The sequence below is a fragment of the Elephas maximus genome, chromosome 3 (genome assembly GCF_024166365.1).
Source record: "Elephas maximus indicus isolate mEleMax1 chromosome 3, mEleMax1 primary haplotype, whole genome shotgun sequence".
NCBI classification, from domain to species: Eukaryota; Metazoa; Chordata; class Mammalia; order Proboscidea; family Elephantidae; genus Elephas; species Elephas maximus.
Window position 1 is genome coordinate 6,415,127 of NC_064821.1, and position 140,258 is coordinate 6,555,384.

The following is a 140,258-nucleotide window of genomic DNA, read 5'->3' on the forward strand; positions in this document are numbered from 1 at the left end:
CAGTGCTGCCAAAGAGCAGGGAAGCAGCCGGTGGAGGCACATGGTGGCAGTGATGGGGGATGCCAGGAAAATGGAGACTGTGGACTCGGGATGGACTCCTGAGGTCCCCACTTCACTGTGATACTGCCTCAGGGTCTTTGCCCATGACATTTCTCCCACTGGGAATGCTCCTTCTCCCCCAATTTGGCTGGGTGGCTCCAGCTAGTCTTTTCAGTCTCAGCTTCAATGTCACCGCCTCCAGGAAGCCCTCCCAGACTGGATTAAATCCTCTGGTGGTTTACTCTCAGAGGTATCTGTTCACCTATATCTATAATCCTATCTGCCTGGAGGAGGTTAAGAGCTTAAACCTCACTTCCCCACTTACCAGCTGTGTGTCCTGGGCAAGTTACTTTCCCTCTCTGTGCCTCATTTAATGCACCTGTAAAAAGGGGGTAATAATAATACCTTCCTCATACAGGGCTTTTGGGAGGCTTAAATGAGCTGTTGAGGCTATTTACTGAATGTTTACTATGTACCAACAATTGCCGTTGCGTCGACCCTGACTCCTGACAACCCCATGTGTAGAACTGAGCTCAGTAGGGTTTTCAAATAGCTGATTTTTAGGAAGTAGATCGCCAGACCTTTCTTCTGAGGCACCTCTGGGTGGACTCAAAGTTCCAACCTTTTGATTACCAACTGAGCACAATCACCCTTTGCACCACCCAGGGACTCTCCAAAATACATCGTCCAAGTGGTAGAGGGCTGCGATGCTCGTGGAGACCAGTAGAGGGAAGCACAGGACCAGGAGACCAGTCTTTACCTTTTGATTCTGCCATTTTCCCAATATTGATGGTTTTCTTTCCCTGCCCTGCTTTTTTTGTTTTATATACTTATTTATTTCTACCCTTTCCTCTCATTCCCTTCCCTCCAAAGGCAAGCATCGCAAGTGTATAATGTGTGTTTTTTTTTTAATCCATATGTGCTTCTGAAAAATGGATTTTATTTTTGGTGCACATATTAGTGACAGTGAAACCTGTGAGACCTGGAGCTCGACGGGACTGTCTCATTTATTGCCAGTCTCAAATGTTTTCTGCCTTTGACAGGGTGCAGTCTTACCACTTTGCCTTCACTTGTTTTAGTGGAAAATATTTGCGTTTTCCTCCTCTGGCAGGTTTCCGTCTTTCACAGGTTTACTGGATATATTGAAAGTTAGCATGTTTTAGTTCCTTGGAGTCCCTGTTGTTGTTATGCGCCATCGAGTAGGTTCTGACTCATAGCGACCCTGTGTACTACAGAACGGAACACTGCCTAGGCCTGCGTCATCCTCACAATCACTGTTGTGTTTGAGCCCATTGTTGCAGCCACTGGGTCAATCCGTCTCGTTCCTCTTTTTTCACCAACCCTCTACTTTACCAAGCATGATGTCCTTCTCCAGGGACTGGTCCCTCCCGATAACATGTCCATAGTATGTGAGACGAAGTCTCGCCATCATTGCTTCCTGGAGTCCCTGGGTGGTATGAACACACTTGGCTGGGTTTGGCCCCTGGGCCGCAGTTTGCAGACCCCCAGTCTAAATGTTCCTCAAGTGCGCACTGGGCTCTGAGTCCTGTTCCAGGCACTGGCAAGACAGGTGTAGAAACTTGTAAACAAATAAGATAACATCAGGCAACAATAAGGGCTAGAAACAAAAGGCAGGGTGATCTGAGGGGAGAGGAAAGGCCTTGAAAGATAAGAAGCTAGCCTTGAAGATGTGGGGGAAAGGTGTTCCAGACAGAGGGAACACCCATGCAAAGGCTCTGGGGCAGAACCGAGCCTGGTGAGTTGGAGGAACAGTGAGGAGGCCCATGTGGCTGGAGCAGAGTGATCAAGGGGGGGAGAAGAAGGAAGGGGAGGGCAAGGAGGCAATGGAAATTATGCAAGGAAAGTCAGGAGTCCTTCTTGGAGGAGGTGACGTTTAAGCAGGGACTTGGAGAATAAGGAAGAGCCAGCCATGAGCAGACCTGAGGGGAAGAGCATTCTAGGCAGAGGGCACAGGCTGTGCAAAGGCCCTGGGGCAGCACCATGCCTGGTGAGTTGGAGGAACAATGAGGAGGCCCGTGTGGCTGGAGCAGAGTGAGTGACGGGGAGAGAGGAGGAGGAGATGGCAGGGAGGGGGCGGAGCAGGTCGTGCAGGGCCCTTCGGGCCACAGGGAGGAGAGAAGATTTATCTGAAGGGCACTGGGGAGCCACAGAAGTTTTAAGAAGAATGCAACCTGATTCATAATTCTGTTTGAACAGAATCCCTCTAGCCACTGGGCAGAGAACAGATAGGGGCAAGAGTGGAATCCAGAAACCAGGGATGGTCTGGAGCAGCCTTCACTGGACAAACTATTATCTCCTCAGTTTGCCCATCTGTACAATGGAACTCATGGTACCCTCTTACACAGAAAAGCAAAATTCCCTGGGTGTCAAAAGGTGCAGGTTTCCAAGTCAGATACAATAGCCTTGTGACTTTGACCTTGGGGAGGGAACTTCTGGGTCTCTGAGCCTCAAATGCTTCATTGGATACCTGGGGTTTGCCACCCCTCCCCCAACCAGAAGCACTGTTAATGAGGTTAGAAACGGCGTTTGTCTAGTGGGTACACCACACACAGTAGGCCCACAGAGATAAAACAACTCTGAGCAGTGTTGGGAATTGGATAACTTCTCATTGGAGGTTGTTGTTGGGTGCCATGGGGTTGATTCCAGCTGGAGCCCTGGTGGCACAGTGGTTAAGAGCTGGCTGCTAACCGAAAGGTCACCAGTTTGGATCCACCAGCCACTCCTTGAAAACCCTATGGGGCAGTTCTACTCTGTCCTATAGGATCACTATGAGTCAGAATCGACTCGACGGCAAATGGGTTTTTTGGCAGTCTTTATGGGGACAGACCGCCAGGTCTTTCTCCCACAGAGCCTCTGGGTGGGTTCAAACTGCCAACCTTTCAGTTAGCAGCCAAGCACTTCCCATCGAGAAAGCAGGGAGAAGAGGTAGGGAGGTGAAAGGTTAGAGGGACTAGAGGACCACATGTCCTGCCTGGAGAGTCCATGAATTCCTCCTGCCCACTCCCACCTCTCCTTTCCCGGTGCTGTGCCAATCCAGGGGGCCTCCCTGGAAGAAGCTGCCTTGCCTTCAGTGGGTTCAGTAACTATCTGGAGGGTGGGAGCTGTGTCCTGAAACCTGGGTCAGATGGCCAGTACAGCAGCGAGTGAATTGTGGCAGGCACAGACGCAGGGACCAGTTTGGGGGACATCTATAGTCAGGGAGCTCCCCCTCCACCCCCTCCTTGCATCCAGGAGCACCAGATGCCTGGCCAGAGTGGGGGAGGTAGGAATTCCAGCCACAGCCTTGTCCAGCTCCTGCCTCTAGCAGAGGCCATGACCTTTCTCCCAGATTCCAGAGCTGAGTAATGTTACCAGAATGATAAGTCAGCCAACTGGGTGGCCATGGCCTTCTCCTCCTGGGGGCTCAGGCTTCATCCCCAAAGATGATTGTCCATTTTATATGGTGTGTACCACAGCCACCAATCGACATGGAGGGTAGCTGGGCCAAGGTCCCTTCTCCCTCTTCTGCAGGTGGCTAGGTGGTGGGCAGGAAGAGGCCCTGAGGTCCTGCTCCTCATGCCCCCACCCACAGTCCCTGGAATGCCTGATAGTCAAGTGTCTTAGCTACCTTGTTGTAGTTGTTGCTGTTGGGTTGGCCCTGACTCACGGCAACCTTGTGGATAACAAAACAAAATGTTGCCTGGTCCTGCGCCAGCTTCATGATCGTTGGTATGTTTGAGTCCATCGTTGCGGTCACTCTGCCAATCCACCTCATGGAGGGTCTTCCTCGTTTTCGCTGACCCTCTCCTTCTCCAGCCGTGATTTGCCTTTCTAATGATTGGGCTTTCCCGATGACACGTCCAAAGTAAGCGAGCTGAAGGCCACCCACCCTTGATTCTGAGGAGCACTCTGGTAGTGTTTCTGCTAAGACTTGCTAGTTGCTGTCGCGTGGACTCTGACTCGTGGCGACCCCATGAGTACAGAGTAGAGCTGGTCCATAGGGTTTTCAAGGCTGTGACCTTTTGGAAGCCGAGTGCCAGGCCTGTCTTTTGAGACACCTATGGGTGGATTTGAACCACCAACCTTTTGGTTAGTAGCCGAGCACTTAGCCATTTGTGCCACCCAGGGCCTCCCTTCTAAGAGTAGTGCTACTATAACCGAAATACCACAAGTGGGTGACTTTAAAGAACAGAAATGTATTGTCTCACATTTCAGGAGGCTGGGAGTCCGAATCAGGGTCACGGTCATGGTGATTCCTTCCGGGGCCTCTCACCTAGTTTCTTGTGTCTGCCTGCAGTCCTTCGCATTCTTTCGCATGTAGGTGGGCCCTCACTTGGCATCTGTCTCCCCCCTCTGTGTGCTACTGTATCCATTCAGCTCTTTTTTATAACTCAGAAATGATTAAGTTTAGGACTCACCCTGCACTGGTGGGGCTTAAGGAAAACCGTATTTCCAAACAGGAGTTAGGATTTCAACACATATCTTATGGGGACATAATTCAATCCATAACAGCAGGTGAGGAAACTGAGGCACAGAGAGGTGGAGTGATCTGCTCAGGGTTACACAGCCAGAAAAAGAGAAGCCAGGATTTGAACCCAGGCTGACCGCTTGGGATCAGGCCCTTCGGGTAGGACCACCCTGAGGATTAGATGGCGGGGTTATGCTGGCCCCACCACACTTGACAGATGGAGAAACCCAGGCATCCCTAGCTTCCGATGTCTTTCCTCAGGCCTCAATCTCATTTTACAGGTTGTTGTTGTTGTTCTTGAATACCGTTGAGTCGATTCCGACTCCTAGTGACCTTATATGACAGAGTAGAATTGCCCCATAGGGTTTCTTAGGCTGTAATCTTTACAGGAGACGATCCCTAGGTTTGGTGGGTTTGAACTGCCAACTTTTCAGTTAGCAACTGAGCGCTTAACCACAGCACCACCAGGGCCTCTCAGAGCTTGGTCTTAGAAACACTTGTATCTCAGGTAAGCAGCACAGCCACTTAGCCACAAGCCTTTGGCACTGAGGAGGGCTGGGTTCAAATGTCAGCTCTGCCATTATATTTTTCAGGGTGATCTTGAGCAGGTCACTTCCTCTTTCTAAAGCTCAGATTCCTCCTCTGAGAAATGGGAACAACGGAAACCCGACCTTCCTGGTTTTGTGAGTCTGAAATGCGACTTGATGAGAAGTGCTTGGTCCTGGATGGCTATGCAATACACGCGAATGGTTCAGTCATCCATTCTCAGACCATTTACTTCACATTTACTGTGTGCCGGATCCTATTCTAGACACTGGAGATAGCACCGCAGTAAACGAAATAGACAAAGAATGTAAATCTGGTTTTCCAGGGAGGGAGACAGACAATAAACAAAAAACAACACACAATATGGCGTCAGGTAATGATGAATGCCGTGAAGAAAAATAAAACTGTCATTCGATTTTATGGTCGTTACTGCAGTTGTTTATACCCAATTAATAGTGTTTATAGCCCAGATTCCAGCTTCCTCAGCCATCCAAGCACCCCAGAGGCATCAAAAAAACTACAACAACAAAAATCAGAAAATAATTCCACTCATGGAGACCCGTCGTGCTTCAGGGTAGAACCGTGCTCCATAGGGTTTCCAATGGCTGAGTTTTAAAAAGTAGATCTCCAGGCCTCTCTTCTGAGGCACGTCTGGGTGGACTTGAACCTCCAACCTTTTGGTTAGCAGCCAAGCACAGTTTGTACCACCCAGGGACTCTAGAGGCATCCAAGGTGTTCACTTATTCAGCACCAACTGTGTACCATTCTCCAAACATATAACTCTCTGTTATGGGCTGAACTGTGTCCCCCCCAAAGATATGTTGAAGTCCTAAACAAGATACCTATGAATGTGACCTTGTTTGGAAATAGAGTCTTCTCAGATGTTATCATTTAACATGACATCACTAGGGCAGGAGGGGTCCAAATCCGATCTGAGCAGTGTCCTTATAAAAGAGGAGAAAAGACACAGAGGGCAGACAGCTATGTGAGGACGGAGGCAGAGACTGGAGTGATGTGGCCACAAGCCAAGGAACACCTGGGGCCACCAGAAGCTGGAAGGGACAAGGAAGGACCCTCCCCTAGAGCCTTCGTAGAGAGCATGCGCCTACCAACACCTTGGTTTGGGAATTCTGGCCTCCAGGGTTGTGAGAGGATAAATGGCTGTTGTTTGAACCCCACAAGTGTGTGGTTACTTGTTACAGCAGCCCCAGTATACTCATACACCCTCCAAGCCCATTTCCCAGAAGAGACAAGAGAAACTGAGGCTGCTCAAAGAAGTTCTTGGGGTTTGTCCGAGGTCACATGGCCAGCTATGCAGGTGGGTCTGGGCACCAGATCCACCAGGTGGCACGTTTCCCTGGCCCGACTCCAGGGCGGAGCTGCTCCTGAGCCACCCCAACTGGGAGGGAGATGACCAGGCAGGCACTGGGGCAGGATGTGGGATGGGGGCACGGTGCCCACCACCTGCCTCCACTTGGCCTTGGAAACCTGGTGCCTAATCTCAGCTCGTGAGGACAAGTTGTTCCAGGGATTGTATAAATTCCCTTTGTTTATTTCTTTGGGGCTTTTTCTCATCTGTCACTCTTTAATCACCCTGTTAACAGGGCTGGGGGCAGGGCGCTCCAGTCCAGGACTCGCAAAGAGGAAGGTCTGAGTCCAAGCCCCCTGGTACCCCCAGAAACTACCTGCTGCTCCCCTGCCCTGGGCATCCCCTTTCCCTCTTAGCGAATGAAGAACCAAGTCCCCCACACCCAGTTCCGCTGAAAGAGGCGTGGGGCCGGGCAGGCTTGGCTGATGGAGCGTTTCTGAGAAGTGGAGGCACAAGGCAAAAGCTGGGGCCCCTGTCAGGCTGCCCCAGCCCCACTCAGTTTTCTCCTCCAGAAAATGGGTGTCCTGAGGGCCTGTTCTCCCAGTTTGTTAAAAAGAAGATCGTGGAAGGAGAGAACATGGCAGACAGTGGGGGCTCAATTAATGGGCTATTTCTAGGGGTCACTGGGGGTGCAAACAGTTAAACACTCAACTACTAAGCAAAAGGTTGGTGGTTAGAACACACCCGGAGGTGCCTGGGAAGAAAGACCTGGTGATCTGCTTCTAAAAGGTCACAGCCATGAAAACTCTACGCAACACAGCCCTACTGTACACGCGTGGAGTTGCCATGAGTCAGAATCAACGTGACAGCCGCTGGTTCGGGTTTTGAGTTTATTATTAATCCCAGCAGTGTTGAGTCCTGCCCTCTATAGTGACCCCACCCCCACCCCAGGGTGGTCACTCTGGGGGGCCTGACCTCCAGCCGAACAGCCTGGGTTCAAATCCTGCCTGTGTGACCCTGGGCAGGTCACTTCTCTCTGTGCCTCAATTTGCTCATCTGTGAAATGGGCATCAAAATCGTGCCCCCATCCTCCAGAGCTCCAAAGGGGGTTAAAGGTGTTAATCCTTTTAAGACCTTGAAAAGGGGCCCTGGAGCACATTAGCACAGATGTGTCAGCAGCATAAAAGAAAATTAGGACAAAGAATGGGTAAACACAGTGTGTTCACAACGAAACATTAAACAGCCACAGAGAGAAAATGAAGTTCTGATACATGCCACAGCATGCACGAACCTTGAAAACACTATGTTGTTGGTGTTAGGTGCCATCCAGGTGGTTCCAACTCCTAGCGACCCCACGTACAACAGAAGAAAACACGGCCCGGTCCTGCGCCGTCCTCACAATTGTTGTTATACCTGAGCCCACTGTTGCAGCCACTGTGTCAATCCACCTTGTTGAGAGTCTTCCTCTTTTTTGTTGACCTTCTACTTTACCAAGCATGTTGTCCTTCTCCAGGGACTGATCCCTCCTGACAACACGTCCAAAGTATGTGAGATGCAGTCTCGCCATCCTCTCTTCTAAGGAGCATTTTGGTTGTACTTCTTCCAAGGCAGATATGTTCATTCTTTTGGCAGTCCGTGGTGTATTCAATATTCTTTGCCAACACCACCATTCAGAGCATCAACTCTTCTTCAGTCTTCCTTATTCATTGTCCAGCTTTCGCATTGCCTATGGGTGATTGAAAACCCAGTCTCAAGAGGACGAATACTGTATGATATCACTCCTATGAAATAAGCAAATATATAGGAACTAAAGCTTATTTGGAAACGCTGGTGGTGAAGTGGTTAAGTGCTATGGCTGCCAACCAAATGGTTGGCAGTTCAAATCCACCAGGTGCTCCTTGGAAACTCTATGGGGCAGTTCTACTCCGTCCTATAGGGTCGCTATGAGTTGGAATTGACTCCACGGCAACAGGTTTTACAGGTTAAAGCTTATTTTAAAAAAGAACGAACAAATCTGTCTTGGAAGAAGTACAATCAGAATGCTCCTTAGAAGCCAGGATGGCGAGACTGGTCTCACATACTTTGGACATGTCAGGAAGGATTAGTTCCTGGAGAAGGACACCATGCTTGGTAAAGTATAGGGTCAGCGGAAAAGAGGAGGACCCTCAATGAGATCGATTGACACAGTGGCTGCAACAATGGGATCAAGCATAACAACGATTGTGAGGATGACACAGGACCGGGCAGGGATGGCACCTGACAACAACAACAACGAATTTATTAGTGGTTTTCAGGAGTGGGAGGGAGGGGGACGGGGGAGTTTATGTTTGTGGGGCAGTGAGTTTATGTTCACGGTGGTGGAATGATCTGGAAAAGGACAGTGAGAATGGTGGTACAAGGGAAAAAAAGTACCTGATGCCACTGAGCTGTAAACATGAACGTCCTGGTGCCAACGGATGTTGTGGTACATATATTTTCACCTCACTAAAAAAGAAAATTAGGACAAATAGAACAAAAGAACCCTGGGCCCATTGGGCAGATGGGCACACTGAGGCCCCTGTTCACACAGAAATGGGAGTTGAATGCCACCTCCCACCCCCAGCCCCGTGGAGCCCAGCAGATAGGGGTGGGGCATACAGGAAAGGGGAGAGGGATCCCATTCCCTTGTGGAAGCCTGTTTCGGGATTCAGCCGGATCCAGGTTCAAGTCCTACTCTGAGCCTCCATTTCCCTTCCGGGGTGGACAGTGATTTCAGGGTGCCCGGCCCCCCAGCTGCTTCTCCATCAGGGTGCACCCTCCCGCCCTGCCACTCCCACCCTTTACGTAACCCAGTGGCACGGCCGGAAATCCAAGTGGTGACGACCCCTTCCCTCGCTAACAGACTTCCTGCGGTTACCCACCCACCTCGGGTACCAGACTCCTCTCCCCGCCCCCCAACCTGGGCACCCTGCTGCCGCCACCAAGGGGTCCAATTCCTTACCCAAAGGATGAGCCCTCACTCCTTGGCTGCCCCGCTGTGTGGCCCTGGGCAGACGGCCAGCCCTCTCTGGCCTCGGTTTACCCAACTGGATGTGTCCAGGGGCTGCCAACGACTTCACCCGCTTCCCTTCTGCCACTCACCTGGGAGATTGCTAACTGACTGCCTCTTGCTGTGAGGTCAGAAGGCAAAGGGCAAAGGCCAAAGAGCCCCCTTTTCGTACCTAGAGAAGCAGGAGTCACCCTCCCCCCAACATGTTGAAGGGAAACCTTCAAGAGCAGCTGGTGGGGGGCTGGAGTCCCTGGGTGGTGCAAAAGGTTAAGCACTGAACTACCAAAGTTTGGCAGTTTGAACCCACTCAGAGGTGCCTTGGAAGAAAGGCCTGGCAATCTACCTCCAAAAAGTCACAGCCATGAAAACCTTATGGAGCACAGTTCTACTCTGACACACGTGGGGTTGCCATGAGTCAGCGTCAACTAGATGGCACCTGAGTTTGTTTTTTGTTTTGATGGGGGACTGCCCCCAGGGTAGGAGGAAGACACCCCAGCCCTGCCCTGGAGGGGAACGTGGGGGATGTTTGAGGATCTCTGGGGACACTCAGCCAGTCAGCAAATAATGACAACGATAATTATCATGAGATTGTGCCCATCTTACAGATGAGAAAACTGAGGCATAGAAAGAGTACACCACCTCCCCAAGGCCTCGGGGTTTCTAAGTTGCAGAGCCTGGATTTGAACCTCCGAAGGCCCAATTTCTTGGGGGGTCTAGAAATAGCAATGCCGCTGGTCCCCGAATCTGCACAAAGGTGACCTCCCTTCTCTTCTGTGCCACCTGCTAGGCATATCAGCAAGTTCCCATTAGGCAGATGGGGAAACTGAGGCCCAGAACACAGAAGCAACCTGCCCAGGTTCACATACCACAGTGGATGAGAAGAGAGGGTGGCTGCTCGCCCAGGGAAATATTCTAAGTTGGACACTAAAGGGGGGCATGGAGGCAGAGTCTCCTCCTCGCAAATCTTACTGCAACTCCCCCCTCATAAGATCCTGGCCCTTGGGCCTCAGTTTCTCCACTTGAAGGGAAAGATGTCAGAGAGATGTGAGCAGGGTGACAGAGGCTGGCTCCTCAGAGCTCCATCAGCCTGGGCACAGGGACTGGCGTGTGTGGGCAGGCTCCGAGTTCCAGGCGGTGCTGGGTCCACACCCAGGGAGCCACGCCAGGCCCGCTGGGCACAGGGCTGGGGCGGAGCCTTCACTATCAGCTTCCGGAGGTCTGGGCTTGACTCCGGCCACCTTGATCCCTGGCCTTCTTGCTGTCCCCAAACACACCAACCTCAGTCCCAGCTCCAGACCTTTGCCCAAAGTCACCAGCAAGCAAGTGGCAAAAACAAGATTCGAACTCAGTTCAGTCTGACTCCAAAACCCGGCTCTTTCCACGACATCTGGAGGGTTTCAAAGATGTCAAGGGCACTGGCTCCCCAGCCTAGACTCCTGCGCCGACAGACAAATGTCTGCATCTGCTCAAGCCTCAGTTTCCTTGTCTCCACCATCAGTCATCACCCCTCTACCCGGTCTTTGGTCTGTTCCACATACAAGGACAGGGAGTCTGTCAAAAGGGAGGAGAAAAGTTGGGTAAATTCTCTGCCCCACAGATCTCCAAACCCAGAAAGTCCTACTGGTTGTCTAGCCCCAGTCTCTACTGCTTTGCTTCCCCTCCCCAGCTGTTTGGAAGCTGGAGGGGGAGGGTCCCAGGAAATGAGCCCAGAGAAAGCCTGAGGCACACTCAAGGCCGTGAAACAAGTCAACAGTTACACATCCCACTTCTAAAAGGGTCTGGGGGAGCAGGGGTGGTGGTGGAGGACTCTGACTTGGCAGAACCATGGGCAACAGTGACCTCCATGCATGGGACCTGGAGCCCACCATGGTACCCCACAGGGCCTGGTGCAAGTTTGGGGTGTCACATGTGCCTGCCAAGCCCCAGGACAGATCTGCTCATCTCTGGGCCTCAGTCTCCCCATCTGTAAAGTGGGGACAACACTATTCCCCCTCATAGGGCAGCTCTGAGGAGTAATGTGTTAGGGTGAGGAAAGATTCAGCCCAGAGCCCGACACCCAGCAGGTGCTAGTCGATATTAGCTATTGATATGATAATGATAACGATGGTGAGGATGATGGTGGTGAAGATGTCTGTCTACCGGTTTTTTACACCCACGTGCAGGAGTGTCAGCCAAACATTTAACACCACCAGAGCCCAGGCACCCACTAATAAGAGTAGATGCTGGCCTCCAGGGGTGTGAACAGGCTTCTCTCCATCCCAGGCTGGACAGCAAACTTCCTGCTCCCCTCTGCCCCCATCCAACACAGGCGCATTTATGGAGCACCAACTGCATGCTCTTGTTGAACCCCGGGCCACCTGGGGAGCGGGTACAGTGGTCACTGTGCAGAGTGCAGAGAGCCTGGGGCAGACTGGAGACTAGGTTGGACTCGGGGTCACTGTGAGGCCAGGCAGGTACCTCAGCCTGCACACCTGTGAGATGGTCTGAGGGGAAGTTGAAGACGCAGGGACCGGGACTGGCACATAGAAGGTACACGGTTAGCCTGTCAGGGGTTCACTGTTCCCGCCGGCCACTGATGCTGTGAGCATAAATGAATCTCGCCTCACTTGCCAGGGCCTGGCCTATGGGAGCAGGTCAGTGTTTGTTGAGTCAATAGTACTGCTCGCTCAACCCTTCCTCATACATACACCACATCCGTTTCCAAAGCTGGTCACCCTCCACAGTAGGCTCTGTCCGCCCTCCGCCCCGTACTGCTGACACGGAGGCTGCATCTGCCATCTTCTGCACTGTAGGGTGCTGAGCAGCATCCCTGGCCTCCACCCACTTGACGCCAGTAGCCCTCCCCCTCTAGCTGTGACGCCCACAAATGTCCCCAAAAGTTTCCAAGTGTCCCCTGGGGGCAGCATCGCCCCGGTGAGAACCACTGAGCTAAGGCCTTGCGCCAACTGCAACTGTTTGAAAGTCCCTTTTAGCAGAGCCGGGAATTCTGGCTCAGAGAGGGGCAGGGCCTGCCTGGGTCACGCAGCACATTGGGGTGGAGCCAGGCCCGCCCCAGGCGCCCGCGCTGGGCATGACTCTGGGCCTACCCGGGGATAGGTGCGCAGCTCAGCACCCCCCGGTCACCGCAGGGTTGCAAGAACTGGCAGAAGGAGCCCAGAGCACCTCGGTCGTGGCAGGGTTGCAAGAACTGGCAGAAGGAGCCCAGAGCATGCCATGGTTACAAGATCTGAGAGCGGCCCCCTGGCATGCCTGGGCACTGCCATTGCCTCGGCCCCGCGGGCACCACAAGGAGAAGTTGCTTTTTGCACCCCAGAACTGGGCACCGGGACAAATGGTGGAATCCCAGGCATGCTCTTGGCAGTTGGAGAGACGGGCCCAACTGGAGCCCTCGCCCCGCTTCCTGGCCTATCGGAAGATGGCTCAGTAGGTTTTGGCCAATGAGAATGCCGCCATGGTTCAGGCCCCGCCCACAGGCTAAGTCGATGGAAGCCCATTGGCCCAATGCAAAGGGTTCCGGGGTGGGTTCCTTCTGTCCCAAATTCCGCGCTCTTTTGTCCGTTCCCAATGTCCTTCTGTCCTTCCGTTAGTGCTTCCTGATACGGTGACTTAAAGGGTTGGTTTCGGGGCGTCCCAATTGCTACCACTTTATGAGAGTCAGAATTATGCTTAAAAGTTCAGTGAGTCACTCTGTCAACATTTATGGAGCACCTACCACGTGGTAGCCACTGAGGATGTAAAGACAAACAAGGCAGACGTGGGGAAAGAGCCACGTTGGAGAGTCTGGGGAAACCCTGGGGGCGTAGTGGTTAAGAGCTATGGCTGCTAACCAAAGGGTCGGCGGTTCAAATCCGCCAGGCGCTCCTTGGAAACTCTACGGGGCAGTTCTAGTCCGTCCTATAGGGTCGCTATGAGTCGGAATCGACTTGACGGCACTAGGTTTTTTTTGTTTGTTTGTTTTTGGTTTTGGGTAGTCTGGGGAAGAGTGTACCAGGCAGAAGGAACAGTCTATGCAAAGGCCCTGAGGCAGGGCCATGCCTGGCAAGTTGGAGGAAAAGCCAGGAGGCCCATGTGGCTGGAACAGAGTGATCCAGGGGTAGAGAGGAAGGAGGTGAGGGCAAGGAACTATGTGGGTGCCTGGGGAAGGGGGATTCAGACAGGGAACAGCCGGTCCAAGGGCCCTGAGGCGGGACCATGCCTGGTGAGTTGGAGGAAAAGCCAAGAGGCCCGTGAAGGGTGAGTGAGGGGGAGAGAGGAGGAGGGCAGGGAAAGAGGCGGTGGGGCAGGTTGTGCAGGGCCTAGTGGGCTACAGGAGGACTTTGTCATCCTGAAGGCGATAGGAAACCATGAAGGGCTTTAGAGAGCTGAGGGATGTGATAAGCCACCCAAAGTTTCTGAAATTTGGGGCAAGATCTTTTCCCTCTCTGGCCCCCTGTCTCCTAATCCATCGAATGGGGGAGTGATAATAATTTCTGGCAAGTTGATGGGAAGGTAAAGAACGGGGTCAGCAGCCACCCCATAGTAGGTGTCTGGCCCCCATCACCATGCTCCATTTGACGTTGGCTCAGGGAGGGACAGTAACTGGCACCAGGCAAGAAATTGTGTAATAATAAAATAACAGTGATACCACAAGGAGGTGATAGATAGGGACTCAAACCCCTCCCACTCTTGTTCCTTTTAAGGGAGTAACTCCCTGGATTTGACTCAGGGAAATGGGTCTCCTCCATGTTACCCCACCTGTATCTCCTGTCCTGGGATGTCTCCCATCCCTCTCAAGACCAATTTCCCAACCTTGGCACTGTGAATATTGGGGGCTGGATCCTTCTCTGGGGTGGGGCTGTCCTGGGCACTGTAGGGTGTTGAGCAGCATCCTTGGCCTCTACCCACTGATGCCAGTAGCACCCCCCTCCCAGTCATGACACCCACTGATGTCCCCAGACATTGCCCAGTGTCCTCTGGGGGGCAGAACTGCCCCAGTTAGGACCCCTGGGTTAGAGGATTTCGATGACCTCCAAGAGACTTTGTGTCCCATAATCATCTGACCTACTGACTTCCTAAGATGCTGTCCATGTTTAAATCCACACACTTAGTGGGGAGGAGAAAGGAGGGAAATCACAGGAGCTGGAGGGTCACCCTGATTTACACCAGTGGACGCAGTGGGAATTTATTCTGGGTTATGGTGTGAGGTAGGGATCAAACTCAATTTTTTTTTTTTTTCAAAATAATTAACACAGGGCTTCCCCCCTCGCACTACTGACATGTGCGGCTGGATTCTTCTCTGATGTGGGGCCTTCCTGTGCACTGTAGAGTTTTGAGCAGCATCCCTTCCCTCCACTCACTTGATGCCAGTAGCACCCCCCCCAGTCATGACAACCATAAATGTCCCCAGACATTGCTGAGTGTCCTCTGGGGGCAGACTGGCCCCAGTTGAGACCCACTGACCTACAGCCTCCTTAGCACTCACTGTAACTGTTCAAAGCTCCTGTTTAGGAGAAGGGGGAATTCCAGCTCAGCTCAGAGAGGGGCAGGGCCATGCCTGGGTCACGTAGCTCATCAGGGTGGAGCCAGGCCCGCTGCAGCCCTGGGCACCCGCGCTGGGCATGGCTCTGGCCTAGATACAGGTCTCTAGGGCCACCAGCCACAGAAAAAAGGGGAGATATTTCCTGTCCAAATAAAAGTAAAACTGACATTCGCCCATCTTGGAGAGTCACAGACTGAGGTGGAATCTCAGGGTATCAATGCTTCTCGCATTAAATCATGATTCCCAAGGCCCTGCAATGCATGGGGTGGGGGGGGAGTTTCAAGGCCCAGGGAGCCCTGGCCATGGGGTTGGCTGCACTTTGGTTATGGCTTGTGCGAGAAGTTGTTCCAAAATGGAAGAGACAGATCTATGCCAGTGTGTGCAGACGTGCTGGGATCTCAGGCCCCCGTCCATCCCAGAAGTTCAGTTCACGTTGTCTGGAAGAGCCGAGGCCCAGGAGAGCACACCCTCCTCCATTTCTGGCCCCGAATCCCTGCTCCTCTGATCCAGAATATCTTTGCCAACGAAACCCCAGTGCTGAGCATTTCAATGCCAATCAGATGGTCACAGGCGAGGGCGGGGGAGGCTGAGCCGAGCCCTGGAGGAAACTGAGGGTCCCTGGAGCAGCCTATGGCCTCCCAGGGGGAGAAACCAAGGCACTGAGCCCCTTTGCACCTCTGTGCCCAGAGCAGGGGGTGACATCCTCCGAGGGTCCCCCGGTCTGGCCACGTCACACTTGGCAGAAGCCAGCGAGGGGGAGGGTGGAGACCTGGGCCTGCTGCCATGTCAAATTCCTCCCGGCAGCGGTGGTGGCGGAGGGAGAGGTGTTTTTTTTTTGTTTGTTTTTCCTTTCCGTCAGAATCCAAAGGAGGAGAGAGAGCTGCTGGCAGGAGAAGGGATTGGAGCTAAGCCTTGGCCAGGCTCGTCCTGAAAATCACTCTTGGCTCCATGCTTGGGAGCTGGGGGAGGGGTGGCAGGACAGGAGGATCGGGGACTCCTCACTGTCCACGCCCAGCCCCACATTTTGCAGAAGAGGAAAAGGGCAGCCCCCTCAGTGGGCATTAAACTTGACTTTCACGGCCTTGTTTTCTGGCTACCGAGGCCCCATCTCCTACTAGTTGCTCAAAAGGCTTCCCAGCCACCAGATGTCAGCTTAGGCTGTTGCCTCTGCCTAGAATCCCTATCCCCACCCGCCTCTTCAGGTCCCCTTGGGGCTGGTTTCTGGTCCCCCTGGACCTACAGGACTGTGAGAAGCCATGTAGAAGCCTGGGGCCAAAAGAAAAATCAGGCATACTGATGCTATTTTTTTATTTAAACCCTCATATGCTGGGGGAAGAGTGTCCCAGGCAGAGGGAACACTATGCTGATTTCCGCACCGATTCTGATTTTTGAAAATACAATATCGCATTCAAAGAGGATTTATCTTGATGACTGAGGTTTTCGGTGTTTCTCCTTAAGTTTTGCACCCGAGGTGAGCGCCTCACTCTCCTCACCCTCATTCTGGCCTTGGGAATCCCATTCGTGACAGGATCAATCCAAATCCTGGACAAGGGACACAACACAGGGAATACACGGTGGGAACTCTGCCCCCTGCTGGAGACAGATAAATGGAGCAGAGGCCATGATGAAGGAAGCCCAGCGCAACGTGAGATGGGTTGGATGCATCTAACCTGGCTGTTGGCTCTTTGCCCTGGAAATCTTGGGGGGAAGCCTGGATGCTGGGGCCCCTGCCTTGTCGCAGAGCCCACTGTTGGGGGCATGATCTCTGCAGATCTGGCCACGCCCACTACCTGCTGTGTGACCCTGGGCAAGTCATTTCCCTCTCTGGACGCGAACTGCCACCTCCTCTCTCCAACGGGCTGATAAAGGAACCCCTGCTTGCCTCAGGGGCTGTTTGTGCCACGAAGGAGATAATAGCCGAGAAACCACTTGATGCACTGCCTACACAGCGTAGGCTGTTATTACTGTTTCAGCACCACCCATGGGCCTCAATTTTCTCATCTATAAGATGGGGATAATGATACCTGCTACCACTCACCTCCCAGGGCTCTGGAGTACCAAGGGGGATTGAAGATGGTTTGCAGAGGAGTTGTCTGAGGGCTGAGAAAGTTCTGGGAAGGCAGGGACAGTGGCTTCTGTTGTGAACTGGGGGTTCCCCCCGATTATAATAATACCTTTTGCCATGGAGTTGAATCTGACTCCTAGGGACCCTTTAGAACTTCCCCCATGGAGTTTCCAAGGCTGTAATCTTTACAGAAGCAGGCTGCCACATCTTTTCCCTTGGAGCGCCCTGCTGGGTTCCAACTGCCAACCTTGCCATTAGCAGCCAAGGGCTCAACCACTGTGCCACCAGGGCTCCTTGATTATAATGCCTCCCGCAAAAACTTGGAAAAGGAGAAAAAAGCATGTCAGGGTGAAAAATCAGCCAGCATCAGCCACTGTGGTGATTTTGACCCTCTTTCCTCCTGTTCTGTTCCCCTCTTTTTTTTCTGCCCCTTTTCACAGCTAAGAGCTAGAAGGTAGGACCATCTGGGGATTATGAAGGTGGGCTTTGGAGCCAGACTATTGCTGTTAGGTGCCATCGAGTTGATTTTGAATCATAGTGACCCCATGTGACAGAGTAGAACTGCCCCATAGGGTTTTTTGGGGCTGTAATCTACTGGAGCTGATTACCAGGTTTTCTCCCACAGAGCCACTGGCCGGGTTCAAACCACCAACATTTTAGTTAGCAGCTGAGTGCATAACCATTGCGCCACTAGGGCTCCTTTGTAGGCAGATTGCCTAGATTCAAATTCCAGGGTTGCCACGTACTGGCTGTGTGTCCTGGGGCAAGTCTCTCAACCTCTCTGTGCCTCTGTTTCCTCCTCTGTAAGATGGGAAGGATAATAGGACTGTGGTAATGAGTTAACTCAGGGGTCAGCAAACTACCTCCTGTGGGTGGGATTTTTTGTACAGCTCTTTACCTAAGAATGGCTTTTACATGTTTAAATGGTTGCAAGAAATCAAAAGAAGAAGACTATTTTGTGGCATGTGCAAACTATGCAAAATTCACACTTCGGTGTCCATAAAGTTTCTGAGGGCAGTGGCAATTCAGTGGTAGAATTTTTGCCTTCCATGTGGGAGACGTGGGTTTGATTCCCACCCAGTGCCCCTCATGCACAGCCACCCCCCGTCTGTCAGTGGAGGATTGCGTGATGCTAAGATGCTGAATGGGTTTCAGCAGAGTTTTCAGACTAAGAGTAGGAAGAAAGGCCTGGCAATCTACTTCTGAAAATCAGCCACTGAGAACCCCGTGGACCGCAATCGTCTGACCTGCAGCCAACCATGGGGGTGATGCAGGACCAGGCAGTGTTTCCTTCCACTTTGCGTCCCAACAACAAGTGCTATATGACTTTAAGTTTTTTATATAAATGCAAGAAAGTATGTCTTTATCATTCAGCAATTTTTTTTTCCATCCATAAAGCATTTTTCAGATTAGTCTCTATCGGGTGAGAAACCCTGATATATTTATGATTGTTTTTAAAAATGAGATTTTACAAGATCTTCGGCTACTCTTAAATCTGGTGTTTATCATTCCCTTGCTTAAACATCATGGTATCTCAAATATGGTTTGCTCAAAAGAATGTTGTTTTGTTATAATTACTTTAACTTCATAAAGAGGTTTTCAGGCCATGTTAGTATTTGGGGGCTTCCCCTTGGACTCCATTTTCTGTTGCTAGGTCCGCTCGTGTTTTTTGCCTGTGGCTGGAGAGCACTGCTTCTGCTGAATTGGAGGAATTTCCCACAATGCATTTCTCATTCTTTCAGCGATGGACCTTTTGGTCGTTGCTGCTTTTTGCCTTTTGCATGGCACAGTGATGAGCATTCTAGGGCATGTTTCCTGGGTCAGCGAGCAATGGTTTCTTATTTATCTGGGAGAGAAAAGGCTATGTTATGTAGCACATGCATGTTCAGCGTTGTGATTGTTGTCGGTCTGTTTTCCAAAGCAGTTGCCCCAATTGGCACGCCTGACAGCAGTCTTGTAGAGCCCTTTGGGTTAACAGCCTCTTCAATGTCTAGTGTTGATGGACATTCTAAATTCAAGGGCAGTGAAATGGGGTAAAATGGGGTCACATCGTGGTCTTGTGTATTTCCTAATGAGATTGGTGTCTTAGATTCCAAGCAATGCCATAACAAAGTACCACAAAGTGGGTGCCTTTAAACAACAGAAATGTATTGTCTCACAGTTCTAGAATCCAGAAGTCTGAATGAAATCCAGGTGTCAGCAGGGTTGGTTCCTTCTGAGGGCACTGAGGGAGAAGCCGTTCCACGCCTCTCTCTAGCTTCTGGCGGCACCAGGTGTTCCTCACCTTGCAGCCGCAGCATCAACTGGCATTCTCCCTGTCTTCCTGTCTCTATGTCTCTTCTCTTTTATGAGGATACCAGCCATACAGGATTAGGACCCACCTTACTCCTCATGTTAACCTAAGTGATAATATTTTCAAAGACCCTGTTTCCAGATGGGGTCATGTTCACAGGTACAGGGGTTAGGACTTCAACATATCTTTCTGAGGAACACAATTCAACCCATAATAGTGCCTGTTCATGCCTTTTTTACATTTTTCTTTTGAGTGGTTTTCTTTTTCTTTATTGGAACTTTTTAAAAGGTTGTATTGCATTCTTTTAGAAGGCTATACCATTGTTTACAGCATGATTCCTCAACAGGGACAAAAATTGGTTCGGGGCTGCCTGGTCCCATGCCATCCTCATTACTGGTTGAGGTTTGGATCATGGCTGATTTTGGGGAGTTGATTGCCAGGCCTCTCCTCCTAGTCTGTCTTAGTCTGAAAGCTCCACTGACAGACGGGTGGTGGTTGAGCATGACGTGTACTGGCCAGGAGTCAAACCCAGGTCTCCTGCATGGAAAGCAAGAATTCTACCAGCCAACCACCACTGCCTTCTCATGACAGACTCCTGGAAGTTGGATGGAAATGTCTGAACTTGTCTTAGTCATCCCCTGCGCGCTGCCAAACTGCTTACCAATTCACACGTACGCTCACCCCCAAGTAATTTATGGAAATGGCTGTTTTCACCACATCCGCACCCGCACTGGGCATTATCAGTTTAAAAACCTTTACGCACTCAATGAGCACCAACTCACGGTACGTCTTTGCTGTTTGTTCACCTTTCCTGGGTCTCTCTAAGGCCGGACATTTTTGATATGCTTGTCAATTACTCTGCCTCTTGGGAATGTTCTAAATGAGAAAGCTCCAGGCAGACACATCCAGAGAAAGGGTGTCTTTGTTATATAACGGCAGAAATGAGCTGAATTGTGTCTTACTATTATGTGGAGGGAAACCCTGGTGGTGCAGTGGTTAAGAGCTACAGCTGCTAACCAAAAGGTCAGCAGTTCGAATCCACCAGACGCTCCTTGGAAACCCTATGGGGCAGTTCTACTCTGTCCTTTAGGGTCACAGTGGGTCGGAATCGACTTGACGGCAACAGACGTTTTGGTTATGTGGAAAGCAGAATTTGTGAGGGACGAATTTAGATACTTGAGCTGAGGGGTGTTCTAAGCAAAACGTCGAAGGTGGTGCCTGGTTTCTTCATGATGTTGTTTCTAGTTGCCATACAGTTGATTCCGACTCAGGATGACCCCGTGTGTGCAGAGTAGACGTGCCCCATAGGGTTTCCAAAGCTGCGACCTTTCAGAAGCAAATTGCCAGGCCTTTCTTCTGAGGTGCCTCCAGGTGGGTTTGAACCAGGAAGCTTTTGGCGAATAGTCAAGCACTTAGCTGTTTGTGTCACCCAGTGGCTCCCTTCTTCTTGAGGCTTATATTAAAACGCAAGAGGGAAGAGGTCACTTGCATAGAAAAGGAACAGGGCTAAGGGGATTGGGGAAATTCTTATGCAGATTGCAAAAGGTGCTAAAATCAGGAGATTCTTGGTCAGGAAGGTATGCTCCTGAGAGCTGTCCCCATTTACCACCTGAGTGGCCTTGGGCAGATGTCTAATCCTCTCTGAGCCTCTGTATCCTCATCTGTGAAATGCGGATGGAGGTAACAGCACTTCCCAGGGCTGCTAGGTCAGGTGGTTCATGCAAAGTGCTTAGTACTGCCCCTGCTACCATGACCGTTGTGATGCCCCACAGGCCCAGGATACTGAGTTCTGGTGGGAAGGGAACACTGGTCCTTAAACCTCTCTGTCCTCGAGGTACAATTCCCTTCTGGCTGGGAGGGGGGAGTTCAAGGGGAAAATAGTGGGCGGAGACCCCTAAGCTGAGCCCTGGGTTCAGCTGCCTCTGTGCTCCCCATTCCTGCCCTCTGGCCCTCCATCCCAGCCTGGCTACTACCAACTCATCCCCCCTCCCTGCCTCCCAGGTACCTAATTCCCAGAGGCAAGGGAGGGACTGAGGATTCCAACCCTGGGATTATCAAAGGAGGCTGATTAGAGAAGGGCTATGAGAAGAGGAGGAGGGTCTTTAACACATTTAACCCTTCCCTCACCAAGGCCAGAGAACCCATCGACTTCCTTTTGGTGTCAGGTGGGTGGGAGGAGAGGCAGCCTCCAGGACCTCCCCTGCCCCACCTTCATGGGAGAATCGCCGGGGAAAGGGTGAGCATTAGGCTGCTCAGGGAAGGCTCCTGATTTGCTAGTCGACCTCGGGTAAGTGAGTTCCCTACTCTGAGCCTCAGTTTTCTCATCTGAAAAATGGGGGAGATGCATATGCCTTGTCAAATGAGACGCCCTCAGCGTCTAAGGCGCCAGGCACAGAGTGAGGCTCCCGGGCTGGGTGAGGTGTATATAGTGTAAACCCAAAAGACAAATCTGATGCAGTGGAGTTGATTCTGACTCATGGTGACCCAGTGTGTGACAGAGTAGAGCTGAGCTCCGAAGGGTTTTCTTGCTTACTCGTTTCAGAAGCAGATTGCTGGGCCTTCCTTCCGTGGCACTCCTGGGTGGGTTTGAACCAGCAGCCTTCAAGTTAGTGGTTGAGTGCAAACCTTCTGTACCACCAAATATGTGTAGCCAGTATTTACTGAACACCTGCTATGCAGGTGGGACCCAGCAGCCTACCCAGATCCACAGAATCACCTCCAGAAGGAAGCCCCCAGACTCAGAGAGGTCCAGGGCCTGACCCCACCCTGAACCCTGGGGTCCCCCCTTGGGGAGGAGGAAGCCGCTTTCCTAAAGAGGCCCCTGAATTCCTGGAACCTCACTGGAGGGCGATTGGTACAAAGGAGTGGGGGTAGGCAGGGGGAAAGACAGACAGAAGGAGAAGAGAATCACTCCATTCGCGAGGCTCCATCAAGCTCCCCGTCCCCCCACCACGCAGACCCTTCCCCGCCTGCACCCTACGCAGAGGTTGAGATGGAAGGGAGAGGGGGCGGCGCCTACTCTGCGGCTGCCAGAGGAGGGGGACTGCGGAGATCGCTTGGGGGGTGCTGCGGCACCGTGTCCCAGGCCGCAGCGGCCTGCGCAGAGGGGGCGGGGGCGCTGACCTGCCCGGCCCGGCCCGGCCCCTCCCCCGCTGCGGAGGTGCAGCAATTAATCTGGATCCGGGAGGGGTCTTTGCCCCTCCACCGCGCCCACCCCGCCCCCGCCTGGAGCCCCCGCGGGACCCCCAGGTGACCCCTGCCCCCTGGTGTCTGAGTCTCTGTGTCCCCTTCTCCCTGTTGTTCGTGTGTGTGACTGTGCGTACCTGGGGGCACCTGTCCCCACAGGCCCGGGCCCCTAGGGAGACGACCTGGGGGAGGGAGTGGGTCAGTTCGTGTGAGTGCCGGGGTGACACCCGCAGAGGCGCGGAGTATGTGGGCTCCGGCGTGCCTGGGTGCCCCAGCAGCCAGGAGTGGGCGTCCTCGTCTGTGGCATTCTGCAGGCCGGGAGCGTGGGTCCCCCCGTGTCAGGCTACGTCTGTTTGTGATCCCCTGGGGTCTGCACGCGTAGGTGGGCCTTGTGTGGCCGCGAAAAGGCCCGGCCCGCCAGTGTCCCCGAGCCTGCGTGTGTCTGTGTGCGTGCATGTGTGCATGTGTGTGCGTGTGTCCTGTGTGCGCCCGCGTGTGTGCATGTGCGTGTGTGAGCACGCGCGCGCCGCGCGGGAGGAGGATCCGCTCCCTCCGCAGCGAGCCCTCCCGGGACCCGCGCCCTGCCACTCCGGGGCCTCCCTGGCGCGGGCCGGGCCGGGGATGGAGCCGCAGCCCGAGCCCGGACGCGGAGCCGCCTGAGACGCGGGCGGCGCGGGGCTGGGGGCGGGCCGAGGGGAGGGTCCTGCGGGCGGGGCAGGCGGGAGGCCCCCTCCCCCTCCCCTCCTCTCCCCCGCGCCCGCGCCTCCCCCGCGCCCTCCGCCCGCCTCCGCCGCCGCCTCCGGCCCCCCCCCCTCGCCGGGCACCGAGCGCGCTCCTCCGGCGCCGGCCTCGCCTCCTCGCAGCAGCGCCATGGTACGTCGCCGCCCCCACTTTCGTTTTCGCCCGGGGAGTTTTTGGGGTGGTGCGTGGGCTCCGAGCGAAAGTTGCCAGGTCTGGGGGGGCGGGGGGTGCGGGCCGCCCGGGGGAGGGGCTCGATGCGGGGACCCCCCCCGTCCGCCGCAGCCGCCGCTGCTGGACCCCCGCCCGCTACCACCCCCCGGCTGGGGGCGGAGCTGGCGCGCGGGGCGCAGCCGGGGGACCCCGAGTGGGGGACCCCGCGCTGGCTCTGCGGAGTTGGCGGGGAGGGGGGGCGCCCCAGAGGCCCCCCGGCAGCCCCCACCCCCTCCCCTGCAGGCCCGAGGCTGAGGGCGCGGTCCCGGGCGCACGACCCCCGAGCGCGCAGCCGGCGGGACGCCCGGACCCGGGAGGGGGCGGCTGGCCCGGCGGTGCGGGGCGGGGCGCGGCGCGGCAGGCGCTGGTGCCCCGGCCGGGCGAGCGCGGCGCGCCAGCTAGCGGAAAATGGCCGCTGCGAAGAGGGGCGGAGAGCGCGGCCGCCGCCGCCGGGCGCCTTGAACTTGGAGTCGGGCTGGCGGCCGCGCCGGGCACTGCGCAGGGACCGCCGCCGGGCCTGCCGGCCCGCCCCCGGCCCGCCGCCGGCGCGGGGTCCCGGCACAGGAGGGCACCGGGGCTCGGGGACGTCAGTGGCGTCACTTGGGGATCCGGGGTCCAGTCTGGGGCATCGATAGGGTCTGCACCTCGAAGGGTGCGTTTGGGGCTCCCTGCGACCTGCAGGTCAGCGCGGAAGTCCATAGGAGTGTTTGTGTATCTGGGCAGCGCGGTCGTCCTGTACCTGTCCCGGGTCCGGGGGTCCCAGGGACCCGGGGTCTTCTCCTTTATGTGTCTGTGGTATATCTGCGCATCCACGTGCTTGTGTGTGTTGTGGTGTGGGGGGTGTGTGTGTGTGTGAAAGCTTTTTCTGTGGTGTGGCAGTGGGTCGGTGTGTGTCTTTGGGTGACCGGGTGACGGTACTGTACGTCTCGGTGGGTCTGTGTTGTGTGTCCCCGGGGCTGTGATGGGCCCCTCTGCGACTGTGCCAAGTCCCTAGGTGACTGGGGGGTAATCCCTGAGTGAGTGTGTGGCGGTCGAGGGGTTGCCGGTGACTGGGGAACTGTGTAGTGCTGGCGCGTTCCCAGGGGATGTTGGGTGTCGCTGTGTGCCTGTGACTCTTGTGTGCCTCTGTGGCGCTGAGTGGCTGTCCCTGAGGGTGAGTCTTCACTCCCTCCGCCCCGCCCCCCCCCAAGTTCCTTCTCTCCTGTGACCTGGGCTGGGAGGGGGTGTGCTTCCTCTACAATGCCAAAGCTTCGTCCTCTCATCTCACATTGAGGTCCCCTCCACTCCCCTCTACCTTGGGGTCCCCCATCTGCAAGGCCCCAAGTGGTCCTGGCTAGAGGTTCTGGCGCGAGGTGGCGCCGGGACACGACGTTGCTCACTGGAAGCTGCGCGTGCGCGTGGGACCTGCCCCGAGGGGGCGGGGCGGTCGGGGTGCGGGGGTCCCCTCCTGCCCTGGGGAGGCAGAGAGGGGCGGGTGGCTTCAGAAGCACGAGGGGCTAGGCAAGGCCCAGGGGGATGGCCAAGGAGACCGTCTCACCTCCAGACCAGAGCCCCAAAGGGTGCCATGACCTACCACCTCGTCCCCCTACAAAGAGTTGTTTTCTCATCTCCGGGGAATCCCCTCTGCACTCCCCGCCCCCTACCCCAGCGAGTTTTATATAATTTTATAAATATAAAAACCCCAAGGCCAGGCATAGTCTTTGCTTTTTCTTTAACCCCCTTCACCCCCACACTTTTGGGGGGTTTGGGAGAAGGCAAGGAAAATAGGTCCCACATTGACACACCGGGTCACACAGGCCCATGACCTCCCCCCCGCCAGGACCCTCTGACCACCCTCATCTTCACACAAACCCATTGGCAGTGCTTGGTCACACAACACCCCTATGCTGCCAGACACACCCTCACTCAGGCACAGGAAGGCAGCCTCCTGTCCCCACTCGCTGCCTTGCAAACAGCCAGGCACAGACACATATGCACACTCACAAGCACACACCCATCACACACCCTCACAATACACGTTCATAACCACACATATGCATAAGTCTCTGCACTGATGTACACACACTGACACACAGACACACATGGCATACACCATCACATACAGAAACACAGACTCACGCACAGACCCACACTCAGACCCCCAGAGACACACAAACTAATGCAGACACACACAGAGACTCACACAGACACACACAGACCTATACACAAGACACACAGGCCAATACTTAGACCCACAGAGACACACAAACTAATACATAGTCATACAGACACACACAAAGACCCACACAACACACACAGACCAACAGAGACACACTAATACCGAGTCATAAAGACACACATACAGACTCACAACACAAGGTCCACACACAACACACAGACCAACTCTGAGACCCACAGAGACCCACAAACTAATACAGACACACACAGACTCACACAGATACAGAGAGACCCACACAGAACATACACAGCCACATAGATCCACACTCAGACACACACAGACACACAAATATAGACACATACACACAGAGACACGGTCACACAGACTCGCAGCACACACAGTATGCAGACAAACAGAGACACAGATTCATACAGACACCCACACACAACACACACAGACCCATGTATAACACAGACACAGACCCACACATGGCACACAGTCACACACAGACACAGACCCATGCATTGCACAGAATCAGAAAGACACATAGACTCACATAGACCCACACACAGGCACAAATACACAGACGCACACACACATACCCTTGAACGTATGGGGAAGACTGCCACATCACTGCCCTACCAGTGCCAGGTGTCTAGGGGGTCAGGCAGGCACAGGACTGCACTGGGGGGAGTTGGTGGGGCTGGCTGTGAGAGGAAGGGGTGTGCCTAACTCTGTGTGTGTGTGTGTGTGTGTGGCTGAGAACGTGGTGATCATGTGTCAGTGCTCCCAGGGGCTCTGCTCAAGGGTGTGCGTGAGGCTTGGAAGTAGGTATTGTGTGGGAGTATAGTGTGTGTTATGAGCAAGTGTGTATGGGTTGTTTCATGGTTGTGCATACACTTGTGTGGGGCACTTATGTACTGTGTGGCTGTGCACAGGTGTATTGTGGGGAGTTGAGAGGCTGTTGTGTTTGTGGTTGTGTGCTTTATGTGACTGGGCGTCACCATGTGCTGCTCTCTGAGCCAGTCCTGGGGAAATCCATGTGTATCACTGTGCGTGTTGTGTGTGTCTGTCTAAGTCTGGGTGTCAGTGTGTGTGTCTGGGTGCCTTTGTGACTATGCATCTGGGTGTGTCTGTACAACCTAGGGTCATAACCTACCTTGACCTCCCCATGACCCATGGCCTTAATGTCCCTTTCCTGGCCTCAGTTTCTCATCTGTATAATGGAATGACACAGGATCTGATGTGGGGGCCACGGAGAGGTGGCACAGTCACAGCCTAGCATTCATGAAGGTTTTGCACAAGGCCCGGCCCCTGTGCGTCGTCCGCGTGGAGCTGTTTGCCTAATGCATGCAGGTGCCTTTGGATCCTCAGCTCGGTGGAGGCTGTGGCTGAGGAGTTATCTTGTGGGTGGTTTCCTATCCACCCTGCTGAGTGCTGTGAATTCCATTCACTTTGTAAAAGTGTGTTTGTTTTCTCCTTACACAAGCCATTGGGGAACATACAAAGAAGATACAAAAGTATCCACAGTAAAAACTCCTATATCTGTATCAGCTCCAACCCAGGGCGAGACCCCACCCCAGGAAGCCCTGTTACTATTCAGAGTTTTGTCTATACACTGGTAAGCGATCCATGATAAATATTCTTACAAAGAATAAGTATCTTATAAAGGGTACATAGGTGTCCTTTTTTTCCCCATTTTTAAGAGATTAAAACATTCTTTCTAAATTTTATTTTGTTGTTCTTGTTGAGAATATACACAGCAAAACACACACCAATTCAGTAGTGTCTCCATGGACAATTCAGTGACGTGGATTACATTCTTCGGGTTGTGCAACCGTTCTCACCCTCCTTTCCTGATCGTTCTTCCCTCATTAACATAAACTCACTACCCCCTAAGGGTCATATCTCATCTTTTGAGTTGCTCTTGTCAATTTGATCCCATATAGATAGTTCTTAAAAGAGCACAGTGCTCAAGGCAGATCTTTTTTCCTAGATAAGGTGACTTCAAGGGGATATTTTTGGTTTTAAGGTTTAAAGATTATCTCAGGGCAATAGCTTCAGGGGTTCCTCCACCTTCCATGGCTCCAGAAAGTCTAGATCTTATTAGAATTTGAAATTCTGCTTTGCATTTTGATCAGGATTTTTCTATAGACTCTTTGATAGAAATGTTCAGTAATGGTAGCCGGGCACCATCCAGTTCTCCTGGTCTCGTGGCAAAGGAGGCAGTTGTTCCTGGAGCCAGTTAGTGACACATTCCCTGTCCTCCTCCTGTTCCTGACTCCCCTCCCTCCTCTGTTGCTCCAGGTGAATAGAGAACAATTGTGCCCTGGATGGCCGCCTGCAAGCCTGTAAGACCGCAGGCCCTAAGCAAGGAACTAGGAGGGAGAACAGAAGCACTGAACACACTACTAGGCCAGTTAACTGGGGTGTCCCCTGAGACCATGACCCTCAACCTCCAAACCAAGGAACCAAATCCCATGAGGTGTTTATTTGTACATAAGCAGCCTCCGTAACTACTCTTTTTTTTTTTGTCCTTGTGGTAAATATATCTATTACACAGCTTTGGCTACATAGGTATTCTTATAAAGGATACATGTATATTCTTATAAAAGATACATGTGTATTCTTATAAAGGATATCTAGGTATTCTTAGAAAGGATACATGTGTATTCTTCAAAATATCTTAAATAACATCTTGGTTTACAATGGTGGTTCTATACCAGTAGTACTCAACAGGGGACATGTGGCAATGCCTGGGGACATTTGTGGTTGTCACAACTGGCACCGAGGGGGTAGGTGCCAGGTGTGCTGCTCAACACCCTACGGTGCACACGATGCCCCCTCCCCCCCTCCCCCAGCGAAGGGTCCAGCCCCATGTCAGCAGTGGCAAGGCTGGGAAACCCTGGTCTACAGCTTGCTTGCCCCTAGATATCCCTTGGAGACATTTCTAGATAGGACCCCTTGTTCTTTTATCCAGCTGTGTAGTATCCTGGGCTGGGCCCATACCTGGATTGTCAGACTGGTCCTCCACAGAGGGACATGGCGGCTCTCTCACATTTTGCGCATTTGTGTTATAGGCGGCATTTACAGTTACAGAGAAGCTTAAGACTGAGTTCTCCCTGTGGAGCAGTTCTCCTCTGTCCTGTAAGATTCACTATGAATTGGAATCGCCTCCATGGCAACGGGTTTGGTTTGGGTTTTGGTGTATTCAATATTTAAAAGATGTTACCCCCTTGCCGTTGAGTGGATTCTGACTCAGTGACCCCACAGGACAGAGTAGAACTGCCCATAGGGTTTCCAAGGAGCGGCCGGTAGATTCGAACTGCTGATCTTTTGGTTAGTGGCTGAGCCTTAACTGCACCACCAGGGCTCCTGAAAAGGTCGTAGTGATCTTCACATTGGCCCACAGATTCAGTCCAATTCCAATAAAAATTCCAACAGGGGGAAAAAAGGTGAGTTTTAGGGAGCGTGCATTTTAATTTTTAACAAATGAGCAACAAATTGTACTCCAAAATACCAGGAACGAAATCGCTCCTGCATTCAGGGCCCTGACACACATGGGTCCAAACCCACCCCCTTTTTTACAGCAACCACTGGATGCTGGATGTGGCTCTAACCATCACAACCCCAAGGGGGCAGAAATGATCATCACTCCCCCATTTCAGAGAAGAGAAAGTTGAGGCACATGGAGGTTACACCACTGCCTGGAGGAAATGTAGACTCAGACAGCAACCATGGACCATAGCTGGTCTGCTTGGTGCCTTTCGTGGGCTGGGGGCAGCTCCTCCCGCCTGAACTGGGATACGCGTTGCTGTCGGTAGTCTTGTGGAAGGTTCTAACAGCTATCCCCCCACCCACCCGTCACACAGGTTACCTCATCTCATGGGCTCTGACCCCAGTCTTCTGAGATGTGTCCTGTTGTTGTTGGCATTTTACAGATGAGGAAACTGAGGTCCCAAGTGGAACCCTAGTAGAAATGAACCAAATCTGCCAAGTGGAGGGAACTGCCAGCAGCAAAAGGGGTAGAACCTCAGGGTCATTGCAAGCTGGGAGAGTGGTCTGACGTCCACTTTAACTTTTAAGTGTCTGTGGATTTGGGATTCTACCCTATAAGTGTTCATGGCATTTTTTTTAAATAAACATTGCTTTTTGTTTTGTTGGTATTTGGATTCCCAGACACCACTACCCCCATCCTGGGGTTTAAAATCCACCCCCTAAGCAGGAGAGCAGTGGGATGCAGACCTCAAATTCTTGTAAAAAGACCAGACTTAATGGTCTGACTGAGACGGGAAGGACCCTGGAGGTCATGGTCTCCAGACCTTTTGTTAGCCCAAGACAGAAACCATTCCCAAAGCCAACTCTTCAGACAGGGATTGGACTGGACTATGGGATAGGAAATGATACGGGTGAGGAGTGAGCTTCTTGGCTCAAGTAGACACGTAGGCAGCTCCTGTCTGATGAGATGAGAGGGCAGAGGGGTCAGAAGCTGGCTGAATGGACATGAAAATAGAGAGTGGAGGGAAGGAGTGTGCCGTCTCATTAGGGGGAGAGCAGCTAGTGTGCCGTCTCATTAGGGGGAGAGCAACTAGGAGTGTATAGCAAGGTGTGTATAAATTTTTGTCTGAGAGACTGACTTGATTTGTAAGCTTTCACTTAAAGCACAAAAATTTTTTTTTTAAATCCACCCCCCACAACCACACCAGTTTAAAAAAACAAAGTTATCATCGAGTTAAGCCAACTCCTGGGGACCCCGTGTGTGTCAGAGTAGAACTGAGCTCCGTAGGGCTTTCAAGGCTGACTTTTCAAAAGTAGATCTCCAGGCCTTTGTTCTGAGGCACCTCTGGGTGAACTCAAACTGCCAACCTTTTGTTTAGCAGCTTAATCATTTGCACTACCAGGGGCATGGCTACATACTGGGATTAAAGACCTCATTTACGGAGCACTTGCGATGTGCTAAGCGTTGTTCAAATAGCCGTTGCCCCCATGCAGCAGGGAGCCAGTGGGGACCCAGATGTGCCTGCTGCCTCCAAAGCCAACCTTTGGATCCTGACTCCTGCTCTCTGAACCTCGGTATCCTTCCTTGTTACACGGGAGGATGACAGGCTGCTGGCGTCTTCCATGCCTGTGGGCTCAGGACAGCTGGGGGTTTTCCCCAGGTTAGAGGGAGGGTATCATTTGGCCTCAGGATTTCTAAGAAGGCCTCAGTGGCCATTTGACAGAAGGTCACAGCTCTGCTAACTGTCATTATCATCCAACTGGCTACATTGCTGGCCCATTTTACAGGGAAGAACACCAAGCCTCTGGGGGATGGGCAGAAGCGACCGCCCACAGTTGCTTGTTCCTGTACCATGGGAAGAACAGCTGCAGCAGCCTCCCTGAAGTTGGGAGGGTTCAGGGAGTGAATGGGCAGGCAAGGGAGAGGGAGGCCAGAGCCATCTGGCACCTTGGGGGCTCATCCTCTGGGGAGGTCAAGCCCTTGGTGTGTTATCCGAAAAGAAGCTGTAAGAAATTGGGCTCTGGTGCTAAATGGCGTGGGGCCAGGCCACTCCCAGGGCTTGAGCTTCTGGGTTTGTGAAATGGGCGCATTACTGAGGCTCTGGTGGTCCAGTGCAGTGGGTACTGTTTGGCTGCTCACCAAAAGGTGCACAGTTCAAATCCACCAGGCACTCCCTGGAAACCCTGTGGGGCAGTTCTACTTTGTCCTACAGGATCGCTAAGAGTCAGAATAGACTCTAGGGAGCAAGGGTACTGGGGAGGGAGGAAGAGGCTGCAAGGGTTTTTCCAGCATGTCCCAGGTTCTGCCAAGATGCCATCCCTCTTCTGGGGAGCTGGGTGGACATTATGGGGGAGGTCAAAGCACCCCCCAGTTCCCCTTTAGCACTAGAGAGGAGGAGAGAGATTCCTGGTGGCACAACGGTTAAGTGCTTGGCTGCTAACCGAAAGGTTGGTGGTTCGAACCCACCCAGCCGCTCCGTGAGAGAAACACCTGGCAATCTGCTCCAGTAAAGATTGCAGGCTCTCTGTCACATGGGGTTGCTTTGAGTCGGATGGCACCTAACAACAACTCCCTATTCACAGTGACCCTTATGGACAGAGGAGGGGTCCTCCTACCCAAACCCCTCTAGTGCGGGCATTGCAGCCCCTGTCTGACTCTGGAGCGGATAAGAAGGCACAGGCGTTGGGGACCCACGTCGCACCGTGCACCCCGGGTCGTACATCTTTAAGGGAAAGCTGCGCGCTCGCGCCCGGCCTCTGCGCACGTCACTTCTTCATTCTTTCCCTCCTCCCCCCCACCCTTGGCTCGTGTCTCCAACTTCCCGGCCAGCTCGGGGCGCGCGGGGGGGAGGCCTTAATACCCACTCAGGACCCCAAGTATCCATCAGCAGCCCAGCTCCCCCTGCCTGCTTGCCTGGGGTGGGCGACCCAGGGGGACCGGTGCGCTTGGGGTATCCGCGGCTCGCTGGTCCCATCCAGTCCCCAGACCCGGGTCGCTCGTCCTTCGAAATAATAGCAGTGATGGGGGTTCGGGAAGGCATGGAGGGGAGGCGGTGCGGGAGGGGACGGGCAGCGGCTCTCCTTGTTGGATCCTCGCGCTCTTTTTTCCCTCGTTTCTTTGAAAGTTGGATGTGGAGAAGTGGGAGGTTCTGAAGGTTGGGGTGGGAGGGGAAAGAAATTGGGGGGAGGGAGGGAGAGATTGCCAGAGGGAGGAGAGACAGAGACAGGGAGAGAGACAGAGACAGAGGGGGAGAGAGGGAGAGAGAAAGAGAGAGGGAGGAGAGAGAGGGGCGGCGCAGAGAAAGGGAGAGAGAGGGAGGGAGGGAGCGAGGGAGGGAGGAGAGAGACCGAGGGAGGAGGCGGGCGGCGAGGAGAGCGCCGGCCGCGGCCGCGGGGGGGTTGGAAAAATGACTCAGTAAGTTCGGCGCGCCGCTCCGGCCGGCCCTGCGCCTCCCGCCGCGCCCGGGATGTATTCGTCCCCGCTCTGCCTGACCCAGGTACGCCCCCGGCCCGGCCCCTGCGTCCCGGCCCTGCGCCCCCTGCATCCCGGAGTTGGGCAGCCGGAGGAGGCGGGACGAAAAAGGCACGCGTGCCTCCCTCGCCCTGGCCCGGCTGCCCCCTCCGCGGGCTGGGCCCGGTCCCCACCTGGGACCCCCGCCCCACCCGCCGTGCGACGCGCAGGACCTCTTCCCGTACCCTCGTACCCCGGTTCGCGGGGTCTCGGGCTGTAGGCGCTTTCCACCCTCTCGGGACGTCCCCCCTCCTACTCGGGAAGGTCTAGGGGCGCCCCCCCCAACCCAGCCAGGGCACAGCTCTGCGGGAAGCCCTGGCCTGGGTCACGGCTGCCCCTAAGGGGACTCCAGGGGATTCTGCTTGTACACTGGAGCCTCTAGAGACGAGGACCCCTCTGCCGTCCCCGGGACCCCCCCCCAGGCTCTTGCCCGCCGCCGTGGCCTCAGCCGCCTTCCCCCCCATTACTGGCCCACGTGTGCGTGGAGGGGGAGGGGGCGCGTCAAGTTGGAGGCGCTTGAGTGGGGGGAGGGGGAGCACTGACGTCCCGGTTCGGTTACCCCCCCCCCCTCACTGTCCCGGTATTTTCGCCGCATCGATTCTGGAGTATTGAGCGGCCACCGCCGGGAGGAGCCGGAGGCCCAGCGCACTGGGGTCTGGCTGGGCCAATGCGGCGCTGCGGACGCCCTCGCCAGCCGGCACCTGCCCCTACCCCCTCCTGTAGCCTCTCACCCCTGGCCGCACTCCCAGACTGTCCCAGGCCAAGCCCTTGTGCAAGGACCAAGGAGCGGGTGTGCGGAGAGGGGGCTGTACCCCAGGGCTTCCCACCAAACTCCCTCTGGGATCCTCAGGCTCTACTTTCCACCCCCATTTTGCTAAACCATTTTACCAGTGGGGCTCCTGCCTCAGTTTCCCCAAGTGATAGGGGTTGAAGGCAGATTTTGGAGGGAGACAGTGGGGCCTCTAAACTGTGAAGTGAGGACCAAAGGAGCACCATGTTAGGAGCATCTTGGGGTCCAGCTCAGCCCCTGCCTGGGGTCCTCCTTTCGTGCTCCTGGGGTCTCCCCATTCAAATAGGATCTTCACTGGTCCCCTGCAGCCATTACTGGGGAGCTCTTGGCTCCCCCAGTGGAAGGTGGGAGCTGGTGCTGAGGAGGCTCTGGCCTGTCCTGCCTGTGATCCCCTGGTGACCTTGGGCCAGTGCCTGTCTCTCTGTGGGCCTCAGTTTCCCCTTCTGGGCAGCTTTGAAGGTTTCCTCTGAAGCAGGCATTGCCAGCCAACCTTCATCACCCAGCCCGCCTAAGGGTCCCCAAGAGCAACCAGGGTTCAGGCGGCGGTTGCTGTGTGACCTTGGACAGCCTGGCTGTCTCTGGGCTTCTGTGGAGAACAGGATGGCCCAAGTGGCTCTGGGGGGCCCCCAACCCCTCCACCATCCCTGCTGCTGTGCTCGAGAGAGCCGTGCAGGGGGCCTGCCGAGCCAGCAGGAACGAGGGGAGACTATTCCAGGCGAGAGGTTGGAAGGCAGCCTTTTGTCACTGCGCCCTGGAATTCCCCATCAGGACTCCTCCTCGGGAGACAGGCCTCCATCCACATTGCTGGGAGGAGGTGGTGGTGAGAACCTCGCCTCGCCCGCCCACCGGTCCTAGGAAACTGGCCACTGTGCTGGCTCTGCGTTGGTTTCTCCTGGCAGAAAGGGAATAATCAGGAGGCTCAGAAAGACCCCGGGGTTGTGGTATGCAAGAGAGACAAGGAGCCAGAAAGACAGACAGAGGGACAGGGAGAACCAGAGAGCTCCAGGCTCGGGTTGGGCAGGGAGTCCCAAAAGGCAGAGGGCTTCCCATCGTTCTCTGCTTACCATCTCACTAGCCCAGGCCCTGGAGTCAAGCCCTGCAGCACCCTCACATTGTCCCCACAGCCCTTCACAAGCCCAGCCTGGTCTAGGGTTTCCTGCTGAGGGCCCAGATGGCCCCTGACTGCCAGAGGTGGGACCCCCCAACTCCTGGACTGCCTGGCTCAGTCTCCCTAATCACCCCCCATTCCTCCCAGCTTGGTCCCTCTCTTTCTATCTCTGTCTCTTCCTGTCTCCCTCAGACCCTATGTCTCTGTCACTCTTTCCCTGTCTCTCTCTGACATGTCTCCATCTCTGTCTCTCCCTGTCTCCCTCAGACCCTGTGTCTGTCTCTTTGTCTGTCTCTCCCTTTCTCTGTGTCTCTCTTCCTATTTCTCTCTCTCCTCTGTGTCTCTCTCCTTGTCTCTCTATATCTCCCCTGTCTCTGTATCTCTCTGAGTCTCTGTCTCTTATCTCTACCTCTTTCTGACTCTCCTGTCTCAGTCTATCTCTGTCCCTCTATGTTTCTGTCTCTTTGTCTGTCTCTCGCTGTCTCTCTGTTCCTCTCTCCCTGTCTCTCACGTCCTTTTCCCCCTGTGTTTGTCTCTCCTTGTCTCCCATCTCTGTCTCTTTCTAGCTCTCTAGCTCTCCTGTCCCTGTCTGGTGTGTCTCTGTCTTTTTCCTCATGTCCCTGTGTTTCTGTCCCTCCTTGTCTGTCTCTTTCCCCTCTTTGTCTCTGTCTCTCCCTGCCTCTCCTTCTCAGTCCCTCCCTGCCTTTCCCCATCTCTCCCCTCTCTGTCTCTCTCTGTCTCCCCATCTCTTCCCCCCCCCCCTTCCCCAGCTAATTTTACAACCTGAGCCCAACCGAAAATAGCTCCCTTTTAGCTGATCCGACCCGGATCCATGGTGGGAGCCGGGCCGGTAGGGAGTGGGGGCCGGGTGCTGGGTGCCAGCCCGCCCTGTGCCACCCGGGCCTGCCCGCCGCGCCCGGAGGATCCTGGGAGCCCCGTGCCCAGTGCGGCGGTGACTCAAGCGCTTTTTCACTTTTACTCTTAAGAGGAACTGTGTGGAGCGGCCGTTACTTCCATAAATCCTGCCGGCGGGAACGGGCCTCCTCCCTCCCTCCTTTCCTCCCTCCCTTCCTCCCTCCCGCCGCCACGTTAGTTATTCCGGGTTTGGGGCCAAATCCCTCTTGGCTGCGGCACCCAGGGTTCCCTGGCCCGTGGGCTGGGCCTGGGCCGAGGCCACGCAGCACCACCCCTCCCTCATTCATTCATTTTCTCCTTCATTCCTTCACCCCATTCCCACTCCAGGTGGCCCGTTTCCTACTGCCCTGTTCCCAGGGGGGAAACTGAGGCTGAGAGAGGGGCCCTGACTTTGGTTGGATTGAACGGCTCTTCTTAAGCACCTTCTGTGGGCATGGGGGTGCACAAGGCAGTGAGGTCTGAGCCTGGTGTAGGCTTCAGGGGGACTGAGGGCTTGGCTGACATCGGGGGTCCCTAATACTTCAGGGCTGGGAGAGGAGCCAAGACCAGAGAGGGCTACAGCCTGCGGAGAGCAGCACAGAGCAGCCGATGAGGTGGGGGTTTGCAGCCACTTCCCACTGGCTGTTCAGCCACATCTGGGTGGGGGGCGCCCCCCGTGCCCCTGCCATGTAGCCCCCACCTGTGGTCAGATGGCCTCCAACCAGCTCCTCTAAAAGGTTCCATCCACCCCTGTGTCTCTCTCCCCCCTCTGTCTCCCTGTGTCTCTTGGTCTCAGTATCTCTCTCTGTCTCTCCCTCTCCCCTCTCTCTGTGTCTCTTGGTCTCAGTATCTCTCTGTCTCTCCCTCCCCCGTCTCTCTGTGTCTCTTGGTCTCAGTATCTTCTCTGTCTCTCCCTCCCCCCTCTGTCTCTCTGTGTCTCTGGGTCTCAGTATCTCTGTCTCTCCCTCTCCCCTCTGTCTCTCTGTGTCTCTTGGTCTCAGCATCTCTCTCTGTCTCTCCCTCCCCCCTCTCTGCAGTGGAGGTGCCTCAGCGTGACGGTCTGGGAGTCCTGTAAATCACAAAGCTGGGATTCTGGCCGAGTCAGCGTTCTCTCTCTCTCTCTCCCTCTCTCTCGGCCTGAGTCGCCCACCCTCCCATCTCATACCAAATGGATAGGAAACACTGCTGTGTCCCTGGCCGGGCCCCCTGCCCCACTCAGCCCAGCCCCCCCACGTGCACATGTTCACGCCAACACACACACGTGCTGACGTCTCACCTGCGTGTGTGTTGACCCCACGGTACACAATGCAGGGCCCCCGTCCTGGGCCCGAACCACACACAGACAGAATCATGCGCCGCACACACTTGCACACGTGCATACATGCACACGCGTGTCGGTCAGCACACAGACATGCACACTCATTGACCCCCATGCCTGGAGTCCACAGCCCTCCCCGCCTCAGACACGCCCTAATGGGGCTCACAGAGGCAGAGATCTAGGGTGTCCTTAAGACACGGGTGAAAATCTTACTTAGGAAGTTCAGGGCCAAGGACTCCTCTTTCCCAGCTGGGTGACTCTGGGCAGGTGACCTAGCCCCTCTGGGCCTCAGTTTCTTCGCTATGAAAGGAAGGTGACAGTCACCTTCAACTCCTTGGGCTGCCTGAGGATTTGGGGAGGCGGGACACCTCAGCGATTCTCAGCACAGGGCCATGGACACAGGAGGTGTTCAATAAATGTTTGTCAAATGACTGTCCCCTGAATCAATGACTGCTGGTTGGGAGAAGGGACTTCCGCCTCTCTGAGCCTCGCTCCCTCTCCGTCCCCCCATGTAAAATGGTGGTCCTAATCCTGCCTTCCTCAGACGGTTTAACCTTAGCACCTGCCTGGTATCCAGCAGGTGCCACTTAAGTGCTGTTGTGGTTGTGATTGTTGCTAAACTAGCCATTGGACTAAACATCCAGTGCCTGGCATACAAAAAAAATACACAGTAGGCACTAAAGAAGTGTTATTGCAATTGTGGTGGTTCCACCAACAGTTGGGTTAAACACCTGGTCCCTGGTATACAGTAGGCACCAAATAAGTGCCCTTGTGGTTGCGACAGTTGCTAAATTAACAGTTGGGCTAAACATCCCATAGGCATTTTCCAACGTACCCTCCCTTCATTCTGTCACTATTTGCTTAGCCTGAGCCAGGCCCTGGGCCAGGTGATGGGGACAGCAGTGACCCCACCAAACCCAGACCCCAACCCCCGAGAGCTTTTTCTGTTGGTCTTTCTTCCCTGCTCAGCCCTGTTCAGGGTCTCCCTGAGTTTGGCTGGACCTAGGTGGATACCAACATCCTTTGTAAAGCGGAGTAGATGACTGGGGGTAACTTACGCAGAGGACGGGATTGCGTCCTTCCTGATCTAGATGTAAGGGCACACAAAAACAAAACAAACCCGTTGCCGTCAAGTCCATTCCGACTCCTAGTGACTCTATAGGACAGAGCAGAACTGCCCCATAGGGTTTCCAAGGAGTGGCTGGTGGATTCGAACTGCCAACTTTTTGGTTAGCAGCTGAACATTCAACCACTGCACTGCCAGGGCTCTGTGCTAGGGCACAGAACAGTTAAAATCTGTACCCTCCCAAGGGGGAGACAGGCAGGACGAGGTGGTGGGGAAGGACCAGCAGCTGCTTTGGCTGGAGGAGGTGGTGGGTGACCCAGGACCAAGCATGGTGAGGGAGCCACATGTAAGCCAGGGAGATCAGGCAGGGGCCAGGCCGTGTGCTCAGTAGTTCCTGGAGTGAGGCTGGGGGGGCAGGCAGGAGGTCCAAGCTTAGAGGGATCTAGGTGTGAGTCCCAGCTTAACTGCTTCCTGACTGTGTGACTTTGGGTACATAACTTCAGTGCTTGGTGCCTCAGTCCCCTCCTCCAGACAGTGGGTGCAATGGTGGTTCCCTCAGTAAAGCCGAGAGCTCAGTAAAGGCTCATCTTCTAACAGGCACAGCTTTATTCCGTCTCTCTCCCTCACTCCTACCCTCTCTGGCTCAGCCTGCCCCCATTCTCCTCCTGGAGAAACCAAGGCATAGAGCGGGAAATTAGAAAATCCAGGGCTCAATTCTGGATTTAGGACAGGTAGTTCTAACTCTCTGGACTTGGTTTACCCAAATGCCACAAGGCCCTGCACACCCTGGCCCTGTCCCTTTCCTGGCCTCATCTCCCTCCACTCTCTCTTCTTTACTCTACTCCTCCATGTTCTCCAACACACTAGGAACAGTCTGGCCTCAGGGCCTTTGCACATGCTGCCCCCCCCCCCGACTTGGAAATCTCCTACCCTGGACTGTCACGTTTCATGTCTTTGCTTAAGTGTCCCCTCCTGCAGACCTACTGTGATTACCCCCCAGGTAAAAGGACAACCTCCCAGGGATTTCCGCCCCCTTAAACTAAATTTTCTGAGAACACTTTGGTCAACCTGACATTTTATTACACATTTATTTGCCTGTTTAACATCCAGCATTGCCTCAAGTCAGAAGCCTGGCGAGAATTGAGCCCAGGTCACTGCCAGGTCCCCAGCACTGTTCACAGGGGCTGGCACACAGTAGACACTCAGTAACTGTTAAGGAACCAAACGAATCCCTCCCTTGCAGGGTTAGATAAGAGCTGCTCACAAGTTCTGGTGCTCCGAGCTTGGGAAGGGGAATTACCTAAACGCTCGACTGCTAACTGAAAGGTCGGTGGTTCAAACCCACCAGTGCCTCTGGGGGGTCAAGGCTTGGAGATCTGCTCCCAGAAAGATTACAGCCTAGGAGAGCCTATGGGGAAGTTCTACCCTCTCCTATAGGGTTGCTGTGAGTCGGAATCTACCCGATGGCACACAGCAATAACAACGAGGAACTCTGACTCTGGTGCCGGATGGGCCTGGGTTCAAATATGAGCTCTGCCACTTCCCAGCCATGTGAGGAGGACATTGTGGTCAGGGCTTTGACAGATACGTAGGAGTTTGGGATAAGTGCTCAGGAGGTGAATGAGGTAGATACTCAATCATGATTGTTGAGTCTCTGCATGAGTGCCGGAGAAAGATTCCACCCAAGAATCCGCTGGGTTTGAGCATTGGGGTCCCATGCCCCTGGTTTGCTGCCCTGGACTGTCAGGGTGGGAGGACAGCAGAGAGGACCATGCACAGTTGCCCAGTACATAGGGATCCAGTAAGGGCTTGAACCCAAGTGCCTACCTCCCAGCTGCTGCTGCCATTGCCCTCTTTGGGCTGAGCTGGGGTTTCTGGGAAAGGCTGACCTTGCCCCCCTCTTACATTATCTGGTTACCAGGTCAATGGACAAGCCCTCTCCTCCCAACCTGTCAGGCTGCAATGTCCCTTTCTGCCCATTCTACAGAATGAGAAACTCCGGCCCTAAGTGGAGCAGTGATTTGTTCCTGGGTCATAAAGATGATGAATAGAGGCTGATGTCATCCAGTCTCATTCCATCTCAGGGTCTGCCCAGCAATAGGTGCCTCAGCCCTGGGCCTCAGGGTTGGGAGGGTGCAACAGAGTTGGACTCAGAGACTCCCAGCCCCAAGAGGTTCACGCTGCGTCTGGCAGAGCCTGGGGAAAGCAGAAAATGCTGCCTGAAGGAGGGGACACTGGAGAGGAGGCATTGAGGGATGTGTAGGAGTTTGGGATGATTCTCAGCCCCCAGCTTGCCCTGGCTATCTCCTTTGCCCATTCAGCTATGAGGGCATTGGAAGAAGTGGCCCTGTTGTCACAGGTCTTATGAGACAAAGAAGGTGACAGGTTCCGCCTCTCGCCCAACCTAACCTCCTAGGGAGGATGGGGCAGCAGGTCTGTGACCCAGTTACTGGCTGTTTATCTTCCTGCCTCCATGGCCAGCTGGGGTCACCAGTGACGTGGGCACCTGCCCCTGCCCGCCTCCCTGGCACTGTTCTCCAGAGAGGAGACCAGGGGGCCTAGAGAGGAGGATTTAGAGAGGGAGTGGGGCTCAAAGCAGAGGGGCCCAAATACAGAAAAGGAACTCAGGGGGAGAGGGTCTCAGGAATGGGGCTGGCTCAGGGAGATGGGGGCTTAGGGAAAGAGGGGTCTGGGGGCCAGTCACCCCTCCCCCACCTGCTGGTGCCCCGGCTCCCCCTCCTTGCTGCCTCTTATCTTGGGTGCCAGCCTTGGGTGGTGGCCATGCCCAACGTTGACACTCGCTGTCCTGGCCCTGTGCCTGCCTGGCGCCCTCTCCCCGGGCAGTGACTTGTGTCTCAATCGATACCCCCCAGCTGACCCGCTTCTCTGGCCAGACAGCCTGGGCTCTGGTCCCGGCTCTGCCGATCCACTGTGTGACCCCAGGTGAGTTCCTCCCCGTCTCTGGGTCTGGCATATCGAGCAGCATCCTGGGACAGGAAGAGCAGCCCTGAGCTTAGATTGGGGCTGACCTGGGGTGGGCTGCCTCAGTCTTCCTCCGCCTCAGGAGGTCAGCTGGGGGATGCAGTGGCAAAGGGCCCAAGCCCAGTCCCTGCCACAGCTGTTGTGGTGACTCACACTTCGGGGGGACATTGGAGTAGGGAGCTGGGCTGGCATGAGCCCCGTCCTGCCCCACCCTGGTGAGGACAGGCGGCTATTTTCAGAGCCCCAGTAACAGGGAAATCTGACGTTGTCCCCCCCGCACTCCGATGGCTGGAGGAGGCCCTGGGGGAGATGGAGTGTAGAGCAGGGAGGGCAATCCAGCAATCCAGGTGGGGGACACGGTGTGTGTCCAGGCCTGGAGGTGGGACCAACAAGGCCACAGCCATCTAGAAAGCAGAGGAGGAGTTAAGAAGGGCTGCTTCCCTCCCTGAGATCCCAGCTCCCCAGAGAACAGGCTGTCCTGGAAGAACGGTTGATGGCCTTCTCGGGGTCAAGGTCCCAGTTCTTGTCCTCATCCAGGCCCTGAAACCCTGGGGGACTTTGGCCAGGTCTCCACCCCCTCTTGGAGCCTTAGTTTCCCCATTATGCAATGGGTAGCTGAGTCTCAAGCCTTTTTCTGCCTCCTGGAAGGTTACAAAGAACCAACATAATCATGACCACAACGCTATCAATAGCAACAAAATAACAGCATTGCTAATAGTAATAGGAGTAAAAATAAAAACCAAAGTCAAGCCTGTTGCTGAGGAGTCAGGTCCAACCCGTGGTGACCCCATGTGTGTCAGAGTAGAACTGTGGTCTGCAGGATCTTTTTGGCTGTAACCTATAGAGAGAGGAGTAGTGCAACAGTTCAGGGCTCTGCTGCTAACCAAAAGGTTGGCAGTTCGGACCCACCCAGAGGTGCCTTAGAAGAAAGGCCTGGCGACCTGCTTCTGAAAGCCCACAGCCTTGAAAATCCGATGGAGCAGTTCTACTCTGCACGTGTGGGACTGCCAGGAGTCAGAACTGACTCAGTGGCACCCAGCGATAACAACAACAAACCTTTATGGATGCAGATTGCCATGAAATCCGCTTTCATGAAAACACCGGGTGGGTTAGAACCGCCAAAGTTTAGTAGATGAGCGCAAACCACTTGCGGCACCCAGGGACCTTAACGATAATAATAGTAGTAATAATACAGCCCTTTGAGAGCTGGGAGGAGGATAACAGGGTGAGTATGCTGGAGAGACGTCACCTCCTTCCAAGGAGCCCAGCAGCTATAGAGGCTAGGCAAGAGCAGGGAGGTGGCTCCAAAGTCTGTCTTCTTTGCCCTTCTCCTGGAATTTCACATCCCTTGAGGCTGATAACCCAGGTCTTGGACCTCTGCAGACACAGTTTCCCTTATTGAGCAACGGAGAGAATGGGCCAGGCCCTCACTCACCCAGGGAAGGGGGCCGGGAGCTTCCTATTGCCCCACGTTGCCCTCCGAGGGGCACCCCAGCTGGCACGTAGTTTGCGTGGGAAGGTCAGATGGCTGTGGGGTCCAGTCCCAGCTCTGCCCCTTGGTGCTGAGTCTTTTCTCAAGGTCTCAGTTTTGTCAGCTGTAAAACGGGTGTCGTGGCAGCCCTGTGACACAGAATGGGCATGATTGGGGGTGGTGAAGTTACAGCTCGGGCTGGGTCTTGGAGCCTCCCTGACCTCAATTTCCCCCCTGTGTAATGAGTCTGTGAGGGACAGGGAAGGGTGAGCTGACCCCAGGGGCCCTTCCTGCTCTGAATCTTCACAGCTGAGTGCCCCTTCTCTGGACTCAGTTTCCCTATCAGTACAGTGGGTTCGTGGAAAGGAAGGCCCCCGCAGTGGAGCTGAGGGATGGACCCCAAGCACCCCAAGCACCAATGCTCTGAGTCTACCTTCATTGAGCACCTACTGTGTGCTGGGCCTTGCTCTTGGTACTTGGGGACGCAGAAGGCCACTCCTCAGTGCAAACCAAAAATAAGCCCAAATCTGTTGCTGTCGAGCCAACTGCAATTCAAGGGAACCCCGTGTATTACACAGCAGAACTGCTGTGTATGGTTGTCTTGGCTGTAATCTTTACGGAAGCAGATTGCCAGGCCTTTCTTCCACAGCCCCCCTGGGTGGCTTTGAACCACCAGCCTTTTGGTTTGCACCATCCAGGGGCCTTCACTATGGCCCCCAGGCTGAATGCCCACCCGTTGCTTTTGTAAATAAAGTTTTATTGGCACACAGCCATCCTTTGTCTATGGTGGCTTTGCGACTTGAGTTGGAACAGACAGTATACAGCTGCAAAGCCAAAAGTGTTCACTGGGGCGCTTACAAGAAACAAAGTTTGCTGATGCTGGTTCTAGTAGGCAGAGAAGGGTTCATAACATCCCGTTCTCCCAACCTCAGTTTTTCCTTCTGTAGAATGGGTCCACCATCAACTTCCATCCTGGAGGTACTGTCTCCCCCGGATCCTCAGCTTGCCCGATCTGAATATTGAGGTTCATGATGGTCCTCCATGAACTTCTGCCTTGACCCATGCCTCCGACATAGTCCAAGCCTCAGTTTCCCCATCTGAGCAATGGGTTCTTGCACGAGCATCTGCTGGGTCCCCAGGTTGGACGCGTGTGCAGTGAACCCCTATCTATTTCTGCACACCATCCCCACCCATGCAGTGAGTTTGCCTGGGGACCCTGTGGCCTCAGTCTTCCAGCCTGGGCAGTGGGTCCGCGGTGAGTCCCGGAGCTCCCTGACCTCTCGCCTCTCCCTGCACAGGATGAGTTCCACCCCTTCATCGAGGCGCTGCTGCCTCACGTCCGCGCCTTCGCCTACACCTGGTTCAACCTGCAGGCGCGGAAGCGCAAATACTTCAAGAAGCACGAGAAGCGGATGTCGAAGGACGAGGAGCGGGCGGTAAAGGACGAGCTGCTGGGCGAGAAGGCCGAGGTGAAGCAGAAGTGGGCGTCGCGGCTGCTGGCCAAGCTGCGCAAGGACATCCGGCCCGAGTGCCGCGAGGACTTCGTGCTGGCCATCACGGGCAAGAAGGCGCCGGGCTGCGTGCTCTCCAACCCCGACCAGAAGGGCAAGATGCGCCGCATCGACTGCCTGCGCCAGGCCGACAAGGTGTGGCGGCTCGACCTGGTCATGGTCATCCTCTTCAAGGGTATCCCGCTCGAGAGCACCGACGGCGAGCGCTTGGTCAAGGCGGCGCAGTGCGGCCACCCGGTGCTCTGCGTGCAGCCGCACCACATCGGCGTGGCGGTCAAGGAGCTGGACCTCTACCTGGCCTACTTCGTGCGCGAGCGAGGTGAGGGGCTGGGCAGGGCTGGGCCACGGGCGGGGCGGGGGGCTGCGGGGCGGGGCTGCGGGCGAGAACAGAGTGGTGCCAGGGCCTGAAGGGGGAGATACGGCGCAATGTAGAGTCTGATGGGGGCGGCGGGGGCAATGTGGGGTCTGATAGGGGAGGCAGGCAAGGGCAGTGTGGAGTCTGATGGGGGAGGCAGGGGCAATCTGGGGTCTGATAGGGGAGGAAGGTGCAATGTGGGGTCCGATGGGGGCGGAGATGCCATGCAGGGCCCTAATGGGGGAGATATTGGGCAACGGAAGTTTGAGGGGAGAGGCAAGTGTGACATGGGGGTCCGAAGGTAGAGTCAAAACTGGACCTGGGGGTCTGAAGAGAAAGAAGGGTCAGTGAAAGGACTCAAGGGTGGGCAAGGGAGTCCAAGGGAGGAGGCAGGTACAATGTGGAGTCCAAGGGGGGAGACATATATATACAATGTGGGAGCCTGAGAGAAGAGGCAGGTGCAACGTAGGGGTCTGAAGGTAGAGGCAGAACCTGCCGTGGGGGTCTGAGGAGGGAGACAGATGCAATGCAGAGGCCTGAGGAGGGATGAGGGAGTCTAAGGAGGGAGACAGGTACGACATGGGGGCCTGAAAGTAGAAGCAGGATTGACCTCGGGGTCTGAGGGAATGAGAAACTGCCGCAGAAGATTTGAGGGGCGAGGTGTGGCCATGTCAGGAACAGAAAGGAGGATGGTAGAGGGAAAAGCAAGTGTGGTGTGCCCTGGAGTTCTGCTCTCAGGATAATGTTGGAGGTGTCCTGGGACCCCGTCTGTGAGCAGTGGTTGACCAACTCTCAGACAGCAGGCAGAGGCCTGAGGAGTCACAAGTTCCTGCAGCCCTCTGGGCCTCAGTTTCTCCTCTCCAGCCCTTCCAGCTGGGTGTTTGCTGGCCCTAGGGTCAGGGTGGAGAAATCCATGGTGGCTTCCCGGAAGAGGAGGCCCAGCTTGAACTGAGCTCTGCCAGGTGGTGGGCAGTGGCAGGCTCGAGGGCGTACCAGGGGACAGTGGTCACCTGGGCAAAAGTATGGAGACTGGATGTGTGGTCCAGCCTCTTGGGGTCACTGGGTCTGACTCTGAGCATCTGACTCTGACCTCAGTTTGCTCATCTCTCAAATGGGGGTTATCAGAGTTCCTGTCTCCACCGGGCTGCAGAGATTCAACAAGATCACATGTGTAGTGCACTGAGCCCCAGCCTGTCACGTGGAGTGTCAGCTGTGACCATCTTCATGTGGACAGAATCCAGGGCCCCCTGCACAAATGAGTGGGTACAGTCACCTCCCCCTGGCCCAGCCTGGCTGCCTGAGCTTGTCAGATGGGTGCATGGCCCGTGCAGACCCATGTGGTTGCAAACCCTGCCACCGCCCCAGCAGACCCCATGTGAACACACATGGAGGGGAGGCCAGGCGGTGAGGGGGTACGGAGAGCTCCTGGCCGACTGCCCAGGCTCCCAGCAGTTGCCCGTGTGACCTGGGACATATCGGTGCCTCAGTTTCCTCCTCAGTACATAACAGCCATGCCGCCTCCTAGTGTCGGTGTAACATCAGTGGGGTTCTCAGCCCTGGGTGTGTGGGAGGGAGGCCAGGGATAGGGAGTTTCCCAAGGGAAGGGGTCACTGGGTCAGTCCTACCCCCAGTCCTGACCTTGCTTCCTTGACTTTGACCTTGACATCTGCCCCCACCCGCGGCACAAACATCAGTGAGAGGTGAAACTGTGTTGGGGTTCTAGAGGTAGGGGAGGACAAGGTGACTCTGTGGGGGAGGCGGGAATGCACTGGGGGCTGCAGGGGGCTCATTGCTATGCAGGACCAGGCCTCTCCCACTGCATCCATCCTCCGGCCCGCCCTGCCCCCACCTCCATGGCGCTGAGCTGATAAAATTTTGAAGCGAGTTTTCTGCCAGTGTCAGCACAATGTCTGGCCGCTTCCCCTCCCCCACGTGGCACATCCCCCCTCACTCAGCAGGCAGCCCAGGCCTGCAGGCCTCCCCAGACACCTTCGCAAGTGTCCAGCCGCCGCACCTCTGCCCCCAGTCTAGCCGGCCTGCCCGCATGTGGCCAAGGAAGGTCAAGGCTTCGGCCTCCTTGCTCCCAGCCCGCCTGGCTGTCCGGGGAAATCCCTGCTGACCCCGCCCCACCCTGCCCCTCCACCTGGAGGCCTCAGCTGCTGAGAGTGAGGGTCTGGGAGGAGAGCTGGGCCCGGATTCCATCCCCAGCTCTGCCGCCTGCTGGCTGGGAGTCCTGGGGCAAGTCGCTTAACCTCTCTGTGCCTCAGTTTCTTCCTGGTAAAATGGGGAACTCAAAATAGGCCTCCTGGAGTGGGGGAGACTGTGGGGGACCCGTGGTAAGTGCTCAACACTCAACCTTCTGGGGGTGGTGAGGACAGGCTTTGAGCACCTGAGGAGGCTCAGTTGCCTGTTACTGTTACTAGTGGTGTCCTTATCGTTGTTGTTGTTATAGGTGTTGTCAAGTTGATTTCTGACTCCTAACAACCCCATGTGACAGAGTGGAACTGCCCTATAGGGTTTTCTAGGCTGTAATCTTTAGAGGAGTAGATTGCCAGGTCTTTGTCCTGTGGAGCCACTGGGTGGGTTCGCACAGTCAACTTTTCAGTTAGCGGCTGAGTGCTTAACCGTTGTACCACCAGGTCTCCTTGTCATCACCATCATGGGATTATGATTTCCCAGGAGCTCTCAAGCCATGCTGTTCCCTCTGCCTGGAATGCCCTTCCCCATATGAAAAACTCCTACTCATCCTTCAAAACCCCAACTCCTAGCTGTATTTTCTCCCTCCCCGGCATTCTTGTGGAGGCTTTGTGTGGCTTAGCAATTCTTTCCCGTTCTCATAGCAGCCCTACCTGTACCCGTTGCTGTCGAGTCGATTCCAACTTATAGCAACCCTGTACCTAGAAGGCAGGTACTGTTGTTGTACCCACTTTACAGATGAGGAAAACAGAGGCTCAGAGAAAGGATGAGCCCTGCCTGAGGTCACATAGCTGGGGAATTCGGACCCAAGCAGTTTCGCCTCTTGCTGACACCCACCCCCAGGCCTCTGCCCTCGGTGGCAGAAGGGGCTGGGGGAAATCATGGCGTGTGATGTGGGTGCTTGGCTGCTTCCAGGGCTGCATTTTCTATTTTAAGTCCCCAAAGGCTGAGGTCTTGTTCAGGGTCCCCAGGCTGAGGCTGCCTCCCTACCAGGCCCTCAGACTGAGCCCCAGCTCCCTGATCTTTTTCCAGGACCCTCATCTATGTTCTGGGCCAGAGTGCAGTCTGCATCCTTGAGCTGGCAGCTAGCAGTCTGACAGTGGGAAAGACTGGCCACCGCTTTGCCTCCTCCCACCATGACGGTCCCCAGGGCTGGAGAGGTCTGGGCCCAGATCACAATGCAGCTTCTGGCTTTTATCAGCAGTGCTGGGCGGCTGTGGCCCCGGGGTTGACAGGGAGCGTGCGATGGGGTGGGACTTTGTGGGCTTCCGGAGGGGGCTGTGAAGGGGCTGGGGGGGTGGGCAGGGGATCCCTGGGCACCGCCTCCAGCATCAGAAGCCGGACAGATAATGGTGATTGGTGTCAGTGGATCAATGGGGAGCCATGGAGCAACAGAGAGAAACACAAAGAGACAGGGAGACCCAGAGCCATGGAGAGATGCAGAGAGACGCAGAGACCCAGAGATGTAGAAGCATAGGGAGATGCAGAGGGCCCCAGAGTTGTAGAGACACCCAGAGAGACATGCAGAGAGACTCAGCAGATGCCGACCCACCATTGCCCTCCCTGTAGTCCTCCTGGACCACGTCACATCTATCTGAGGTGGAGGCAGGCAGGAGGGGAGCACAGCCCACTCCTGGGTCCCCAGTGCCTGGCCGGGATGCCCCATGTCCTCAGACACGGCCTAGCTCCCCAGGACTCAGCCTCCATCTCTCCCGGGGCCATCGGGAGGACTGATGGGATTGTACCTCGCTGGGGGTTCCCAGGCCTCTATCCTCAGGTTTATTCTGGGTGGGGGGCAGCCATGTATAGGTCCCCTCAGTTCAGGGCTGCCGGCACATCAGAGCTGAGGGCATCTCTTGGGATGGAATTTGAGCACCCCAGGCATCCATTTGGCACTGCTGTGGCCACGAGGGCACGATTCCTGGCACTGGGTGCAGTGTGTGCCCAGGGGCGGTCCCGGGAACAGCTGGGAGACCATGATAGGGGTGACATGAGCTGTACTTTGGGGGGCCTGAGAGCAATGGGGCAGGGGAAGGGATGCAGACCATTCAGTTAAATTAGTAGGAATCAGCATCTGTTACCATGGTAACAGAAAAACCAAGCAGGGGAATGTGGGGAGAGGGCCTGGGGAGGGCCACTGTGGATGGGGAGGGCCTCTCTGAGGGGCGACTTTTTTTTATTTAATAAAAATATACATAACACAGATACCTGGTCAACAGTTTTCACATGTCCAGTTTATTGGCAGTGGTTTCATACTTCACATTGTCACCATTGTGTCTCTGCCTCTATTGTTTCACCACCGTTAGATTAGACCCTCTGCCCCTTAAAGTTCTCGTCCAAGCTTTAGGGTTCTGCTGGCATTTTGCTGTCATAGAGATAATCCTTTTAAAAGGGTACAGTGCTCAAGGCAGGCGTTCTTTATTTATTCGAGGAGGTCCCTTCTGAGTTGAGTCTGAAGGAGGTGAGGAAGCTAGGAGGGAGAGACTGGCGTGAGGGTACACCAGGCAGGGGGCACAGTCTGTGCAAAGGTCCTGGGGTAGATCGGCCCGGAGCGTGGGAATTAGAGCAAGGAGAGTGGGAGGACACAGGTCAGCTGGGTGGCTCTGTGGTGAGGGCGGTGGGGAGCCCTGGAGCACGAGGAGCTGGGTGTTCATGACTTGCCTTGAGTTTCAGAAGAAACCACAAGGAAATAGGGCCCAGAGAGGGAAGCTGCCTGCCCAGAGCCCACAGCCCGAGCCAGGCCTCCCCGCCCCCTTCTGCTGCCTGAGAAGCCTGAGACGCAGGCAGGCGGGCGGGCACTGTGCCAGGGGCGGCGGGGGGAGGGGGTGCCAGGCCTGCCTGAGCCGCCAGGCCAGATGGTGCCCATCTGCTGATGCTCCTGTGGCTGCTGTCCTTCCCGCCTTTTGAGGTGCCAGCCTCCTGCGGGCCAGCGCCCGGAATGGCGCCGTGGGCAGGGTCCGCTGGGAGGCCTGCAGCTGTTCAAGGGCTTAGCGGGGGAAGGGCAGGGCGGGCACCCCAAGAAGCTCAGGGAGGGGATCGCCAAGCCCCCCTGGGTGGAATTGAGAAACAATAATAATGGTAGCAATAATGATAACCAAAAAATCAAACCAGTTTCCGCTGGAGTCGATTCCGACTCATGGCAAAATCCCATGTGTGCGGTCAAACTGCGCTCCGTAGGGTTTTTAAGGCTGTGTGACCTTCGGGAAGCAGATTGCCAGGCCTGTCCTCCAAGGCGCCTTTGGGTGCGTTCCAACCACCAACTTTTCTGCTGGTAGTCCAGCGCTTAACTATTTGCACCGCCCAGACTGAACAATATTCTTACTGGATTTAAAATATCATTGTTTAAGAAAAAGTTGACGTGCATCAATTGTAAAAAAAAAAAACAAATTGTTAAAATGTTTGATACCTTAATAAAAGGAACAGTGTGCAGGGGGGAGAGGAGAACGTGGGAGCTCTCTGTACTTTCTGCACTGTTTTTGTGTAACGTTAAAACTGCTCTAGAAAATAAGGTCTATTAAATAAAGCAAAAGACATTAAAAAAAAAAGGCTTATATTAAAGGTATACAAAGATGTGTTGTTATTGTTAGTTGCGGTCAAGCCGATTCTGACTCATGGCGACCCCAAGCATGCAGAGTAGAACTGTGTTCCGTAGGGTTTTCAAGGCTGTGACCTTTTGGAAGCAGATTGCCAGGCCTGTCTTCCGAGGCACCTCTGAGGGGGTGTGAACCAACAACGTTTTGGCTAGTAGTCAAGCGTTTAACCAGTAGTGATAATAAGAACCAAACCCGAAGCCCATTGCCATGGGGTTGATTCCAACTCATAGCCACCCTGTAGGACAGAATAGAACTGGCCCAGAGGGTTTCCAAGGCTGTAAATCTTTACGGAAGCAGATAGCCACATCTTTCTCCTGAGGAGCGACTGGTGGGTTCAAACCGCTGACCTATGGGTTCGTAGCCGATCACTTTAACCATTGCTCCTTTAATAATAATGACAGCAGACACTTATCGAGTGCCTACTGTGTGCCAGATGTGATTTGAAGCTTGTCACACATCTTAGCTTTTTAAATTCTTTCTACCACCTGAGGAGGAAGGGATTGTTACCTTTCCCACATTACAGTCAAGGAAAGGAGGCCTAGATATACTCAGCCACTTGCCTAAGGTCACGCAGCAACTCAGTAGACCCTGAGTCTTTGAAAAATAACTCAAAAACCAAACCCATTGCTCTGGAGTTGTTTCCGACTCATAGCAACCGTGTAGGACAGAGTAGAACCGCCCCATAAGGCTTCCAAGGAGCAGCTGGTGGATTCAAATTGCTGACCTTTTGGTTAGCAGCCAAGCTCTTAACCACTGCGCCACCAGGGCTCATCTTCAAAAAAACCAAACTAAAAAGAGCTTTGAGGTTATAGAGGGGAGCCCACACTCTCCCCGTCTTAGAGGTAATAAGAAAGGAATGCTGTGTTGTTAGCTGCTGTCATCGAGTTGGCCCCCGACTCATGGCAACCCCTGTGTCACAGAATAGTACTACCCCATGGCTTCACTGGGGCGTAATCTTTATGGAAGCAGTTTGCCAGGACTTTCTTCCACCGACGCTGCTGGGTGGGTTCAAACCACCAACCTTTAGTTAGCAGCCAAGTGCAAACTGCTTGCTGCACCCAGGCTCCTAGGCCCGGAATACACTGCGAGTAAATGAATTAATACAGGTGAGACGTATTGAAGCACCTACCATGACCAAGCCTTGGGGCCGGAGTCTCCATCAAATGCATGCTGAGCCTGATGGCAGGAGGAAAAGTCTCAGCCTTGGAGGGAGGGGGCCAAAGCCAGCCACAGTCCTGGTCCCGACTTGCTGTGTGATGTAGCGCAAAGCTCTGCCCTCTCTGGGCTGAGGTCTCAGAGTCGGGGGAACAGAGCGCTGGGGGCAAGAAGGTGACAGGAATGGGGCCAAGCAGGGCCTTGTGGGATCTGACTGAGAGTCCCCTGCCTCCTCCACCCACAGCATGTACTCGAGGATAGATGAAGACGGTCACAGATCCTGGGTGCTGTCCTGGGAACACAAGGTGAGCGTAAGAGCATGTGAGGGTGCCCATCTGTGTCACAGGGGCGTCAGATGTGTGAGATGGGAGTCCCTCTCTGAGCCTCAGTTTACCAAAACCAAACCCGTTGCTATCAAGTTGATTCCAACTCATGACGACCCAGCGTGTTACAGAGTAGAACGGCTCCAGAGGGTTTTCTTGGCTGTGATCTTTATGGAAGGGAGCCCTGGTACTGCAGTGATTAAGCGCTCGGCTGCTAACTGAAATGCTGGTGGTTTGAACCCGCCAGCTGCTCCTTGGGAGAAAAGATGTGGCAGTCTGCTCCCATGAAGTGTAAAGCCTTGGGAAAACCTGTGGTGCAGTTCTACTCTGTCCAGTAGGGTTGTTACGAGTTGGGATTGACTTGACGGCAGTGGGTTTGGTTTTTGGTTTAGAATCTTTACGGAAACAGATTGCCAGGCCTTTCTTCCACAGTGCCACTGGGTGGGTTTGAACTGCCAACCTTTAGGTTCAACACAAAGTGTTTGTACACCCAGGAACCTAGCCTCAGTTTTCCTGTCTGTAAAGTGGAGAATAAGAACCGTGTATGCATCATAGGGCCACGATGAGAATTACAGCCAGGGATCCCTCAGAGGCATGCAGAAGGCACTCAATCAATGCTCATTCCCTTCCTGGGTCCTCTCCCCAGCTCCAGGAGGGGCTGGGGGAGCCCCAGTTCTGGTCTGAGACCCTGGTCCACCCGTGACCCTCGATGGCTCTCCGCTCCAGGTGTCCGGGTGGCAGAGGGGTGAGGGGCTTCCAGGAACCTGACAACCACTCCCGGGCTGGGCCGCCAGGTGCAGCCGCTGTCTGCAGGGGAGGTGGCTCTACAGTTGCGAGGCCCAGACGCCAGCTGACCGCGTATTTATAGTGGCGGCGGGAGGCCTATGGGCTCCTGGTCTGTGGTGCAGAGGGACGAACAGGTGGAGGTGCCGTCAACACAGCCGGCGGGGAGCCCACGGGGGCCGGGCACAGACCAGGTGGCCGAGCAGGGAGTGTCGGGACGAGTCAAGTGCTCTGTCTCTGGCCAGACGGCCCAGATTCAAGTCCTGCTTTGTGTGAGCCATGTGACCTTTGGCACGTGACTTACCAGCTCTAGGCCTCGGTTTCCTGCCCTGTCCACTTCTCCAGGCTGCGTAGGATTAAGTTAGTTAATGCGTACAGCAAGCTCTCAGAGATTATTCGTTATTGTTATTGGTTGTCATCAAGTCCATTCCAACTCCTGGCGACCCCATGTGTGCAGCGCAGAACCGCTCTACAGGGTTTTCTAGGCTGTGACTTTCGAAAGCAAGATCACCAGGCCTTTCTTCTGACGTGCCTCTGGGTGGGTTTGAACTACCAATCTTTCAATTAGTAGTCAAGCGCTTAACCATTTGCACCACCTAGGGACTCTTGCTATTGTTAGTAACAATAACAATAACTGTTAGTACTAATAATGTTGTTAGTTGCCCTTTGTGCCATTGTTGGTTGCCCTTTGTTGCCAAGGCATCTCTGGGTGAGTTTGAACCACCAACCTTTTGGTTAGTAGTTGAACGCTTAGCCGTTGGTGCCACTCGAGGGTTCCATAATAATAATAAAACGACGACAACAACATAATTAATGTTATCATCATCATCGCCGTGGCTCTAGTCCTAACTCTGCTCTCTGGACAGCTGTGTGACCTTGGGCAAGTTAGTCAACTTCTCTGTGCTGCTACTTCCACATCTACAAAGTCAGCCTAGGCGGTGCCCAGACATTTAAATAGATACCTACCCATGGCCTTTGAGCGTTGGTGGTTCAGTGGTAGAATTCTCGCTTTCCATGTGGAGACCCGGGCTCGAGTCCCACCCAGTACACCTCATGTGCAGCCACCATCCGTCTGTAATGGAGGATTACGTGTTGCTAGGATGCTGAACGGGTTTCAGTGAAGCTTCCACACTAAGATGAGGAAGAAAGGCCTGACAATCGACTTCTGAAAATCAGCCCATGAAACCCTATGGGTTACAAGGGTCCAGTCAATCTGCAACCGAGCATGGGGATGATGCAGGACCAGACAGTGTTTTGTTCTGTTGTGCAAGGGGTTGCCACGAGTTGGGGGCCAACTTGACAGCAATTAACAACCACAACTGGTAAAAGCTCTTAGCATGTGGTGAAGCCTCCAAAATAGCGGGGTAGTTTGTAATAGGTCCCCTCCTGCCACCCCACCACCACGCAGACCCGTTTTCACGTATACCCGTGTTGCCTGTCCACCCGTGCGAATGCAAGAGTGTGGGAGTTAACCGTGGCCACCTACCAGCCTGCCCATCCACAAGGCAGGGCACGGCCCCCCAAGGAGCCCACAGAAGTGGGAAGTGTCACACTGCACCTGTGGCTGCCCTCCCTCCGCCCCCCCCCTCCGTGTGTCAGGGCTGCAGTTGCTACCCTGGCCCTGCGCCCAGGGAGTCAGGGGACGCTGAGGGCAGCTAGGGACATCTTCGTGCCCCCCCACATGACAGCTGCCAGGCCAGCCCTCTCCCTCCAGCTGGGTGTGGGCAGGAAGTTACAGATGGTCAGAGCTGGTGAGGGGGCACTTGGGGGCACTGGGTATCTTGTCCAGATGGGGAGACTGAGGCCCAGAGAAGGGAGGGCATTGCCCAGGGTCACCCAGCAAGGCCCCTTCCTCAGGTCGTTCTGTCCCCTCTTCAGAGCCTTCTGGCTCTTCCAGGCTAACTTTGAAGGGTGTGGGGGCAGGGAGAGGGGAGACTCTGGTGGCTGAGGGTAAATGACCTTCAAGTGTGGAAGAAGATCAGTTTCCGAGGGTTAAGGGAGCCCTTGTGGTGCAATGGTTAGGTGCTCAGCTGCTAACCAGAAAGTCGGCTGTTGGAACCCACCCAGTAGCTCTGAGCAAGAAAGACCTGGCGATTCGCTCTCGTGAAGATTACAGCCTAGACAACCCTGTGGGGCAGTTCTGCTACGTCATATGGGGTGGCTGTGAGTTGGAATCGACTCGATGGCACCCAGCAACAAAAACAAACATCTTATTTAACCCAGAATATCCAAAATATTGTCATATCAACTTAAAATCAGTATAAAATAATTGTGCTAAATCCTTGCGACCTGGTGTGTATTTTACACTCAAGATGTACCTCGATTTGGATTGGCCACATCTCAAGCGTTCAGTAGTCCTGGTAGCCGGTGGCTGCCACAGTGCATGGTGTGGCTCTAGAACTTTTGAGTTCTAGAGAATCCGAAATCAGGTCTCAAATCTCCCACATTGGGTGGTTAAGAATGGGAGGATAGATTCTAGAACTCTGAAACTGGTTTCTTCAAGATCCAAGGAGTGAGTTCAAGAAGGTGACACCTTGAGGCTTATGAATATACAAATATAGGGTCTCTTCCCCACGGCACTGCTGACATGGGGCCAGATCCTTCTCTGAGATAGGGCATCCTGTGCACTGTGGGGTGTTGAGCACCATCCCTGGCCTCTACCCACTCGAGGCCAGTAGTACCCCTCAGTTGCAACAACCACAGATGTCCCCAGACATGGCCCAGTGTCCCCCGGGAGGGCCACAATTAACCCGTAGTTGAGACTCACTGTCCTAAAGGGAGCCTTAAAGTTCTTTACAGTTGAGTTTTTTAACCATCCAAGAAATGGTTCTTGAATTCCTCAAACTGGTTCTTTGATATAAAATTTCCTCAAGTTTATTCTTGACCCTCAAGGGGCAAGATCCAGAATTCCCAAGTTGCATTTCTGAGTCTCCGGAAGCAAATTCCAGAATTGTTTTTTTCTTTTGAATTTTTGCTTACTGAAGGACAAGTCCCAGAATCCTCTGAGTTAGGTTCTAGAGCATTCAGGGACAGGCAGTAGCATCCTTCAAGGTGAGTTTTTACAGTGTCTGGGAACAGGCCTCAAATCTCCCACGCTGGGGGTTCGAGAATGTGAAGACATATCCTAGAACTCTCAAACTGCTTTCATCAGTATCCAAGAAACCCTTACGTATGTTCTTGACCACGGGTGGCAGACTCCAGAATTCCTCCTGTTGGGGTTTTGCACACCCAAGAATGGGCTCCAGAACTTCTTGAGCTGGGCTCTAGAACATTCTAGGGGCAGGTTATAGAATTCCAATCCAGGGATCCAGAAGGCTCAGGTTAGGGTTGAGCAACCCTGTTTTTGGATACCAGGTGGCTGAGCCGGGAATATTCTAGAAAAGATACGTGGCAGGGCGGGGAGTATATTATGCTTTCTTGGCGGCTCCCTCCATGCTGGCTGGACCTGGGGGCTACCTATTTGGGGGAAGTCATGTGGATGGGGGCCCTGGTGTGGAATGTGGTGGACAGAGAACTGGATGTCTGTGTGTTTGCGGGCAAGAGGAGCAGTTTTGGGGGACGTGGCTGTGAGAACCTGGAAACAGGTGGGCTCAGGAATAAGAATAGAGACTTCATTTATAACCAGGTGTGGCTGAGTCAGGTCTGACTCATGGCGGCCCCGTGTGTGTCAGAGTAGAACTGTGCTCTACAGGTTTTCAGAGGATTTTTTTGGAAGCAGATCACCAGGCCTTTCTTCCGAGATACCTCCGGTTGGACTTGAACCTCTAGCTTTTCTGTTAGCCGCCAAGCACATTCACTGTTTGCACCTCCTGGGAAGGGGGACTCCTTAGGCTTCATTTAACCTTCAGTTGATGCCTGTTGCTTATTGGATGTGGAGACACAGGGAAGCCTGTGTGTGAGGTGTGTCATTCACACGTGTTCTGTGCGTTTCCAGGGACCTGTTGGGTTGGGGAACACCCAGGCCTGACATCTTCCCGGCTGTGCTGCCTTGGGCCAGTCCTCACCTCCCCTCCTGGCGGGAGGCAGAGCTGTGGGAGTAATTCCCCATGGGAGATATCAGGGACACGCCTAGCCCATGGCGGGGCAGTGCTTAGTAGGCCCTCAGTGGGCAGCAGCGGCTGGAATGGTGATTGTGACACCTGGTGGGGGCTGTGCGTATGGTCGTCTGAGTGTGTTTTGGGTGTTGGGCACATTGATAGGGGAAGCGGGCATACTGAAGGCTTACCAAGTACCTGGTTCCGCTTAAGCCCTTGGTAAATGTTAAGAACTATCATTATCATTTTATTTAACTCTCACAAGGACCCACCCAAATAGGGATTATTGTGAACTACAGCTAACAGATGGGGACACTGAGGCCCACAGAGGCAAAGGCATAGGCCCAAGGCTACACAGCTAAGGTGCAGAGTCAGGATTCAAACTCTGGTCTGGTAGATCTGAGGGCCCACAGCGATACCTGTGGTAGGGGCTACTTAGGGTGTATCAGAGGCCTCCCCAGAGTGTCCCAGGACCCCTTTTGGGCCTAGAGGACTTTGGTTCTGGTGGGCAGGCAGCAGGTTCAGCTGGATCAAGGAACACCTTTGAGGGCTGCAGCCTGGCTGGCGGGTGGGCATGCGGACAAAGCCAGAGGCCTCTTTTTCCATCTCTCTATCTCTTTGTCTCTGTCTCTCCCCAGCACACCACTTCTCCCCCCCTTCCCCACGCCCCAGTCAGCCACATCCTACCCCAGGCCAGCCTGTGGGCTGCCTGGAGGCAGCAGCCAGCAGTGGCAGTTGAATGGACCCCTTGTTCCTGGCCACACCCGCCCCCAGGGTCACTCAGGGACAAGCCCAGTCTTCCAGCAGCTGCTGCCTTAAAGGGCCAGCATCCAGAGGGAAGGGGGAGGTGAGGGGCCATCTCCACCCCAGAGGCCCACCCCAAAGATAGAAAAACTGGTGCCTGCTGGGTAGGGTGGGAACGACAGTTAGACAGAGTTCTACCAAGACACCCCTAATCCTGTGCATCAGAGGGGTGGACCCAGGGCTGGGGGAAGGCCCCAAGGCCTGCCTGGAGGAAGAGACACTGGAGGATAGGGGTTGGATTTGACCTTGGACCAATGCTTGCCTCTCTCTATGTCTCAGTTTTCTCTGTCTGTATCAGGAGGTGCCTCGTGCCCACCCCCACAGGTGGTCTGGGCCAGGATTTGGTACAGAGTTGGCACTCAGCCTTGGCCCTTCGTGCAATTATGGAGCACCTACTGCTTCCATGTGGCACAAGGCTGGTGGCATTCACCAGCCATGCAGACGAAGGCCTTTACTTTGCTTTCATTGCTCAGTTTCCTCAAATGTAGAACGAGGCAGCGGCAGTACCTGCTTTACCGACAGCCATGCAGGGGTTCAGCCAGTGAACAGGATCCAAAGCATCTTCTGCATTTATGGAGCACTGGCTGCATACCAAGCCCCGTTTCACAGAGGGGAAAGAGGAGAGGTTAAGGCACAGGTTGTGGCCACACAGCCCAGGTTCCACCCCAGCTCTGCCGCCCTCCACCCAGGGCTGTGCAGCTTCAGGCTGCCCACGTGCCCTCTCTGGACCTCAGTTTTACTTCCAGAGCAATGGGAACGCCTGTCCACTCACACACTAGAAACTTTTCACCTTCCCCTGCCAGAGGGCTCTGTGCCTGGCTCACCAGTCATCCCCAGGCAGGAGCCGACCTGGAGGACCTCGAACCCCAGGCTGCAACCAGTAGCTGCCCAAAGTGGTGCTCCTGTGCCCCAGGCCAGCCCCGCAGACAGCCTGGGACAGGTTGCTGCCAGACGGACAAGCCTGTTCCCTGCTTCCTTATGTAACAGGGTTATGCAAGGGCAGCTGGCCCGCTTACATAAAGGGAGGCTGGGCCAGCGCCCAGCTGGGGAGGGGGAGGCTCTTAAAGGGGCCGTGTCCCCTGCGTCCCCCCCCTTCCTTGGCCCTGGGGCAAATTCCCTGAGGGGTGCCTTATGACCTCTGGCTGAGCTTACACCCAACATCACCATCATTGCCATCCTTACTATTATTATCATTGATGTTATTTACCATCACTCTATTCTCTCCCAGTAGGCGTGCTTGGTAGTGCAAATGGTTAAGCACCTACCAACCAAAAGGTTGGTGGTTCAAAACCACCCAGAGGTGCCTCAGAAGAAAGGCCTGGCAACCTGCTTCTGAAAGGTCACAGCCTTGAAAACCCCACAAAGCAGTTCTACTTTGGACATATGGGGTCGCCATGAGTCAGAATCGACTGACAGCAGCTAACAACAACATTCTTTCCCATTAGTAGCTGGGTCAGCTGAGCAGGACAGAAAGCCTCCCAGTTGGTTGGAGCCTTGGTCTGTGACGACAACTCTGCCTGATACCATTTGGTTAGTCCCTTCGCTCCCTGAGCCTCAGTTTCCCCCATCTGCACAATGGGGGACATTGGTGGAGAAAGGCGGTGAGGCATAATAGAGGCTCTGCCCCTGCTGCCTGCTCACTGGGTGGCCTCTGGCAAGTGGGTCCGTACTCTGGTCCTCAGTTTCCCCATCTGTAAATTGGTGCCTGCCTCTGGGAGAAATGAGTTAACACACATGATATTTATGTAGGACGGCGCTGGGCACAGTCGGCGTTCAGCCAAAGGGAACCAGTTTGCGGACAGTAAACATTTGTTGAGCACCTACTGTGTGCAGGCATGGTTTTAGGCCCTGTGGACACCGTAGAGAATGGGGTGCCCCAAAATCCAGTACCTATGGAGCTCAAGGTCAGCTGGAGAGATGCACAAGAACAAGTAGTCAGTGCCAGCGGTGAATCAATGTCAGTGGTAAGGGCTGCCAAGGACAATTAGGAACGGCAAGGGGATAGCGTGATGGGCTGTTTTAGGGAGGTCCAGGAAGGCCTGTCTGAGGCCTTGACACTGGAGTTCAGACCTGAGGGGTGAGGAGGAACCAGTTCTGTGGAAACTGGGGGAAGGGCATTCCAGGTAGAGAGTATAACCTGTGCAAAGGCCCTGGGGCAGGACGGGACCTGGCAAGTTGGAGGAACAGCGAGGAGGTCCATGTGACTGGAGCAGAGTGGGCAAGGAGGAGAGAGGAGGAGGGGAGGACAGGGAGGGGACAAGGCAGGTCGTGCAGGGCCCTGTGGGCAGTGGGGAGGCCTTGACTTTTACCTGAGGGAGGTGGGAGCCCCGGAGGGTTGTGAGCAGAGGAGGGACGGCCCTGGCTCAGGTGCTCACAGGCGCCCTTTGGGGAGAACAGGCTGTGAGGGGAGTGGGGGACCAGGCAGAGGCGACTATGCTGGTCCAGGGGAGCATTAACGGGGGCCACTAAACAAAGGCAGAGGAGGGGTGAGAAATGGATGATTCCAGTGATTCCAGGGGTGTGCAAATTCAGTGGCAATTGTCAGGCCTGTACCAGGCGGGTCCACAGGCCCCTCTGAGGCTGGCACTGGCTGGCCTTGCTCCCTGCCTCTTACCTGCCTGGGCACACAGACTCAGCACATAAGGGCATGTGCCCTGGGCACACCCTGGAACCAGGACGTTGTTAGTGCGCAAGCCAGAATTTGGGCTCTGGTGCCCAGGTGACCTGCGGGGCTCAGGTGGGCACATGCCAGGTGTCGGAGCTCTACCTGTACATTCTTGTTTTGTAGCTTGTGCCAGCATCTGCTCCTGCCAGGCCTCAGATTCCTCATCTGTAAAATGGGAGTGGTGTCTCGGTTTCATATGTGCCTGGAACCAGTAGGTAGCAGTTCAGTGACTTACTGCTGTAAGGCAGGAGTCTGGGGAGGGAGGGAGCCCCCCGGCATAGGAAGCATGCAGGTGGGAACCTGACCTCTCTCAGAGCCTGATTTTGTTCCTGTAAGGTGGGGATCTCGGTCACAGAACCCCAGGGGCGTCTGGCTAGATTCCAAAGTAGAAGGGTGTCTAGACTGAGGTTGCCCTGCCCCAGCCCATCTCACGGCTGGGGAAGCTGAGGCCCAGGGAAGACTGGGGCTGCCCCAGAGTCATGGAGCCCATCAGGGGCTTCAACTCCTTTCAAGCAAGGCCCAACCTCATCCACTGTGTAGATGCCGCAGAGAACTTTTGTCACATCAGTGCCACCTTGAACCGCTGCTGTGCGCCCACTGTGTGCCTGCCTAGCCTCTGCCAGACCCAGACCCATAGCAAGGCAGCAAGGCAGTGTGGCTAAGCCTATCTTCATGGGTTCGAATCCTGGCTGTGTGTCCTTGGACAACTTGCCTGACTTTCCTGGGCCTCACCTACCCCCTGTAAGATCTATATGTAGCTCCTGGAGTTGAACAGCCTGGCACATGGGAAGCACTCAATAAATGGAAGATGACATTATTATTATGTTCATACACTATTCCCTCTCCCCCAAATCTCTTCTGTTTGGCGAACTCCTACTCATATATCAAGGCCCTGGCTCCAATGCCCCCTCCTCTAAGAAGCACTCCTGGCCCCCCAGGCTGGGTCATTGTTACCTCCTTGGGCTTCTCTTGCCACAGAACACTCCCTTTGATATCTGCGCCTTGGAGTGATTGAAGGAGCTTCTCAAGAGAGAGAATTTTTGCTGATTCTCAAAGGACCAAAGAGGACTGAGGTGGGCAAAGTCGAGTGACACTCCACACCCTGCCCTGGGCCTGTGGTCAGAAAGTCCTCATGTCACCGTTGGTTGGAGTTTACGTCCGCCTGAGCCTGGTCTTCCTGTCTGAATAACCCCGTTTTCCCACCATTCCTCAGTTTCCTTTGTCTGACAAACATTTATTTTGCACCTGTTGTATATAGACCCTATCAGGATAATCACAATTATTGATGCAACAAGCATGTATTAGGTGCCAACTATGTGCCAGGCTCTGCTGGAATAATTCCGCTCACTTGTCAGCAAGCATCTGTTGAGTGCCAGCTGTGTGCATGTGCTTATTGAGCACCAACTGTGTGCTAGGCCCCAGAAAGGGAGGCCCCAGAGAGGCTGGGAAAGGAGATGAATTTCCTGTCACCACCCCATTACAGTCTCAGGCCCTCTGGCTTCTAACCATGTTCCAGGCGCTCTCTCAGGGTTAAAAGTAAAGGCTCAGGAACCAGACTAGCTGGGTTCGAATCTTCGGCCACTTACTGGCCCTGTGAACTGGGGCAAGCCCCTTCCCATCCTTAAGCCTCAGTTTCCCCCTCTGTAAAATAGAGCGCTCAGCCGCTATCAGTGCAATATTGGCACTCTGCCTCAAGAGAAACTGAGACAGAGAAAGGGCCCCCCCACCACCTCCTCCAGCAAGTCTGGAGTGGGACACATTCTCTGAATGTCACTTCGAGGTCAGGGCACTTTTCCTGGAGGCCCAGAGAGGGTCAGGGCTTGCCTGAAGACACACAGCACACTGTTAGGAGCATTCAGGACTGTCGAGAGCCCCCTTGGCGCCCAGGGCCCTGTCCTCCTCCCACTTCCTTTGGCCAGGCTGCCAGCCTCCAGCCCTCCTCGGCTCCCCTGGGGGCTGCCAAGTTGGTGACGCGACCCTAGCAACATCAGAAGGAAAGGGAAGCTGGGAGGAGCTGCTGGCTCCTCTGGCCTCCCCTGCCTTGCTGGCTCCTGCCCCCCTGCACCCAGCATTGGCAGCCAGCGTCCTGCAGCACTTCCGCCTGGTCTGCCCACGATGTGGCTACCAATGGCTCCGGGGCTTGCCCTGCCCTCCACGTGGGCAAACACGTGTGTTCAGCCCGCAGGCACATGTGGCCTCTGGAGCTGCCCCTCTGCCCCCCAGGCTCGCCCAGATGCCCCGTCCCCCCCCCCAGCAGCCGCCGAAACGGGCCTGCCAGGAAGGTGGTGGTGGGGGAGGCCTTGGCTTGGCGGCCGGCGAAGCCAAGAATTCGCTCCAAATGTAAACAGCGAGTTATTTTAAGTCCGCCCCCCCTCCCTGGGTGGCTTGACACATTTGACATTGGAGGGGACCAGGCGGGGGGGCAAGGTTGCACGTGTGGGTATTTTTAACCTTGTTTTTCACAACCTTCCTGCCACCCCGAGTTTGGGTCGTGCGGGAGGCGGGCACGGAGGGCGCGGCGGCACCGAGGTGCTGGGAGCCCCGCGTGGGCAGCGGGCATGCGCGCGTCTGGGCCGCCGCCCTGCTGGCACCCGCGGCTTTAACCCCTCGGACGCTGCAGGGGAAGCTGGAGTGGGGACTGGGGGGCTGCGCTGAGCCGGGAGCGGGCAGGCCCACCCACGAGCCTCGGCCCGAGTGCCCCCATGCACCCCACCCCGGAGGGGAGGGCCTGGCGCTCCCCAGGCCCAGGCCGGCCCGCTCCTCCCCGGCGCACAAAATGGCCGCCAAGGCCTGGAGAAGCCTCTGGAACAGGAAAGGGAGAGGCGAGAAGATGGCCGCCAAGGGCGATGATGTCACCAAGGTGGCGTGGTCTCCGCGCGCGCCCGGCCGGGATGAGTCCCGGCCTGTAGGCCTCGACGTGGGCCCTGCGGCCTGCTGGGGCCTTCGGGCCCGCCTCTCGGGCTGGACACCCCAAAATCATGGTGCCAAGCTCCCCATGAGGCCCCCCAGACTCCCCGTAACACTGACGACCCTAATGGTTCAGGCCGGCGCCAGGGACGCTTGGAGCGTGGCCGCCAATGTGGCCGAGGTGGCCCATACCCTGACCCACTGGCCGAAGGCGTCCCCAGCGCCTGGCAGGGCCTGGAGCCAGGCCACCGCCGGGCGGGGGCGAGAGCCGACTGGGGTGGGAAGAAAAAAGAAACTTTTCTTTGGAAAGTGATTCCAAAACAGGTTGGCTCCAGCCCAGGCGGCCGGCGGCAGGGAGAGGGAGATGGAAATTGTGGTCCAGACTCGAGGAACGTGGTGGGTCAGGAAGGATGAGGCGGCGGGAGAAGCCCGGAGGTCACCCTGTATGTGCCCCTGCGTCGGGGGGACCCCACTTCTTGTCCAGATTTCCCCAACTGCCCCCAGGGGACCCGTGAGGACGATGAGCGGCTGTCATCTTGCTCTCCTCTCTCCTTTTGTACAAACAGGCCCTGGAGAAGGGCTGGGCAGGGGTTTTCAACTCATTGTACTAAGCATAGAGGCTCAGAGAGTCCAAGAGTTTTTGCTGAGGTCACACAGCGTGGGTTGCTGACCTTGGGGACACGTGGTGTAGAAGCCACAGCTGGGGGGCGTTCTCCAAGAAGGGTCACGATTTCTAACCAGGTTCCTCGAATTCCAGTCCTTCTGCCACACACCACAGGAAAGTCCATCTTGAGTCTCCCCTGAAGCCTTCATGCTATGGCTCAACCCCTGTTGCTGTGCAGGGTGGCTGGAAGAAAGCCCATGAATGTGAACCTCACAGGGCAGGGATGTGTATCTGTTTTGTGGACTGTGGTGTCCCTAGTGCCTAGCACAGGGTCTGGTATACAGTAGGCACTCAATACATGTGTCGAATGAAAGAATCTGCTTAAACGCTTGGACATGCACAACAGGACAAAACATTGCCGAGTCCAGGCACTTGTGTGGGAGTGGGGGCTCAGGGAATGCGAAGCAGATTGTAAACGTAACTGAACATACATGAGGACTCCACCGTTCTACTCCTTGGGGGAGCCCTGGAGGTGCAGTGGTTAAGGGCTCAGCTGCTAACCAAAAGGTCGGCAGCTCAAATCCACCAGCAGCTCCTTGGAAACCTTATGAGACGGTTCTACTCTGTTCTATGGGGTCGCCATGAGTCGGAATTGACTTGATGGCAACAGATTTGGTTTTGGTTTCATTACTTCTTGGGAAGGACAGGAGGAGGTGAAATCTTGAACGTCCCCTGTGTGGGAAGCAATCGCCTTTCCCTCCCTTCAAGTTCAGACTGTGTGCCGGATGGAGGCTGTGGACACATAAACCACATTGATGCAAAGTAATGAGCCAGGTAGGCACTTGGAGGGCGGGCATTTCAGGCAGAGGGAACAGTACGTGCAAAAGCCCTGGGGCAAGACTGGGCCTGGCAAGTTGGAGGAACAGCGAGGAAGGAGCCCGTCTGGCTGGAGCAGAGTGAGGAGGGGAGGGAAGGGGAGGAGGGGAGCGTGGAGAGGTGACAGGAGCAGGTCATGTGGGACCTTGTGGACCACGGGGAGGCCTTTATAGACCTTCATGTAATTATAGACCCAGACTGAATTCAGTATGATGGAGCCCTGGTAGCACAATGGTTAAGCGCTCAGCTGCTGACCAAAAGGTTGGTGTTTCAAACCCACCCAGTGGCTCCGCGAGAGAAAGACCTGGCGGTGTGCTCCCGTAAAGATTTCAGCCCAGAAAACCCTATAGGGCAGTTCTGCTCAGCCACATGGGGTCGCTATGAGTCGAAAATTGACTTGACGGCACCTAATAGCAGCAACAACGGGATGAAGGTTAGAAAAGAGGCCAAGAGAGAATGTCCTCGAGAGGGAGATGCTAGAATTGAGAATGACAGTGGCCGTTTGCCTGAGAGGGAGGGGGCGGGAAGGTGGGTACGGAAGCAGCCAGCGGGGAGCAGGCCTGGCTCACGTGTACGGCATAGCCTTCCAGGTCAAAGAACATTGGACCTTTAGCCAGCTCCTGTTTAAAAATGGACGCTGACGCCCAGTAGCTGGGAATTCCAGGGCCTGGCTTTGGCTCTCTCTGGGGCTGGCTAACACTGGGAGGCGGACGTGGCGGCCGGCAGAGCCAGCTACATTTGGAAGCCTGCGAAGGTTGGAAAACAAACTCGGGGCTCACCGTCGCCAACCAGTGCTGGAAACCGGAGCTTGGAAGTTTTAGCAAAAGCCCTGCTGGGACCGAGTGGAAATTCTCGGCTCGCCGGTATTTTGCCAGGTTTTAGCAATAAGTGTCATTACAGTTGTCTTAAGTTCTGTCCTTTCTACATCCTAAAGATAAATCAGAGACAACCACTTTGTCCCTTCCCAGGTTACCGCCCTGGGCCAGGCTACTGTGCTCCCAGGGTACCTCCCCCACCCTCCTCCCTGGTCACCCCACCAGAGATCCAGAATTCACTCACAGCTAGAATTTTTTTTTTTAATATGTCATTGTTGTTAGCGGCCATCGAGTTGGCTCCAACTCATGGTGACCCTGTGCACTACAGAACAACACATTGCCGGGTCCTGTACCATCTTCACGATTGCTGGTACGCTTGATTCCATGGTTGCGGCTACCGTGTGTTTTGAGTGTCTTCCAACCTAGGGGGTTTGTCTTCCAGCACTGTGTTGGACAGTACTCTGTTGTGATCCATAGGGTTTTCATCAGCTGATTTTGGGGAGTAGGATCACTAGGCCTTTCTTCCTAGTCTATCTTAGTCTGGAAGCTCTGCTGAAACCTGTCCACTGTGGGCGACCCTGCTAGTGTTTGAAATACCAGGGGCATAGCTTCCAGCATCACAGCCCCATGCAAGCCACTGCAGCACAACAAAGGGACAGATGGAGACAGGGGGTGGAATATATTATATACGTCAAGCCATATTACCGCTCTTCCCGTTTAGGATAAAAACGAAGCTTCTCACCGCAGTCCACCAGGCCCTGCATGATCTGGCAACTTCTCCCACCGTCTCTTATCTCCCCCTCGCTCACCATGTCCCAGCTACACAGCTGCCTCAGGGCCTTTGCACTTGCTGTTTGTGACCTCTGCCTGGAATGCCCTCACTCTATATCTGACCATGGCAGGCTCCTTCTCATTCTTCAAGCTTCTGTGCTAAAACGTTACCTTCTCAGAGAGGGTCTGCCTGGCTTCTCTGCCGAAAGACACCCCCAAAGTCACTCTCTGCCCCCCCACCCCTGTTTTATCAGCCCTGTAGGAGCCTTGGTGGCACAATGGTTAAAGTACTCGGCTGCCAACTGAAAAGGTCGGCAGTTCAAACCCACACGCAGCTCAGTGGGAGAAGGATGTGGCAGTCTGCTTCTGTGAAGATTACAGCCTTGGAAACCCTATGGGGCAGTTCTGCTCTGACCTATAAGGTCGCTATGAGTCGGAATCGACTGGATGGCAGTGGTTTTCGGTTTGGTGGAGCCCCGGTGGCACAATGGTTAAGTGCTTAGCTGCTAATTGAAAGGTGGAGGCTTCGAACCCACCCAGCAACCCCGTGGGAGAAAGACCTGGTGATTTCTTTCTGTCTATGGGGCTGTTCTACTCTGTCATATGGGGTCGCCGTGAGTTGGGATGGACTCCATGGCACCCAACAACAGTAAGAACTTAGAACCATGTGGAATTATCTCAGACTTTTTCTGTTTGTTTTCTGTCCGTCTCTCCTGCTTGGTTCTGTGCCATTCCCCCAGGGCCTGGTAAACAGTTGTCACTGTTGTTGTTAGGTGCCGTCGAGTCGGTTCCGACTCAGAACGACCCCGCATACAATGGCATGAAACACTGCCCAGTCCTGGGCCATCCTCACAATCGTTGGGCTGTTTGAACAGTAGGTGGTCAACGTACTTTGCTTAGATGAAGGCTGGGCCCTGGGTTGACCTGGGATTTAGGAAGGATGGAAGCTTCAGCCCCCAGGATACAGGGAGTTGCCCTGTGAAGGGGGGTGGGCACTTGGGGCGGGTCGGGCAGGCCAGAGGCCACGGTGGCTGCGCCACCTTTGTCATGGGCCGGGAGAGACCAAACTTGGGCTCCTGGCCACGAACAGGAAAGAACAGTTTGTACACTGTCAGTGGGACCTGGTTTACATTTCTCTTGTTGCTGGCGATCACGTGTTTGTTTGAGCACAAGGCTGCAGGGGGTAATGACGTTCCCAGCTGCGGAGGAGCACCGCATGGACCCGGGGAATGGAGAAAACTGGCCCCCAGCCAATAGACAGTGTCACTTGAAATACAGCTGCCATCAGGGACCAGGGTCTCGTCACACTAACTTGAGAGTGGTTATCTCTGCCCCATGCATGGTGGTGAGGAGCCTTGGGTGTCTTACCAAGATAATTCCACATGATTTGAGGAAAAGAACAACAAAAAAAAAAGCTGTTGCTATTGATTCCAACTCATAGCAACCCTATAGGATAGAGGAGAACTGCCCCATAGGGTTTCCAAGGAGCAACTGGTAGATTCAAACTGCTGACCTTTTGGTTAGCTTCTGAGCTCTTAACCACTGAGCTGCCAGGGCTCCTACATGATTTAAGAGAAGTCCTGAAAGAGGGAAGAGAAGCAGCCTTGTAGATATCTGAGGGAACAGTGTTCAGGCAGTGGAAACAGTCCGTGCAAAGGCCCTGAGGCAAGACAGTGCCTGGTGAGTTGGAGGGACAGCTCTGGTCTCCAAAACAGCCCTATAAAGTAAGACAGGGATTGAGAATGCCCACTTTATAGATGGGGAAAACTGAGGCTCAGAGGGGAAACTTGACAAGTCCAAGGTCACATGGCTAGGTTCTGCTAGGGCTGAGACTCCAACCCAGGTTTCAGGGCCTGGTCCTAGCTTCCACAGGATGCCTCATGATCAAACAAGTTTGGGACCTGCCACCTCATCTTAGAGCTCCCCATTACATTTTAAATGCTCTGAGAAGTCCTGCAATTGCCCTGAGAAATGCACAGTGATGCTCAAACGTTTTGGCCACTGGAGCCCCATGTTTGGGTGAAATCTATTAACACTCATGGGACGCCCTTAGGAAATCCATGGGCTGCCCTTCGGAAGACCCTGGACTTCCCTTCATCCACTTCATGGTGCCATTTTAGCTTCCGCACAGGAGAACACGTCCGTGGGCTCACCATGCGATCAACAGTATATTTTGAGTTGGACAGTTCCTCAAAAAGTTAAACAGAATTCCATATGACCCAGCAATTCCACTCCTAGGTATGTACCCCAAAGACTTGAAAGCAGGGACTCAAACAGATACGTGTAGCACTGCAGCATTGTTCACGATGGCCCAAAGGTGGAAACAACCCACGTGTCCACCAGCAGCTAATGGAGAAACACAACGCGGTCCATGTGCACGACGGGTTGGTACTCAGCCCTAAAGAGGACTGAAGTTGTAGCTTGTGCTGCAACGTGGATGAACCTCAAAAACATTATGCTGGCCCAGACGCAAAAGGACAGCTATTATACCATCTCACTTACGTGAAATACCTAGAATAGCCGAATGGATAGAGACAGGAAGTAGATTCGTGGTTGCCAGGGGCTGCGGGGGGAGAAGGGGGAGCTAGTGCTTAACCGGCACTGAGTTTGTGTTTGGGGTGATGAGTGAGAAAGCTCTGGAAATAGCGTTGATGGCTGCACACCACGGTGAATGCGTTTAATACCACCGAATTGTACACTTAAAAATGGTTAAAAGGGTAAATGTCACGTTGTGGATGTTTTACCAACATTGTTTTTAAAAAAGAAAAAGGATGTATTTTGAAGAGTACAAAGTGCCAAATTAAACGCCGGCCGCAAGCTCTGTTGTTAGGCACTGTCGAGCGGGTTCCGACTCATAGTGGCCCTGTGTACAACAGAACAAAACACTGCCTGGTCCTGGGTGCGGAATCAGCCACAGAAAACACATTCAGGCGGAGGTCCACCAAGTCAGGAGGACACATGCAAACAAGACAATACTTTAAAACCTGGGACCAACACTGTTTCAACAAGATGTTCATTTATGTGTTTTTAAGAGAGAGGCGCAGATAAAACTGGGTTGACGCATGGGCTTCCCTTGCTGTGTGGCCTTGGGTAACTCACTTGGCCTCTCTGGGCAACCAGGGAGTCAACAGCCTCAGACAAAGATTACTGTAGGGCGTTAGATGAAATGATATCAAATGCATAACCTCTTTAATACTTAGAGAGTAATTCCTTTGACTAGGTTGGGTTGCAAGTGGCACTTGGTAAGCCTTCTGTACATGGCAGTTGCTATTGTTAAAATTATTATTATTACTCCGGACTCATACCTTCTTACTCCACACTCCAGCCCCCTCTTCAGTAGCCCAGGGTGGGGGCGCTTTGAAATTTCCCCAACTTGTACAACAGGGAGCAAGAAGGCCTGGGGCCCCCACTCCAATGGGATACTTTAGGGAGATGCAAAGGCTTTATTGTGCCCCCGGCTGCCAACAGCTGCACCCTCGGAACCACAATTAACTTCGCCGATGGCAGAAGAGACTCTTGGTAGGGAGTAGAAGGGTGGGGGATCCCCAGCTGGGAGCTTCACTGGGCTGGACGGAGAACAGGTTCCAAACACCCAGGATCACCCCAAACTGTCAACAAGGAAGAGGCCCTGGAATGAGAGAAACGGAGGCCCTCCAAGGGCCCGCTGGGCACAAGAAAGTCCCCAAATGTGGAGTATCAGGGGGTCTGAATATTAATTCCAGCAGCTGTTGTTGTGTGATTTTGATTACGTTGCTGCCTATATTTGTGTCTCAGTTTCCCCATCTGGAAAGTGGGGCCTATCATCACATGTCCCTCCTAGGGGGGAATTAGGAAGAGGAAATAAGTCAATGGAGGTGAAACTTCATTGAGGACAGAGGTTCTCACTGGGGGGTGGGGGGGTGGCTGAGGTATTGCAATTTCAATTTTATTTCATTCTTTTGTTGTCAGATGGCTTTGAGTTGATTCCAACTCAGTGACGCTACATACAATAGAATGAAACACTGCCCAGTTCTACGCCATCCTCACAATCGTTACGCTTCAGCCCGCTGTTGCAGCCGCTGTGTCAATTCATCTCGTTGAGGGTCTTCCCCTTTTTCGCTGACCCTCTGCTTTACCAAGCGTGATGCCCTTCTCCAGGGACTGATCCATCCTGAGAACATGTCCAAAGTATGTGAGACGAAGTCTCGCCATCCTGGCTTCTACGGAGCATTCTGGCTGTACATTTCCAAGACAGATTTGTTCATTCTTTTGGCAGTCCATGGTATACTCAATATTCTTCCCCAGTTTAGCTAATTTAAATTTCAATAGCCACATGTGGCTCATGGCTCCTGTAATGGGCAGCATAGTTCCAGAAAATGCAAAGTTTTCAGGAGCCGAGCCGTAGGCAAGGGGTGGACGGACGCAAACTGTCCCCAGGTTTTTGCTGACAACTAAAAATGAGATGGCAGATAATTTCAGCATATTATTTTAAAAATGACCACTTATCCAATACACATTTATGATTAAAAAATAAAAATGCTCAGGAGGCCAGGAAAAGAGGAGAACTGCCTTAACTTGACAAAGGGCAGCTAATATCATATTTAATGTTAAGAGTCTGAAGGCTTTCCCCCTATGATCGGGAACAAAGTAAGGAGGTCCATTCTCAATTCTTCAACGTTGTACTAGAAGTTCTAAAAAACCACCAGTTGCCATGGGATTGACTCCGACTCATGGTAACTCTACGTGTGTCAGAGTAGAACTGTCCTCCACAGGGTTTTCAATGGCTGAGTTTTTGGAAGTAGATCTCCAGACCTTTCTTCCGAGGCACTTCTAGGTGGACTCGAACTACCAGCCTTTCGGTTAGCAGCCGAGTATGTTAATGACTGCCCCACCCACGGACTCCACTGGAAGTCCTAGCCACTGCAATAAGGCAAGAACAGTAAAAGGCAAACACAAATAACACTGCCCCATTTGCAAATGACAGGATAGTGTATTTAGAAAATCCCAAGAAATCTTAAGAAGAAGAAAACAAAGCTTCTACAACTAATAAACGAGTTCAGCAAGGTGGCAGGATACAAGGCCAATGTACAAAATCCAATCAATTCCAGTATGCTCTCAATGAACAATTGGAAGCCAAAATTAAAAACACAGTATTGTTTACAACTGCTCCAAAAAACTACCACGTATTGAGTGTGAATTTCGTGCCAAGCTCCTTATGCTTATTAGCTGACTTAAGCCACCCAGCAAACTCTGGGGGGTGAGTTCTGTTATCTTCCCCATTTTACAGATGAAGAAACCGAGGGTCACTTATTATCAGCTGAGTTATGTCACCCAACAAACCCTGGGGATGGGTTCTATGTCTCTTCCCCATTTTCCAGATGAGCAAACTGAGGCCTAGAGAGGTGACGTGGCTGACCTGAAATCCCAGAGTTGATCAAGCAAAGAAAAAAGCATCAAAAACAATAGCAATGACAATGATAATAGTAATAGCAATAAGGACACCATCTCCAATTGGTGGGGCATTTACTATGTGCCAGCCACATAATTCAGGGCACTTTGTTGCATTTATTAGCACTTTTTCTTGGGGGAACAACCTTCAAGGTCCTGCCTCAGGGCGTTTACACTGGCTGTAATTGTACCCATTTTACAGGTGAGAAGAATGAGGCACAGAGAGAAGTGAGGTGCTGTGTCTGAGGCTGCACAGCCCGTCCTCAGAACCACTGTGGGGGTCCGGCACATAGTGGGTGCTCAAGAGACAACCCCTTTCCTGTCTGTCCATCCGCCCTGAGAAAGCACCCAAGTGCCTGCCAGGCATCACTACCTTTTGCAACTGTGGCTGCTGGTTCCAGAAGAGGGTCCTGTGCCCGCGGCCTGGAGCCCGGACGGCTGGCTGCCCAGGCTGGGCCCTTCCCAATGGAGCAGCCACCGTGCCCAACCGTGCGGCTGTCCAAGCAGGACTGGCCGGCTCTGAGGGGCACTGGCTGCCCAGCCCGGGAGTGCCCATAGGGCGTGGGGCCGAGCCGGGCATGCTCCCCTCGGCCACTGCCCAGCCCTGCTCAGCTCAGTTGGCCCTGCCGGGCTGCAGAGCAGGGCCAAGGAGAGCGTGCCCCTGCCCACCCTGTCACTGACTGGGAAACTGAGGCACAGAGCCTTGCACAGTGCTGTTTTCAGCATCCTCAGGGAGGCAGACAGTGGGCCCTCGGTTTGTGGTGTGTGCCAAGCGGCCAGCACAATGTCAAGCAAATGCCAAGGTCCCAAGGACTCTTGGAAAGAAGGCATCGTCATTGTTATTATTACCATACAGCCCTGTGGGAAAACACTAGCAGCCCATTTTACAGATGAGGAAACTAAGGTCCTTGCCCAGGGCCATACAGCCTGGAAGCAGCAGAGCCAGGATCTGAATTCAGGCGTCTGATCCCAGAAGCCAAAGGGCTCTTGTGCTGTGTGTTGGACGCCAAGCCTACGAATAGATGAATAGGATGAAGGAGAGGCGTGGGGCAGATAGTTTTCATCATTCTTATACTCACTTGTCCTTGTCTGTAAAATGGGAGCAGTAACAAAGCCAAATCTGCAGGTTATTTTGTTAGTTGCCGTCGAGTCAGCCCGACTCATGGTGACCTTGTGTAACGGAACAAGATGCTGTTTGGTCCTGCACCATCTTCATGGCCACTGGGCAGGCTATCTGAAGAATTTAAAAACAGCAGTAATCACAGCAGTGGAACAGACATCACCATTTATCGAGATGCAGGATGCCCCGAGCACCTACATGTGTCTCCTTGCTGCAACCCAGTACTGGCCCATTTGGAAGAGGAGAAAACTGAGGCTCAGAGCAGTTAAGCCACTTGTCTGAGGTCACGTTGCAATTACATTCTGGCTTTGGGGCCTGATTCTCTTTCTTTGCCATTTGATGGTGATTCCCGTGACCTTTGGCTTTGGCCTGAGGGACACACAGGGTTGGAGGTTGGGGGGCAGGGGGGTTCTGCCCAGCAGGCCTAGCCCTGTGTCCACCCCAGCCCAGGGTGGAGGATGGGGGCGGTGGAGGGGGCTGGTGCTGCTCCCCCTCCATCCAGGCTGCCGGAGCCGATAACGCTGAGCTCAGCGTCTGTCTGCTTCTCCCGACCGCCAAGGAGGCTGATTATTTTTAGATAAGATGGAGGGGCGGGCGCCAGTGCAGAGGGAGCCCCCATGCCAGGCGGATGGGTGGGGAGTCACAGCCGCAGAGGGCCGCCCCTGAATGGTCCCTGAACGTGAACCCCAGACCAAAGGCTGCAGGGCTGTAGGGGCAGAGGTGGGGGGGGGCCTGTAGGTGCAAGATCTTACCTGTCTGGCCCTCCGTTTCCCCATCTGTAAAATGGGCATAATGACAGCTTCTCCCTCGTAGGGTGAAGGCACAATTGAAGGAGTCCCTGTGTATCAGGCTATCATCCCCGTTTCACAGATAGGCAAACGGAGGCTCAGAGAGGGGTGTGACTTGCCCAGGGCCACACGGTCAGAATGTGGCAGAGTCAGGATTTGAACCTGGTCTGTCGGACCTGAGCTCTTACCCAGGACTGACCCCACCCCTGCACATGGGCTGTCCGGTAGGCCACACTGCAGCAGGTGGTCCACATGGGTGTGTCCACGTGTGGGTGGGCATGCCCACACACACTGGCGGCCCAAGCCCACACCTCTTCCCACCTCTTAGACCATGGGTATGTCCACGGCCACCAGGCCAGCCCAGGCCACGAGGGTTGACACCTCTTCTCCTCTGCGGGATGTCACCAACCTGCTATGTCACCAACAAAAAGCAGCCCTTGTAGCACACCAGTTAAGAACTTGGTTGCTAACTGAAAGGTCGACAGTTCAAACCCTGGTGGCTCCTCGGGAGAAAGACCTGGCAATCAGATCCCTAGGAAACCCTATGGGGGCAGTTCTACGCTGTCACACGGGGTCGCTATGAGTCGGAATCGACTCCATGGCCACCAACAACAACATGTCACCGACTCCTCCTTCTCTTTGCAGACGCAGAGCAGAGCAGCAGCCCCCGCACGGGCATGGGCTCCGACCAGGAGGACAGCAAGCCCATCGCGCTGGGTGAGTCTGCAGTGGCGTGGGGGGGCAGCATGACTCCATCCACCACTTTTTACTTAGCAGACATGTACTGAGCACCACCTGTGTGCCAGGCCCTAGTGGGAGTACCTCATAAATTTCACCTGGTCATTCATTCCTCACCACGCTATGGAGTAGATGCTGCTATGTTCCCATTTCACAGATAAGGAAACTGAGGCTTGGAGAGGTTAAGAGGCCTTCCTGAGGGAGCTGCGTTTTGAACACTGAGCTCCCAGTGTGGGGGTCCTCAGGTGCTCACCCCATGAGGCACCAGGGAGCATTTAATGGAAGAGAAAGACAAGTTTGTTCCCTGTGGTTAGGAGTGGCAAGTAGGAGAAGCTTCCCGAAGAGCAGGAAGGACTTGGAGGATTCAGAGGTGTGCTATAAAGGCCCTGCCTCTACCTGGTCGAGCCCCATCGTCACCCGCCTGGCCCAGTGCAGTTGCCTCTGCCCTGGTCCTCCGCCTACCTCCCACCTTCACCCCTACAGTCTGTCCTCCCCAAAGCAGCCAGAGGGTGCCTGTGAGCACCTGAGTCAGACCCTTCCTCCTCTGCCCACAGCTCTGCAGGGCTCCTACCTCCCTCACTAAAAGCCTAAGTCCTCCTCGAGGCCCACACGGCCCTGCACAACCTGCACCGGCCCCTCCCTGCCCTCCCTGCCTCCTGTCTTCCCCTTGCTCACTCCAGTCCAGCCACATGGCCCTCGTTGCTGTTCCCCCAGTACGCCAGGCACAGTCCTGCCTCAGGGCCTTTGCACAGACTGTGCCCTCTGCTTGGGCAGGTACCTGCTCACTCTCTCTCCAGATCTCCCAGGGTCTCTGTTCAAATGCCCCCTTTTCAGAGATGTCTTCCCTCAACTGCCTAGCTCGCACAGCTCAAGGACCCACAGGCACTCTGCATCGCAGCCCTCTTTTATTTCCTTCACAGGAAGTTAGTTAGCCATTGCCTATGTATTTGCTTAGTGGGTGGTGGTCTGCCTGTCCCAGGAGAATGTCAGCTCCTGGAGGGTAGGGATTTTGGTCTGTCGTGATCACTGTTGTGCTCTTGGCATCTAGAATCGGGGCTGGTAAGCAGTGGGTGCTCCATAAATATTTGTGGAAAGAAAAGGGGGAAGGAAGGATGAGGCAGATAGAAAAGAGAGAGAAGCAACAAGACAGGAGGTCATCAGGGAGAGGATGGAGGGGAGATGACAAGGAAGGAAGGGAGAAACAGCAGGGGGGGCAGGACATCCCCTTTGGAAGGGAGACAGGATGGTTCCAGAAGGTTCACAGGCCCACAGGCCATTGCTTGCTGGCCCCTGGTGACTCGTCCGCCCTGTGTCTGTGACCTGAGTCCTTGGCCTCCCGTGATCCGCCAGACGCCGCCCTCCGAGCCAGATGTTCAGGGCAGGCGGGGGCAGCGGAGGCTCTGGGCCTAGGCCCTGGGGAGTGTGGGCGGCTGGTGGAGGAAATCAGGTCCTCCCCGCCCGCCAGGGAGTCCCCCGGAGATGGAGCACAAACAGGAAACCCCGGCGGGGGAGGGCAGAGGGCTGCTGACTCCAGCTGGCCAGCTGGGTCGGCAGGAAATGGCCACAGCCACTTCCCCTAGACGCTCGGGGCCACCGCCCTGTCCTTGTAGGCATGGGGTGGCTATCGGCCTCCCAGCACCGGGCTAGGCACATAGCAACTGCTCAGTAAGCGGTGTGTCTAAAAACTGTGTGCATGGAGACCTGGGCTCCTGCACAGCTGGGGAACTGGGCGCTGCTGTGAGCTTCCTGTGTCGCGTGCTGCCCCCTGGGGGCCGGGAGAGGAACTCCCACACCACCCCCCCAGCAAGGCCCTCTCACCACTGCCAGCCAGGCCCACCTCCGCTCTAACCACTCTCCCCGGGCTACTTCTGCTCCAGCCCTGCAACTCGCCAAACGCACTGCAGCCTCCGGGCCTTTGCCCTTGCCGTTCCCGCTGCCAGGGACATGGTGCACCTCGGGGAGGTGGCGAAATTTGGTGTTTAAGATTATTCTTATCAGGGTGGCCAAGACTTGCAGAGCGGCGGCTCTGTGCCAGGCGCTGTTCCTGGCGCGTCACACATTTTAACACGTTTCTTCCTCTTCACCACCACCACCTTTAAACCAAAAAGCCAAACCCATTGCCATGGAGTCGATTCCTACCCATGGCAACCCCACATGTTACAGGGTAGAACTGCTCCATAGCGTTTTCTTAGTTGTAATCTTTTATCCTGGGTGGTGCAAACGGTTAAGTGCTCAACTACTAGCTGAAAGGTTGGAGGTTCGAATCCACCCAGAGGTGCCTTGGAAGAAAGGCCTGGCAATCTGCTTCTGAAAGATCACAGCCTTGAAAACCCTATGGAGCAGTTCTACGCTGCACACATGGGGTTGCCATAAGTCGAAATCGACTTGATGGCAGCTAACAACAACAATCTTTAAGGAAGCAGATTGCCAGGCCTTCCTTCCGTGACACCACTGGCTGGGTTCAAACGCCAACCTTTAGGTTAGTAGTTGAGCCCAAACCATTTGTACTACTCAGGGACCCTTCACCACCTTTACCAAAACTAAACCTGTTGCCGTCAAGTCAATTCTGACTCACAGCGATCCAACAGGACAGCGTAGAACTACCCCACGGAGTTTCCAAGGAGCGGCTGGTGGATTCAAACTGCTGACCTTTTGGTTAGCAGCCATAGCTCTTAACCACTGCACCACCAGGGCTCCGCCTTTAGGTCTTTGCCACCCTCCAGCAAGGCCTCCCCTCCCCACCTGCTCCCACATCTCCTGTCTGCCTTACCACCACCTGACACACCTCACACTCACTTACCAACCTTGCGTGGTGTCCACCACCCAACAGATGGTGAGTACATGAAGGCAGCCGCTTCCGTCTGCCTTGTCCCCTCTGTGTCCCCAGGACTGCATACCATAGGTGCTCAGTTGAGTGAATGGATCCCACAGGCCTGCTCTGGGTGGTCCAGAGGTTGGCCAGGGCTCCCATCCTCTACAGGCTGTACGTTCCAAACTGCCCGGGCTCAGAGGAGGATCCCCTTCCTTTGACATTTGGCAAGACCAGTTGTGGGGACCCCAGGGGTTCTGACTGCCACGTGGATCCTGTTTAAACCTTCTGTGTGCCTGTCCCTGCTGTATGAACTGGGGACACTGCAAGGCCGGGACAGACAGATGTCCCTGCCCTCAAGGAGCTGCCAGTCTGGAGAGGGAGACAGAAAAAAACAGATTGTCCCATAGGTGGTACGTGATGGAAGGAAAGCAAACATGCTCTTTTTCCATCCTTTTATTTCTCACAACCCTTCCCCCCAGATGACACTGTTCATCGTCCCCGTTTTTTGGAGATTAAGACAAATCGAGGCTCAGGAGGGGAAGCCCAAAATCACATACTGAGTCAGGGGCAGAGCCTAGATTTGAACCAGGGTCAGTGGATGGCTAGCAGCTAGCCACAGTATGGGGTGAGGGCCCATCGCAGGGGCCCTTGGAGAAGGGACCCTGGCTGTGCTGCAGCGAGAAAGACTGAGGGGAGACTCAGAGAACTTCCCTCCAGCCACATAGGAGGAAAGGGCTCCCCCATGTGACTGAGGGGCTCAGCGGCCACCCTGCGCAGGGGATGGGCGGAGGGACAGCCGGTCCCATCCAGCCCTGGGGTCTGGGTCTCAAGGAGGGAAGCTGGCCTGCTCAGCCACGCCCACTGACCCCGCTGCTCTCTCTGTTCCAGACACGACTGACTTCCAGGAGAGCTTCGTCACCTCCGGTGTGTTCAGTGTCACAGAGCTTATCCAGGTGTCCCGGAGTGAGTGTCCCTGCCCGCCCAGACCTGGGACCCGGAGAGGGGAGGGGGAGGGGCCTCGAAAAGGGGAGGGGCTTAGGGAAGGGTGGGGCTGCAGGAAGAGAGGCTGAAAGGAGGGAGAAGCTCAGGAAGGGGAGGGGCTTAGAGAGGAGAGGTGGTCAGATGGGGAGGGGCTTAGAGAGAGGGGGAGCTCGGTGGGGGAGGGGCTTACAGAAGGGAGGGGCTTAGAGAAAGGAAAGCTGCTCACACAGTAGGGGAGGGTAGAGAGATAGAAGGGGCTTCAGGAGGGGAGGTCTCCAAGAAGGAAAGAGGTCTCAGGGAGAGAGGAGGGACTCACGGAGGGGGTTCAGAGATGGGGAAGGAGCTCAGGGAGGGGAGGAAGGCGTAGAAGGGAGCCTTAAAGAGGGGAAAGGGCTCAGAGGAGGGGAGGGAAGAGGTTTGGAGAGGGGGAAAGGCTCGAAGGGGAAGGAGCCCATCAGCCCACCCTACTCCCCCTCTCCAGCCACCCCATCACCAAACCAAGGTTCCCAGGAAGGGAGGAATCTGTGTCCTTCTCAGAGCCCAGGGTCAGGGTGACATACCAGCTCCCCAGGAAAAAGTATCCAAATGCTGGGTGGAGGGCGATAAAGAACCTTCCACCCAGCAACCCTTCTCCCTGAGACCCCTCCCCCCGTCCCAGGAGACCCCAGAGGGTCCTACCCCTCCTACCCTTTGGCTTTCTGTTCCCTTCTGCACTCCCCAGACACCCCTGATTATCCCACTCCAGGGAATTCTGGGCACTGTCCTGCCTTAACCCTGACCATCACCCTCCCTGGACTCTGAGGGGCTAGGAAACTTGGCCTCCAGCTCTGGCTATGCCTCTGCCTCACTGTGCAACCTTGGCCTCTCTCAATGGCCTTGGTTTTCTGATTCACAGAATAAGGCCAATTTGGGCCAAATTAGGAAGGGCCCAATTTGGGAAAGGGATCCCCATCTGCCTACCCCAGGTGGTTCTCCGCATCCCTCCAGGGCAAACCACAACCTTAGGGCCTGCTCCCTCCCTCACTCTCCTCTCTGTCGCCCCCTGCAGCGCCTGTGGTGACTGGAACAGGACCCAATTTTTCCCTGGGGGAGCTGCAGGGGCACCTGGCATACGATCTGAACCCAGCCAGCACTGGCATGAGAAGAACGCTACCCAGCACCTCCTCCAGTGGGTACGTGCTCTGGTCCCCAACTCTGGGCATTTCACAACCCTTCACCCACCCCGATCTCACTCCAGCTGGTTCATTCCTCTACCTGGAATGACTTTTTCCACGATCTACCTGACAAACTCCTATTCATCCTTCACAACCCAGCCCCAAATGCCTCCTCTCCCAGCCCTGAAACCCCAGCCTCAAATCCTACTGACCCGGCCATTGGGACTCCCCTGAGTCTGCAGACATTAGGTTCTTGCTGAGATATACTGTGTGGCCATGATCCAGTGACAGTGTGTGTGCTTCAGTCTCCTCATCTGTAAAAACGACATCATAATACGATAGGGTTCTTCTGAGAATTACAGTAGGCCAAGTGATTAGCCAGGCTGCCGGGGTTTTGGTCTCCACACTACTAGTTTGCTGTCTGACCTCGTTTGAGCCCCTCCCCGCCTCCAGCCCTAAGTGATCCCATCCAAGCAATGGGAGGGTTGAAACAGGTGTTAATTCAAAACGAACCGAAACTCTGGAGCTTCCGTGAGGTCTCGCGATACTACCCTCCTTGCCCCGCCCCTACGACCGAACCGGAATTATAAAGTCCGCCCCTCCCCCCGGCGTCTTTTTGATGACTGGTCCGCGCTCCCCTCGCCCCTTAGGAGCAAGCGGCACAAATCGGGCTCGATGGAGGAAGACGTGGACACGAGCCCTGGCGGCGATTACTACACTTCGCCCAGTTCTCCCACGAGTAGCAGCCGCAACTGGACGGAGGACATGGAAGGAGGTAGGGCGGGTGGCGGGGCGGAGACGGCCTTCCGGTCGGTGTTACCGCGGTGGGGACTACGTGTCCCGGCAGTAACTGCGCGGGCGGTAGGGAGCGAGAAGCCGGGCAGGAGCCGCGAAGCCTCCTGGGAGTTGTAGTCACGCGGGTTGCGCTCTGCTGGAAGTAAACTCTAGGCTCGCGTCCCCGGAGCTCTTTGGTTCCGCTCACACCGGGGGCGGGGAGGGGGGCGGAGACTTTCCCTGCCAGAGTTTCCTGCCCTCTGCCAGTAAAGGGATCCTGTCGTCGTGCTTGCAGGGGCTCTTCCGCGTTTGTCCTCTTTCCTCGTAAAGGGTCCTGAGGAGTAGGATCCCTTCTCATCGGGGTCCTTCGCCTTGGAGTTTCCTTTTTATTAGGTTCCCGTTCCATGAGATCTTCCTCCGTACGGTTCCAATTCTGTAGGAATCCGCGTTTTTTTTTTTTTCTATAATTTTTGTATTTTTATTTTTTGCTGTTGAGAATATACACAGCAAAACATACACCAGTCCAACAGTTTCTCCATGTACAATTCAGTGATAGTGATTACTTGTTTCAGGTTGTGCAGCCATTCACACCCTCCTTTTCTGAGTTGTTCCTCCCGCATTAATATAAACTCACTGCCACCTCAGTCTCTTATCTCTGATCTTCCTGGCTGCTTTGTCAATTTAATCCCATTCTTAATTCTTTAATTCTTAAAGGAGTACAATGCCCAAGGCAGACTTTGTTTAATAGTTAAGCTAAACTATTGTTTGGTTTTAAGAAGACTTCAGAGGTAAGCAAAGCATTGTTGAAGAAGAACAAAGCAGTAGGCCTCACACTCCCCAATCTCAGAATCTACCGTACAGCCACAGTAGTCAAAATAGCGTCGTGCTCGTACAAGGACAGGCACGTAGACCAGTGGAACTGAATTGAGAACCCAGAAGTAAATCCTTCCACCTGTGGACAGCTGATCTTCAACAAAAGGTCATGGTCCATTAAATGGGGAAGAGAAAGTCTCTAACAAATGGCTCTGGCAAAACTGGATATCCATTCGCAGAAAAATGAAACAAGATCCAGCCTCACACCGTACACAAAAACTAACTCATAATGGATCAAAGACATAAGTGTAAAACCTAAAACTACAAAGATCATGGAAGAAAAAATAGGGACAACGCTCCAAAAAAAACCAAACCCGTTGAGTCGATTCCAACTCATAGTGATCCTATAGGACAGAGTAGAATTGCCTTGCCCCGTATGGTTAGCAGCCATAGAACTTAACCAATACCCCACCAGGGGTTCCGGGACAATGCTAGGGCCCCTAATATATGGCATAAATAGAATACCACATAACTAAAAATGCACAAACACCACAAGATAAACTAGACAACTGGCATCTCCTAAAAATTAAATGTTTATGCTCATCAAAAGCCTTAGCCAAGAGAGTAAAAAGAAAACCTACAGACTGGGAAGAATTTCTTTGGATACAATGTATCCAGCAAAGGCCAAAATTTATGAAAAACTTCAACACGTCAACAACCAAAAGACAAACGGTCCAATTAAAAAATGGGCAAAGGACATGAATAGGCACTTCACCAAAGAAGACATTCAGGCAGCTAACACACACACACACGAAGAGATGCTTGCGATCGATAGCCATTAGAGATGCAAATCAAAACTACAGTGAGATACCATCTCACCCGGCAGTAATGGCACTGATCAAAAAAACAGAGAACAACAAATCCTGGAGAGATGGTGGAGAGATTAGAACTCTTACAACATTGCTGATGAGAATGTAAAATGGTATATCCACTATGGAAAACGGTATGGCGCTTCCTTAAAAAGCTAGAAATAAAATTACCATATGATCCAGCAATCCCACTCGTAGGAATATATCCTAGAGAAATAAGAGCCGTAACATGAATAGACATACGCACACCCATGTTCATTGCACCACTATTCAGAATAGTTAAAAGATGGAAACAACTGAAATGCCCATCAGCGGTTGAATGGATAAACAAACATACACACAGTGGAATACTACACAGTGGTAAAGAATAACGATGAACCCGTGAAACATCTCACAAGGATGAATCTGGAGAACCTTACGCTGAGTGAAATAAATCAATCACAAAAGGACAGATATCGTATGAGATCACGATTATAAAAAGTCAGTGGGTTTACACGCAGAAAGAAACATTTTTTGGCGGTTACCAGGAATGAGAGGGGGAGAGAGGGAGAATCACTAACTAGGTGGTAGACAAGTGTTAATTCTGGTGAAGTGAAAGGCAGTACACAATATGGGGGAAGTCAGCACCACGTGACCAAGGCAAAGGAAGACACTGAGAGGTAGGCAAGAATAAAGGGCGACTACGGTAAATGCTATAATGTGTGCAATCCAGCAACAACAGTAAGAACAAACTAATTTGTGAGTAGGTACCTAAGCTAATACGTATGCTAAATAGGTGAGGGAGGTCTATGGGAGTATACCTGCATAGATAGGTAGGTAAGGTGGTGGGTATTTCTACATATAGGTGTGTAAATGCTACACGTAGACTTATATAATGGAGCACAGAGAGGGCACAGTTAGAGAAACTCCTTGGACATCAGGACTGAACTGAGTTTGAAGGCTAAAGACCATCTCGGGGAGCATCTCGGTCAACTGGCAAAACACAGTTCTTAAAGACAGTGTTCAACACCCTAGCCTAGTGAGTAGCCTCTGAGGTCTTAAAAGCTTGTGAGCATCCATCTAAGAAACAACTATGGGTCTCTTCTTACCTGGAGCAAAGGAGAATGAAGAAAGCTGAAGACTCAAAGAAGAAATTAGTCCAAAGGACTAATGGCCCACATGAACCACAGCCTCCCCTAATCTGCGACCAGAAGAGCTAGATGGTGCCTGGCTACCAATATTGACCACTCTGACTGGGATCACAGTAGAAGTTCCTGGGTAGAATGGGTAAAAAATGGTAGAACAAAATTCCAAGGGAAAAAAATAAATAAACAGACTGATTGGTCTGAAAGAGACTGGAGGAACTGCCAAGACAATTGCCCTAAGACAGCTTTCTAACTTGAAAATGAAGACACTCACGGAGACCACCTTTCAGCCAAATAATAGATGGGGCTATAAAATAATTATACCCGTGAAGGATACGCTCCTTAGAACTATCAACTGTGTGAAACCAAAAGGGCCACATTTGCCCAAAGCCAAAAATGAGAAGACAGGGAGGAACAGGGAAACCAGACTAATGGGAATAGGGAACCAGGGAGGAAATGAGGAGAGTGCTGACACATTGCAGGGATTACAACCAATGTCACGAACAATTAGTGTAAGAATCATTGTCATTAGAAAACTAATTTGCTGTGTAAACTTTCACCTAAAGTATGCTAAAATGTTAAAAAAAAAAAAAAAAGACTTCAGGGGATAGTTTTGGTTTAAGGTTTAAAGATTATCTCAGGGCAGTAGTTTCAGGGGTTCATCCACCTCAGTGGCTCCAGGAAGTCTGGATTCCATGAGAATTTAAAATTATGTTCTGCATTTCCCCCACTTTTGGTCAGGACCCTGTGTCTTTTTGTGTCTGCATTCTCAGAAAGAGTGTTTGGTAGAGGTTTTGTGGTGGTGGTCGTGGAGGTTTGTTTGTGTTTTTAGTATTTTATTTATTTTTGGTGGCAGTATACACAGCCAAGCATACATCCACTCACACCTTCTACAGGACCGTTCAATGACATTGGTTACGTATTTCACATTGTGTCACCATTCTCACTGTCTCTACGCATGTTGTTTTATCACCATTCATTTAGGCTCTCTGCCCCTTAAAGTTCTTGTTTTGGATTGAATTGCATCCCCCAAAAATGTGTGTCAACGTGGCTAGGCCGTGATTCCCAATATTGTGGGATTGTCCACTGTTTTGTCATCTGATAGGACTTTCCTATGTGTTATAAATCCTATCTCTATGATGGTAATGAGACAGGACTCAGTCTATAAGATTAGGTTGTGCCTTGAGTCAATCTCTTTCGAGATATAAAAGAGAGAAGTGAACAGAGAGACAGGGGGACCTTATACCACCAAGAAGGCAGCGCTGGGAGCAGAGCGTGCCCGTTGGACCCAGGGTTCCTGCACTGAGAAGCTCCTAGACCAGGGGAAGATTCATAACAAGAACCTTCCCCCAGAACCAACAGAGAGAGAAAGCCTTCTGCTGGGGCTGGCACCACGAATTTGGTCTTCCAGCCTCCTGGACTGGGAGAGAATAAATTTCTCTTGGTTAAAGCCATCCATCTGTGGTATTTCTGTTGTGGCAGCACTAGATAACTAAGACAGTTCTCATGTGTGCCTTAGATGAAATGTAGTGAGTTTACACTAGTACAGATAAAGAGTACTGTGCTCAAGGCGGACATTCTTTGTTAATTGGACTGAACTGTTGTTTAGTTTAACGATGGCTTCATGGGATAGTTTCAGTTCAGTATTCAAAGATTATTTCTGGACATCAGATTTGAGGCTTCCCCCAGTCTCCATGGATTCAGTAAGTCTGGTTTCCATATGAGTTTGAAGTTCTGTTCCACGCTTTTCCCGAGAGGTTTTGTTATTGCTCTCCTGTCTCCGCAGGGTCGTCGCCAGTGTCTCTTGCTCATGAGATTCCTATTCTGTAGGGTGAGAATCCTCAGGATTCTTTGTTTAGCTACCGCCTCCCTGAGAGCCTTCTCTGAATTTCTCTCCTTTGAGGTCCCCGTCTTTACCACGTTTCTCACCTAAAGGGTGCCTTTCACGTGAAAGTTCTACTGTCTAGCAGGCTCACATCTATGACTTTCAGAAAATGGTGTACAGAATGGCCTCAGGCTTGCCTTACTCTGAGGAGGGCATCCCTGGCATTCATCAGATTCTCACCAGGGTCTATACCCCCCAATTCTAGAAACGCTGTTCTATGCAGCCCTTATCCTCAAGGCTTCACCGCCGTGGGACAGCCCAGTGGTTACCAGCATGGACTCTGGATCCAGCCTGTCTGGGTTCATATCCCATACTTTGTAGGTGTGACCCCACCTCTCTGAGCCTTAGTTTTTTCCATCTGTAAAATGGGGAGGTTAATTCCTGCAGTACTCATCTTGTGGGGTTGCTGGGATTAAATCTCATATTCCTGGAATGAGCCAGACCCGTTCTAGTTGTTGTTAGCCACCATCAAGGTAGCCCCCGACTCACGGAGACCCCGTGCACAGTGGAACAGAGTGCTGCCTGTCCCTGCGCCGTCCCCGTAATTGGCTGCAGATTGGACCATTGTGCTCCCTGTGGGGTTTTGGTTTTTTAATAATTTTTATATATTTTGTTGTTGAGAATATACACAGTAAAACATATACCCATTCAACTATTTCTACAAGTACAATTCAGTGGCACTGATTGCACTTCTCTGAGTTGCGCAACCGTTCTCACCCTCCTTTTCCCGGTTGTTCCTCCCCGTTAACACGAACTCACTGCCCCCTAAGCTTCCTGTCTGACCTTGCCCGTTGCTTTTGTGAACTCGATTCCAGAGAGGTAGTTCTTAAAAAGCATAATGCTCAAGGCAGACATCTTTTACTGGTTAAGCTAAAGTATTGCTTGGCTTTAAGAAGACTTCAGGGCGGGGGAAAATGCAGAACAGAATTTCTAATTCTGACGGGCTCCAGACTTTCTGGGGCCATGGAGGGTGGAGGAACCCTCGAAACTATTGCCCTGAGATAACTTGTAAACCTTAAACCCAAAATACGCCCCCTGAAGTCTTCTTTAAACCAAACAATAGTTTAGCCTTAAAAAAAGGCCTTGCCTTGAGCATTGTGCTCTTTTAAGAACTGTAATATGGGATCAAATTGACAACAGCAACTTGAGAATTTAGGTAGGAGCCTTAGAGGGCAGTGAGTTTATGTTAATGAGGGAAGAACAACTAGGAAAAGGAGGGTGAGAGTGGTTGCACAACTTGAAGAATGTAATCAGTGTCACTGAACTGGACACGTAGGAACTGTTGAATTGATGTTTGTTTTGTTGTATATATTCTCAACAAAATTAGTAAAATTTAGGAAAAAAAGGAGACTTCAGGGGATAGTTTTGGTTTAAGGATTATAGATTATCCCAAGTTTAGTAGTTTCAGGGGTTCATCCAGCCTCCATGACTCCCGAAAGTCTGAATTTCATGAGAATTTGAAATTGTTTTGCATTTTCCCCCTTTTGATCAGGATTCCTCTATAGAATCTTTGATCAAAATGCTCAGTAATGGTAGCAGGGCACCCTCCAGCTCTTCTGGTCTCCTGGCAACGGAGACAGCTGTTCACAGAGGCAATCAGCCACACGTTCCGTTTCCTCTTCCTGTTGCTGACTCTCCTTCCATAGGGTTTTTGTGGGCAGATTTTTCAGATGTGGATTATCAGGCCTTTCTTCCTAGCCTGTCTTAGTCTGGAAGCGGCCCTGAAACCTGTTTAGCATCCTGGCAACGGGCAAGCCGCCACTGACAGACAGGTGGTGACTGCATCAGGGGCATTGGCTGGGGATGGAACCCAGGTCTCCCACATGGAGGGCGAGAAGTCTACCAACCCCTACTAAGCACCCAGTAAATGTTAGAATTTGTTTTCTTCTTCCCCTTTCCTCTCTCCTCTTAGGGCCCACTTTCTCATATTGGTCCGTCTATACAAAGTGCCACACCAACATAATTCTTGAGAGGTAATCCAGCATCACAATTAAGAAGGCAGGCTCAAGCATCAGAGAGACCTGGGTTCGAGTGCCACCTCTACCATTGACTAGCTCTGCTCATGCTGTGTAACCTTGGGCAGGTGGCTTAGCTTCTCTGAACCTCAGTTTCCTCATCTGCAAAAGGGGAATGATGATGACAACAACCCCTCTTAATGAGAGTTGGGAGAAGGAACACATATAAAGTGCCCATCTAGCACATGAGAAGTGCCCAGTTGTTCTTCGTGTCTGTTGTAAAATCCCCTTCTCTTTGAAGTTGGTCTCAGGAGTCCTCCCTTGTCCACAGTGTAAGGGCCCAAAACAGCTTTCTCCCTAAAGGGTCCCTGACTCTGGGAGGACTTGTCTCTATTCATCAAGCTTTAATTTATGAGTCAGGAGCCTTGGTTACGCAATGGTTGAGTGCTCGGTTGCTAACCGAAAGGTCAGAGGTTCGAGCCTACCAGCCACTCCACGAGAGAAAGATGTGGCAGTCTGTTTCCATAAAGATAACAGCCTTGGAAACGAAACTCTATGGGGCAGCTCTACTCTGTCTTATGAGGTCACTCTCGGTCAGAATCCATTCGATGACAATGAATTTGTTTAATTTATGAGTCACGGTGTCTCCATTGGTTCTGTCTCTGTGATTTGCCATTTCTGTCAGGCCTGTCTCTATAAAAATTCTATATTCAATAAGCTTAGGTTTGGCTGCGACAGACAGAAAACCCCAAAGGTCAGAGCATTTCTGTCTCAAGTAAATGTCCAGCTGTCAGCATCCCAGGGCAAGTGTGGTGCAAGGGATTCAGGCTCCTGCCTTATGCTCCACTGAGCATGGTTTTCATTCTCACCTCATGGTCCAAGATGACTGCCAGAGCTCCAGCCATCATGTCTGCATTTCAGCCAGCAGGAAAGAAGAGTCCCATCTGGGTATGCCCTCTCCCGTTAAGAATAATTTTCAGAAGTCACACCTACCCTTCTTTTTATCTTATTGCCCAGGACTCAGTCATGTGGACATAGCCAGCTACAAGGGAGGTCACTTGGTCCAGGCCAGCACAGTGGGGACACAGACCCAGGTGGCCTTTTGTGATGCCATTCCAGGACACCTTCCACATGCTAAGCCATTCGCTGCGTTATTCCCCATCCCCGGCACACTCAGTGAAATCAGTGCTGCCGGTGGCCTTGTTTGGCAAAGGAGGAAACTGAGGCTCACACAGGCAGGAAAGGGCAGAGCCCAGCATTCTAGAACCTTATGCTTCCTCCACCTGCTGTCCCCCAGTGGGCATAGCCAGGGTCAAGTAAAATATCCTAGTTTCAGATGGGGAAGCATCCAAAGGGACCTGCCACTGGGCTGCAGAGGGGTCTCATGGGCTCCCTGCACAATTGCCAGACCCAGGGAAGGGTCCAGGTGGCCGGGAACACTCAGGAGCCAGAGTGCTACAGCCTGGCCTCCAGCCACACCCCAGGGACCCTCACCTCCTCTTCCACCTCCTCCTCCTGGGCCCTCCCAGCTTCCTGTCTAGACAGCCCCAATTAGCCTCTCATTACGGAGGTTAAGCTGATTAGAGCCTGCTTTCTCCTCCTCTCCCGGCCCTTTCTTTGGTTCTCTGGCCCAGAGCTGGGCTAGGCCCACACCCCTGCAGCTGCACCCCCATGCCTGGGAGTAGCAGAGGCCTGGGGGGAAGGAGTGCCAGTGCCCCCCAGGTGAGACCCTGCAGCCACAGCTCACCAGCGCCTTGTGTCAGACTATAGGCCTTTGCCCATGCTGCCCAGCCAAGGATGCCTTTCCTCCTCCTTTACCTCCGCCCCATCACCTACCCTGTGGAGCAGAGGGCGTGCACCCTCTGCTTGAGCCCCAGAGTCCCTTGTTCCCATTGCAGGAGACCTAGACACCAGAACACAGGGCGAAGCAAGCCAGGGGCGTGGGTGAGTCCTCCTCTGAAAAATAGGGGATTCAGGCTCGTTCAGCCCCTCAATTAAAGGAGCCCTGGCGGTGCAAACAGTTAAACGCTTGACTGCTAATGGAAGGGTCAATGGTTCGAACCCACCCAGCAGCTCCATAGGAGAAAGACTTGATGACCTGCTCCCATAAAGATTACAGCCCAGGAAACCCTAGGGGGCAGTTCTTCTTTGCCACATGGGGTCTCTATGAGTCAGAACCGACTCAGCACCCAGGAACAGCAGCCCTTTAACAGTCATTTACAAAGTACCTCCTAGTGCCAGCTAGGTGGGCAGGGGAGAGGAGGGATTAGAGGACTCAGTCCCCACTCTCTGAGGCCTGCAAACTAGTGGGAGAGCAGTAATCAGTATTGACAAGGGATGTGGGCTTAAAGACCGGCAGATGTATATAATAATCTGTGAGGTGGACCCGACCTGGGCATCACAGAGGGCTTCCTGGAGAAGGTTGCAATGGAGTTGAGACCTGAGGGAGCTGAGGACCAGTGCAAAGGCCCTGGGGCAGGACCGTGCCTGGTGAGTTGGAAGAACACCAAGGAGGCCTTTGTCATTGGAGGGGAGTGAGTGAGTGGGAGAGAGGAGGAGAGGGCAGAGAGGGGACGGGGTAGATCATGCAGAACCCTGTGGGCCCAGGGGAGGACTCAGGCTTTTTCTCGAGGGAGGTCTGAGCCCTAGAGGACTGTGAGCAGAGGAGGGACGGGCTTGACTCAGGTGCTCATGGGTGGCCTTTGGCTGTGGGGAGGACAGACTGTGGGGGCGAGGGCAGAGCCGGGGTACCAGGGCAAAGTTATTGTCAGTGAAGGTGAAGGAGGCACATTTAGCCCACGTGGTCTGAGCAGGTTTCTCTGAAGAGGGAACCTTCAAGATCTATGTGAATGAGAAGATCTCCAGTAAAAAAATGGCATTCCAGGGCAGAAGGCACAGTCCACGCAAAGGCCCCAAGGCAGAGCCTGGCCTGGTGAATTGGAGGAACAGCGAGGAGGCCTTCGTGGCTGGAGTGGAGTGAGCGCAGGGGGGAGAGGAGGAGGGGAGGCAGAGGGGATGGGGCAGGTCGTGAAGTACTCCGTGGGCCACGGGGAGGACTTGGGCTTTGTCTGGGGACAGTGGACGCTGTGCAGATTCTAAGGGCTAGAAGGATCCAGTCGGGGTTTTGTCACCCTCAGGCCACACGGGGCCTGGGCTGGGAAGGTGGACAGGTCAGAGAAGCAGGACTCAAGGTGATGGGCCTCGAGAGTGGATGGAGGTGGGGCTGGGATGCTCCCTGGGCCCAGCGGGTGCCAGCTCCCATTTCGCTCCTCTGTCACGTGGGGCTTCCTTTGTTTCTCTGTGAACTCGGGGTCAGGGGTGGAGCGCGGCCTGTGGAATTATACAAACTGGAAACCAAACCCGTTGCTGTGCAGTCGATTCTGACTCATAGTGACCCTGTAGGACAGAGTAGAACTGCCCCATAGTGTTTGCAAGGAGCGTCTGGTGGATTCAAACCGCTGACCTTTTGGTCAGCGGCCAAGCTCTTAACCACTGAGCCACCAGGGCTCCGTGAAGTTACACAGTTAGGTTCGAATCCCACCTCCACTACTTCTTGGGTCTGTGACCTTGGGTAAGTGACTTCTCTTATCAGGGCTTAGTCTCCACATTTGTGAAATGGGGTTGTTGTTGGGTGCCATCGAGTTGACTATGTCTCATGGTGACCCCATATGACAGGGTAGAACTACCCCCATAGGGTTTTCTAGGCTGTAACCTTTGCGGGAGAAGATATCCAGGTCTTTTCTCCAGCAGAGCCGCTGGGTGAGTTTGAACCATCAGCCTTTTGGTTAGCAGCCAAGCACTTAACCGTTGCGCCACCAAGGGCCCCTTTGAAATAGGGTAACTCCTAGGAATCTGCATGGGGCAGCTGTGGGGACGACTTGAGGTCAGGCCCAGATGGCTCTGCCTGAGAGCTCCCAGAGCGGCCCTTCCCCCAGGTGATTCTGCCCCCAGGGGACACTGGGCGATGTCTGTGGACATTTGTGATTGTGACAACTGGAGGGAAATGCTACTGGCATCAAGTGGGTGGATGTCAGGAATGCTGCTCACCCTACAGTGCACAGGACTGCCCCACCCCAGAGAAGGATCTGGGCCCAAATGTCAGTCATACTGAGTCTGCAGGACCTCGGTGAGTGATAAATGCTCACTCGACTACGGCTGTCCTCAGCAGAGCTCTGCACACCCTCAGGTCATCCATGCACGTGACACACTCTCATTGAGCCTGTTTCTGGGCTGTTCTGGACACTGATCACACACTGTGCTCAGGTGGGGATGTGGGCAGGTGTGCTAGTGCAGAGGTTTGCTCAGGTGGGGGACCTGGGCAGGTGTGCTAGGGCAGGGGTGTGCACTCGGGGGACGTGGGCAGGTGTGCTAGGGCAGGGGTGTGCACTCAGGTGGGGAACATGGGCAGGTGTGCTAGGGCAGGGGTGTACACTTAGGTGGGGGACACGGGCAGGTGTGCTAAGGCAAGGGTGTGTGCTCATGTGGGGGTGTGTGAGCAGGTGTTCTGGGGCAGAGGTGTGCTCAGGTGAGGACATGGGCAGGTGTGCTAGGGCAGAGGTGGGTGCTCAGGTGGAGACATGGGCAGGTGTGCTAGTGAAGAGATGTGTCCACAGGTGGGAATGTGTGGGCCAGTGTGCAAGGACAGATGTGTACTCAGGTGGGGATGTGTGGGCAGGTGTGCTAGGGCAGAGGTGTGTGCTCAGGTGGAGGATGTGGGCAGGTATGCTAGGGCAGAGGTGTGGGGATGTGTGGGCAGGTGTGCTGGGGCAGAGGTGTGCTCAGGTGGGGGACATGCACAGGTGTGTGGGGACACGCAGGCAGGTGTGTTAATCAGATGCAGAGCTGCTCAGATGGGGGAATCACAGGCGTGCCTGCTGAACTAGGAGACGGGCAGCTCACACTCAGGGCCTCCTCCAAGCACCCCCCAGCATGGAGGGTTACCCTTCCTGCGGCATCTTGTTGGCCTCCACCCAGGCCCCGTGGCAGGAAGCTCCAGAAGGGGGGATGGTGGGCTCCAGGACAATGCTAGGCTAGGAGACCTGCCAAAGTGAGCACTGCGGGCCTGCCACCCACCCCCACACGCGCTCACACAGCTCTCCCTCTGTCTTCCCACCAGCTCCCCGGTTCCCGGGAAATCCCGAGCCCTGGCTGCCAAGGCTGAGCTTGGCTGGCAGGCCTGCTGGACGACACCCAAGCCAGCAGTTCAGCCTCCAGGCCCGGCTGGCTGGGGCTTCCAGAACATTCCCCATCTACTCAGACACAACCCTCCTTGGTCAGCGACACTCAGGCTGTGTCCAGCCCCTCGTGTGGGTGCCCGGGTGCGACTCCCCCTGGGGGACAGGGGGCATCCCTGGACCAGCCCCAGTTCTCTGGCAGGAGAAAAGATAGGGCCATGCCTGTGTGGACATCAGGTTCCTGGTCCCATCAGCCATGTGTCTCAGCAACCCCCTCTCCGCTCTCAGCCTCAGTTTGCCCCTCTGAAATGGGCACCCGGGCCCTCACTCTCAGGTTGCTGCGAGGAGGAGAGGCAGGAGTGATGTTCAAAATGTCTGGCCCCCACTGTGCTGACACTAACCCTTTGGATGCTGGGCCTCGGGGAGGCGGGGGTCCTGGGAGAGCCTAGGGCAATGGGAGCAGGTACTGAGAAAGGTCCTGGGTGGTGTGAAGGGTTGGCAGTTCAAACCCATCCAGGGGCAGTGGAGAAGAAAGGACTATCTGATACTGTAAAGATTGCAGCCGAGTAAACCCTATGGGGCAGTTCTACTCTGTAACACGCGGGGCTGGCATGACTCAGAATTGACTCCACGGCATTGGATTTTGAGCTTTTTGGAGCAAGAGGGTTGTGGGTGGGACCTGGGGCCTGGATGGGCACCCAGGTGCTGGGGGGAAGGAGCATGGCCACCCACACCTGCCAGCTGGTGACCCTCTCGCCCCTGCCCCCGCAGGCATCTCGTCCCCAGTGAAGAAGACAGAGATGGACAAGTCTCCGTTCAACAGCCCTTCGCCCCAGGACTCGCCACGCCTCTCCAGCTTCACGCAGCACCACCGGCCCGTCATCGCCGTGCACAGCGGTGAGTGAGCAGGCCCTCGCGGCTGGGGAAGTCCCAGCAACTGTGTGACCCCGAGCCCTACTGCTAGAGCCTCCTGGCCAGGCAAGAAAACCTAGAGGTGCAATGGAGAGCACCCGGGCCTGGTTCCTGCCCCCAGTCTCTCTGGGCCTCAGTTTCCCCTTCTGTCCAAGAAGGGGCCAGGGCTCAGATGTGGGAGGTCAGACATGGGAGGGACCTGCCCAAGGTCACACATGTTCCCAGGGGCAGGGGGCCTACATGAACCATGTGAGAGACCTCTGGCAGACCACAGGGTCCATGGTATGGTGTAGACTCACCTGAAGCATGGCCAGACACACACAGGCCACAGGTCACACAGGCAGTATGTGAATGTTCATGGCAGCATGACAGCTACACACACACACAACAGATGGAACCATGATTATGACTGAGATGGTCACAGCTCACCCGGCCCTCTGTTTCCTCCTCTCCCCTGCCTCCCAGGGCTGCCATGAGGATTAAGTGAGCTAACTCGTGGAAAGCTCTGGAATGTTGCTTATTATCCCACTCTGACATTGACGGTGACTTAATTCCCTATAAGGATGCAGACACACCAAGAGGGAAGCAGGCAAAAGTGATTGGAACTTAGCGGTTTAGACCAGGAGCAGCAAACTATGTCCTGCAGGCCAAATCTGGCCCTCAGCCTGTGTTTGTAAATAAAGTTTTATTGGCACATGGCCCCTCCTGTTTGTTTACATATATCCGTGGTGGCTTTCCTGCTACTACAGCAGGCTTGAGTAGTTGTAGCAGACAGTATAGCCTGCACAGCCAAAAAGTATTTACTGTCTGGCCAGGGTCTGGTGGGATGGGGGACAGGGAGCGACTGCTGGTGGGTATGGGGTTCCTTTCAGGAGTGAAAAAAATGTCCTGGAATTATGTAGCGAATGTATTAAAATATAACACATGAATAAACTAAAAGTCACTGAATGGTTTAAAAAAAAACAGACACTGCTATGGAGTGGTTAAGAGCTCGGCTGCAAACCAGAAGGTCAGCAGTTTGAACCCACCAGCTGTCCTTTGGAAACCGTAGGGGCAGTTCTACCCTGTCCTGTCGGGTCGCTATGAGTCAGAATCGACTCAACAGCAACGGGTTTGGTTTTTTTTTCGGTTTATAAAGAAACGAAGTTCTGATACATGCTACAACGGGGACGAACTTTATAAACACGATGCTCAGTGAGAGAAGCCAGACACAGGAGACCACATAGCATATGACTCCGTTTATATGAGCTGTCCACAACGGGCAAATCTGTAGGGGCAGAAAGCGGACCTGGGGTTGCCAGGGGAGAACGCGAGTCAGTGCGTAATGGGTAGAGGGTTCTTTTTAGGATGAGGAAAATATCCTGGAACTATAGGTAGTGATGGTCGCACAACCCCGAAAGTACTAGAAACTGTTGAGTTGTATACTTTAAAAAAATTGTATACTTCAGGGTATGTGATTCATATTTCAATTTTTTTGAATTATTTACTCTCTGGTCCTTTATGAGAAGGGTTTTCCAGCTCCTGGTTTAGAGCGCAGGCCGTGGAAGTAACCCGGTTCGAATCCCAGTCTGCCGTCTGCTTCAGGCAGATGGCATCACCTGGGACGAACTCCGTTTCACTGTCTATTAATTAAAAAAAAAAATGGATGATTCCAGAACCCCTTGGGGCTCTCGTCGGGGGCGTTGGTAGGTGCTGTTAATATCACGGGGAGCTCTGGTGGTGAAACGGTTAAGCCCTCAGATGCTAACCTAAAGGTTGGTGGTTCAAACCCACCCACCGCTCTGCAACATGGCAGCCTGCTCCCGTAAGGATTACAGCCTTGGGAACCACCGGAGCAGTTGTGCTCTGTCCCAGAGGGTTGCTAGGTATCAGGATCGACTCCATGGCACACGAGGATAAGAACAACACTTTAATTGTTATTATTTAGTTGTTACTGAATGCAGCAGTGTGCAGACATAACCCCCACCCCCACGTGAACAGACACAAACCACAGTCAGAGGCACCGGGGCGACCCTTCCCACCATGCCCTGCGAGGGCTTGGTCAGAGCCACTGCTCACTGCCCACCTGCTGCCTCCATGTCCGCAGGAATCGCCCGGAGTCCTCACCCGTCCTCAGCCCTGCATTTCCCCACGACGTCCATCCTGCCCCAGACGGCCTCTACCTACTTCCCACACACGGCCATCCGCTACCCGCCTCATCTCAACCCCCAGGACCCACTCAAAGATCTCGTCTCGCTGGCCTGCGACCCGGCCAGCCAGCAGCCTGGACCGGTGAGTCGGGCGGGGACGGGGCCTCTCCTCGCCACCCCGTGGCTCCTGATAGCAGCGCGCTCTCCCTGGGGCCCAGCCTCACCGTGGTCAGGCCATGGGGCTTGTCTGAGTGGAGTGCGTCACCCAGGCCGTCTCAAATGTACAACTTTTATTTGAAAGGTTTTGTGAGCATGGCTCCGTAATCCTTTATCTGAAGTACTTGGAGTCAGATTGGGTCGAGATTCAGACTCCCTCACATTTTAGAACATACGGTGTGTGTGTTACGTGATGAGGCGGCAGTGGTTCTGTGGCAGAATGCTCAGCTCCCACGCGGGAGACCTGGGATCAGTCTTGACCAGTGCACGTTATATGCAGCCACCACCCGTCTGTCAGTGGAGGCTGTGTGTTGCTAGGATGCTGAATAGCTTTCAGCAGAGCTTCCAGACTAAGACTAGGAAGAAAGGCCTGGTGATCGATGTCTGAAAGTCAGCCAACGAAAACCCCGTGGATCACAACGATCCAATCCACAACTGATCATGGTGCAGGACCAGGCAGCATGATGTTCTGTTGTGCCTGGAGTCACCAGGAGTCGGAAGCTGGGTCAACGGCAGCTAAAATCAACAGCCTGTTATGGGGCACCCCAGTGGGGTGGGGGTGGCACCCTGTCTTCAAATACGGTTGTATTGCTGCGGCGACACGTGGGACTCTTTAAGTGCTGGGCAGGTAGAGACCAATTTTAAAAATCCGTTCAGGCCAGGTTTTGGCAGACTTCCACAAAGAAATGTCTGGTGTTCAGAGCTTTTTGCAGTTTGGAACTGTGGGCAAGGTCATGGCTAGTTGGTACTCACAGTGAATTAGGGAAAACCCACAAACAGCCCACGAGGGTGAGATGTTGTTGGTTAGTGTAAGGTGACATGGTTCAGCAGGCAAGCGAGTCCGTGTATAGGTGGCTTACGGAGGAGGTCAAGTAAGTGGTGGTGTGGTCCATGGGTGGTGCACATGGTGAGCACGCTCGGTGGCTCCCTGGAAGGTTTCCTGTTCAAGCCCACCCAGAGATGCTGTGGAAGAAAAGCCTGGCAACCGGCTTCCAAAAAACCAGCCATTGAAAACCCTAAGGGGCACAGCTCTCCTCTGACACATATGGGGTTGCCGTGAGTCGTAGTCGACTCAACGCAACTGGTTTATTAGGTAAGTGGTGACAGTGTGATACTGGGAGGCTGCCCAGAGTCCGGGCGTCCACCACCGCCCCCACCTCCGGCCGATCTGAGACCCACCAAGCTCATCCTTGCCAAGCTGGCGCTTTGGCCCCCCTCACCCCAGCAAAACTGCCCCCAGAGCTGGGGGCAGCGCAGCCGGCACCAGCAGCCCAGGGCGTGGGGAGCACCCGCCCCTTAACCACGTGTCTCTCTGTTCCCCTCAGTTAAATGGAAGTGGTCAGCTCAAAATGTCCAGTCACTGCATTTCCGCCCAGATGCTGGCTCCACTGCCCCCCGGGCTGCCGCGGCTGGCACTCCCCCCTGCCGCCAAACCCACCACCACCTCCGAGGGAGGAGCCACGTCGCCAGCCTCGCCCAGTAAGCACGTGGGAAGCGGTGCCCGAGGTGGGGCGGGCATCCCAGCAGAAGCCCCCTCTCCCCAGCCAGACCCCCGCCAGGCGGGCTCAAAAGCTCAGGCCCTGCGGGTACTGGCGAGCTTGGTGGGTCTCTGGAGAGTGACCCGGGGCCGCGTGGTCAGGCCCCCGGGGGCCGAGGCAGCCTTAGGGAAAGGCAGGACGGAGCTATGGGTCAGAGGTGAGGGTCCAGGGTCCAGACCCGGCCACTCCCGGTGGGCACACTCCGGGTGCAATTAGTGAGGATCTCAAACTGGTGGCCCCGAGGGCCAAACCTGGCCCCTGGGTGTATTTTGTCTGTGCAAAAGGAGCACTTGTTGTTACTGTTTTAAAATGAGTGTATTTCACATAGCATAAAATCAGGATATTTCACGTAGAATAAAATCAGGGCATTTCACATAGAATTTCCAGGGTCCGGCTTCTCGGGAAAAGCAGGCCGCTCAGGGTCTTGTTCCCATCGGTGACACAGGGTGGGACTGGACTACTCCTTAAGATCAGACAGCCCCCACCTGCCCACCTGACCCTGGGTTGACAGCCCCGCCTTCCAGACCTTTCTGCTATCTAGATGTGGTTCCAGGTAGCAGCCTGATGACCCCTCGCCTACCCCCTAATCCAAGGCTGAGATGGAATTCCCAGATCCCCATCCTGAGACACCCCCGCCAACCACGGTGGCCCTGCCACACCTCTCCCTCCCAGCAGCCAACACTGAGGCATCCCTCCTCCTCTGAGGCCAAGCAAGCCACCTCGCTGGCGGCCCTGGGTGGTCTCAGAACCCCCAGGTCTCCCCGTCATCTCAATCTGCCTCTCACCCTTCACTCCAAAGACCCCCAAATGAGACGCCTCACCCCACCGAGTGGAGAGGGGCCAGCAGCTTCCAGCTGGACCGTACCTGCTCCCTTCCCTGCAGACAGCACCCCCCAGCACCCCCTGCCTGCTGAGCCACAGGGCCTTCTGAACTCAAAAGAACTCAGCACACCCCTCTGCTGCTGGGTTTCTCAAGCTAAAAGCCAGGCACTGGAAGAAGACCAGCTGTGGAATGAGCCCTGGGTTCGAGTCCTGCCTCTGCTGCACCCTCCTTGTGTGACCTTGGGCAAATGTCTTCTCCTCTCTGAGCCTCAGTTTTCTCAGCTGCAAAATGGGACAGTCATAGTGCCGGCCTTGTTGGGTGGCCAGGACTGGGCGAATCGGTGAGCTAGATCGTGGAGAACATGCAGGGGAGTGTTGGGCACAGAGCCAAGGCAGTATTCGGTGCTGGTCGTTACCATGAACTTTGCTTTCTCATCTGTAAAATGGGGCTGATGGTACTGTCGACTTTGTAGAGCCTGTTGAGGATTCAGTGGGAGGGTTATACTCAGTGCCTGGAAATGGGTTCCCTCCCCACCCCCTACACCAGGGTGCTTCCCACCCTGAGCCTTCCTCTTAGCAGCCCCCGCCTGTGCCCACATCCCTCCCGCCCACTACCCTGGTCCCGGCCTGCAGGAGGCTCCCTGTGTACCTGGTGTCCCCAGGCCATGCGTTATTTACTCCCCAGCAAATTGTAATTGGCGAAATTAAAATATACATACTTGTATGCAAACACCCCAGCCCTCTGCGTGCTGGCTCCGGGAGGAAGATTAATAAATAAAACGCCTTCAATAATTCACAGCGCCTCCGCCAGGGCTGTGGGCCGCGGGCACAGGATGAGCCCGGCCAGGGAAGACACTAAATAATTCACGAGTGGTTTCTGAACGAGGAATCGTTCAACCTCTGCCGCCCCTCTTGGCAGACGCCCCGCCTGCGCTGGTGGGCAGAGCTGTGACCCCAGGGGACCCACCAGACAGGATCCCCAGGACGTGGGCTTTCAGGGGCACCCTATTGGCTGCGGGTGGGGGCGGAGGCCCGGCTCTGTGACCCTGGACAGCGGCCACCCTCTCTGGGCCCGGGGCAACCTCTGCCCCCTGCGCCCACCCCTTGCTAATGGGCTCTCGGTCTCTCTCCTCCCCGCAGCCTACTCTACGCCCGGCACGTCCCCTGCAAACCGTTCCTTTATGGGATTAGGACCGAGGGAGCCAGCGGGCACTTATCAGGCACAGGTAGGGGCCGAGAGGCCGGCTGCTGGGGGGTGGGAGGGGGCAGAGGGGCCAGCCCTGGGCCACAGGGAGAAACCCCCTCCCTGCTGCATCCCCCAGTGCAGCCCACAGCTGTACCCCTGGCGCGGTGGCTGTTGAGCGAACTTGGTGAGGCTGCCGCCTCCGGTACCTGCCAAGGCTCAGAGCCCGCGCCTGGCCTTTCCGTGCAGACCAAAGGCAGCCTGGTGTGGCCCCACGTCCTCCACCTTGGCCACTGAGGCTGCCACACCCCAGGATGTGGACTAACCCAAACCCAGCCTGCCGCTTCCCTAGTGGATGGTAGGGCCTGGGGCCAAGGATCGTTACAGTCCACTTGTACAGATGGGAAAACTGAGGCCCAGAGAGGCCAAGGGATCCGCCCAGTGTCACACAGCAGTGGGCCTGCTCAAGTCTTGAACCTTCCCCCCAGCCTTGGTCCCCTTCATCACCGCCACTGCTGGGAGGATTGGGGGGGTCTCCCAGCCAGAGACAGGCCAGAGTGAGTGGGGAAACTGAGGCAGCCCGCAGCAGGGGTCCGAGCCCCCACCCCAGGCTCTAGCCCAGCATCAATGCAAGTGAGAGGGGCGGGGGAGGAGGGGCAGCATTGACATGACTGCAGCCATCTGTACTGCAGTGTTGGAGGTCCGGCTCCAACCCCAAAAGGCAGGCAGGTCAATGACCTGACAGAGGAGGCTCAGAGAGAAGCAACGAGTTGCCCGTGGGGCGGTGGATGGAGGCAGGGTCCTGGGGTCCCAGAACTGAGACTCCATGGGGTGGGGGGCAGCCTCACGCCCTCCCTGCCCCTCCCCCCTCCCCGCCAAATGTCCTGGCACCCCTTGGGTGAGGGGTCTGCAAGGTCACAGGCAGCAGGAGTGTGCTAACAGCTGTGCGTCTGCAGGTGCTGGCGGGCCCTGGAGCCCCCACCCTGTGTGCATGTAGTGGAGAGGGCTACTCCTAGGCCCTCCGCTCAGAGAAGCCGGCTCAGAGCCCCCCAGCGGGCCAGATCACAAGAACCGAAGACTGGGGGCACTCTGGGCTCCCAGGGTGGCATCTAGACCCTACATCCTCCAGGAGGATTCCTCTGCCCTGGAGTCCGTAGGCTGAGAACAGGGAGGGGCGAAGAGGTGTCCCCATTCTCGGCTGAGCCCAGGACCAGCTCGGTGCCCTGGCCCAAGGAGACTCTGGCCCCCTGGGGACCCTCCGTGGCTGTCCTGGTTGGTGTTGGGTGGGGCCGAAGTGCTAAGGTGTGGCAGGAGGGCCCAGCAGGGTCCCCCGGGAGCCTCCTCTGGCCTGGAGGAGCTTCTTCTCTCTTCTAGGGCCCCCTTGCCCCTCATCTCTGCTTTCCACAAACCTGGCCCTGGAGGAAGCTGGGATGTTTGGCTGCTTCTCCCAGGCTGCAGGGAGACCAGTGCTGGGGGGCTGGGGTGCTGGCTCCAACTACCAGGGTTCTGTCTGGCCCCCTCTGGGCCTGGGGCTCCTACAAGGAGCCTTGTGAAGGGCCCAGAGCATCAGGGGACTATTTCTACCCGGAAAAGGCACCACCTCCTACGTACACCCGAAATCCTACACCCCCTGCCCTGTGCTGGCAGAGGCCTGGGGCCCAGTAGGAAGAGCCCCTTGCTCAGGTCATCCACTGAGCTCTAGGTCCCCAGGACCCCTGGCTCTGGGCTCTGGACCACCCCGTGGCCACCCTCTCTGAGTCCTGGAGCATGGATGCCCCCCAAAGTGCTCACAGAGCTGGAACTTCCCTTCCCACCCCCACCCACCCCACATCCCTCCCTGGAGGAGGCTGGGAGTGTCCTAATTGCTTCAGAAACCAAAGCTAATAAAAACCCAGAAGAAGGCCCAGCCACTTAACCCTTCCCTGGCTGGCCGCCTGCTGACCCAGCCTCCGCCTCATCTCAGATGCAACTGTCTGGCCTGACCCTCTGGCCAGGTCCCAGAGAACCCCTTCTCTGAAATGGGCTCACCCCAACTCCACACCCCGAGCAGATGGCCTGGAGGGAGAGGGAAACTGAGGCAGCTGAGGTGGGCATTTTCGGTTTTACATGCTTCTTCGGCACTTAGAGGGTGGGACCCAGCATGGGGGAGGGGCGGCTGCTGAGGAGGGACCATTAGAACCTGACCACAAAGGCAGCCCCGGCAAAGGCGGGGTGCAGTGTGAAATGCCGTGGGGGTGGGGGAGGGGGACAACAACTTGAATGTACCAGACGGGCTGGTGGACACTGGTGGACACAGGCTCTGCCCTGGGGAGATGGGGAGCCACAGAAGGCTTTAGACCAAGGAAGGGGCGCAGCCAGGTCTGGGAGTTGGAGAGAACCGCTGGGGGCCAGTGTTGTGGGCAGGAGGGGGGTCAGATTGGCAAGAGACTCCCAAGGGAAAATGGGATGGGGGAGACAGGGCACACAGTCTTGGGGAGGGGGTCTGGGGAGAACCCTGCCAGTACTCCCCAGCCCCATCCGCAGGTCCCTAGACTGAGAGACTCCAGTCCCCCGTGGACCCCAAAGCATGAGGGAGGGGAGGGGAGGGGAGGAGGGAAGAAGCCGGAGCCCTGCTCCCCCACTTGGAGCCCCTGCTCCCAGGCCTGAGCGGAGGCCTCTCATTTCTGATTTTGGTCCAGTCAGCAGTTCTGCCTCCACCTTAATGATTCTTGGCCAGTTTGCGGCTCCCTGCCCCCGCAGTGGCCAGCTCCTTCTCTGTGCCAGCTCCTTCTCTGTGCGCCTCTGCCTCATCTTCCCTAGCCCCCATAGCGGCCCCCCCATTCCCTGATCAATACCCCTCCCCCTGATCAATATCCCTTTGCCTGACCAGTGCTACCTCCCTAATCAATGTCCCCTCCTCCCATCAATCCCCCCAGCCTTTTCCCATCAATCTCCCCAGTCCTGGCTCAGTGGGTTCTAACTCCCCCACTGTCCCCCACATCCCCCCAGCTCATCACACCCATTGACCAGATGAGTAAACCAAGGCACAGAGGGGTTGAACCACATGACCAGAGCAGAGCCATGGTGGTGCCTCTGACCAGCCCAGGGGGTACTCCACCCTGACGCTGCTCCACCTCAGTCTCCCCCATGGCCTGCTGAGTGGAGGCCCGCTGAGTGGAGGACGTGGGGTGGGGTCTGGGAGGTTCCGCCCCACCGCCCCTACAGGCGAAGCCTGGCCAGGCAGGAGGCCTGGGAGGGAGGAAGGGCCAAGGGGAGACCGTCCACCATGGGGGAGGGTCACACCCAGAGTCTGTCTGGTTGCCAACGGAAACCAGACATGAGGTAATGGCCAAGATGAACTTGAACTTGGCTGGAGTTGGGGGGCTGGGAATGCCGGCGCCAGTTGGATGGGATGGCCCAGCGGCTGCCTGTAGGGCTGCCTGGTTGGGAGGGAGATTGATTTGCAGTGGGGCGGGGGTGCCGGGGAGTGGCTCTGTGGGCATCAGACCTCTATGGGGGAGGGCCGTTTCCCCGGCCAAGGGGCCAGAGCCATGGGCGGGAAAGGTTTCCATCTCAAGGGGTCTGTGCAGCCATTTTTCTCCTGGGACTGCCCCCCCAGCCATCCCCCAGTCACAGGTCCTATGGAGTGGGCCCTAGTGGGGAGACTCCAGCCTGCTCTGTGGCCTCTGCAGCCCCCTTTTCCAAGTGTCAGTCTCCCCCTCTGTAAAATGGGACTCCCACACAGAAACACCACAGATGGGCTGAGTTGAAAAAGTTGCCCTCAATTCCTTCTGCTGGCCCCTTTATTGGTGGCACAGGGGTTCAGCCCTCGGCTGCTAAGTAGAAGTTCAGCGGTTTGAACCCACCAGCCACTCTGCCTTGGAAAGCCTATGGGGGCAGTTCTACTATGTCCTGTGGGGTCTCTATGAGTTGGAATTGACTCGACAGCACCAGGCCCCTTCATTAGGTTGTGTGAGTCCAAGGACCCATCCCAGCTGTGACAGGGCAGAGCCGTGGATTCCCAGGGGGGAAGTGAGAGCTGAAACCCCGTGGACCAGAACTCAAATTCCTGCCCTGCCAGTCCATGCTGGTGACCTAGGGCAAGTTACTAAGCCTCTCTGAGCCCTGTTCTCTTCACTATAACACGGAGCATCACAGCTTCCCCGTCATTAGATGGGAGAATGTTTTTAAAAAGTAAACAGAAAACACACATTACAGTACTGGGGTACAGTGGTCCTCTGTAAAATTTCATTCTTCTCCTGTGCACTGGGCAGGGGAGTGCATGCCCCCTCCTCCACCGAAGTCCTCCCTTCACCCCTACGTTGCAGTCAGGACAACAGGGCTCAGAGATAACGTTGTATGATTTTGCTAATAAAAATACAATATAGTTCAACCTTAAACCAAAATTATCCCCTGAAGTCTTAAAACCGAACAGTAATTCAGCTGCCTAGTAAAGAACATCTGCCTTGAGCACTGTGCTCTTTTAAAAGAACTGTATATGCGGGATCAAATTGACAACTGTAACTAGAAAGGTTCGATGAGAAGCGTAGGGGGCAGTGAGATTATGTTAATGGAGGGGAACGATTTGGAAAAGGAGGGTGAGAATGGTTGTCAAATTCAAAGAATGTAATCAACGTCACTGAGTTGTACATGTAGAAACTGTTGGAATCCATTCTGCTGTGTATATTAACAACAAAAATAAAATAATTATATTAAAAACTTAAAATACAGGACGTCCAGTTAAATTTGAATTCCAGATAGGAATCAAATAATTTTTTTCTTTTTTTTAGTATAAGTATATCCCCCGCACCCCTCCCCACAAAAAAAGGAAGACCTTGAACAAGATGGATTGACACAGTGGCTGCAACAATGGGCTCAAGCATAGCAATGATTGTGAGAATGGTGCAGGACGGGACAGTGTTTTGTTCTGTTGTGCATGGGCTCGCTATGGGTTGGAACCAGCTCCACCACACCGAACAACAATATCCCAAATAGCGCATGGAGTATACTTAAGTTAAAAGCAAATTTTATCCTTTGTTTTTCTGACATTCAGACTTAACTGGGCGTCCTGCATTTTATCTCACAACCTCACTCGGGGGCAAAGCCACTTGCCCAGGGTCACCCAGGTCTGGGAGGAGACAGGTCACAGGATCGTGGGGGGACAGTGGGCAGGGTCATGGTGGGTGTGGAAATGGGGAGCAAGGTCAATGCAGAGCCTGACCCCCTTCTCTCTCTCTTGTTTTTTCTCTCTGTCTGCTGGCCGCCCAGTCCTGGTATCTGGGATAACCAAGGTCTCCTTCCCACGCCCCTCATCCTTCGTCCCAGGACTCCTGGAGGGCAGCCCAGCCGGCCCCCAGCCTACGTTTTCGGTGAAAATTAGAGCGAACGAGAACACCCCTCTGACTCCCAGGCTGGCCGAAAAGACAAAATACACAGCCACACACATGGAAGAGGAAAACTTTTAAAAAAGGAAAAAAACAAAACAAACAAACAAAAAAAGATTAAACAGGAACAAAAGAGGAAAAAAAAAAAAAGCCAACCCACCCAACCAAGAAGACAAAAGGTAAAAGACGGCATTGCTGCAGACTCTCGGGACACCATCAACACTGGGCGAGGGAGGGCCGGCCCCAGGCGGGCATGTCTTCCTAAGTTATTCATCTCCTGGCTTCCTGCTGCTCGGAAGGACAGACGCCCGCCCAGCCACCACCTCGCCAGGGCACTGCTCCCAGGCCCAACCTGCCCAGAGACAGGTGAGCAAGCCGGGGGTGCCCAGCGGACACCCAGCATGGCCACCACCCCCAGCCTCACAAGGACGTCAACCAGGCCCCCTACCATGGTGTTTTCGAAAGTGGGGGGCAAGCGCGCCTGGGGAACCTCAGCAAGGGGCAGCAGAGACTGGAGGTGGCGGCCAGGGTGGGCAGGGAAGTGACAGGGGTGTGCTGGATGTCTGACTCCCTGGGCTGTTGGGTTTGGCCAAAGGCTGCCCCCCTGTACCCCCCACACCCTCCCCCAGCGTGCTCTCTTGGGTCTTTCAGCCCTCGCGCCCCCGGCGGGTTTGGGAGGAGAAGTCTCTATGCAATTAACCCCTCAGCAGCCCCCTGACATCGGAGGCCCCCTCACCCCGCCCAGCCCCCCCGCACCCCGGGGAGGGGTCGTCGTCGTTGCACACACTGTAAGAAATGCACTTTCTATGGAAGGAGGCGGGGCCAGGAGGACCCAGAGCCCCTGGTTCTGGGGGATGGGGCGCCATCGGGACCCTCGTGCGCCCTGGCCTGGGAGGGGACGCCCCCTAGCCCGTGGAGGCGGGAGGGGAGGAGCGAGTGGTTCTAAGTGCCTGATTCCCGCTGGCTGCCCCCTCTGTCCAGCTAGGACCGAGCGGCCGCGGTGCCCTCCACCCTCCTCCCTCACAGCCCGATCACCTCCAGTCTCCAACCCCCCCCATTGCTGTGCCCCCCACAAGCCTGGAGATGGGACCCCGGAGCGGCCCCAAGGGGCAGAGCTGGGTGTCCCCCCCCACCAGCGCCCTCCCCTGCCAGGGTGTGGGGGTCCTAGGGAAGCTGGTGCCCTCCCCTGCCCGCCCGCCCCCAGGACCCCCCCACCAGTGCCTTACAACCTGGAGTGACGCCGTCCTGGTGGCTCTCAGCCCCAAGGGGACCTCGGTTTGCACTTTCATCTTCCCTGGTGGCTTCTGGGAGGAGGCAGTAGTGGGGTGGGCTCAGCCAGCCCTGGAGGAGGCTGGCAGGGAGAGGGCAGGTTGGCATGGAAAGGGGGGTGCCCATCTGCTAAGCATTTTTCCGTTGAGTCGCTCCAAAAACACTAAGCTGGGCACACCCCCGGGGGCCCAATCCCACCCCAACCCCCCCATCGCCATCTTGGGTCGGGGGCCTGGGAGGGGGCAGGTGTTTTAGGGACCCCTCCCCGGCTGTCCATCCCAGCCCCACTGACCTCCTTCATGCCTGGCGCTAAGAGAATCCCTCCCCCCACTTGGGTCAAGGCCAAAGCCATCCCCAAGGGCAGGGCCCCTAATCCCTCATCTGCTCTGACTCTAGCCCCCTCACCGCCACCGCTCCTGGGGCTCCTTCCCCCAAAACCGACTCTCTCTCCTCCGAAACCAGCCTCAGGGGCTCGGTAAACCCAAGCTGGAAAGAAAAAGACCCCATGCCCCTCCCCACCAGCCCCTCTCAAAGTTTGTCATCCTCAGGCCGGGAACCCTTGGACCGTTCATTTTCTGTCCACCTGTTCGTTCGTTCGTCCGTCCGTCCGTCTGTCCTCAGGGCCCCTCCAGCGGGTGGCAGCCCGTTGGGGACCAAAGCATGGGCCTTGGCGGCAGTGGGGGGATTACAAAGTTAGAGTATCTGGAACCTTCTTGACCAGGAACCTTAGGGTGTTGGGGAGGCAGGGTGGGGGAGGGGCTGCACTCTGGGGGGGCCCAGCGGGCCCCCAGCTGGGCTTGACAAGAACCATCTCTTTACCTAACTGCATGGTGCTTAGCCAGGAACTGGTGTGACCTGGCTCCAACGGTGAGCTGGCGGCTGATACGACCTGCATGGCAATTAATACTTGGCTCTGTCTCCCTCCTGTTCCCTCCTGCCCTCTACCACCCACCTCTCTTTAAAAAAAAAAAAAAAGAAAAAAAAAGGCTACAAAAAAAAAAAAACTCCAAAAAAACTTCCACATTTCCTAATTTGCACGGACTTTTCTATCACGTGATGTGCCTTGCTTTCCGAGAAATAAGCATTAACTTTAAAATGATATCACCGCACACGACTAACTGCATGTTCTGCCTGGGTAGTTAACAAGAAGAAGAAGAAAAAAAAAGACACAACAGTGTCAGGAAATAAAAAATAAAAACGGGAAAGAGATGTATTTCTATTTGTAAAAAAATAAAAATGAAATAGTAAGAATTATAAGAAAATAAGATTTCAAAAAAAAAAGAAGAAAATCACGCTCCAAAAAGCTATCCAAAAACAATCACCTCCCCCGTGATTTGGCCCCCCATCCTTGGTTCTGTCACCACCTTTTCCTGCTGCATTTTGGGGGTGCCCCCGGTGCTTGCTCTCTGTTGCCGGCAGTGCCCCCATGTCCCTGGCTCCCAGGTTCCAGAGGGCCATTTGTGAGGAGAGACTTCAGGGGTCACTGGAGCCACAGGCCAGCCCTTCCCCAAGACGCGCACGCACCAGCCCCAGGCAGTCCCCTCAATGGGGTGACCCCCCCTGGGGTGCCCATGAGCAGACAGCCAGAACCCCCCAACCCTGCCCCTCAGTGCAGGCTCAGGGTCACCACGCTGTCCCCCTGTCTTGTCCCCTCTCTCTCTGCACACCCCCATCCTTCTTGCCAAAGCACCCACTTCTCCCATCTCCCCCTCCCTGGGGACCACTCTTGGTGGCATTCTTTCCTGCCTTCCCCTGGCCCCTAACTCCCTGTTCTACGTCTTCCAGCTGTGAATATTAAGGGTATCTGGTAAGAAACAAAAAATCTAAACTGACATATGCAATATCCGTCCGTCTGTATCTGTAGGTCTAGCTCATCACTATTGGGGGGCTCAGCAGTTGGAGGCTGGCGGGGGTGCAGGAGCCGCGGACAGAAGCTGATCATGCTGTTGTCCTTCCTTGATGTTATTTTCTTGCATTTTTCTTTCCTTTGCTTCCTCCCCCCTCCCCCCCATTCCCTTTGCTTCTAACTCTACCAAAGCTAAGACAAGAGCCCAAGGGTTGCGGGGAGGCCAGGCAGGTGAACCCGAGGGCTGGATTCTCCAACCGCAGCTAATAAAAGGGGAAGCCCCCCTTTCTTCATCCCAGCCCCCACCCTGACCTTTCAAGCATTTCATTTGGGGTCACTGGGCAGACAGTCTCCACTGCCTGCCACTCAGCCTATAGTGTGGTTCCAGGAGCAGGGTGCGGGCATAGGTGTCAAGCCTAGCTCATCCCATATTGCCTCCAAAACAGACACCTCTAGCCAGCCCCAGGGGACAGATAGGGAGAGCCCGAGGCCCTGGCCTCAGCCTGCCCTTAAGAGCTGCCCCTCGGCCAGAGAGCTAAAGCCTTGTGCATACACGTTGTCTAAATGTGAGGAATGCCTGGTTTTTCTTTTTTTCATACAAACTTTTATTCCCCAGGGAGGTGGGGGAGCAACCAGCGACAGGCTGTGGTTGCAGCCATCCCTGCCGAGATACCCCCCGCCCAGGGGGCTCTGCTAGGGCCACCTTGCCCTTCCCTTGGCTCCACATCCCGCACCCCTGGAGCCCCAGAGCTTCCGAGGAGGGCGGGACTTCCTCTCCCCAACTTTTCATTCTCCATTCATTCAGCACCTTCTATTGAGGACATTATACAGGTCCATCCCAGGCAGTGTGTTGTCTTGGGGTGGTTTGTTCTTTCCTGTTTCTTGGGAAAACTACAGGGTCCCTGTAGGGTAAAATTTCTAGACGCCTTGCTGCAGGCAGAATGATGCAGAAACACCAGGACCCCCAGGCCGTCGCTGACCTCTTCCCCAGGGTAGGGGGTGGAGTGTTGTTTCTTTTTTTGACATGAAACTGCCACCTCAAACCTCATCCTCTCCCAAGCCCACCTTCATCTCGCCATCATCCATCCCCCCAAAGAGAGGCTGGACCCCACTGGTGTGAAGCTCCCAGCCTGGCCCTGGGATCCAGTCCATGCTGTGGGAAAGAATCATGAGGCCTCCCAAATATAGGCAAATTGCCCCCATCTCTTGTTGGGGGGTGCACACCCACTAGGGCGGGGAGGAAGGTGGGGAGGAGCAGGAAGACTGGGCCGTTTGAATGACCAGAACAGGATACCTGGAGTCCCAGTGCATAGATCTGAGACCCAGATTCTGGCTGCATTCTGAGTCTAGAGCCCCACCCTGGGCTAGACAATCAGATCAAGAAGGAACCCCAAAGGGAACTCAAGGACCACTGCTGAGCCAGGCCCCAGGGACAGAGACCTTGATCCCCTCCAAAGCTCCCTGAGCAGCGGACAGTTCCAGCCCCAACCCCCAAACATCCTCCTTCCCACTCTGGGACCTTCGATCAATCCCCAGACACGGGCCAGCTTGGCTGGGCTGTCCAGCTTGGCTGGGCTGTCCTGTCCTGTGGTGTGGACTGTACTGTCCCTGAAGGACAGCGGTGGGGTTAGGCAGGGCCCTGGGACCCGTAGCAACCACCACGCCCTCTTCTGGAAGAGAGCGTGCAGGCCCCCTCCCCACTCCGGCTTCCCCGACGGTACTTCAATCTCCAGTGTAGGGCTATTATATATATATATATATATAATTTTGAGATATTTTTCTTGTAATACAGATTATACAGTGGCTACTTTTTACTTTAGCCTGGATTCTCTTTCTGAGACCCTGGTTTTTACTTTCTTTTTTGGAAGGGGGGTTAGGAGAGAGTTTCCAGAGCCCCTTTCATCAGCATCCTCCCATCTTTCCCTATTTCTGCCCCCTTGGATAGTTCCTGAGAGAGTCCCACCTCCAAATCAACACCCCCCCCATCCAACTCTAAGCATTTCAGAGTGGGTGGGGTCCGAGCTAGCCCCAGAGACCCCTGGGAAGTCAGGGAGGCAGACCCAAGGCGATACCAGCAGGACTTGTTGCCAGTAATACCAAAACAGTCTTTTCCCAAGCAGTGCCTCACTCGTATCTGCTGGTTTGGCTTTGGGGTTCTGCCCCCTCCTCCCGGGTGGCCCCCAGGCTTTGCCAAGACAATGGGACAGGGAAGAGGAGGCAGGATCCGGGAGGAATAAAGGTTCCAGGAGGAGAAGAAAGTTAGGGACCCCCCCCCAAGCTGTTGCCCTCCCCACAGTCCCAGGATTCACTCAAGCCTCCTGGCCGGAAGGGGCATGTGGCTGAAGTCTTCTGCCCACGGGCCCCACAAAAAGTGAAACATGCACTACCCAGGTCTCCTCCAGCTGGGGAACCCCCCAAATCCATCAACACCCCATCCCACATCTTGGGTCCCAGCCAGGCTCCTGGAAACCAAAGTCTTTCAAGTACAGGGGTCCCGGCTCCTTCTCCAGCTTCTTGCTCTCCCACCCCGCCTCCCCAGCAAGTGCACCACGTAGGGGAAGGACAAGCAAAGTACCTGAGGGAAAAAGATGGGGCAGGGCACACAGGGTGGGGGCAGTAGGGACGAGAGAGAGAAAAAACATTTTCCTCTGTTTTTTTTTTTTTTAGTTTTGGTTTTGCTGTTCATTTTCTTTTCTGAGTTTTTTTTCCCCCCATTTTGTATTTTACTGATATTACCAGGATAGTGTACTCTGTTTCTCGCTTTCTGCTTGCTGCACACACCAGACAGCACATACATACATACACACACACGCCATGCTCCATGAACCCAAGTCAGGACAAGGCTCTGGCCGAGTCTGCCCCCTGCCTCTTCTCCCTCCTCCCCGCATCGAGGATGGGATGGGGGGCGTGGAGAGGCCTGGGGGCAGACCCGGGCCCAGCCTTCTCCATCGCCCCTGCTCTCCCACCCTGGCCCCTCACATCATACTCTGATCATAACCGTGTATATTATGCAGTTTTCGGTTTTTGCGAATGCGCCTACCATTTACAGAAGTGGCTCTGGCTGTTATCATTTTGTTTCCCTATGCAAAAAAAAAAAAAAAATGAAAAAAGGGGGGTTCCATAAAAGATTCAATAAAAGGCAAAAAAAAAAAAAGAAAAGAAAAAAATGTATAAAAATTAAACAAGCTATGCTTCGACTCTTTCTGGCTGTCTTGGGGCCTCCTTTCTTCGTCCGTTGCTGCGGTGCTGTGTTCTGTGCTCAAGCGAGGGGCGGAGGCTGAGGAGCAGTGGCCACAGGAGGTGGGAGCCCCAGACACCTTGGATGAACAGGCAGGTGTTCTGGTACCTTTAGATTAAATGTCCCTCAGGAGACACTGGGCAATATCTGAAGACATTTGTGGTTGTGACAACTGGGAGGGCGTGCTACTGGCATCTAGCGGGTGGAGCCGAGAGATGCTGCCCAACACCCTACAGTGCACAGGACAGCCCCACCTTAGAGGAGGATGCAGCCCCGTGTCAGCAGAGCTGAGAGGGAGGGACCCTGTGTTAATTATTTAGAGAAAAGATGAGTGTGGCCTCGGCCCACACCATACATCAGAATAAAGTCACGCTGGGTCAGACGGTGTAAACCAGGTGACCCTCCAGCTTCTGTGATTCCCTCCTCTCTCCTCCCCACTCAGTGTGTGGATTTAAATGTGGGCAGTGTCCTAGGAGGTCAGTAGGTCAGATGATTCTGGGACGCAGTCTCTTGGGGGTCAGTGAAAGCCCGTAATGCAGGGGTTCTCAACTAGGGACAATTCTGCCCTCAGGGAACACTGGGCCATGTCCGGGGATATTTGTGGGTGTCACGACTGGGGGGGTGCTACTGGCACGAGTGGAGGCCAGGGATGCCGCTCAGCAGCCTACAGTGCACGGGACTGCCCCACCCCAGAGATGGGTCTCGCCCCCATGTCAGCAGTACCCAGGGGAGAGACCCTAATTTAGATGGTGGCTTTGGGGAGCTTCAGGGTCCGCACCCATCTCAGCAATGCCTTCTCCCATCCTAGGATTGCTGCCAGGCCTTTGCACCTGTTCTTCCCTCTGCTTGTCACTGCCTCCCTGTCCCTTGTCTGATTCCAACCAAAGTACTCCTCCTCCAGGAAGCCTTCCTGGAGTGTCCCCCAGCCTGGGCCCCTCCCCTACCCACCTTGGAGCACCTCAGGTATCATGGGGCCCCTTCTCTGTGCGGGCACTGAAGATCCTGGCTCCAAGAACAGAGCCTGGTATACTGTCGGTGCTCCGTAAATGCACAGAGTGCCTTCCCCCTCTTTTTTCCACCTGGCAAACTCCCCATTATTGAACAAAGATTCTCTGAGCATCTACAGAGTACCACGTGGAACAGCACCAGGGAACAAAACGCCCCCAACAACCTGCCTTCATGGAGCTTATGTTGCAGTTCGGTAAGACAACCAAGATAAACAAGTTATATATGTCAGGGGAGGTAAGTACCGGGGAGCGGACTGAAGCAAAGAAGGGGGCAGGAGAGTGGCCCTTAGGTGAGGAGGTAGCATTTGAACAGGGACCTGAATGAAGGGAAGAGACAAGCCCCCTGAAAGTCTGACTGAAGAGAGTTCAGGCTGCGGGAACAGCCTGTGCAAAGGTCCTGGGGCAGGACTGTGTGTGCCTGGCAAGTTGGAGGAACAGCGATGAGGCCCATGTGGCTGGAGCAGAGTGAGCGAGGGGAACAGAGGAGGAGGGGAAGCAGGGAGGCACAGGGCAGGTCCCGCAGGGCCTCCTGGCCTCAGGGAGGACTTGGGCTCGTACCCGGGGGAGGCGGAGCCCTGGAGGGCGCTCAGGCCTCAGCGAGGGCTTGGGCTCCTACCCGGGGGAGGCGGAGCCCTGGAGGGCGCTCAGGCCTCAGCGAGGGCTTGGGCTCCTACCCGGGGGAGGCGGAGCCCTGGAGGGCGCTCAGGCCTCAGCGAGGGCTTGGGCTCCTACCCGGGGGAGGCGGAGCCCTAGAGGGCGCTCAGGCCTCAGGGAGGACTTGGGCTCGTACCCGGGGGAGGCGGAGCCCTAGAGGGCGCTCAGGCCTCAGGGAGGGCTTGGGCTCCTACCCGGGGGAGGCGGAGCCCTAGAGGGCGCTCAGGCCTCAGGGAGGGCTTGGGCTCCTACCCGGGGGAGGCGGAGCCCTAGAGGGCGCTCAGGCCTCAGGGAGGGCTTGGGCTGGTACCGGGGGAGGCGGAGCCCTAGAGGGCGCTCAGGCCTCGGCGAGGGCTTGGCTCGTACCCGGGGGAGGCGGAGCCCTAGAGGGCGCTCAGGCCTCAGGGAGGGCTTGGGCTGGTACCGGGGGAGGCGGAGCCCTAGAGGGCGCTCAGGCCTCAGGGAGGGCTTGGCTCGTACCCGGGGGAGGCGGAGCCCTAGAGGGCGCTCAGGCCTCGGCGAGGGCTTGGCTCGTACCCGGGGGAGGCGGAGCCCTAGAGGGCGCTCAGGCCTCAGGGAGGGCTTGGGCTGGTACCGGGGGAGGCGGAGCCCCAGAGGGCGCTCAGGCCTCGGCGAGGGCTTGGGCTGGTACCCGGGGGAGGCGGAGCCCTAGAGGGCGCTCAGGCCTCAGGGAGGGCTTGGCTCGTACCCGGGGGAGGCGGAGCCCTAGAGGGCGCTCAGGCCTCGGCGAGGGCTTGGCTCGTACCCGGGGGAGGCGGAGCCCTAGAGGGCGCTCAGGCCTCAGGGAGGGCTTGGGCTGGTACCGGGGGAGGCGGAGCCCTAGAGGGCGCTCAGGCCTCGGCGAGGGCTTGGGCTGGTACCGGGGGAGGCGGAGCCCTAGAGGGCGCTCAGGCCTCGGCGAGGGCTTGGGCTGGTACCGGGGGAGGCGGAGCCCTAGAGGGCGCTCAGGCCTCGGCGAGGGCTTGGGCTGGTACCCGGGGGAGGCGGAGCCCTAGAGGGCGCTCAGGCCTCAGGGAGGGCTTGGCTCGTACCCGGGGGAGGCGGAGCCCTAGAGGGCGCTCAGGCCTCGGCGAGGGCTTGGGCTCGTACCCGGGGGAGGCGGAGCCCTAGAGGGCGCTCAGGCCTCGGCGAGGGCTTGGGCTCGTACCCGGGGGAGGCGGAGCCCTAGAGGGCGCTCAGGCCTCGGCGAGGGCTTGGCTCGTACCCGGGGGAGGCGGAGCCCTAGAGGGCGCTCAGGCCTCAGGGAGGGCTTGGGCTCGTACCCGGGGGAGGCGGAGCCCTAGAGGGCGCTCAGGCCTCAGGGAGGGCTTGGGCTGGTACCGGGGGAGGCGGAGCCCTAGAGGGCGCTCAGGCCTCGGCGAGGGCTTGGGCTGGTACCGGGGGAGGCGGAGCCCTAGAGGGCGCTCAGGCCTCGGCGAGGGCTTGGGCTGGTACCGGGGGAGGCGGAGCCCTAGAGGGCGCTCAGGCCTCGGCGAGGGCTTGGGCTGGTACCCGGGGGAGGCGGAGCCCTAGAGGGCGCTCAGGCCTCAGGGAGGGCTTGGCTCGTACCCGGGGGAGGCGGAGCCCTAGAGGGCGCTCAGGCCTCGGCGAGGGCTTGGCTCGTACCCGGGGGAGGCGGAGCCCTAGAGGGCGCTCAGGCCTCGGCGAGGGCTTGGCTCGTACCCGGGGGAGGCGGAGCCCTAGAGGGCGCTCAGGCCTCGGCGAGGGCTTGGGCTCGTACCCGGGGGAGGCGGAGCCCTGGAGGGCGCTCAGGCCTCGGCGAGGGCTTGGCTCGTACCCGGGGGAGGCGGAGCCCTAGAGGGCGCTCAGGCCTCGGCGAGGGCTTGGGCTCGTACCCGGGGGAGGCGGAGCCCTAGAGGGCGTTCAGGCCTCGGCGAGGGCTTGGCTCGTACCCGGGGGAGGCGGAGCCCTAGAGGGCGCTCAGGCCTCAGGGAGGGCTTGGGCTGGTACCGGGGGAGGCGGAGCCCTAGAGGGCGCTCAGGCCTCAGGGAGGGCTTGGGCTCGTACCCGGGGGAGGCGGAGCCCTAGAGGGCGCTCAGGCCTCGGCGAGGGCTTGGGCTCGTACCCGGGGGAGGCGGAGCCCTAGAGGGCGCTCAGGCCTCGGCGAGGGCTTGGGCTCGTACCCGGGGGAGGCGGAGCCCTAGAGGGCGCTCAGGCCTCGGCGAGGGCTTGGGCTCGTACCCGGGGGAGGCGGAGCCCTAGAGGGCGTTCAGGCCTCGGCGAGGGCTTGGCTCGTACCCGGGGGAGGCGGAGCCCTAGAGGGCGCTCAGGCCTCAGGGAGGGCTTGGGCTCCTACCCGGGGGAGGCGGAGCCCTAGAGGGCGCTCAGGCCTCGGCGAGGGCTTGGGCTCGTACCCGGGGGAGGCGGAGCCCTAGAGGGCGCTCAGGCCTCGGCGAGGGCTTGGGCTCGTACCCGGGGGAGGCGGAGCCCTAGAGGGCGCTCAGGCCTCGGCGAGGGCTTGGGCTGGTACCCGGGGGAGGCGGAGCCCTAGAGGGCGCTCAGGCCTCGGCGAGGGCTTGGGCTGGTACCCGGGGGAGGCGGAGCCCTAGAGGGCGCTCAGGCCTCGGCGAGGGCTTGGGCTCGTACCCGGGGGAGGCGGAGCCCTAGAGGGCGCTCAGGCCTCGGGGAGGGCTTGGGCTGGTACCCGGGGGAGGCGGAGCCCTAGAGGGCGCTCAGGCCTCGGTGAGGGCTTGGGCTCGTACCCGGGGGAGGCGAAGCCCTACAGGGCGCTCAGGCCTCAGGGAGGGCTTGGGCTCGTACCCGGGGGAGGCGGAGCCCTAGAGGGCGCTCAGGCCTCAGGGAGGGCTTGGGCTGGTACCCGGGGGAGGCGGAGCCCTAGAGGGCGCTCAGGCTCAGGGAGGGCTTGGGCTCGTACCCGGGGGAGTAGGAGCCCTAGAGGGCGCTCACTGGCGGTCTCAGGCCAGTGCATGAGCATGGCACACACACTCATGCAGAGGAGGGTATCCGAGGCTGCCCCACAGATCCTCCACGCCCCCTTCCCATCCCCTCCTGCAAGGTGCGTGGGCGCCTGGGCCCTCAGCAGGTGCTAGGTTCTTTCGCCCCCTTGTGGACAGACCGGGCCCAGCAGAGAGCAACTGTAGCCCCAGCCCCATTGTCCAGCCCCTCCCCACAGCAGGAAGTAGGGGGCATTAGCAGGAGCTGCATATGAGAGATTGGAGCCCAACGAGGGTGGAGATCAGTCCGGGGTTGGGGCTCAGCGTGGGGTTGGCGGTTCAGCCCACATCTGGGGGTTCATCCAGTGGTTGAGGCTCAGCTAGGATGCGGGCTCAGCCTGGTGTCAGAGACTCAGTCCAGGTTTAGGGACTCAGCCAGGGTCGTGAGCTCAGTTCGGCGTCGGAGGTTCAATCTAGCTGTTATCTCAAGGAAACCCTCAGTACTTTTCAGCCATTGGTCCCTGGGGTGAAACAATTCTTGGTCTGGGGGGCTGTCCCCGTATTGCATGCCATCTCCCATCCCGGGCCCCCCACTTTATGCCAAAAAGAAGGAGGCTGGCATGTGAAGGCCCTAAAAGCCACCAAGTATTTCCAAGCGCCCCCTAGTGGAGAAGTCCCGCCCCTGCGGAGAGAGAGGTGGAGACAGACACCCCCCCACCTTCCTCTATAGGAAGCCCCCAGACCTTGCACAGAGGAGTGTCTAAACACACCCTCTGACCTTCAGGACCCCCAAGTCGGAGGGGGAAGGCTCATTCATCCACCCCAACTTTCCCATTTCAGCATAATAAGAGCCAACATTTATAAGATGCTTTCTGGAGTCCTGGTCCTGGACTGAGGACTTCTGCACACATTTTGTCATTGAATCTTCATGATGACCTTATGAAGGATTTAGTTATTATCCCCCCTCGCTCATCTGGCAGGACACTGAGACACAGAGAGGTTAAGATACTTGTCCGAGGCCACACAGCTCCTTCTCCGTGGAGCATCACCAGGAGTCAAGGACAAAAGAGATGGATGTCACATCCCCATCCCAACCCCACAGCTTTCAGGAAGTCTCAGCTTCCACAACAGCACCCCAAAACTCAGCCCACGGTGGGGAGGGACGCCGATCTCCCAGGACATGGCCCTTGCATTGAGCCAGCTCAAGGTCCACGTTCAGGCACAGCAAAGCAAGACTGCAGGGGGAGGGTCTTTCTGCCCAGGGCCACATAAAGATTTGTGTGGTTCTTCCACAACTTCCCGAGATCAGTCTCAGAACAGAGAAAATGGGCTGGGTAGGATGTGCTGACCCCTCCCTCTGACGCAGGAGCCCAGGGCTTTCCTTCCAAATAACTCATATGGATTCATTAAAGCCAACATTGAATGCCCTTGGAGGTGAGAGGGCCATAGAAGGAGCTGACTTCTTTGATGCAACCCAAAGACCAATAGAAATCGGACAGAGGTGGGATGAGAAATCAAGCAGGGTAAGAAAGATGTCTGAGATGGTGAGTGGACAGAGATATGAGATAGTGGAGGTCTGGGGGGGATGTAAGGAGAGCTTGGTACAGGGATGCCCTCCAAGCTTGAGAAAAATCATCATGTGGGGCCCAAGGTTGGGAGCAAGTTTGGGAAGGGGGTATGGGAAGACCATGTAATGCCCAAAGAGCCCTCCGAGGTGGTGGCGGGGCAGTTCCCAAGTCCCCTTCATTCGGGGACACTATTCTGAATTCCAGATGGAGTCATCTCGCTAGCCCCAGGTCTAGCTCATAGTTTATAGGGCGTGGAAGGGGCATTGGGGTATCTCTGGGGGCTGTCTGGAGGAGGTAGGTGAGAGCCTTCACATGGAGGAACTCTCCATTCTTTCATGGTTTGAGGACCCCTCTTGCTCCTCCAGCTCGAGCCCCAAGTTGCCCTCTCCTTTCTTCTCCTCTTTGGTCTCTTCTTCCTTCTCTTCATTGCTGTGGAAACAGAAAGGACTCAGAGAAAAATAGTAATAACCAAATTTCATAAGAACTTCCAGTGGTCCACGCCATTTCCAATTCTCTCTATGAGTCCTATACCCTCCTCCTTCCCACTTTACAGAGAGGAAATTGGGACTCAAATGGGTGAAGACACTTGCCCCAAGTCGACCAGCAAGGAAGTGGTGGAGGCTATGCTGGAGTTACACGAGCCAAACCCTTGTTCTTAACCTCATGCCTCTCTGGCTTCCTGGATCTCAAAGCAGTGTGGATGGATGGATGGGCAGAGAGATGGGTAAATGGATAGACCGAGGGGTGGATAGGTTAGTGAGTAGAAGGGTGGGTGAACAGATGGGTGTGTGGACAAAAAGTGGAAAAATGGATGGATGGATGCATGGATGGGTCTGTGGATGGATGAATGGATGGATGGATGGGTGAGTGGATGGATTGTTGAATGTATGGATGGATGAAGGGATGAATGGATGAATGGGTGGGCGAGTTGAAAGAATAGACGTAGGGATGGATCGGTGGATGGAGAGATGGATGAATGGGTAGATTAGTAGACAAATGGATGGATTGATGGATGTAGAGACAGAAGGATAGATGGATGGGTGGGTGGGTGGATTAGCTTACTGGGTGGATGGATAGGCAGATGATGGGTGGATGGAAGGATGGATGATGGATGGAAGGATGGATGAATAGCCTGATGGATGGACAGTTAGGTGGGTGGATGGGTGAGCGGCTTAGTGACAGGATGGATAGACAGGTGGGTGGATGAATGGATGTGAGTAGGTAGATGGATAACTGAATGGCAGTGAGAGTGAGAGGATGGTAAAGTCCTTGCAGATCCTATTTGAAAGACATATTAGCAACGGGGTTCTCTGTGAGGAAGCCCCCCAGCCTTTTGCAGGTTGGTGGTAGGAAAGGAAGTCAGTGAGGCCATGTGAGGCCCCGCCAATTCCAAATCAAAGAAGAATTACCCCGTGGCCCTCTCTTTAAGCCCACAGGCCCAGGAAGCCACCTGCAGGAAGGGTGGGATCTCAGAAAGGAAAGAGGAGGGGTTCATATGGGGGAGGAGCTCCATGGGGGGAGGGGCTCAGAGAGGAGCAGGGCTTAGGGAGAAGAGGGGGCTTAGATAAACAAGGGGATCAGACAGAGGCGGGGATCAGAGAGAGGGGAGGGTGCAGACAGGGCTGCAGGCCCACCTGTTACTGGACTCCCTGGAGCAGACAGCGTAGACCAAGGTAAGGACAAAGATGAGGAAGAGGAGGGCCAGCACAGCCCCCAGAACCACCAGCCACGGCTTCCTTTGGGCCACTGAGAGAGAGCAGGGCCTTGTCAGTGGCCTGGGAGGCGATGTGGGACCCTCTTTCCCCTGTCCCTCCCCTCTGTCCGTAAAGGACTGGGCCTGAGCCAGATGTAGGACCAGAGCAGCCAGAAGGGGGACTTGGCTGGGGGTCTTCCAGACCCGGTCCATTCTGGTCCCTCTGTCCTCTTCCTCGTGACGAGAGGAGGAATTGGCCTGCCCAGGGCACCCCAGAGCAGGGTGTGGCCGCTGCTGGAGGAAGTGGAGGGTGGGTTCCCCTTCCCTGGGTTCAAGGTAACCTAGGGAGGAGCCCAAGGGGCCCCAGCATCTGAGCGTCCAGTCTCTCTAAGGCCTACCCCATCACTCCCAACAGCCAGAGCCATGGGTTGGGGGGCGGGATCCACAAGTCCCAAAAGAGATTCATTTGCTGAGCACCTACTCTGTGCCAGCCCTTGCAAGGGCTCCTTAAGCCCCGGCGCCTCTTTCAAGCCCCACATAAATTTCAGGTAGTCACAACTCTTTGCAGGACCAACTGGAGACTCAGAGAGATGAAGTCCCGTTCCCAGGGCCACACAGCCTCCAGAGGAACACAGCCCTCGGGCTCCCAATTTGAAAACACATCCAAGAAAGAAGTCCCCTCTCCCACCCTAAACCCTCTCCTGTCCTATAATGTGAACCTCCAAACTTGACCTCAGCCAAAACCCGCCAACACCCTCATCTCTCGGACAACCTCAGAGATCCAATCGCAGTTCTTCCAACAACACCCAGAGAGGTCTAGTCCGGTACCTTCCCTCCCCTCTCTAAGCCTCAGTATTGTCATCCGGAAAATAGAATGAATTAGGTGGTATTGGAGATGAGAGTAAAAGACCTTAGGGGTTTGGTGGGGAGTTTTTTCTGCTAGGGCCATTGTTATATTTGTGATTCATTTTGTGGTTTTTCCACCCCCTGGTGGACGATTCTGGAAGTGTTTGGGCTGAGGCTCCCCACCTTCTGTGCTGGGTCCTACCAGAACCCCAGCTTTTGTCATCGTTCTTGTTCAGTTGCCTTCAAGTTGATTCTGACTCCTGGTGACCCCATGTGTGCAGAGTAGAACTGTGTTCCATAGGGTTTCCAAGGCTGGGACCTTTCAGAAGCAGATTGCCAGGCCAGTCTTCCAAGGGACCTCTGGAGGGGGTTGAAACACCAACTTTTCTGCTCGTGGCCAAGCGCCTAACCGTTTGTGCCGTCCAGGAACTCTGAACCCCAGCTACCGGCCCCAAAGTTCAGGCTTTATCTAGGTTCTCGTTAGAAACTGGCTGGTGTTCAGGACAAGGTCCAGGGCCTGGAGAAAGTAAGGGGAAGGGGGAAGCCAGAATCTGGGAGGAGAAAGTGCCCTGAGGCACCCCACCCCCCAAGACCTGGTTGTCAGAAAGTCACGTGCCCTGAAACACGGGGTGAGGGGGGCAAGGATTTCCCAGGAGACAGCGCTCAGGGCTCAAAGTCCAGGGCAGCTGGGCTCAGGGCAGCACTAACAGGGGGAGGGAGTGTTGAACCTGCCTCAGCATCTGGGCACTCAAGGAGTATCCACCCCTGCCTGGGCATTGCCCTCACCCCCAAAGGCAGCCTTCCCCAGGGGAAAACTGCATCCTCAGAGACCACAAGAGCCTTTCTAAAGGGTTCCCATCAATCCTTTAATGCTAGCAGCAAGAGGCAGCACTTGGCCGATCGATACCAGGCAGAAGAAAAGAAACCAGGCAGCGGGTCACAGTGGTGGAGCCATAAGATTGTGGGGGTCCGGGAGTTTCTCTTTGTCCAGGGACACTCACAAGTGCAAGAAGAGTCATCAGATGAGGCCCAGGCTCAGGTCCAAGTTTGGGAAGTGGAGTGGGGAGAGACCACATAATGGCCAGAGAGCCTTCATGAGAATGACAGGGGAGGTTCCAAGCCTTCTTCATCTAGAGACACCATTCTGAATCCCAGACGGAGTCGTTTCACTGGTCTCTGGTCCAAGTTGTTGCTTATAGGGTATGGAAGGGACATCAGGACATCTCTGGGGAGCTGCCTGGAGCAAGTGGTGGGGAGTCCTCACATGGCCGTTTTCTTTCCTTTCTCCTGATCTGTCAGCTCCTCTTCCTCCTCCACTTCCAGCCCCAAGTTGCTCTCTCCCTCCTCTGCCTTTTTCCCCTTCTCCTTTTTCTTCTCCCCCTCCTCCTTTTTCTCCTTTTTCTTCTCCTTCTCCTCCTCCTTTTCGTTCTCCTCCTTATCTTCTTTGCTGTAGGAATGCAAAGGCCCCAGATAAGAATAAGAAACAGGGTCACTCCCATTTAATGGACACTTAAATCTGTGCCAGATCTTTGTGAGGAGTGTTTTACAAGCAGTGTCTGCCCTGGGCATCTGGGCACTCGTGGAGCATTCGATCCTCAGAACGGTCCTAAATAGGCAGCCTTATTAATTCCAGTTTACAAAGGCAGAAACTAAGGCTCAATTGCTTCACCTGTGGGAATGAGTGGATGGATGGATAGATAGGTGGATAGGTGGATGGGGAGATAAGTATTTAGGTGAACGGATGGCTGCATGGAGGGATGAATGGGTAGATGAGTGAATGAGTTGAGGGAAGGAGAGAATGATGGGTGGGTATGTGAATGGAGGAATGGCTGGATAGATGGCAGTGTGTAGATGGACAGATGGATGTGTAGATCAGTGTGTTAATGGGTAGCTGGATGGTTGAAGGGTGACCACTGAATAGGCATATGTTTGGATGGATGTGTAGGTAGATGGATGATGGATGGAGGGAGAGAGAGATGATGGATGGATAGATGAAGGATGGATGGATGGATGGATGGATGGATGGATGGATGGATGGATGGATGGATGGATGGATGGATGCATGGATGCATGGATGGATGGATGCATGGATGGATGCATGGATGGAGGGAGGGATGGATGGATGCATGAATGCATGGATGCATGGATGGATGCATGGATGGATGCATGGATGGAGGGAGGGATGGAGGGAGGGATGGATGGATGCATGAATGCATGGATGCATGGATGGATGCATGGATGGATGATGGATGGAGGGAGAGATAGATGATGGATGGATAGATGAATGATGGATGGATGGATGGATGGATGGATGGATGGATGGATGGATGGATGGATGGATGGATGGATGGATGGATGGATGCATGGATGGATGGGTGCATGGATGCATGGGTGCATGGATGGATGGATGGATGACAGAGGGATGGATGATGAATGGATGGAGGAAGGGATGGATGGATGATGGATGGATGAATTGAAAGATGGAGGGGTGGATGGAGAAATGGATCAAAGGCAAGGAGGACACTATGAGTGCGGAAGTGTCGGTGGATGTAGGTCTGCAGCACATCCTGGGAGCAGGAAGCACACTTTACTGGGGCTGAGCTGGGACTTGGGCAAAGCAAACAGTCCTGTCCTTATCTCTCCCCCAGGCACATCTTGGTCTCAGTGAGAATCTTCCAGCCAGGCTGGTCTTTCCTCCACTCCCACTCTCCTACTGCTGTTGAGATCTTGTCCTAACAGAGCCCCCACCCCTGACAATCTTCCTGAGCCCCCTCACCAGAATTATCATGTCTGGAAGCAGTCGGGACCTTAGAGGACCTTGTTTCCAGGACAGTTCCCACACCAAGTCACATGCGTCTACACAGACACCTACACAGTCCCATATCACAGTTTCACTCAACAGGTATTTATGAAGTGCCTACTGTGTGCCCTGTGCGCTGGGCACCAAGGACATAGCCAGGACTTACTGAAGGCCATGGTCTAGAGGGAGAGATGGTCAAGAAACCAGTAAATGACTCATAATTTCAGCCGGCGGTAAGTGCAAAAAAGAAACAGAGGGAGGGCCATGGAACAGAGAGTGTCTGGAAGGCTGGTGGTCAGGGTGGACCTCTGTGGGGAGGAAGCATCTGAGCCGGCACTGAGAAAGAAGGAACCGGCCAGAAGCAGATGTGGGAAAAGGCGCCCCAAGCAGAGAGAATAGCGAGTGCAAAGGTCCTGAGGCTGAATGTGCTTGACGAGTTCAAGAACAGTAAGAGGTCAGCATCCGTGCACACCTGTGCCCCCTCCGAGGTGGGAGCTCATATAACCCCCTGCATACGACATCTGCACATGGTCACAAGGCAGTAGTACCTCAAGTTCACATCCTGGTACACGTTCTGGGGCTGCATCCTAAGCCCGGCCTCCTCCTCGTCCTTGTCTCTGCGGAGATAGGGGGTGGGGGGGTGGTGAAGGGCGCCGGTAGAGTAACCTCAGCCTCCGTCTCCCCCTGCTGGGGCCATGAGTTCTGGGAAGTGTGAGGGGGCGGGCCAGGTGCTGGCCCAGGGCCTGGGCTGTGGGGTGAGGGTCCCAGGAAGAACAGGGAATGGGGAGACTGCTGGACATCAGGGGGAAGAGAGGCCGGGACCCACTGCAAAGAGAGGGTCAGGGAGGGGGAACGGGCGCTGCAGATGGGGAGGGGCTCCCACCTGGCTTTGGAGCACCAGATGCGGTTGGCCAGCAGGAGAACAAAGACGATGAACAGGAAGCCCACCACAGCTGCCAGACCCACCAGCCAGGGCTTCAAACGCTTTTCAGTGGCTGTCAAAGGGGGTAGGTGCTCAGGTGGAGAAAAGCAGGGGGTCCCCGCACAGAGGAAGGGAAAGGGTTATGGGGGGGTACTCAGAGGGGGTCTTGGGAAAGGGGTGGGCCTCAGAGAGGGAGGGCGTACCTCAAGAAGAGGAGAAGACCTCAAGAGAAGGGGGCTTATAAAGGAGGAGGGGGCCAAGAGAAGTTGTTGTTAGGTGCCATTACGTCGATTCCGGCTCATAGTGACCCCATGTGACAGAGTAGAGCTGCCTCACAGGGTTTCCTAGGCTGAAGTCTTTATGGGAGCAGATTGCCAGGTCTTTCTCCTGTGGAGCAGCTGGTGTGTTGGAATCTTTTTTCAAATTACCTGCCCAGCTTAACCATGTCCCCCTCTCCCCCCAGTGCTCCTTCCAGAGAAAAAAGAGGGGGGCTTAAACAGGGGCTTGGGCTCAGAGAGCGGAAGGGCTTGGAGATGGGAGGGGGCTCAGTGGAGAGGGGGAGGGGCCTAGGGAAGGGAGGGGACACAGTGGGGAAGGGAAAGGTTGGGGGCCCCAAGATGCACCTGACCCCATTCCCCTTCTTCCTGCCCCCTCTCAGATACCTCAGTTCGTCAGGAAGGAAAATGGGGAGATGGGGACCCCCACGACCATGCCCACCCCCATGCCCCCCCCACCACCCCTGCCCCAGAGGTCACTCCCTACCCTGCTGAGCCTCAGCTGGCATGAGGAGCAGAGTGACGAACACGAGAAGTGTCCCTGCGGTCTCCATGGCCAACCAGCAAGCGAGCAGTCCCAGGTCTGTGTCCACGGCGCTGGGTGTGGGCCAGACTGGCCCAGGCCCTGGAGGGGGGCCTCCCTTGGCACCACACACCCCTCCCCCGCCAGCCCCTGCCCTCTCCCTCCCAGAGCAGACTCTGGACTCCCATAACAATTAACCCGGAGCTGGCCCCGCCTCCCTGCCACCAGCCCCAGGACCAGTGCCCCAGGCTACCCCCACCGCATCCTCGAGAGTCCCCCGTGAGATGGCCCTGACGTTCCCCCAGGCCCCTCTGCCTGTGCACACCCATCACCCATGTGTAAACTGACAAACTGGAATATAATAAAGATACAGTACAGAGTTACTCTTTGTTGTTTACAGTTACATTGTATTTCTCCATCCTAACAAACCCACTAAGGGGCTCTGGCACCACAAGGGATAAGCGCTCAGCTGCTCACCTAAAGTTGAGCAATTCAAACCCACCAGCCGCTCTGTGGGAGGAAAGACTGGGGCGGGGCGGGGGGGGGTGTTCAGTCTTCCGTAAAGATTAAAACCTTGGAAACCTTATGGAGCAGTTCTACTCCGTCCCTGAGGGTTGCTATGAGTCAGCCCTACGACAACAGGTTTGGCTTCTTTTTTTTTTTTAACACCACACAAGGAGTCCTTGGGTGATGGGTTAGTGGCATGCTCAGCTGATAAATGAAAGGTTGGAGGTTCGAGTCCACCAAGAGATGCTTCGGAAGAAAGTCCCGGTCATCTCCTTCTGAAAAATCACCCACTGAAAACCCTGTGGAGCACGGTTCCACCCTGACACACAGCAACTGGTTATCGGTTACGTGTGGGGTGGGGGCAGTGGTGGCTCAGTGGTAGGATTCTTGCCTTCTATTGGAAAGACCAGGGTTCGACTCCCACCCAGTGCACCCTGTGAGTAGCCATCACCCATCTGCAGAGGCCTGCATGTTGCTGGGATGCTGAACAGGTTTCAGCGGAGCTTCCAGACTAAGGTGGACTAGGAAGAAAGGCCTGGCAATCGACTTCTGAAAATCAGCCAGTGGAGCACAGTTCTACTCTGACACACATGGGGTCAAGTCAGCCAAGGTCATACAGCAATGTCAGAGCCGGATTTGAACCCGGGCCAGGCATCTCCCTCACTGCCAGCTCACACTGTCCCATCCTGGCTCCCCAACCCCTAGGCCCCACATGAGCAAAGGGGCCGCGTGCCCACTGTCCACCTCCAAACCCAGACACTCCGTGTGTTCAGAGAACGGGGGCATCCTGGGCAGCCAGTAACTCCTGCTCCCACCTCTCCTGCCTCTCCCCCCCCAATCCCTGCCGTCAACCTTGGCCACCAGGTCAATTAGATAGTGGGCCCTGCCTGGGCAAAGGGGAACCCCACCCCAATGCCACAAGATCGGCCACAGCCCTGGTGCATGGCAGGAAGGCCCAGCGGGGGCCTATCCTCCTCCTGTGAGACTTCTATCAGCCCTTTGGAGGTGGGCGGAATTCCAGCCACCTCTCCACGTGCATTTATGGAGGTTTGGTGAATTAATTACTTTTATGTGTGGCCTTTCTAGCCTTGTTCTTGTAGTTCCCACCCAGGTGATTGTGTGATAGGGTAATTATGGCCTCCCAAGGGGATTGGTCAGTTTTGCCTTAAAAGAGAGCCAAGTCCAGAGCAGAGAGGAGCCCACCACCACTAAGGAAGGAGAGACCAGCAGCAGAGACCCAGCAGCAGGAGACTGCACGGTGGGCTTCCTGGCCCATGGAGAGAGAAAGCTGAGTGCCTTTGGGCAGAGACTGAGGGCCAGGGAGAGGCGTGCCTGTGAGCACAGCTGGGGAGAGTCTGTCCTAATGGAAGAACTGTATCCTGAGTGTTTCTGAGCCCGAGTTGTAACCTATAACTTCCCTAATAAACCCCACAATTGTGAGTATGGTCTGTGAGTTCTGTGTGGCCATTAGAATGAATTATCGAACCGAGTAGAGAATGCCATGGGAGGGATGGTTGGTGTCAGAATTGGTCAAGATGGTGGAGAGAGAATGCATGTCTGACCCCTGCCTCATAGGAATCAGCCTTGGGCTGTTGATCCTAGTTCTCCTTCCCCCTTGTCGGGTTGGAGAAGGTCAGAGACCTCCCTGCAAGCCATTTTTATAGGAGTGGTTACTATATACCTGGTCTTGTGCAGATGGGCCACTCAGCAGAGTCAGGATAAAAGAATTCAGACGTCCCAGCCCTGGGACCAGCCACATGCTCACTTCCACCACCTAGGTGAGCATATGTTAAGTGTCTATTATGCTCCTAGAAACCCTGGTGGCGCAGTGGATAAGAGCTATGGCTGCTAATCAAAAGGTTGGCAGTTCGAATCCACCAAGTGCTCCTTGGAAGCTCTATGGGGCAGTTCTACTCTGTCCTATAGGGTCACTGTGAGTCGGAATCGACTCAACAGCACTGGGTTTGGTGGTTTTGTATTATGCTCCCAGGAACCCTGATGGCATAGCGGTTAAGAGCTATGGCTGCTAACCAAAAGGTCAGCAGTTTGAATCCATCAAGCGCTTCTTAGAAACTGCTTTGGGCAGTTCTACTCTCTCGTTGTGCATCAGAATCGACTGGACATCAATGAGTTTGGTTGACTATGCTTCCTGTCCTGGGCAGGCTTGGAAGAGGAGGGAGCCTCAGGACTGTCTTGGGGGGATCTGTCCAGTTGGGAAGTCAGGATGCCCAGAGAGAAAAAGATCCAGGTGTTGGGCAGCAGAGCATGGAGGAGGTGGGAGGTGGGGGGGTGAAGGAGATGAGGAAGTCGGGGGCCCCGGGGAACAGTGGGGGCAAGACCTTCATCAGAGCTTCTGTACTCCAAGGTATATGGCGCAAACTGGCTTTTTTACGTGAAAAGCTCCTTACTGTGGGAATGTGGCTAAGTCAATTCCCTGCTCTGTGCCTCAGTTTTCCCATCTGTGAAATGGGGGTGATGTATCCACCCTGGAGGGTTACATGAGCCGTGGAAAGGGCTTACTCAGCACATTGGCAGACACGTAAGTGCTAGGTAAGGTCAGCTGAGGGCTGCGTTGGTTCAGTGGTACACTTCTCACCTTCCCTGTGGGAGACCCCAATTTGATTCCCAGCCAGTGCCCCTCACGTACAGTCACAGCCTGTCAGTGGAGGCTTGCGTGTTACTAGGACGCTGAACAGGTTTCAGGTGAGCTTTCAGAATGAGACTGACTAGGAAGAAAGACCTGGCAATTGACTTCCATGGATCCCAATGGTCTGCTCCCCAACTAGTCATGCGCAGCCGGGAAGCGTTTCATTTCATTGTGCACGAGGTCACCACAAGTCACTCAATGGCAGCTAACAACAACAAGGGTGAGCTACTATTACTTTTTTTTTTTTCAAAATCTCATTAGCGTTCCTGGTTTATAGATTGCCGAAGGCTGAGTGAGGCCAAGCAGGGTTAGGTTCTGGGGATGTGGGGGAGGCAGAAGCAGGGAAGGAAACCGTTTCTCCATCCTGTGGGCAGGTAGGTGGAGAAAGGGGCTCAGTTAGCAAAAGTTCCATCGGCCCAACCCCAAAGGGGCCTGAGTCTAGCGCCAGGCCTGCGGGGAGGGCCCAGCTCAGTCCAGCCTCCAGAAGCTGCTTCGGATGGGTGGATCCTTGAAGGCGACAGAAGGGCGACGGGGAGCCTGGGCGGGGGGCTCCACTTGGACCCCCTCGCCACCTCCACCTGTGTCCTCATCGCCCCGCCAGGCCAGGGCCAGCTGCAGATCCAGTTCCTCCAGGTCCTCACCTGCCAGGCTCGGGCGCAGCTCCCGGGGGGCAGCCTCCTGGTCTGGCTTCGGCCCGAAGGCCCAGTCTGCAGCCAGTGGGGAGGGTGGTGAGAAGCCTCCCAGGCCCCGTCTACCCCCGGCCAATCCTGGGCCCAGAGAGACGCCCAGCCTCCCGAGTTCCTGGCCACCCTCTGCCCCACAGCACCAACCCCGAAGAGACTATTGGCCTCCCCAATACCCCACCCACCCTCCAACCCATGGCAGCAACCCCAGGCCCTCTGCCTCCCCAGTTCCCACGCACCCTCTGCTTGTCCATGGCTAAGGCCCTGGAACCCCCAGCACAAACCCAGCCCGGGTGGCTATAGGTGGTGGCTCACCAGCCAGGTCATGAGCCAGGTCCTTGATGAGGTGGCCAACAATGGCGTAGGCCACGGCCACCACCAGGAGCGCAGCCAGCAGCAGGTACAGAGCGTCCTGGGGCAGGCGGATGGCATCCAGAGGTGGCGGCCGGTACTCCTCGTAGAGCGCTGGGGCCAGGCTCCGGACCTCGGGCTCTTCCTCATCCACCAACCCCGGCATCGCGGCCCTGAGCAGCCGAGGCCCGGAGGTGACCTCGAGGCGGAAGTCTTAAGGGGCTTCGGGCTAAGAGGATTTGGGGCTCCCCCTCAGCCACCATCTGCAGGAATTAATCCCATGGCAGATCGCTTCCGGAGGCCCCGGGCCCCCACCTCTATTCCAGCTGTACCGGCCTTCTACCTACGCACATGCCCTTCCCACCTCCTGGCTGGTGAACTTGCCTTTCTGTCTGCTAAGAACACCCTGCCCCAGGTTTTCACAGGGCATCTCCCCTTGCTTTCTTCCTTCATCCCCCAAATACTTACGCAGCATGTGCTGTGACGAGAAGGGGCCCTGGTGGCGCAGGAGTTAAGTGCTCAACGGCTAATCAAAAGGTTGGCGTTTTGAACCACTAGCTGCTCCGCGGGAGAAAATGTGGCAGTCTGCTTCTGTAAAGATCACAGCCTAGCAAACCCTATGGAGCAGTTATACTCTGTCCTGCAGGGTCGCTATGAGTCGTCGGAATCAACTCCACAGCTGTAGGTTTTTGGGTTAATGTAGCCAGGGACCCTTCTCATGGTTGGGACTCAGCTGTGACAAGGCAGATCGAAGCCCCTGCCCTAATGGGGCTAACCTTGAAGGTAAGGAGCTACTGTCAGGAGGTGCCATCCAGTCGATTTGGACTTATCGTGACCCCACGTGACAGAGCGGAACTGCCCCATAGGGTTTCCTAGGCTGTAATCTTTACGGGAGCAGATCGCCAGTCTTTCTCCCACAGGACCATTGGGTGGGTTTGAACCCACCCAGACAGCAGCCAAGCACTTAACCATTTGTGCCATCAGGGCTCCAAGACGAGGAGACAGACGCGGAAATCGACATTTTCAGTTGCTGTCAGTTCCGACTCAAGGGGACCCCATGTGTGTGGCAGATTCCCAGTCCTTTCTTCCGAGAGGCCTCTGGGTGGGCTCAAAACACCAACCCTTCAGTTAGTAGTAGAGCGCTTAGCTGTTTGTGCTGGCCAGGGGCTAGAAATCAACATAGCCTTAGAGCAAATGATACAGTAAGTGCTTGTTAGGTGCGAGCCGATTCCAACTCGTAGCGACCCTACGCATAACAAAACGAAACACTGTCCGGTCCTGCGCCATCCTTACAATCGTTACGCGTGAGCCCGCTGTTGCAGCCACTGTGTCAGTCTGCCTCATTGAGGGTCTTCCTCTCTTTCGCTGACCCTCTACCAAGCATGATGTCCTTCTCCGGGGACTGAGCCCTCCTGACAACATGTCCAAAGTATGTGACACGCAGTCTCGCCATCCTTGCTTCTAAGGAGCATTCTGGGTGTACTTCTTCCAAGACAGATTTATTCGTTCTTTTGGCAGTCCATAGTATATTCAATATTCTTCGCCAACACCACAATTCAAAGGCGCCAACTCTTCTTCGGTCTTCCTTATTCATTGTCCAGCTTTCACACGCATGTGATGTGATTGAAAAAACCATGGCTTGGGTCAGGCGCACCTTAGTCTTCAGGGTGACACCTTTGCTCTTCAACACTTTAAAGAGGTCCTTTGCAGCAGATTTGCCCAATGCAATGCGTCTTTTGATTTCTTGACTGCTGCTTCCATGGCTGTTGATTGTAGATCCAAGTAAGATGAAATCCTTGACAACTTCAATTTTTTCCCTGTTTATCATGATGGTGCTCATTAGTCCAGTTGTGAGGATTTTTGTTTTCTTAAGGTGTAATCCGTACTGAAGGCTGTGGTCTTTGATCTTCATTAGTGAGTGCTTCAAGTCCTGTGCACTTTCAGCAAGCAAGGTTGTGTCATCTGCATAACACAGGTTGTTAATGAGTCTTCCTCCAGTGCTGATGCCCCGTTCTTCTTCATATAGTCCAGCTTCTCGGATTATTTGCTCAGCATACAGATTGAATAGGTATGCTGAAAGAATACAACCCTGATGCACACTTTTCCTGATTTTAAACCATTTTAAACCATTCATACCTGGTATGAATCCCACTTGGTCATGGTGAATTATTTTTTTGATATATTGTTAAATTCTATTGGCTAGAATTTTACTCAGGATTTTTGCATTTAAGTTCATGAGGAATATAGGTCTATAATTTCCTTTTTTTGTGGTATCTTTACCTGGTTTTGGTATCACGGATATACTGGCTTCATAGAATAAGTTTGGGAGTATTCTGTCCTTTTCTATGCTCTGAAATACCTTTATCCTTTTTTAGTGGTGTTAACTCTTCTCTGAAAGTTTGGTAGAACTCTGCGGTGAAGCTGTCTGGGCCAGGGCTTTTTTTTGTTGGGAGTTTTTTAATTACCTGTTCAATCTCTTCTTTCGTTACGGGTTTACTTAGTTATTCTATCTCTGTTTGTGTTATTTTAGGAAGGTAGTGTGTGTTTCTAGAAATTCACCCATTTCTTCTAGGTTTTCAAATTCGTTAGAGTACAATTTTTCACAGTAGTCTGATATGATTCTTTTAATTTCAGTTGGGTCTGTTGTGATATCGCCCATCTCATTTCTTACTCAGGTTATTTACGTCCTCTCCTGTTTTTCTTTTGTCAGTTTGGCCAATGGCTTATCAATTTTGTTCATTTTTCAAAGAACTAGCTTTTGGTCTTATTAATTCTTTCAATGTTTTTTCTGTTCTCTATTTAATTCTGCTCTAATTTTTATTGTTTTTTTTTTTCTTCTGATGCCTGAGGGTTTCTTTTGTTGCTCTCTTTCTGTTTTTTGAAGTTGTAGGAATAGTTCTTTGATTTTAGCCCCTCTTTTTGTATGTGTGCATTTATTAATATAAATTGACCTCTGAGCACCGCTTTTGCTGTGTCCCAAATGTTCTGATAGGAAGTGTTTTCATTCTCATTGGATTCTATGAATGTCTTTATTCCGTCCTTAACGTCTTCTATAATCCAGTCTTTTTTGAGCAGGGTATTGTTCAGTTCCCAAGTGTTTGAGTTCTTTTCCCTGCTTTTTCTGTTATTGATTTCTACTTTTATTGGCTTATGGTCAGAGAAGATGGCTTTGTAATATTTCGGTGTTTTGGATTCTGCCAAGACTTGCTCTATGACCCAATATGTGGTCTATTCTTTAGACTGTTCCATGTGCACTAGAAAGGAAAGTGTACTTGGCTGCTGTTGGGTGGAGTGTTCTGTATACGTCTCTGAGGTCAAGTTGGTTGATTGTGGCATTTAGATCTTCAGTGTCTTTATTGAGCTTCTTTCTGGATGCTCTGTCCCTCACTGAAAGTGGTGTGTTGAGGTCTCCTACTGTTATTGTGGAGCTGTCTATCTCACTTTTCAATGTTGTTAGAGTTTGTTTTATGTATCTTGAAGCCCTGTCATTGGGTGCATAAATAATTTAATATGGTTATATCCTCCTGTCCCTTTAATCATTATATAGTGTCCTTCCTTATCCTTTGTGGTGGATTTAACTTTAAAGTCTATTTTGTCAGAAATTAATATTGCCACTCTGCTTTTTTATTGTTGTCTCCTTGATATATTGTTTTCCATCCTTTGAGTTTTAGTTTATTTCTGTCTCTAAGGTGTGTCTCTTGTAGGCAGTATATAGATGGATCGTGTTTTTTTATCCATTCTGCCACTCTCTGTCTCTTTATTGGTGCATTTAGTCCATTCACATTCAGCGTAATTACGGATAGGTATGAGGGTTTTTTTGTTTTGATGTCTTTTTTTTGTTTGTTTGTTGTTGACAGTTTCTTTTTCCCACTTGATCTTTTGTGCTGAGTAGTTTATCTTTATCCATTGTCTTTTTCTGTTATTCGTTGTTGTTGATTTTGCTTCTGCTGAGTATTTTTTTTTTCTTGTATTTTATTTTGATGAGTAGGATTGTTAGTCTCCTTTGTGGTTACCTTAATATTTACCCCTATTTTTCTAAGTTTAAACCTAACTTTTATTTCTTGTCATCGGCTTGTCTTCCTCTCCATAGGAAAGATCTATGACTATATTTCTTAGTCCCTCTTTATTTTTTTAATGTTGTCTTCTTTTACATAATGACATCTCTGTTTCCCTGTTTTGAGTGTTTTCTTATCTTGATTTATTTTTGTGATTTCCCTGTCCGGGTTGACTTCTGGTTGCTCTGTCCTGTGTTCTAGTCTTGGGTTAATACCTGATATTATTGATTTTCTAACCAAAGAACTCCTTTTAGTATTTCTTGTAGTTTTGGTTTGGTTTTTATGAATTCCCTAAACTTCTGTTTACCTGGAAATGTCCTAATTTCACCTTCATATTTGAGAGAGAGTTTTGCTGGATATAAGATTCTTGGGTGGCAATTTTTTTCCTTCAATTTTTTTATATAAGTCATCCCATTCCCTTCTTGCCTGCATGGTTTCTGCCAAGTAGTGTGAGCTTATTCTTATCAGCTCTCCTTTGTAGGTGACTTTTCATTTATCCCTAGCTGCTCTTAAAATTCTCTCTTTATCTTTGGTTTTGGCAAGTTTGATTATGTCTTGGTGACTTTCTTTTCAGATCTACCTTATGTGGAGTTCGATGAGCATCTTGGATAGATATCCCCTCACCTTTCATGATATCAGGGAAGTTTTCTGCCAACAAATCTTCAACAATTCTATTTCCTGCTATCCCTCCCTGTTCTAGTACTCTAATCATTCGTAGGTTATTTCTTTTGACAGAATTCCACATGCTTGTTAGGGTTTCTTCATTTTTTTTTAATTCTTTTATCTGATTTTTCTTCAACTATATTGGTGCCAAATTTTTTTATCTGCAACCTCACTAATTCTGCCTTCCACTTCCTCAATTCTGCTCCTCTGACTTTCTATTGAGTTGTCTAATTCTGTAATTTTACTGTTAATCATCTGAATTTCTGATTGCTATCTCTCTATGGATCTTTGCCACTTATTGTATTTTTCATTATGTTCTTGAATAACCTTTTTAATTTTTTTCAACTGCTTTATCCGTGTGTTCCTTGGCTTGTTCTGCGTATTGCCTGATCTCCTTCCTGATGTCTTGAAGAGTTCTGTATATTAATCTTTTGTATTCTGCATCTGGTAATTCCAGGAAGGCACCTTCATCCAGAAGATCCCTTGATTCTTTGTTTTGAGAGCTTGTTGAAATGATCATGGTCTGCTTCTTTATGTGACTTGATATTGACTGTTGTCTCCATGCCATCTGTAAGTTATTGTATTAGTTTATGTTTACTTACTGTGTCCTAGCTTCTTGCTTTGTTTTATTTCGATATGCCCAAATAGGCTGCTTGAGTGAGCTAGCTTATTTTTGCCTTCGAAGCTCTAACTTCCTGTCATCAAATGGCTAGAGGTGTTATCAGGTATATAAGCCTAGGAGTCCATTCACTTTTCTTGTATGGATTCAGCTCAGGTGTGTGGTACTGGCACAGTCTTAGAGGGGCAGGAGTGATTGGTGTAGGTACAGGTATCTGGTTGCAGCAGGCGGTCATGCTCTGAACAAGGCAGGGGGCTGACAACCATCCCCCAAGTGTCTGTGAGGAAAGGGCATCCCTTTTTCCCTAGAACACACAGGTAGGTGGGTTCTGCAGACAGACCATGGGCACCCAGTACTTTTGGTTATAAAGGGCTGGGAGGTGCGACTTATCCTTAGACCCCTGTCACGGGTGGCTAGGTGACATGGTGGAGCCACCAGTCCTTAGGCCCCTGATATAGGCAGGTGAGGACCCTGTTTAATAGGCAGAGTCGTGTCAAACATTGAATACCCACCTCTCCACCTCACAGCTGAAACAGTTTCAGTCTGCTAACAAGGGCCTATTCTTCTGAAATGGGCCCACGCAGGTCCATGCAAGGGTGAAAGGTATTCAAAGTCCACAGACCATTTATGCCTGGACAGGAGCCACTTTTGTTCTCTCCTCCCCAGGTTAGTGGAGCTGGCAGATTATCTATTCCCCCAATTGTGAATTTATTCCTTCTCCAAGGCTTGGAGAATGGCTCAGAGTGCTCAGCAAGGCCTATCTCAGGTCCAGGGAAATTGACAGCCACTGAAGCCGGCTTGGGGCGGGGGGGGGGGGTCTGGTAAAATATACACAAGTACTTAGCTTTTACCAAGCGCGCCATCCTTCTCTAGTTCCAGAGGTGTGGGTAGACTGTGTGGCTTGCTGTTTCCCCCTGAGGAAACCACGTCCGGAACACTACCACCAGCCCTGCTGTGGTTGCTCCAGGGAATGGTGCCTGAGGGTTCCCAGCGATTCAGGTCCGGCAACTCCTCACTGCTTCTGAACCATCTCTCCCTCCCCCTGCGGCTCTGTCCATTTTCTGACTTTGCCTTTGATGTTCAGGGCTCCTAGCTTGTCATAAGTATAATCATTTCAGTTGTTTTTTCAGGTCTTTGTTTTAAGAGGGATTGCCGGAAGCACCTGACTACACCACCATCTTGGCCCCCGCCCCCTTGGCTTCTTGTATTTTTTGTCTCTTCAGCTTCTGTTTACTGGCTTCTTGGCTCTAAGGCCCCAGGCCCGCATCTGCCCTGCTGGAGAAACTGTTCCAAAGCTCTGTAGCTCCACTGACAAGTGCCTAGAGGCACCCCACTCTGCCAGGAAGCCTCCTGTGCACAGGCACTCAGCCCTCTCACCCTGTGGGCTGGCTCCAGCGGTGTCTGGCACTGGTCTCCTGGTTTTGCTGCCACTGGTTCTCTGCGATTGTCGCTTCTCTGCTGTACGGGTCCTCTGCAGCTGCTGTAACTCCATCCAGTCACAGTTTCAAAACCACGTACACATTTTAGGTATGTGTTAGAGCAGCACCCAACTCTCTTGGTGCCAAATGTCTTAGACTGGGTTCTCTAGAGAAGCAAAACCAGAAAAGCGTATAAATACATACAGAGAGATTTGTATCAAGGGAACAGCTCAAGTGATTGTAGGTGTTGGAACGTCCCAAGTCCTCGGATCAGGATAGAGTCCCTTCCCAATTCACAGAGCTGCAGAGGGTAGCGAACCCAAGATGAGCAGGTTGTAGAGCAGGGATCCCGCTCCCAGGTTGTGACGGTCGAGGAATCCCCAAGGTCGGCAGGCAAGACCGCAAGGTTTCTCCTGAGTCACATAGCTGCAGAGGCTGGCGAACCCAAGACAGGCAGGTCAGGGAGCAGGACTCTTACTCACAGGCCGTGAAGATTGGCGAATCCCAAGGTGGACACGTAAGCTGCTAGCTCAAGTCCCAAGAACCAGAGGTCAGACAAGAGACAGCTGCTGGATCTGGAACAAGCCAACAACCTTTTCAAGGCGAGCAGGAAGGAATTCGGCAGCGGAAGGCAGAGAGATGAAGGCTGAGGGGGCGGTGAGCCACCACAGGGCCCACCCCTGCCGGTACCGCTCAGCAGATTCCATCATGGGGGTGATCACATATCAAATTTCAACAGGGAAGTGATCACAACATTATACAACTGCCAAAACACTGAGAATCAGAGCCCAGCCAAGTTGACACACAATCTCAACCCCTCACAACTGGTCTTCCTTGTAGGCGTATGGATATTATCCTATCACTGACAGCGTTGTACTTCAGGATAGATCTTGAAATGTTCTTTTTGACTATGAAAGCAACACCATTCCTCTTTAAGTTGTCATTCCTGGCAAAGTAGACTATAAGATTGTCCGATTCAAAATGGCCAATACCAGTCCATTCCAGCTCACTAACGCTAGGATATCGATGTTTATGTGTTCCGTGTCATTTTTGACGATTTCCCATTTTCCTAGATTCATGCTTTGTACATTCCAGGTTCCGATTATTAATGGATGTTCGCAGCTGTTTCTGCTCATTTTGAGTCATGCCACATCAGCAAATGAAGGTCCTGAAAACTTTACTCCATCCACGTCATTAAGGTCGACTGTATTTTGAGGAGGCAGCTCTTCCCCAGTCATCTTCTGAGTGCCTTCCCACCTGGGGGGCTCATCTCCCAGCACTATATCAGACAATGTTCCACTGCTATTCATAAGGTTTTCACTGGCTAATGCTTTTCAAATGTAGACTGCTGAGTCCCTCTTCCTGGTCTTAGTCTGGAAGTAGTACTTTAGAAGGTAGAAAATGGGGGTGGGGACAGAGGCCATGGTAAAAGGGATTATGACTGGCTGTTAAGAGGTAAGTTATTGTCAGCTGCGGTCAGGTCGGCCCCCGACTCATGGCGATCCCGCACACAGCAGAGTAAAACCACTGCCCAGTCCTGTGCCATCCCGGTGATTAGCTGCAGATAAGGCTGCTGTGATCCATAGTTTTCACCAGCTGATTTTCAGAAGTAGATCACGAGGCTACTTTCTACTCTTGGTCTGGAAGCTCCACTGAAACTTGCTCAGCATCACAGGAACACAGGAGCCTCCACTGACACACGAGTGAGGGCTGTGTGTGAGGTGGACTGGCCGGGAATCGAACCTGGGTCCCCTGGATGGAAGGCAAGAATTCTACCACTGAGCCACCGCTGTCTCATAGAAGGAAAGTGTTTAGTTACTGTTTAAAATTTGAGCTGAGATCTGGAGGAGAAAGGGAGCCAGCTACATGAGTGTCCAGGGGATAGCCTGTGCAAAAGCCCTGGGCCAGGACCTGCCTGGTGAGTTGGAGGAACAACTAGGAGGCCCTGTGTGGCTGGAGCAGAATGAGTGAGGGGGAGAGTGGAGGAGGGGGCCGCGGAGGAGACGGAGCAGGGTGGGCAGGGCCTTGGGGGCCAGGTGGAGGACTTGGGCTTTTACCCTAGGGAGGTGGGAGCCCCGAGGGCTGTGAGCAGAGGACAGCGGGCCCTGACTCAGGTGCTCAGGGGCACCCTCTGGCTGCTGCATGAGGACCAGGGCGGAGATGACTGCACTGGTCTAGGAGGCCAATGACCAGGCTGGACCAGGTGGAGGCAGAGGAGGGGGTAAAAGTGAGCAGATTTGAGACAGATTCTGAGCTAGAATCACCCAACTAAGCTAATCCACTCTAGGATTCCTGGCCCTGAGAAACTGTGAGAGATAATGTCATTTTAAGCTGCTAAATTTGTGACAGCAAACCAAAAACCAAACCAGCTGCTGTCAATTCCAACTCCCAGTGGCCTCATGTGTGTCAAAGCAGACCTGTGCTCCATGGGGTTTTCAACAGCTAGTTTTTCAGAAACAGACAGGCGGGCCTTTCTTCTGAGGTGCCTCTGGGTGGACTCAAACTAACAACCTAACCATCTGTACCACGTACAGAGGTCTTGGCTGGAGCAGTGCCACCCACATAACGGGCGGGAAGGCTGAGTACAGGACACGGGCAGGTAGCTGAGCAGAGGGGGCAGTGGGAACAGGTGGAAGTTCTAATTGCATCATTTTCTCACCGAAGTAGGAAGCCATGTGATGCGCAAACAGCGAGGATGAAGGGCGTGCTGGAGGTTTAGAGGGGATGGACCACAGACATGGAGCAGGATGACGGGTGCAGGCGATTGGAACGTGGACACAAAGAAGACGGCTTTTAAATAAAAGCTACTCTAGTAGGAGTCCCTGGGTGCTGCAAGGGGTTAACGCGCTCAGCTGCACAGGGAAGACGTGAACCAGCCGAAACCAGAACCCACAGCCAGGGCTCTTAGCTGCACCAATAAACCCCTTCCCCTGTGCCCCCAACAGGAGCTGAGTGAGTTGGGGGCTTGGGGAGGGCCAAGCTGGAGGGCTACTTCCCCACAGCCCCCTGGAGGGGGCCTGCTGGCAGATCTGCGCCCCCACCTGTGACGGTGAAATAGGTGCAGGCCGTCGGTATCGATGGTCACGGGAGTCACGGCAGAGCCGAGCTTACCGATCCAAACCACCCCACCATGTACACGAGGGTTCCTTGAGAGCAACCGTCCCCCCGCTCCCAGCCTCCCCTCCCCCAACACTGAAGACTCAACGTTTGGCGAAAATAATTTAATATTCCATTTGGGCAGCAACCTGGGATCTGGCTTGCCCCGCCCTGGCCCCTAGCCCAGCCCACGGAGGACCACCTCCTCACACCGGCCTAGGCCAGGTCACTGCAGCCCAGGGCCCAGAGGGGAGGAGGTGGGGGGAGGCCTTCTGGGCCAGTCCTGACGCCCCTGGGACCCCCGCAGTCCTGGGCCGCATCTTCTGTCAGCGCCTTCCCCAGCAACCCGCCTTGCCCAGCAACCCGGGCCTGAGCCACTGAACCCCAGCCGGGGCCAAGTTCCTCCCCAGAGGGACATCCTGAACCCCTTCCTGGAGTTCCAAGCCGTAAACCTCGACCGGGCAGTGCACTAGGTCCAGGGAGGGAGGGTGAGAGACGAGCCCTCAGCCTTCCCTGGGGAGGGTTTCCAACGCAGAGACAAAAACAGCTGAACAGATGGCGAACAACAGCACTTTCACCCGGCAAGCCAGATGGAGGGAAACTGAAATCCCATTTGCACAAAGTCAGTTTATACCCAACGTCCCGGCAGCTCTCGGTGCATCAAGGGAAGCAGCAGATTCGAAAATTCCAGGGTCCCTGCCCACCCGGCCCTGGGGAAGGTGCAGGTCAAGGCGGGGGCGGGACCTCCTGGGGGAAGGGCGGTGCCACTGGGAGAGCAGGAGGGAACTCCGTGGGGGCGGGGCCCTAGGGGCAGGGCTTCCCGGAGGGAAAAAAAAACCCGGAGGGGAGGTGCCTATAAAACCGGGTCTCCTGGTGCAGGGGGGTGGCATCTAGGAAGAGGGAGTGGTGCGCCTATGAGGACAGTTTCTCCTGTTGCAAGGCACGGCCTCTAAGAAGGGAGGGCTTCCTGGAGGGGTTGGGCCTATGGGGGCGGGGTCTCTGGTTTGCAGGGCGTGGCCTCTACGAGGAGGGAAGGGCTTCACAGAGGGTGGGGCCTATAGGAGGTAGGGTCTCCAGTTCTAGGGGCATGGGCTCTGTGAGGAGGGAGGGGCTTCATGGAGGGTGGGGCCTATAGGGGCAGAACCTCCAGTTGCAGGGGCGTGGCCTCGGAGGAGGGAGGGGCCTCACAGGGGGTGGGGCCTGTAGGGGCAGGACCTCCAGGTGCAGGGCATGGCCTCTGAGGAGGGAGGGGCCTCACAGGGTGGGCCCTATAGGGGCAGGACCTCCAGTTGCAGGGGCATGGCCTCTGTGGAGGGAGGGGCCTCAGACGGTGGGGCCTATAGGGGCCGTCTCCAGCTGCCAGGGCGGGGCCTCCCGGCGGGGCGGGGCCTAGCAGGGGCGGGGCCTAACAGGGGCGGGGCCTAGCAGGGGGGCTGGCGCAGGCGCTCGAGCCCGTCGGCGTACTGGAAGTCCTGCCCGCTCTCGTGCTGGTACATGTCCAGGGCCACCTCGCAGCTCTCGCGCACCACGCGCTCGGGGTCCTCCGCGTGGGCTCGCAGCGCGGCCAGGCAGGAGGGCCGAGCGATGGCGCCCAGGGCCTCGGCGCACTCGTGCCGCACCATGGGGTTCTCGGAGCGGCGGGCCAGCGCGGCCGCCAGCTGGGGCACGGCCGCCTCGTCCTGCAGCTGGCCCAGGACGTAGCCCACCTCGTGGCGGAAGAGCGCGCTACCGCAGCGCAGGCCTGCCGGCGGGAAGGTGAGAGGAAACGCTGGGGGGCGCTGCCGGCCGCTGGGGCCCAGCTCGGGAGGGCGCCCAGGGAGAGGCGTGCGCTGGGGGCCCGGGGAGCAGAAAGGATGACAGACCTGGGGCGCAAGGGAAAAGGCTCCCGTCCCCCCGTGCTGGGTGGTCAGGACTAGGCAGACGGAGGGACCCCCGGCTCTGGGCAGTGGGGGGCATGGCGGGGAGAGTCATGGGCCCTAAGAGTGACACTTGCACTGATTTTTTTAAAGTCAAGCAGAGGGCTTTAAGCATCAAGGTGGGGGACCGAAGCCCCAGGCAGAAGACAGAAGAAGGGAAAAACTTCTAGATTCTGGGAAACAGCGCTCCCCACGGGAGGGTCCCACCGGGCAACTTCCTCCTTTCCCCGCCCCCAGCCCTGAACCACCCCAGCCTCCTCGGCAACCCCAGGCCGCCTTGTTTTCCACTAATTCCTGTGCTGCCTAGACACGATGTCATGAAATGTTATTTGCATTGTGCCTTCGTGTCCGGATTACTATTTACATTTTCCCATGCCAATTCAGGGTGAACAATAGCACTGATCTTCACTGGGTTTTACAGCTTTCTCTGCAGCGCCATGAAACTCTTACAGGTGGGAGAAACACTTGCCCAAGACCACAGGCTGTTTTCATGGCAGAGCTGGAATTCGGAGCCTGCTGTCTGTGGAACCCCTGCTTTTAGCTATCACTGAAGACAAACCGGCACTGGGTTTTTTGGGAAGACAAACCCACACTGCGCTCTCCTGCATCTCCCTCCCGGCATCCTCTGGGTCCCTGGAGACCGCCACCTTCAGCCCAGGTTAGTGATGGCTGACCATCTCCCGTTAGCCTCGGGACGCCTGGAGGGCAGAGAGCAGCTCCCGGTCTTTGTGGGCCCATGGGCGGGAACACCTCAGGGGTTGGGACTCTGAGGTTCCTTCACCCTGGGGCAAGATCACTATGATGTCCCACACCCCCTTCCTTTCCTTCGCAGATGGGGACGCTCAGCACCCCAGGGCCCTGTATAGCACACCCTGCATAGCTGGGGTGAAACTAATAAGAATAGTAATAGCAGCAAAGAGGGTTAAGGGCACTGGAGACAGGCTGCTGGGGTCAAATTCCAACTCGGCCTCTCACAGGCTGTGTGACTTTGGGCAAGCCTCTTTGCCTCTCTGTGCCTCAGTCTCCCCATGGGTAAAATGGACACAGGTGAACACCCACCAGCCACCAAGAATGAGCTAATGCACATGACGGCCACAGGGTCACACCGAGCGCAAGGCACCCTCCTTTGCTTCATTTCAGAGGCAACCACTGGCCCTCATGGGGGCGCTGCTCCTTCACCACCCCAGGACCTTTGCACTTGCTGTCACAAATGCCTGCGCCATGGTCCCATGCCCCAGGGCCCTCCTTACCCTCAGCAAGCGCCAGGGCGGCCTCTTTGCCACCGGTGTTACGCAGGGCAAACATGGCCCGGTACCGGTCGAAGAGTGGCCGGGCCTCATCCAGCAGTGCCTCCCGAAGCCGCCCCACATCCTGCTCCT

At 54.6% G+C, this 140,258-nt stretch overlaps 3 protein-coding genes across 10 annotated transcripts in view; 1 reads left to right on the forward strand and 2 right to left on the reverse strand.

Moving 5' to 3' along the window:
- Positions 1-23,224: 23,224 nt before the first annotated feature.
- On the forward strand, positions 23,225-109,955 carry NFIC (nuclear factor I C). 6 transcript variants are annotated; one of them, XM_049876372.1, is made up of 12 exons: positions 23,225-23,325; positions 43,498-44,029; positions 73,572-73,643; positions 77,365-77,439; positions 78,506-78,629; positions 79,262-79,386; positions 91,977-92,102; positions 94,204-94,388; positions 95,788-95,941; positions 96,884-97,163; positions 97,963-98,048; positions 103,253-109,955. In XM_049876372.1, exons 1-12 carry the CDS (start codon positions 23,323-23,325, stop codon positions 103,447-103,449), a joined length of 1,959 nt encoding a protein of 652 aa, XP_049732329.1. In that variant the 5' UTR covers positions 23,225-23,322; the 3' UTR covers positions 103,450-109,955. The 6 variants fall into 6 exon arrangements, with proteins under 6 accessions (XP_049732329.1, XP_049732328.1, XP_049732332.1 ...); XM_049876371.1 differs by lacking the exon at positions 23,225-23,325 and adding an exon at positions 32,408-32,556; XM_049876375.1 differs by lacking the exons at positions 23,225-23,325; positions 96,884-97,163 and adding an exon at positions 32,411-32,556 and having other exon boundaries at positions 103,253-103,353.
- A 16,591-nt stretch (positions 109,956-126,546) lies between these two features.
- On the reverse strand, positions 126,547-127,438 carry SMIM44 (small integral membrane protein 44). Its single transcript, XM_049881341.1, has 2 exons — positions 127,077-127,438; positions 126,547-126,785 (listed from the first exon to the last, which is right to left on the reverse strand). Exons 1-2 carry the CDS (start codon positions 127,276-127,278, stop codon positions 126,547-126,549), a joined length of 441 nt encoding a protein of 146 aa, XP_049737298.1. The 5' UTR covers positions 127,279-127,438.
- A 9,642-nt stretch (positions 127,439-137,080) lies between these two features.
- DOHH (deoxyhypusine hydroxylase) overlaps positions 137,081-140,258 on the reverse strand; it is a 15,476-nt gene continuing 12,298 nt past the window's right edge. For 2 of the 3 annotated variants that reach the window (XM_049876379.1, XM_049876378.1), the window contains exons 4-5: positions 140,130-140,258; positions 137,081-138,704 (exon numbers count right to left, since the gene is read on the reverse strand). The exon at positions 140,130-140,258 is cut by the window's right edge and continues 112 nt beyond it. In XM_049876379.1, coding sequence (XP_049732336.1) covers positions 138,385-138,704; positions 140,130-140,258 — 449 coding nt within the window. In that variant the 3' untranslated portion in view covers positions 137,081-138,384. Of the gene's footprint in view, positions 138,705-139,142; positions 139,578-140,129 lie in introns of those variants that run through there. The other variant, XM_049876380.1, reaches the window with a different exon arrangement.

Bases quoted from the DNA above. Each gene is read 5' to 3' on its own strand.
- SMIM44 (XM_049881341.1), bottom strand. From the start codon at position 127,278: ATGCCGGGGTTGGTGGATGAGGAAGAGCCCGAGGTCCGGAGCCTGGCC. The intron at 126,786-127,076 runs GTGAGCCACCAC...CACTGGCTGCAG, and splicing joins CCTGGCTCATGACCTGGCTG to ACTGGGCCTTCGGGCCGAAG.
- NFIC (XM_049876371.1), top strand. From the start codon at position 32,527: ATGTATTCGTCCCCGCTCTGCCTGACCCAG. The intron at 79,387-91,976 runs GTAGGGCGGGTG...CTGCCCCCGCAG, and splicing joins GACGGAGGACATGGAAGGAG to GCATCTCGTCCCCAGTGAAG. The intron at 94,389-95,787 runs GTGAGTCGGGCG...TGTTCCCCTCAG, and splicing joins CCAGCCAGCAGCCTGGACCG to TTAAATGGAAGTGGTCAGCT.